The sequence below is a fragment of the Phyllobates terribilis genome, unplaced genomic scaffold, assembly GCF_046119375.1.
Source record: "Phyllobates terribilis strain yellow unplaced genomic scaffold, ASM4611937v1 Scaffold_3__8_contigs__length_932513732, whole genome shotgun sequence".
NCBI classification, from domain to species: domain Eukaryota; kingdom Metazoa; phylum Chordata; class Amphibia; order Anura; family Dendrobatidae; genus Phyllobates; species Phyllobates terribilis.
In genome coordinates this window covers 165,205,469-165,349,647 of record NW_027362763.1, presented here as the reverse complement: position 1 = coordinate 165,349,647, position 144,179 = coordinate 165,205,469, and the positions used below count along the sequence as shown (strand labels likewise).

Genomic DNA, 144,179 nt, shown 5'->3' with positions numbered 1-144,179 from the left:
TATGGCTCGGCACAAATTTATGCTGCGCTCTACGCTGAGTGGTTACGCTTGGTGTAAATCTCTGAAATACGTGATTGGGACGGAAGATGATTCCCTATAATGAGGCAGATGGAGAGACTGGACGCTGTCTGGCCTATGATCCGACGATGTCTGTCTCTTTAGGTGTGCATAAAAGCGCGGTCGACCACAATTTTGTGCACCTCTAAAAAGAAGAACAACGCTGAACAGAGTGAGTCCAGAGTAACTCTGCTGCCTCATTATAGTGAATGGATCCCCTGGGGGGTGTCACCTAAATTACGTCATTCAGAGATTTAGATGGAAACCCCAAAGTAAGTGCTCAGCGTAGAGCGCAGGATAAACGTGATCCCAAACGTTATGTAAAATGTTCCCAATAAAAGCTTCAACTCAATCCACAAAAAAGCAAGTCCCCACTCAGGTCCATCATCTGTCAAAGGAAATATAGGGGGCTTCCACGTTACTAGTAGCACAAAGGCTCTTAAAAAGCAAAATGGCTCATTCCCACCCAAAATAAATTCAGCGAATTCTCCACTCCCAAATTCAAATGCCACCCTCCCTTCTGAGCCCCAGTGTGCCTAAACCACATTTAGCGTCCACGTTTGTCAGTACTATTGCGATGAGAGCTTGTCTAATTTATGGGGTATGTGTCTCCAGAAGGATGAGCTGGGCACTACAATGCAGTAAATGAGATGCATAAAATTCTGTGACACACCTGTTGTGTCAATATGATCACTGCACCCCTAGATGAATTCATTGAGGGGTTTAGTTTGCAAAATAGGGTCACTTTTGGGAGATTCTGCTGTTTTGGCACCTCAGGGGCTCTGTAAATGTGACATGGCACCTGCAAACCATAACAACAAAATTTGTGCTATAATATGGCACTCCTTCCCTTCTGAGCTTTGTACTGTGCCTCCAAAAGTAGTTTTTGAACACATATGTGGTATTGGTGTACACCGAAGAAATGGCATAACAAATTGTACGATTTGTTTTCTCCTGCTATCCTTGTGAAAATTAAAAATTTGGGACTAAAGCAACATTTTTGTGGGAAAAATGTAATTTTTTTTTATTTTCCCGCCTCAACGTTATAAAATTCCATGAAGCACTTTCGGGTCCCGATTCTCACCACACATCTAGATAAATTCTTTGAGGGGTGTAGTTTCACTTTTGGGGGATTACCACTGTTTAGGCACATCGGGGGCTTTCCAAATTCAACATGGCGCGTACAGACCATTCCATCAAAGTCTACACTCCAAAACGTCACTCCTTCCTTTCAGTGCCTTACCATGAGCCCAAACAGTAGTTTTCCCCCACATATCGGGTATCAGCGTACTCAGAAGATATTGCACAACAAATGTTGGGGTCCATTTTCACCTGCTTTCCTTGTGAAATTGAAAAATTTGGGGCTATCACAGTTTAGTGCTATCCAATTCTGTGAAGCACCTGTGGGTTCAAGGTGCTTACCACACCATCACTAGATACGTTCCTTGAGGGATGCAGTTTCCAAAATGCGGTCACTTGTGGAGGGTTTCCACTGTTTAGGCACATCAGGGGTTCTCTAAACATGACATGGCACCCTCTATCTATTCCAGACAATTTTGCGTTCCTAAAGTCAAGGGGTTAATGTTACTCTGGTCTGTGCTACACTTGGAGGTGCTATATAGCCGGATAAATGGTGTGTGTAAAGGTTGAGGGTCTGCTCATCCCACTTTCCGGCTCAGAAGCTAATGGATAAAAGAACAATGTTTTTATCATTAAAAGAATATTATTTTTAAAGTCGGGCATGATGACAGCAGTCCCTCTTCAGCTTTAGTGCGACCCCCTCCACCTGTAGACCCCACACTACAATCACTGGTGAGGAGATGGTGATGGAAGGCGTGGAGGGTAGCGTGATTCCCTTGGCTCCACATCCAGTGCTCGGAGCGCATTCAGCTGGAACAGAGGAAAGAAGCAGAAAAACAGGGTCAGGCGGAGGCATCCTTGAATTATCTGACTCTGTGCACACATCATTTCTTCAGGGAGGTAGCGGAGGACTTGGCCGCAGCTCATGTCTTTATTAGGAACTAAAAAAAATGTCTTCTGTCTGTAGATATATAGGAATATAAATATATCAGGCCAAAGGTATCTGTGTCTTCATATGGACAGCATGGGGGAGGCCGGCAGCTGCTCGATATCAAGCTCCTATAATGCTTCTCCTTCTACTATGGGAATAAAATCTGTCACTAAAATTTACCACTCTTATGTAGATCACTACCTTGTTCTTAAGAATATTGTCCTATAAACAACCCGCTGGTGATAAATGTATGATCACTGAAGGTCCGACAGCAGAGACCACACCAATCACGAGTGCAGGGGTCCCAAAGTCCCCTGTGTGAATAGAGCGGTAACGTGCATCACTGCTCAATGCACTGCGGCGGTCACGGACACTCCCATAGAAGTGGTCAACACCCAGTTGTCAATGTGTTTGTAAATGTTCAGAAGGAATAACGGAGGAACGGCACAATGCAGAATTCTAAGAACAGAAAGTGGCAGCAAGACAGGTCCACTCTAAGCCACCCCAAAAATGCACATTGAGGGACACCCACTGCTTCTGCCACCACAAATATTGTCTGCAAAGCTATTTTTACACAAAAAAAACATTAATTTTGATTAATCAGCCAGCAATCAATTTCTGATATGAACCATTGTTTGTGACGTCAAGACATGGTATATCTCCTGGACTGTTCCTTTAAAACCATATCAAATATATTACTGTACCATTATTTAAGATGTGTATTTTAGGACTATATATATTATATATATTTCTCCTTTTAAACATCCAATATCAAAGAATCAAGGACATTTGTATTACTGAGACTGGCAGATTTGCTTTTTTTTACTTGTACATTAACATAATTTCCATCATGACCCATTTTACCCAATAGATAAACCTGCTCCTATATTCAAGGCCGACTTCGCTTAGTAATGTTAATATATGTATGCAGTCTAGCTCAGGCAACATACAGAAGCCATTCAGACATTTTATTAGGAGATTTTGATGGATGAGCCATAAAACGCGCAGTGAAGGTCTCTATTGTGGCTGCTTTTGAGATGTTTTTCTCATTCATGAGCATTAATACTTTCACATATCCTCGGTTACAGACCTTGCTCGGAATTTGTGTACCTCATATTTTTAGGTTTATTGTTCCATAATAAGCAGGCTTTCTTCCAGACGGACGAAAACTGCAGCATTCATCAGAGAAGAACCAGAAAATCCAAGAGAATAATGTCTACAGTACACATACATAAACTAACAAATATAAAAATAAACATCAGATACAATGAAGCAGTATGTATGCATAGAATATGGTGCAATGAATAAAGTGTTAGGCATTAGATGTTCCCCAACTTGCCACTTTCCAAATGTTGCAAAAGTACAACTCCGAGCATACCCCGGCATTAGAGGGCAGGGCCTGACAGATTTAAAGAACAGCAAAAGTCATAAATGGGCCCGTCGTGAACTGCACTTACCTTTTAAAAAATATTTATTAGGAATAAAACTTTTTTCTTTTTTATTTTGCCTCTCGATTGTGGAGATATTAGGAATCAATTTATTTGGAACTTAACAAGTTAACTTCTGTTAAGTCCAAGTGGGGGTTATCAAATATTTTTCACTAGAAGCGTGTACTTCTCCTGGTATAAGATGTCCTGCCCAGTGATAAGTAGGCATCATCACAGCAGAAGAAGGAAACGCCTCCACCATACCTTAGATTTCTCAGTGTGCGAGCTGTAAGGACACAGCTACGATCTCCTGATCTAACCTCCTGCGTGATTAGAAAGTACTGGGAGATTAGAACACTGATCACTAACACCTTTCAGGTAAGGTCCCTGTGGAAGAAGGGGCACCACAGCTGAGTTTAACGGTGTCACATTACAAACCCTTCTATGAGCTCCCTTCTCATAGCACTGTCAGGTCTGCTGCAGTGTCCCTTCCCCCACACTGCCTGTCCCTAGATGAGTCACACTTATGTCTGTTGTGACAGAGAAGCAAAGCTGATAAAAGTGTTTAGAATCATAGAATCATAGAATGGTAGAGTTGGAAGGGACCTCCTGGGTCATCTGGTCCAACCCCCTGCTCAAAGCAGGATTCACTAAATCATCTCAGACAGATGTCTGTCCAGCCTCTGTTTGAAGACGTCCATTGAAGGGGAACTCACCACCTCTCGTGGCAGCCTGTTCCACTCATTAATCACCCTAACTGTCAAAAAGTTTTTTCTAATATCTAATCTGTGTCTCCTCCCATTTAGTTTCATCCCATTGCTTCTAGTCTTTCCTTGTGCAAATGAGAATAAAGATGATCCTTCTACAATGTGACAGCCCTTGACATATTTGTAGACAGCTATTAAGTCTCCTCTCAGTCTTCTTTTTTGCAAGCTAAACATTCCCAAATCCTGCAACCGTTCCTCATAGGACATGGTTTGCAGACCAGTCACCATTCTGGTCGCTCTTCTCTGAACTTGCTCCAGTTTGTCTATGTCTTTTTTAAAATGTGGTGCCCAAAACTGTACACAGTATTCCAGATGAGGTCTGACCAAAGAGGAGTAAAGACCGATAATGACTTCACGTGATCTAGACTGTATGCTTCTGTTAATACATCCCAGAATTGTATTTGCCTTTTTTGCTGCTGCATCACACTGTTGACTCATGTTCAGTCTATGATCTATTAGTATACCTAAGTCTTTTTCACATGTACTGTTGCTTAGCTCTATTCCTCCCATTCTGTATATGCTTTTTTCATTTTTATTGCCCAGATGTAGTACTTTGCATTTTTCCCTGTTAAAAACCATTCTGTTAGTTGCTGCCCACTGCTCCAGTTTATTTAGGTCTTTTTGAATCCTCTCTCTCTCTTCTCTAGTATTAGCTATCCCTCCTAGCTTTGTGTCATCAGCAAATTTAATCAGTTTACCCTCAATTCCTTCATCTAAATCATTGATAAAGATGTTGAACAATACAGGTCCCAGGACGGAGCCCTGTGGTACCCCACTTGAGACATTCATCCAGCTGGATGTGAAGCCATTTACAACCACCCTTTGAGTCCGATCACTAAGCCAGTTATGAATCCACCTAACAGTTGCCTGGTCCATTGCATACTTGGTCATTTTTTCATTAAGGATGGTGTGAGATACTTTGTCAAATGCTTTGCTGAAGTCAAGATATACTATATCTACAGCATTTCCCTGATCCACCCAGTCAGTGATTCTGTCATAGAAGGAAATTAAGTTAGTCTGACATGACTTGTTAGTTACAAACCCATGCTGACTCTGGTTAATCACTTCATTCTTATCCATGTACTTACATACATGTTGTTTAATAATTTGTTCAAAGATCTTTCCTGGTATAGAAGTCAGACTCACCGGCCTATAGTTCCCTGGGTCCACCTTCTTCCCCTTTTTGAAGATAGGAACAACATTTGCTCTTCTCCAGTCTTCTGGGACTTCTCCTGTTCTCCAAGAATTTTCAAAGATTATGGAGAGTGGTTCTAAAATTTCTTCTATGATCTCCTTCAGTACTCTGGGGTGTAATTCATCTGGACCTGGAGACTTGAACTCATTTATGTTAGCTAAATATTCCCTCACAATCTTTCTGTTTACAGATAACTTGGATTCCTCTATTCCTTTAAAAGGACAGTGAAGATCAGTTGATGTTACATTTTCTTTCTGAGAGAAAACAGATGCAAAATAGGAATTAAAAAGTTCGGCCTTCTCAACATCCTCTCTTACCATTTCTCCATTTTCATCCTGTAAAAATCCTATAGCATCTTTGACTTTTCTTTTACTTTTGACATACCCCCAAAATCCTTTTTTATTGCTTTTGACATCTCTTGCAAGCCTTAATTCATTGTCAGCTTTAGCTAACCTGATACGTGCCCTGCAGGATCTGCAGACTGCATTATAATCTTCTTTAGATATGCCTCCCTCTTTCCATTTAATAAACATTTCTTTCTTTCTTTTTAGCATGTGTTTAAGTTCTGTGTTCATCCATCCTGGTTTCCTTAAATGCTTCCCATTCTTCCTACTTTTCGGGATTGTTAACGATTGTGCTTTGAGAATCTCATTTTTAAAAATTTCCCATCCTTCCTGGACATTTTTATCCTTAAGGACATCCAGCCATTGGATCCCTCCTATTCTCTTTCTGAGTCTCTTAAAATCTGCCTTTCTAAAATCTAACCTTGAAGTTTGAGTCTTCGCATGTCTTCCTCCTCTAGTTATCCAAAATTCTATAATAGCATGATCGCTGCCTCCTAGTGTCCCAGCCACCTTTACCTCCTCAACCATTTCCTCCCTGTTTATAAGGATTAGATCCAAAGTAGAAGATCCCCTTGTTTTCTCCCCTACCTTTTGGAAGATAAAGTTGTCAGCAAGAGAGGATAAGAATTTGCTTGACCCGTTAGTTTTACTTGAGAGAGATTCCCAACAAATGTCTGGATAGTTGAAATCTCCCATGACCACTACGTCATATTTTTTGGAGAACTTGGTCATTTGATACATAAAGAGTTCATCCATATCTTCAGCTTGCCCAGGTGGCCTGTAGTAAATGCCTACAATGGTGTCCTTTCAGTTGTTCTCTCCTTGTATTCTTACCCAAACAGTTTCCACAGAACTCCCAGTCTCTGAAGCTTCAATCTCTGTGCAGATATACGCTTTTCTAACATACAATGCGACACCTCCTCCTCGTTTATCAAGTCTGTTTCTTGCAAATAAGTTGTATCCTTTTAGCCTTTTATTCCAATCATGTGTATCGTCCCACCAAGTTTCAGTGATTCCAATGACATCATATTCCTTTTCCTGCGTTAGTAGTTCCAATTCTCCTTGTTTGTTGCCCATGCTTTGTGCATTTGTATAAAAACATTTTAGTTTGTGATTGGTTTCTCTTCCTCCCATATTTTTATTATTTAAATTGTTTTGTCTTTGTTCTTCCTTTCCACTTCCAGTAGCAGAGATCTCAATAGTATTTGTCAGCTGTATGGCTTTTTCTGGCCTTTTGCTTCCCTTCCCACATTGTTCTAGTTTAAAGCTCTCCTGATGAGTGTAGCAAGGCGACTTCCAAATACATGTTTTCCAGTCTTCGTAAGGTGCACCCCATCTCTAGCAAGTAGTCCATCGTATAGGTAATTCATTCCGTGATCCAGAAATCCAAATCCTTGTTGACGGCACCATCGACGTAGCCAGTTGTTCACCTGTAGAATCTTATTCCACCTCATTGTTCCATGGCCATCCACTGGGAGGATGGATGAGAAGACCACCTGCGCTCCCAATTCTTTCACTTTCTTGCCTAAGTCTTCAAAGTCACTGCAGATGGTTTCCAGGTCCTTTCTTGCGGTGTCATTTGTCCCCACATGTATTAGCAGGAATGGGTAGTGATCTGTAGGTCTGAAGAGTCTTGATATCCTGTCAGACACATCTTTAATTTTTGCTCCTGGAAGACAGCACATTTCTCTTGAGGTTATGTCTGGTCTGCAGATAGCGGCCTCTGTTCCTCTTAACAGGGAATCCCCCATGACCACCACTCTCCGTTTTTTCTTCACAACATTCTTCTTTCTCCATCCAGGAGGATTCTGAGGGCTTACAAGGTTATTCATTGCTGGCAAAGTCTTATTTTGCTGTATTTCTTCATGGTTCTCCTGAGTGAGAGCCTGGTACTGGTTCCTGAGCAGTATAGGTGCTGACTGCCTCTCGATCCTCCTGCTTCTCTGGGTCACATGCTTCCATTCCTCTGTTTTGTCAGGTGCAGTTCGAATTTCTTCTCTTTCTGAATCATGAAGAGATAATTCTGCTCTGTCTAAGAACTCTTCACCTTCCTTAATGATTTTCAAGGTAGTTAACCTCTCTTCTAGATTTCGCAACTTTTCCTCCAACAGGGACACAAGCTTGCATTTCTGGCATGTGAAGTTTGGCTTTTCCACTGGCAAGTCTGTTTGTAATGTGACACAGCTAAATTCAGCTGTACTGCCCCTTCCCCCACCGGGACTTTATATAAAAAGGTGTTAATTGTGTTCTCAATCTCTCACCACTTCCTAATCATGCAGGAGGTTAGACCAGGAGATCAGAGCTGTACCATTACATCTCACACATTGAGAAACCTAAGCTATGGTGGTGGGGTGTTCTTTTTCTGCTGTGTTGCTGCCTGTTTATGATTGGGCAACTCATACAGGGAGAAGTGCACACCTCTAGTGAATACTAAATAATAACACACACTTGGAGTTAGCAACGTTTTTTTTTCTTCTAATAGGATAACTTTTGTTAATATCTCAAAAATGGAGAGGCAAAATTAAGAAAATAAAAATAAATATTCCGTTCTTCAGTCACTGTTTGAACTGGACACCAGATCTAATTTAGTGAAAGGTCCCAAAGGTGGACAACTCCTTAAATGCTGTTCTGGCTCCAAATACTCGTTGCGGGAACTGCCAAGCTGTTTGACTCTGTGTAATGGTCAAGCTTAAAAACTGTTCCTGTTATTGTCCAACCACCAAGCCCAGTGTGTCAAAATGTAATGCACATTTGATTGTCTTCTGATCTGATAAAGGGTGTGAACTAGTGTTGAGCATTCCGATACTGAAATATCGGGTATCGGCCGATATTCGCGGTATCGGAATTCCGATACTTAATTCCGATACTTTTACAATATCGAATACCGGAATCGGAAGTTCCCATAATGCCTGCACTCTGCAGTGTCTCTGAAGGATGACAAGCTGGATGGCAGCGCTCAGCTGCGATCCAGCCTGTCATCAGAACGCCATCCCAGCTTGAAAGAATTCTCCTGATTGTTTAAAAGCCGGCGGGCGGTAAAAAGCCACCGGCTTTTAAACAATCACACAGCCCCATACTGCTTCCCCGCAGCCTCCCACCCCGATCCTCCGCTCCCCCCATCCTGATCGTAAGTTAGGACCGGGCGGGGAGCACAGCACCAAGGAGCGGGGAGCACAGCACCAAGGAGCGGGGAGCGAAGGACCCGGGCGGGGAAGCCGGCAGTGAAAAGACTTCACCGCCGGCTTTCCCGTTCTGTGCTGCGCTTTCCCGCCGGTTATTTCAAATGAACAGCTGAGGTATCAGGTGATGCCGATCAGCTGTTCATTTGAAGTAGCCGAGGTGCCCTCAGAGGGTTCATGTGAGTTCATGCTTGACTGCATTGCATGAACTCACATGAACTTTCTCACGGCCGCACAGGTCAGCCTCACCTCCCAGACCATCAGCCCGTCATGATTAGTGTGTGCGCGGTGTCTGTGCGATGTCTGTGGGTGTGTGTGCGGTGTCTGTGCGATGTCTGTGGGTGTGCGATGTCTGCGGGTGTGTGCGTGCAGGCAGACATAGGCCGATGTGACACTACTACTCCCATCGGCCTATGTCTGTCCCCCGTCCACTCGTGCCAGCAGGATCAGCTCGATGGGAGCAGTAGTTCCCATCAGCCTGATCCTGCTATTTAAACTGCCCCATGTGCTATTTTTGCCCCTATACATGTTTTTTTTGGTCCCCAATAAATTTTAAATACATGTCATTGGTGGCAAGTGGTTACCTACAATAAATTAGTTTATACATTACCTGTCCCCGCCGATCGCCACCTAAAATAAAGTAAAAAATAAAAAACTACACCTATACTCACCTAGACACCTAATTCCCCGAAGCCATCGATCTCCTGTAATAAAATGTAAAATAATAAACCACAACCTTATCCTTACCCCTCCGTAGTAGTCCACGAGTGTCCCACGAAGATCTCCAGTTTAGAGCAGCCACATAGAATGCGACCGCTCTGAACCGCTGCCGCCACTAGAATAATGGGGCTGTAAAGCAGCCCCGTCATTGCATGAGCGGGTTCGCCGGAGTTCAGGCAGCGCTGCTCCGGTTAGCTCCTTTACGGCCCTGCTGTACCGTGAGAAATTCCCACGGTACAGCAGTGCCGTAAAGGAGGTCTCCGGAGCTGCGCTGCCTGAATGCACTCCGGTGACCTCAGTCAGTGGCTCCCGCTGCCGGGAGCGGACGTGTTCCCGGCAGCGTGAGGTTATAGCTGCCATGCACAGCTGTCACCATCTCCAGATGTGACAGCTGTGCATGGGAGATCAGCGCAGGAACGTGGACAGGTAACTATTTTTTTTTAGTAAACTAAGAATTAAATAAAATGGTGTGTTTTATTTCAAATAAATTATTTTTTTCTGGGTGTAGTGTGTGTTTTCTTTTTAACACTTTGTAGGTTAGTAATGGGGGTGTCTTATAGATGCCCATCATTACTAACCTGGGCTTCATGGCAGCTGGCGCTGACATGAACCCCACCACTATTACCCCCGGCCACCGCACCAGGGCAGCGTGGAAGAGCGAGGCTAAGCGACAGAATTGGCTGGATGCGCCATTTCTGGGGCGGCTGACGGCTGGTGTTTCTAGCCTGGGAGGGGACCAATATTCATGGCACCCTTCCTGAGCTATTAATATCAGCCCCCAGCTGTCTGCCTAGCCTTTGCTAGCTATTAAAATAGGGGGGACCCCACGTCATTTCTTTGGGGGGGGGGGGGTCCCCCATTTTAATAGCTGGTAAAGGCTAGGTATTCTGCTGGGGGCTGATATTAGTAGCCTGGGAAGCTCCGTGGGTATTACCCCCTTCCCACGCTTCAAACATCTGCCCCAGCCGTCTGCTTAATCTCCGCTAGAGACTAAAATTACGGGGAACCCCACGCCAATTTTTTTTTTAATAAATCCTTTATTTTAACACTAAATGACATTTGAGGAGTTAATAAAGATGCAGTCCCTAAATTATTATTTATTTTTTAATTAATTTTTCCCAAAAATTTTGACGTGGGCTTTGCCATATTTTTGTATGCCAGTCAGGTGCAGCAGGCAGGAACGGGCTGCCCCCAACTCCCAGCTGCCTAATTGTACCTGGCCGGACACAACAATATAGGGAAGCCCTTTTTTTATTATTATTTCATGAATTTCATGAAATAAGTAAAAAAAAAAAAAAAAATACGTGGGGCTTCGCCCTATTTTTGTGTCCAGCCAGGTACAACTAAGCAGCTGGGGACTGGAATCCACAGCGCAGGGAGGCCCAAGCTTTGTGGGCCCCCCCTGCTGTGAACTGCAGTCCGTAGCCACCCCAGAAAATGGCGCGTTCATAGAAGCGCCATCTTCTGGCGCGGTACCCAACTCATCCAGGGCCCTGGTGCGGTGGCTCACTGGGTAATAAAGGGGTTAGGGCCAGCTTTGTATTATCCGCTGGCCCTAAGCCCGAAATTCATGGGGTCACGCCAATATTAGACATGACCGCCATGAATTTCTAGTAAAGTATTTAAAAAAACCACAACACTCAGAATAAAGTCCTTTCATTGAAATAAAGACACAATTCTTTAATGTTCTAAATTAAACCATACTTACCATCACGCCCATTCCAGCTGAAGCCAACGATCTCCTGCAGTAAAAGTAAAATAATAAAGCAACCTCATCCTTACCGTCACAGCCAGACACTGAGGAGCGCAAGCATGCCTGCGCTTCTCAGTGTCCGCGGGATGAGAGGCTGGATGGCAGCGTTCTGCTGCGGTCCAGCCTGTCATGTGAATGTAGCAGAGCTGAATCTGTCCTGGGAACCATGGGAAGGTAAGGATGATGTTGCTTTATTATTTTTCTTTTATTGCAGGAGATCGTTGGCTTCAGCTGGAATGGGCGTGATGGTAAGTATGGTTTAATTTAGAACAATAAAGAATTGTGTGTTTATTTCAATTAAAGGATTTTATTCTGGGTGTTTGTGGGGTTTTTTTTACTTTGACTATGGGGTTAGTAATGGGGGTGTCTTATAGACGCCTCTCCATTACTAACCTGGGCTTGATGTCAGCTGGCATTATAAGCTGACATCAACCCCAACCCTATTACCCCACTGCCACCGCTACAGGGCAGTGGGAAGAGCGAGGCTAAGTGCCAGAATTGGCGCATCCTATGGATGCGCCATTTCTGGGGCGGCTGACGGCTGGTGTTTCTAGCCTGGGAGGGGGCCAATATTCATGGCACCCTTCCTGGGCTATTAATATCAGCCCCCAGCTGTCTGCCTAGCCTTTGCTAGCTATTAAAGTAGGGGGGACCCCACGTCATTTTATTTTTGGGGGGGGTCCCCCATTTTAATAGACAGTAAAGGCTAGGTATTCCGCTGGGGGCTGATATTAATAGCCTGGGAAACTCCGTGGGTATTACCCCCTTCCCAGGCTTCAAACATCTGCCCCAGCCGTCTGCTTAACCTCCGCTAGAGACTAAAATTACGGGGAACCCCACGCCAATTTTTTTTTTTAATAAATCCTTTATTTTAACACTAAATGACAAGTACAGTATTCAACACTGTCACAGTACTTCATATATATGTGACTGACATGTTTCTATCTATCTAATCTATGTGTGATGCTCTATTCCTTCTAAATTGTCGGGTACCGCTGCTGAATTGCCGGCCGGCTTTTTTAAAGAGACGGTGCATGAAAACACTAATGTTTTTTTTAATAAATCCTTTACACTAAATGACAAGTACAGTAAGCAACACTGTCACTGTACTTCTTATATATGTGACTGACATGTTTCTATCTATCTAATCTATGTGTGAAGCTCTATTCTTTCTGTTATAAATTGTCGGGTACCGGTGTATGCCGCTGCTGAATTGCCGGCTTTTCATGTTTCACTGTGAGCACTGTTCCCATCGATTTGGGCAACCACCTCCCCCAATACATTCTACATTATTGTTAGTTGTTTTCCTTCATGTAGAATTAACCTACAAGGAAAGAAAGGGTTTATTTTCATTCCGATATTTGTGTCCCATTGACTTGCATTGGTTTCCGGTATCGGAATCGGTGATATCCGATACTTTTTGGGTATCGGCCCGATCCAATCCGATCCGATATTTCCGGATATCGGAAGGTATCGCTCAACACTAGTGTGAACCCCAAAATGAAACAACTGGAGACAAGTCATTTTGAATATAATTTGTGTGTGTATATATATATATATATATCTTATATTTTCCTTCAACCTGTAAAAGTTGATGTGCAAGTAAGATTTGCTGTGTAACTATTAACAAAGAAAACCCCTTCCCTTTTCATGATGTGAGCAATGGCACCACATGAAAAGAGAAATGTTCACAAGACCTGAAAAGGAAAACTAAAAGATCAGCAAACCTTTACTTATCAGTCAGAATAATGTAGCAAAAGTGATACAAAAATTTAACAAAGATGGAACTGCAATCATCTCATATTCGTCCGGCCGACCACTGAAGTTACCAACTAAACAGAAGTGTCTTCTGATGAGAAGGGTTGAAGAAAATGGACCTGCAAGTTCACTACAGTTAGCTAAAGAAGTAGAAAAACAATTGGGATGAGTGTCACAAAACGGCATACACTTCTGAGGAATCGCATACATGAGTGTCGTCCACAAAGGAAGCCTCTCCTAAAGCCCATCTACAATTTCCCAGGGCCTGTACTGAAAAACATGAAGGCTACTGGGACTTTATACTCTGGAGTGATGAGACCATCTTAAAGGTTTTTTTGGAACTGGTGGCTTCAAAACTCTATGGTGTAGCAAAGGTGAAGAGTACATGGAATAATGCATGGTGCCTACAATGAAACATGGTTGTGGCAGTGTCCATATGTCGGGAAGCTACATTTCATTTATGGTATAATGAATTCACAGATGTACTGCTCTATGTTGAAAGAGAAGATGCTCCCATCACTCTGTGCCTTTGGTAGACGTGCACATTTCCATCATAACAATGATCCAAACACACAATTGTTGCATTTCTGAAGAACTGAGTGAAAGTGATTCAGTGGCCAAGTTTCTCCTGATCTGAACCCAACCAAACTCCTATATGAAATTCTGTGGAGACAAGCTGAGCATCACTCTCCATCCAGCATCTACGCCCGAAAAGTGGTCGTTCTTGAAGAATGGAAAAAGATGCTGAAATATGTCACTAACTTGTCCTTTCCATGCCTAGAAGACTTGCTACTGTCCTTAACCCCTTTAAAGCCCATGACGTACTAATACGCGTCTGTGCCCTGGGACTTAAGAGCCTGACCCGTATTAGTAAGTCATCGCGATCGCGCGTGCACACAGGCTGTGCGGGCGCGATCGCCGCCGGGTGTCAGCTGATTGTCACAGCTGACACCCGGTACTATGTGCAGGGAGCGGTCCCGCACCGCTCCCGGCACATTAACCCCCGCAATGCGTCGATCGCAGGATTGCGGTGGCTAAGGGGAGGTGATCGCGATACTCACCTCCTCTTCCGGCCTCCAGCGCTGTCTGCCGCGGCTTCCCGGGTGTTGCCATGACGACCCGATGTCGTCATGACAACATCCGGGTCACCAGACAGCAGGAAGATTGTTTGGTCATGCACAGTGCATGACCAAACAATCTTCTCACTGTGCAGCGCTGACTGCCTGCATGGCACAGGGATGGTGCTCCATCCCTATGCTATGCAGGCGATCAGAATAAAAAAAGTGAAAGTCCCACAGTGGGACAAAGTAAAAAAGTTAAAAAAACTCTCAGAAAGTGAAAAAAAAATTGTAAAAATATATAAAAAAAAAAATAATAATAATAATCCACCAAAAATAATATAATGTACCCATCAATAAATATTATGAACAAAAAAACACCAAAAACAATAAAAGTACACATATTTGGTATCGCCGCGTCCGTAACGACCTGACCTATAAAACTGTCCTACTAGTTAACCCCTTCAGTGAACACGGTAAAAAAAACGAAGCAAAAAACAATGCTTTATCATCATACCGCCAAACAAAAAATGGAATAACACGCGATCAAAAAGACGAATATAAATAAAAATGGTACCGCTGAAAACGTCTTGTCCCGCAAAAAACAAGCCGCCATACAGCTCCATCATCCGAAAAATCAAAAAGTTATAGCTCTCAGAATAAAGCGATGCAAAAAAATAATTTTCTCTATAAAATAGCTTTTATTGTGTAAAAGCGCCAAAACATAGAAAAACAATATAAATGTGGTACCGCTGTAAACGTACTGACTCGAAGAATAAAGCTACCTTATCAATTTTACCACACGTGGAGTAGAATAAAAATATTAAAAAAAAATCAATTAATGAATTGTTGGTTTTTGTTTATTCTGCCACCCAAAAGCTGGAATAGAAAGCGATCAAAAAATGTCACGTGCCTGAAAATAGCGTCAATAACAACGTCAACTCATCCCGCAAAAAACAAGCCGTCACATGACTCAGTCGGCCAAAATCTGGAAAAATTATTGCTCAAAATATGGCGATGCAAAAACTAGATTTTACAAAATATGTGTCTTTTAGTGTGTGACAGCTGTCAATCATAAAAACCTGATATGAATCTGGTATCTCTGTAGTCGCACCGACCTGAAGAATAAAGTAGTCTAATCACTTATACCGCACTAGGAACGGCGTAAAAAATAAACGCTGGGGTTGGGGTTAGGGTTGTGCTAATGTTAGGGTTGGGGTCAGGGTTGGGCTAGGGTTGTTTTTTTTTTTTCAAAAGTAAAAAAAAAAAAAAAAAAAGACGATATGGCAACTAGTGTTGAACGCAAGTGCTCGCTACTTGAGTTTGCATCGGGTGCTCGGGTATGCATTGAGTATCGCGGGTGCTCGAATCTCTGCCCCATATGCTTCGTGGCCAAAAAAACCTCGCGGGGATTGCCTGCCATGCACGAGCGATCCCCGCATGGTTTTTTTAGGGGTGTCTAATAACCGTGAAACATGCGGGCGGGGACTCGAGCATTTCTCTTGAGCACCCGTGATACATGGTTCATACCTGAGTACCCGATGCAAACTCAAGTAGCGAGCACTTGCGCTCAAGACTAATGACAACTTATTCAATATGATGACCTAATGTCATCAAATTCTGTGTCATACCTCTGGGTTCAAAATGTTCACTATACCCCTTGATAAAATCCTTGAGGGGTGTAGTTTCCAAAATGGGGTCACTTGTGGGGGGTTTCAACTATTTAGGCACATCAGGGGCTCTCCAAACGCGACATGGCGTCCGCTCTCGATTCCAGACGATTTTGCGTTCAAAAAGTCACACAGTGCTCCTTCCCTTCTGAACTCTGCCGTGCGCCCAAACACTGTATTTTCGCCACATATGCGGTATTGGCGTACTCAGGAGAAATTGCACAAAAGTTTTTGGGGTCCATTTTCTCCTCTTACCCTTGTGAAAATAAAAAAATTGGGGCTAAAACATCATTTTTGTGGAAAAAGTTTGATTTTTTTTATTTTCACGGCTCCATGTTATAAACTTCTGTAAAGGACTTGGGGGTTCAAGGTGCTCACCACACATCTAGGTAAGTTCCCTGAGGGGTCTAGTTTCCAAAATGGTGTCACTTGTGCGGGGTTTCCACTGTTTAGGCACATCAGGGACACATCCGCTAATTATTCAAGCAAATTTTACAATCAAAAAGTCAAAGGGCACTCCTTCCCTTCCGGACCCTGCCGCGCGCCCAAACAGTGGTTTTCCCCCACATATGGGGTATCTGCTAACTCAGGAGAAATTGCCCAACAAACTGCATAGTGCAATTTCTCCTGTTATCCTTATGAAAATGCAAAAGTGGGGGCTGAAAAACATTTTTTGTGGGAAAAATGTGAAAATTTTATTTTTACGGCTCAATGTTATAAACTTCTGTGAAGCACCTGGGGGTTCAAGTTGCTCACCACACATCTAGATAAGTTCTCTAAGGGGTCTAGTTTCCAAAATGGTGTCACTTGTGGGGGGTTTCCACTGTTTAGGCACATCAGGGGCTCCCCAAATGCAACATGGCGTCCGCTAATTATTCAAGCAAATTTTACATTCAAAAAGTCAAATGGCGCTCCTTCCCTTCCGAACCCTGCCGTGCGCCCAAACAGTGGTTTTCCCCCACATATGGGGTATCCGCTTACTCAGGAGAAATTGCACAACCAATTTTGGGGTCCATTTTTTCCTGTTACCCCTGCGAAAATAAAAAAAATTGGGTCTAAAGTAACATTTTTGTGAAAAAAGTTAAATGTTAATTTTTTTCTTCCACATTCCAAAAATTTCTGTGAAGCACCTGAAGGGTTAATAAACTTCTTGAAAGTGGTTTTGAGCACCTTGAGGGGTGCAGTTTTTAGAATGGTGTCACTTTTGGGTATTTTCTGTCATAAAGACCCCTCAAAGTGACTTTAAATATGATGTGGTCCCTAAAAAAATGGTTTTGTAAATTTCGTTGGAAAAATGAGAAATCGCTGGTCAACTTTTAACCCTTATAGCTCCCCAATAAAAAAAAAAAATTTGGTTCCAAAATTGTGCTGATGTAAAGTAGACATGTGGGAAATGTTATTTATTAACTATTTTGTGTGACATATCTCTCTGATTTAAGGGCATAAAAATTCAAATTTTGAAAATTGAAAAATTTTCGCCAAATTTCCGTTTTTTTCACAAATAAACGCAAGTGATATCGAAGAAATTTTACCACCATCATGAAGTACAATATGTCACGAAAAAACAGTCTCAGAATCAGGGGGATCCGTTGAAGCGTTCCAGAGTAATTACCTCATAAAGTGACAGTGGTCAGAATTGTGAAAATTGGCCTGGTCATTAACGTGCAAACCACCTTGGGTTGTAAAAGGGTTAAAAATCATGGCGGTCATATAAGATACTAGATGTAGTAGTATTTGATGTGGGATATATTCCATTTTTGCATAAACTAATTTGAGTAAAACAAAATTTTGTAATGAAACTTATATTAACCTTACTTATATGTTAAACAAATGTTCCATGAAACTCAGTCTTGTAACAATGTTAGAAATTGTCCTGGTTTTCAGTGAGATATTGATTAAAATCTTACATTTCAAAGAGTGTGTACTCATTTAAGCTGAACACAGTATATAGTACATGCAATCAGTCAGAATGCTGGGTGAATGTTCTTTTGGGCTTCCTGTGAATGGACCAGTGTTAAATGCAATTCTATTTTGTCTTTTGCCTTTCTCCTGCTTGGACTTGTTAGATGTAGATGGACATCTTCAAACTGGGATTAAAACTGTGTGTGATTATGTATCATCTATTGAGGCAATTGTTGATTCAGGAACTAGATGTGATATTGTGAAGGGATAAGAATGTGCCGATCCCATTCTGAACACATTGTAAAATGAGGAGCGGCTTCTTCTTTTAATAGACCCCATCCACTCTTCTTGCATCAGGTGTCAAAACTATAAATTGTGTGAACAGTGAGGGCGATGAAAGGGATCTGCACGCAAGAGCAAAGTCTAATTCACGCACCCGTGACAAGGCCAAGTAAGGTAACCGTCCTGTGTGAGGGCTCCTGCGGGGTCATGTACAGTACAGACCAAAAGTTTGGACACACCTCATTTAAAGATTTTTCTGTATTTTCATGACTATGAAAATTGTACATTCACACTGAAGGCATCAAAACTATGAATTAACACATGTGGAATTATATACTTAACAAAAAAGTGTGAAACAACTGGAAATATGTCTTATATTCTAGGTTCTTCAAAGTAGCCACCTTTTGCTTTGATGACTGCTTTGCACACTCTTGGCATTCTCTTGATGAGCTTCAAGAGGTAGTCACCGGAAATGGTCTTCCAACAATCTTGAAGGAGTTCCCAGAGATGCTTAGCACTTGTTGGCCCTTTTGCCTTCACTCTGCGGTCCAGCTCACCCCAAACCATCTCAATTGGGTTCAGGTCTGGTGACTGTGGAGGCCAGGTCATCTGGCGTAGCACCCCATCACTTTCCTTCTTGGTCAAATAGCCCTTACACAGCATGGAGGTGTGTTTGGGGTCATTGTCCTGTTGAAAAATAAATGATGGTCCAACTAAACGCAAACTGGATGGAACAGCATGCCGCTGAAAGATGCTGTGGTAGCCATGCTGGTTCAGTATGCCTTCAATTTTGAATAAATCCCCAACAGTGTCACCAGCAAAGCACCATCACACCTCCTCCTCCATGCTTCACGGTGGGAACCAGGCATGTAGAGTCCATCCGTTCACCTTTTCTGTGTCGCACAAAGACATGGTGGTTGTAACCAAAGATCTCAAATTTGGACTCATCAGACCAAAGCACAGATTTCCACTGGTCTAATGCCCATTCCTTGTGTCCTTTAGCCCAAACAAGTCTCTTCTGCTTGTTGCCTGTCCTTAGCAGTGGTTTCCTAGCAGCTATTTTACGATGAAGGCCTGCTGCACAAAGTCTCCTCTTAACAGTGGTTGAAGAGATGTGTCTGCTGCTAGAACTCTGTGTGGCATTGACCTGGTCTCTAATCTGAGCTGCTGTTAACCTGCGATTTCTGAGGCTGGTGACTCGGATAAACTTAACCTCCGAAGCAAAGGTGACTCTTGGTCTTCCTTTCCTGGGGAGGTCCTCATGTGAGACAGTTTCTTTGTAGCGCTTGATGGTTTTTGCAACTGCACTTGGAGACACTTTCAAAGTTTTCCCAATTTTTCGCACTGACTGACCTTCATTTCTTAAAGTAATGATGGCCACTCGTTTTTCTTTACTTAGAATTTGTATTATGGCAAGAAAAAAGCAGCTAACAGTCTATTGAGTAGGACTATCAGCTGTGTATCCACCTGACTTCTGCACAACACAACTGATGGTCCCAACCCCATTTATAAGGCAAGAAATCCCACTTATTAAACCTGACAGGGCACACCTGTGAAGTGAAAACCATTTCCGGTGACTACCTCTTGAAGCTCATCAAGAGAATGCCAAGAGTGTGCAAAGCAGTCATCAAAGCAAAAGGTGGCTACTTTGAAGAACCTAGAATATAAGACATATTTTCAGTTGTTTCACACTTTTTTGTTAAGTATATAATTTCACATGTGTTAATTCATAGTTTTGATGCCTTCAGTGTGAATGTACAATTTTCATAGTCATGAAAATACAGAAAAATCTATAAATGAGGTGTGTCCAAACTTTTGGTCTGTACTGTACGGGTTGGACAATAATATGGGGTAGGGCAGTAGATGTCCGCGTTGCCAGGTCAACTGTAACACATGAGAAATACATGTTTACCGAGAAACTTAAAAGGAAATTCCACCATTTTTCTTTAAGAAAATGTACATTAGTGACAGGTAAGTTAATAGTTACCAACACGAGTCTAAGCAATTTATGGACACTTTACCCCTACCCCTATCCCACCAGGACACGCACATTTTTTGACTTGGGACACCACAAGTTTTCCAGGACTGTTTCTGAAAAGGTTAATTTGGGACAGCGGTCATGTAGGTTAGTTATCTATTATAGTGGGTATGGTATGGAGGATCTAAGAGTTTATTCAGACATGTGGTTTTGGTTCAGAACTTTCCACGATTCAACAGAGTAACTTAAAAAATAAAGATAATAAATCAATAGTACACATGAAAATAAATAACGGTGTGATCGATCTTACCAGAGAGATCTGCTTTCTCCTCCAGGACGGATCGGTCAGTTGTGGCTCCTAACATTCTATGGAGAGGGGAGGGGGAGCTAAAAGCAGAGACAGACATTCTGCTGCAAGTTGCATAGAACTTTATGAGCACTAACTGCCATCTGTCAGTAATTGGAAAGTTTGTATTCACTGAAGACGCATTTTACCCATGAATATAAGCTGTAAAAGTTATTTCTTTTTACGGCAGCCATTGTGCAGTTTTGGGTATTGCCCCTATTTGATCAGCATATAGTAAAAGCTGGTGAGAGAGAACACTGGATTATCTATATGTACGTATGCAATGAACATTAGGTCCTTTATTAATCTATACATATTACTACTAGGGATGCATTATTGCGAGTACGAAATCAGGGTTGCCAACTTGACTTTTTATTTTTTGTGGACGGCTTATCAAAAAATCACGGACAGACACTTTTTACAAACATGATTTATTATAGTTTTAAAATGTAAGTGTCTACAGCCCAGAATTCTGGTATGAAGGCAAAATGATTAGTCAAAATCTATAGAAATTTCTGCGTATTTTTATGGTGTTCTGGTATTTCTAGACGGTTGGCAACCCAGGTACTAATCGCCATCCTTTACATAAGTGTGACAAAATCTAATAAACAGGTACTATGTGCTTTCGACACCCAGAAGGGCAGGTCAGACATGGTCTCTACATCACATAGCCGCCAAGCTGGGGTTCTTCAGGAGACGGGTTCAGAGGCTGGCCAAATCACTTCTGTCCCTCTGAGGACCCCTGAAGTGGAGATGCACGTGTTGTACAGCGCATGTCCCACAAGGAGCACAAGTAAAGACTCGCCTGCAGGAATGACGTCGCTTCCAGCTCTGCCCACGTCTAGATGAAGGCGGCAAATGGACTCGGGTACAAAATTATAGCGTGGAAGTGACGTCGCCCATGATGAACGTGCTCCAACACCAACAGTTGTCACTTCTGTGCAGTCTCTGCTGCCATCACTCGGTGACCACAGTAGAAACTATGGCTATGTTCACACAGTTGTGTTTTGCAGCAGAAAAAATCTGGAGTGATAGCAGGAAAACGCTGCGTAAAACACACGCTTTTGTACTAGTTTTTCCCCCATTCATTTGAATGAGTAAAAAAATACAAAAACCACTGAAATAATTGACTTGCTGTAGATTTGAAAGGCGGTGGCCCTGAATGTGCCTATATCTGGGGTCATGCGGAGAGATAAGTCTGACCTGCCCTTCAGGAAACTGAAAGCGTACTGTATCTGTTTATTAGACTTTGTCCAATTTATGCAATATTGGAAATAGGCGATTAGTAATGGTGATACTGGATCTCTAGTAACCTGTACACAATACAATAGGGGGCCCAATGTCTATTCCGTCTGTAGCACAGGGTTCTCTTTCGACATCTTACTATATTCTGATCAAATATGTGCCAACAGCGTTCTCTGTCGTCTTAATAGGGAGCAAACCTCTGTGGCCAGGCAGGACATATGTATGGGGTTAATCAAGGTTCATTAGGATTGTCACTGGCACATAACCATTTTCCATTGCATTTTATATATCTCCATGTCCAGCAGATGAGCGCCCGTATTGGTAGACGACATATCTAATTATGGTGGCTCCTTTCTGCTAGATTTGCTGTTTTGAATATACTTGGGTTTATTTTTTCTTTTCTCTAATGTTGGAGGTGGTTGTTTAGTTTTGCAATATTAGTCGACATGTGACAGCAAGCATGCAAATCGTTTACTTACAGTCACGCACATTGCACACTGTCAGGATTCGGCAATTCTAAAATGTATGGTGAACCCACCCAGAAAACCCCTTTAAAGGAAATCGGTCAGTAAGTTTTTGATATGTAATCTGAGAGCAGGATGATGTAGAGGCAGATAACCTGATTACAGCCATATGTTACTATGTCTGGCCATTAGACTGTTGGCAGAACGATGCTGACAGTCATCTCAGCCGACTCTTCAGCCGAGCGCTCCTCTGTGTTCTCTATGAGAAAGCTGATGACTGTCATTTCGGCTGGCGGCTTATCTCAGGGAGAACAATACGATCGCCAGTCTAAAATCCGACAGCCCCATATGTATTAGACTGTCAACCAAATCCATGGATATCGGCGGGTAATGTGTATGGGAGCCTTTACTGGGTTGTGTGTTGATGTTTCAATACAATCAGTGTTTTATCAGCAGGAGATTATCACGACAGGACAACTGGCTTCGTGCCTCCTAGTCCAACCACACCCCCAGCACTGATTGGCGGCTTACTGTGTACAATGTATAGTGGCAGAAAGCGGCTAATCAGAGGGATTATACTTGGCTCAACAACAGAGCTCTGCTAGATCTACAGCAGAGAAATCTGTGATTCTAGAATACCTGCTGCACACAGTATACTAAGTGACACATCGCTGGAATCAGGGTCTCTGCCCCTACATCATGCTGCTGTCAGCTTACATAGCAAACACCTGCTGACAGATTCCTTTAAGGTAAAATCTTTCCAAATAAACAAGCAGCCATAATCTGAATTCCAGTATTTAAACATACAAGACAACTGTGACCTCTTTGTACATAGACAGAATTATGCATAAAACTTTATTAAAAGAACATGACAAGTGTGATTCACAGTGATATAAATGGCTTTAGAATGTGGGGTATGCAACATTAGAAACAGTGGGGGGGGGAGCGATGCAGCAGAAGTGGACGGTTCAGAGTATATTCACACCTGGTGGATTTGTTGCATAAATCTGCATCTTTGCAGCCAAATCAATTTGCAAATTCTGAAAGTTCTATGAAAGGGAAATTTTTGCAACAAATCTGCCAAGTGAATTAATTCTACATAGAACCTTCTGGAAAAAGACATTGAAAGGCATTTTGGGTATGGTATGTGGTGTTGTGGGAAATGAAACAGACTACCAAATTCAGACATGCTCATCAATAGAAATTATAATTTATTACAATGAGCGACCCCCTCACATTGCTTAGGAGGAGAACAGAAATAAACAAATGCTGCTGTTCTCATTACAAAGAAAAAAAAAACCTGCTACGTTAGCACAAGTTCATCTTAAATTTTGTGATTCTAGACGCTCACGGCTGAAATATGCTATAAACACAATTACAATTCTCATGAACGTTAAGTGCTTTACTTGCAGTTCCAACTTCCGCCACTAGGTGGGGCTGTGTCCTTCACCAGGACTAGTCTTCAGCTTATTGAGTCTTCACACACTAAAAACAGTGATATGTTTAATTAGGGGCTTGAGTGTGGTCTGTGCAACAAAGCATTAAATGCAAAAAAAAAAAAGAATTTTACATATACAGCATCAATAATTTTTTTTTTATTATATTAGTTGGATAAGTAAACAAGGCCACAATGGGCATTAGACCTAAAGCCCCCGTCTCACATAGCGAGATCGCTGCCGAGTCAAGGTTTTGGTGACGCAACAGCGACCTCACCAGCGATGTCGCTATGTGTGACACTTTGCAGCGATCAGGCCCCTGCTGTGAGGTTGCTGATCGCTGCAAAGTGTCCTGGACCATTTTTTGGTCGGTGCCCTCCCCCTGGTCAGCACACATCGCTGTGTGTGACCAGCGGGAGCAGCGATCAGGCTGGTAACCATGATAAACATCGGGTTACTAGGGGCACACGCGCACTTAGTAACTCACTGTTTATCATGGTTACGAGCCTGCTAAAGTGAGCGGTAACCTCCCGCTCACTGTAGCAGAGTGGTAACCATGATAAACAACGGGTTACTAGGAGCGCGTTTGCCCCTTGTAACCCGATGTTTACCATGGTTACCAGCCTGCTCCTGCTTCAGCAGGCTGGTAACCAGGAGCAGGACATCGTGGAAAGATTCTTTCCACGATGTCGCTGCTCCCCTGATCGTTGGTGAGCCCGCCTGTTTGACAGCTCACCAGCGACCACATAGCGATGCAGCAATGATCCCTGACAGGTCGTATCGTTGTCGGGATCGTTGCAGCGTCGCTAAGTGTGACGGGGCCTTTACCCAGATGGAATTTCTTTGGGGCGATGACATAGATAAGGTGTATTCAAGGAAACCGTGCAGAAGATACCATGATTATAATTCAGCTATTATGTAAACTGTATCCCTACTTCTGCACATATCAGTGCTTCCAACTTTGGTCACATTTCTACAACTTTTTTTTTTTTTTAAATGTTATACTGTAGCATATGACACATGACAGTCAGTGGAAGTAAATATTGTAGAATCCCCTACACATTTTATTGAGAAAGTTTTTTGGCATAACACCACACTGGGAGCCTAGCCCAGGCCAATGGTCTTCTCGGATAATCCATCAGAATTAATGTCTCAGACTGACCGGAGTCGATACCATGAAGATTTTATCTGCTATGGGAAATGTTAGGTTTAGACCTTAATACCCCCCCCCCCCACCCTACCCTTCCTACACACATTAGAAGATAGCTGTCAACCACACGATCCCCCGACTCCTCCATACACTCGGACAGTGGCACGCTCGTAGAGAACGCAGGAACACTTGGCCGACTCCTCTCCCAGAGAACAACAGGACCGGTCGTCAGGGAAGAGTCAGACGGGCCCCTCATACACACTAGACCGCCAGCCGATCCTGCAGGTATCATCGGGTTTGGCCGATTTTAGTCTAATGTGTAATGAGGTCTTAAGTGATCTCCATTCATGCACAGGTGAAGAATCTCACTATATCTGTTCATATAGTCCCTTTACAAAAAAAAATATCCTGAATCATTCTATATATTCTAGCGGAAACTCTTACGACAAAAGACTGCAATCAAACTATAAAAAAAACATTTGCACTACCCTGGTCCGGCATCCTGGGTGCTTTTTCTGCTTACTAAGCCCTCGTGATGTATTAACATGGCAGGGGCCTAAAGAGCGGCAGAGGAGCCCGGGATGACGGGGGGCAGAGGAGCCCAGGATGCCAGGGGGGGGGGGTGGGGGGCAGAGGAGCCCAGGATGCCAGGGGGGGGGGGTGGGGGGCAGAGGAGCCCAGGATGCCAGGGGGGGGGGGGTGGGGGGCAGAGGAGCCCGGGATGACGGGGGGCAGAGGAGCCCAGGATGCCGGGGGGGGGGGCAGAGGAGCCCGGGATGACGGGGGGCAGAGGAGCCCAGGATGCCAGGGGGGGGGGCAGAGGAGCCCGGGATGCCAGGGCACATGATTGCTGACACAAGAGTGAACACTGCCCTTGGACAAAGTGCCAAGCTAGACACCAGACCAGTGTAGTGCGAACCTTTCTTTTGTCTGCTGAAAAAAAAAATTTTTGGACTCATTTTTGTTTCCAGATCAGGTTTCTCTTGTCCTAAAGAATTTAATATTATGAGATCTCCCCGTGTTGATTTTTTACGTGTTTGCATATGAACAATTTAGGCTTCTCATTGGAGGTCCTAACTCTTCCCTCTTGTATACAAAAATGGAACATTTTGATAATTTTGGGATTTTCAAAACATCTGGAAATTCCATGTGGATTATTTAGTTCTTCCTACCAACAAGAGTGGCCTTTACATCTTGGAAACCATCAAGGCAAAGTGTCCGCACTGGATATGATTAGTTCAAAATTTGGCTCATAAAAATACAACTAAATACTATAAAATAATGCAATTTTACTAGTAATTTAATAATTTCAACCACTCCTCATTCAGGGCTTGGGAGTCCAGTGGGTGGAACGATACAAGGCTGTCACTGAGAAAGTATAAAGACAGCTGTCAATCATTGGATAGAACCACCCACTGGACTCCTAAACCCAGAAAAAGCAAAAATTATAATGAAAGGGGCTGTCCAGTTTTGGGATTAAAATCAGCAGTCACTATGTGACTGGAAACTTGAATCGTTAGAGCTTGCATCGCACACGGTCAGGATTATCCGATGCCTGCAAGGAGAGCAGGTCATGTGACCACATGTATGACTTGCACATTCTGACTAGACGTGCATGGTCACGCTCAGTCCATGTCTAGTCGACACATGACCGTACGTATGTAAATTGCATACATGTGAGTGTCTGCTCTCCCTGCCGGCACCAGAGAATCCTGACAGCATGCAATGTGCGTACTATGAAGATTCAAGTCTGCAGTCACAGAGTGACTGACTGCAGACTTTGATCCCAAACCCGTACAATCCCTTTAATAAAAGGTATACTGAACACTTTCCCACAAACCTGTATGTAAATTAATTCAGGACCTCATGCTGTCGCAGATAGGACTGAATTCAACCTGGAAGGTACACGTTAAAAAATACTATTGACTTAAGGAGCTTGTTCACATGCTGCGTTTTTGCTGCGCATTTATGCTACGGGAACAAAGCCACATTTTACAGAACCAGCAAAGTGAATGAGATTTCGGTTATTTTTCACTTACAAAGCATTTTTTCAAATCTGCACCGTGTCAATTCTTTTAGCGCATCATAAACATGGCGATTTAAACAGCGTTTTTCCTGCAGAAAAATCAGCTGCAAATACGCAACATGTGCACATGGCTTAGCAGAGTGGGGTTGGCGTATAGGGGACATTGGGGAGACTTCCATCAAACTATTTTGCATAGATACAATCTGGGATGTGAAGGAACAGATAATCGAAAACCTCTTTTCGTGGCGGTTTTAAAGGAACGATAATGCGATCGATAAATTGAATTCATTTTCTAGAATCCAGTCACCCGTGTTGTACAATTGTACATGTGTCTTCGGAAACTTTCTGAACGGAAAGTCACATACAATGAAATTTCCTCGCTGCTAATTGCTGTCTTTGGCCAACATGTGGGTTTCTTTAAGGGTTATAAAAGCAAGAATGTGTTTTAGGCTATTAAACATACCACTGTTATTAGTTCATTAGTTGTCCTTGAGAATTTGAGAAGAAGGAAAAAAAAGAAAAAAACAGTTAATGCAGTAATGACTCCCTAGTGTGAATAAAACATATAGCATTGTTGACATTGTGCGGTCACATTCTCACTACATTAAGAGACGCGCTCCTACATACGGATGAACAGTTACTGAAGCTTTCAGCTGTGTGCTACAAACATTAAATAAAAAGTGTTTTCATTTATAATGTTCGGTATTTTATACAATACAGAATAACAAATGTGAAACCAGTTTCTCCAGTAGTATAAAAATCCATGCCCAGCTACCATTTCTCAATTATATGGCTCATGTAGTCTTCTGTAGGCCAGCGTACTTGGTCCTCTGCCTCATCCTTGGCAAAGGCCTCGTTGGACCGCTGGAGAAGTCTTTCTTCCCGATTTTTCTTTCGTTGCTCCATTCGCTCTACCTGCCTCTTAAATTGATATCGCTGTTGGAAGAGGTCCTTTGCATAGTCGTACAGTTGCATGTCAAGATCGTTAAGCTCTTCGATCCTTTGGATAGTGCCATTGTCCAAGTCAACCCCACCAGCTCGAGTGTTGTTGTATTGCATGAAAGGCCTGATAAACTTCAAATTAAAAGTCCTCTCAAAGAGATATTGAGTTTTTCTCTGGAACTCCGTAAGACCAAAAAAGGACATATCCTTCAAGTTCTTTTTGGCGCTTTCCAGAAGAAGCTGAGCTCGCTTCTTTTCAGGAGTAAAGGACATATTATAGCAGCCTACAAGACTGAGGTCCGCCAACATTCTCACCTGCCGATTGTTGGCCAAATTGTAAGGACATTCCATAAACTCCTGCAAAGTGCATCCTGACCAGTCTGTCCCTTCATAGCAGGATGGCAGCTCCTCTGGTGTTGGTGTCCTTCCATCACACATGTGAAGTGAGGTCTTCCAGGTGGCTCCTCGTTGGACATGTCTCCATTCACTAAGGTACCTTGAGACGGGATCTCTCAACAAGGTTATATAGTAGAATTTCCTGAAGATAAAAAAAAAAAAAGGAAACATTCAGAATATATCAGTCTACAGTACATGAACAGTCAAAAAATCTTAAATATAGGTCGTTCCTAGATATCAATCTTGCAAAGTCAGTTTCACATAGTCCGTGTTCACGGTCAGTGCTCGGGTCACAATACCCTGTTCATGTACCAGGTCTCCTGACCTGAGCAAACTACTTCATTAACGCATGTGAGATAACCAACTTAAGTCAGAAGATCCAGTTGTTGGGCCGGACATTTTAATCAGAGCAACGACTGAACATGGACCGTGTGAAACCATCCTAAAGTGATGCTTCTTTTCCATACAAATTAGCTCTCCTTCAGAAGAAAGACTTTTTTTCTCTAGTGATACTTATTGAAGTGTAGGTACCCTATAAATTGATTTCCAACTCTTTAAATGGGTCCTTCAACAGGACTTCAGAAGTTAGACAAACCAGAAACCCATCTCTAGACCAAGTACTTGCTTCCATCAACAAAGTGAAAAAAAAGTGCAATATGCCAAACACAAAGATGCAGTCTCCAAAGAAATAAGCCCTCAAATCTACCCCAAACTTCTGAGCCAGAAGCCCAAAGTAAGGGTCTAAGGTAGGTGTCCATCCTTCACTCAAACTTGCCCCTCATCAGTACTAAGCAGTGCATGTGTAGACTTCATGATATGCCTTTAATACAGCTGAGGGGGTGCACCGATCCTAGTTTAGGAGATCCTCGTAAAAATTATGGAGTCTTTTAGGTAATATTTAATGAGAAAAAAGGTACATAAATGAGCTCTCCTCTATAAGGAAGAGAAGCATCTCACTAGTGCTGCCAGCTATTGGAGATAAAGGCTTGTTAAGGGGTCTGACATTAACTTAAAGTTACCACTACATTCAATTTTCTTCCTTTCATGGGATGGTTCATTTGCATACTTTTTTCCCATGGAGCTGTGTCTTGTAATATGTATTTTTAGATGGATCTGCTAAATAGAGCGAGTACCCCCTAGATATCTATATTCCTACAAATGTAAAGTAAACACGACAAACGCAGACTGCTTCTTGCTAATGCCCAAATTCATTTCTGTGCTGCTTATAAAATGGGGACGTTGTGTGCTCCCCTATGCAGTATTCTCGCTATAAGAGGTGACGTTGTGTGCTCCCCTATGCAGTATGCTCGCTATAAGAGGCGACGTTGTGTGCTCCCCTATGCAGTATGCTCGCTATAAGAGGCGACGTTGTGTGCTCCCTTATGCAGTATGCTCGCTATAAGAGGCGACGTTGTGTGCTCCCCTATGCAGTGTGTTCCCCTATGCAGTATGCTCGCTATAAGAGGTGACGTTGTGTGCTCCCCTATGCAGTATGCTCGCTATAAGAGGTGACGTTGTGTGCTACCCTATGCAGTATGCTCGCTATAAGAGGTGATGTTGTGTGCTCCCCTATGCAGTATTCTCGCTATAAGAGGTGACGTTGTGTGCTCCCCTATGCAGTATGCTCGCTATAAGAGGTGACGTTGTGTGCTCCCCTATGCAGTATTCTCGCTATAAGAGGTGACGTTGTGTGCTCCCCTATACAGTATGCTCACTATAAGAGGTGACGTTGTGTGCTCCCCTATGCAGTATGCTCGCTATAAGAGGTGACGTTGTGTGCTCCGCTATGTAGTATGCTCGCTATAAGAGGTAACGTTGTGTGCTCCCCTATGCAGTATGCTCGCTATAAGAAGTGACGTTGTGTGCTCCCCTATGCAGTATGCTCGCTATAAGAGGTGACGTTGTGTGCTCCCCTATATAGTATGCTCGCTATAAGAGGTGACGTTGTGTGCTCCCCTATATAGTATGCTCGCTATAAGAGGTGACGTTGTGTGCTCCCCTATGCAGTATTCTCGCTATAAGAGGTGACGTTGTGTGCTACTGTGGCACCCCAGGGGTCTGGTTTCCACAGTAACAGCAATGTTATGTCTGAGAGCAGGTGGGAGGTCTCTTGGTCAGGAATCCTGTGCATGCCACACCTCCTGCCCAGTCCTGGGAGGGGAAGAACTTCCCCTATATAAACCTAGGGCTGAGGCAGGGTTAGTGAGTAGAGAAGAAGTAGAGACAGAGAAGAGAAGCAGATCTAGGAAAAGAACATCAGGAGCTCTGTGGGAGCAGTGCTATAAGGACTCAGGGGCTGGCAGCTGCAGAGCTCGCCCTGACTGAGAAGCTATCACCGGACCCGGAGTCCGAGGCTGTGGGGACTAATCTTTACCCAGCAGCAGAAACCGCCCGGCAGGGGATTTCAGGTCCTCTGGCCAAGAAACCCGAAGGCACGGTCACACGCGTGGGACCAGCACCGCCGTCGTGGAGCGGACGCCACTAGAAGGCCCCGAGTCACCGGCCATACGGGTGAGCACCACACGGTACACTCAGGGACGTGGGCTACTTATACCCGCCTCTAGCAAGGTAGCCAGAAGAGTACAGTCAGTTTGGGAGGCCTACAACTCCGCCTGGCCAGGGGAGATCCCATCTGCTCAAGGACTGACCAGGCCCCGATCGCTAGCCAGTACTCCGGGAGGGTCTATCTTTATCACCAGTAAAGACCCTGAATTACACCGCATCGTCTCTGAGTGATTCCTGCTACCCCCATCATCCACGTCGGCTGCCCTGAGGCCATACCCCTCCCGTTGGGGGTGATACCATCACGCTGCACAATCCTACCACCGGCCTCAGCGGTCTGCCCTGCAGCGGCAGCTCCTTCGCTGCATTCAACGGGTGGCGTAGTCGTCCAACATCTACCGCTAATACAGCGCCACTTAGTCTGACTCCCTGGGCACGGACCGGGTCACCGCCACGAGACTACAACCCTCAACAGATCCGGCTCCGGGTAAGCTCCCGCGTGCGCAACGCTGCGCGACACAGGCCCAGGGGTGCGTCAACTTTTGGCGTAGTCGGCAGGATCTCGTGCCCGCAACCACCGGGTACTGCGTGCCCGAAAAAGACTGTTCAAACTTACCTGTGGTGAAGATTCCCGCCATCCGGCGCCATCTTCCGCTTCCTTCCCGCCATCCGCGAAGTTTTCCCGCCATCCGGCGCCATCTTCTGCCTTCTTCCCGCCATCCGTGGAGTTTTCCCGCCGTTGGACGCCATCTTGAAGACGCCGCGCGGGAAGAAGAGGGGCGTGGACTCCGAAAGCGCGCGAGAACTGAAGCCCCGCCTCACGTCCGGACGTTGCGTAAGGTCCTGGAAGGAGCCCAGCAGACGCCGACGTCACAGGAGCGCGACGGAAGGTCCTCAACCCTGACGATCCACTGCGGAGCCGCGGCCTACGGAAGAGGATCATCGCAAGGTAGGCCACGGTCCACTAGGGGGGAGAAGGATGTCGGATACGGAGGAGAGCTTCACCGCTTCAACCCCCGCCAGCGCCACCGCTGTTGCGGTCATGCCTTTCACCATGCCCTATATCCCGGGGGCAGCCTGGCTACCCCAGTACTCAGGGGAGTCACATACCCTGCATGACTTTAGAGAAAAGCTGGATAGCCTCTTCCAGGTGTATCCCCTCACAGAGGAGCAAAAAGTGAGCATCCTGGTGGCCCAATTAACCGGGGCAGCCCAAAGGGAGGTAAAGTCCTGGCCACCTGGGAGGAGGACTGTCGCAGAGATACTAACCCGGCTGAGGGACACCTTTGATACCCGCACCTCAGCCGAGATCAAGCTTAGATTCTACGGGTGCAAACAGCGGGCACATGAGAGTATAAGGGACTATGCCCTGAACCTACAAGAGGCCCTGAGAGCCATTAAGCAGACCGACCCTGACGGAGGGGAGACCATAGCCATTGTATCCCGGGATCACCTGAAGAAGTGTCCTGAACAGCTACGGAACCCTGAAGAGGAACAAGAAGACCATCGACCCGTAGAGGAAAGGGAAGATATGGTTAGTACTGTGCTCGGAGACTTCCCTCGGTCCTGGACTCAAGTCAATGGTGCAGTTGTGGTACCCGTCCTCACGTTCCTCCAACCAGCATCCCAAGTGCCTACGGAGCAACAGGTAGAGCTGGAAGAGCAGCCGGTCCAGGAGGCAGAAGACTCCACACAAGCAGAACAGGAGGATCAACCCTCTGCTTATAGTGAGCCTGCCGTACCCCTAGTGAGCCAAAGAGCCGGTAGACAGCTGCCCAGTTTACCCTTGACAGCTCCTACACCCTGTAGTTCAGGGCTAGACAGTCAGCTCCGTAGGTCCACTAGGGCCACTAGAGGCCAGTTACCCGCACGTTGGAGGATCTAAGTGTTTAAGTTATTTTATTAATGTTTATCTGTTATTGTTGCTTGTGTATAATTTTGTGTTTCTAGTTATTAACAGGAGTCTTTGGTGGATTTACCGGGAATCCTTTGTGTATAGTTGGAGCGTAACCCAGGACGGACTAAAGACTGTTAAGGACTCGGGGCAGGACAGACCCCTACCTGGTTACGTCTCCCTGTTTTGGTGAAATGGACACCTTGCTTTGCTTCAAAAACTGCACCCGGTTGCGGACACGCCGTGACCATCTTTATATGTTTTTCTTATTGTACTATTATTGTTTATACCTTGTTATGTTTAAAAATATGTTTAGTCCCGGAGTACTAAATTTCACTAGGGGGGAATGTGGCACCCCAGGGGTCTGGTTTCCACAGTAACAGCAATGTTATGTCTGAGAGCAGGTGGGAGGTCTCTTAGTCAGGAATCCTGTGCATGCCACACCTCCTGCCCAGTCCTGGGAGGGGAAGAACTTCCCCTATATAAACCTAGGGCTGAGGCAGGGTTAGTGAGTAGAGAAGAAGTAGAGACAGAGAAGAGAAGCAGATCTAGGAAAAGAACATCAGGAGCTCTGTGGGAGCAGTGCTATAAGGACTCAGGGGCTGGCAGCTGCAGAGCTCGCCCTGACTGAGAAGCTATCACCGGACCCGGAGTCCGAGGCTGTGGGGACTAATCTTTACCCAGCAGCAGAAACCGCCCGGCAGGGGATTTCAGGTCCTCTGGCCAAGAAACCCGAAGGCACGGTCACACGCGTGGGACCAGCACCGCCGTCGTGGAGCGGACGCCACTAGAAGGCCCCGAGTCACCGGCCATACGGGTGAGCACCACAAGGTACACTCAGGGACGTGGGCTACTTATACCCGCCTCTAGCAAGGTAGCCAGAAGAGTACAGTCAGTTTGGGAGGCCTACAACTCCGCCTGGCCAGGGGAGATCCCATCTGCTCAAGGACTGACCAGGCCCCGATCGCTAGCCAGTACTCCGGGAGGGTCTATCTTTATCACCAGTAAAGACCCTGAATTACACCGCATCGTCTCTGAGTGATTCCTGCTACCCCCATCATCCACGTCGGCTGCCCTGAGGCCATACCCCTCCCGTTGGGGGTGGTACTATCACGCTGCACAATCCTACCACCGGCCTCAGCGGTCTGCCCTGCAGCGGCAGCTCCTTCGCTGCATTCAACGGGTGGCGTAGTCGTCCAACATCTACCGCTAATACAGCGCCACTTAGTCTGACTCCCTGGGCACGGACCGGGTCACCGCCACGAGACTACAACCCTCAACAGATCCGGCTCCGGGTAAGCTCCCGCGTGCGCAACGCTGCGCGACACAGGCCCAGGGGTGCGTCACTACCCTATGCAGTATGCTCGCTGTAAGAGGCGACATTATGTGCTCCCTTATACAGTATGCTCGCTATAAGAGGTGACGTTGTGTGCTACCCTATGCAGTTTTCTCGCTATAAGAGGTGACGCTGTGTGCTCCCCTATGCAGTATTCTCGCCATAAGAGGTGACGTTGTGTGCTCCCCTATGCAGTATGCTCGCTATAAGAGGTGACGTTGTGTGCTCCCCTATGCAGTATGCTCGCTATAAGAGGTGACGTTGTGTGCTACCCTATGCAGTATTCTCGCTATAAGAGGTGACGTTGTGTGCTCCTCTATGCAGTATGCTCGCTATAAGAGGTGACGTTGTGTGCTCCTCTATGCAGTATGCTCGCTATAAGAGGTGACGTTGTGTGCTCCCCTATGCAGTATGCTCGCTATAAGAGGTGACGTTGTGTGCTCCCCTATGCAGTATGCTCGCTATAAGAGGTGACGTTGTGTGCTCCCCTATGCAGTATTCTCGCTATAAGAGCGGGTGTTGTGCACACTCCTGGGACACAGTCTGTGTACATACGACACCCCCCATATGCTGCTCTGAGCCAATGTCTCTTCGGCTGGCACCATTCTTTTCCAACCTACAATTAAATCTTGGTTCGTCTCCCAGTTTCTAAGGCTGGTGTGTAGCTGGGATTAAATGAGCCATGATACTCTTCTTCTGCCTTTGAAGTGAAAAGGTGAGGAGCTGCTTTTTACACTGGATTTTGCAGAACTAACACAGTTATACAACAGTTTAAGTAGTGGAGTGTGGCTTATTGTGCAGCCACTCAGCCTGATGAATGCATGAAGGTGTGCAGAGCCCAGGCGGCTGAAACAGCTCATTTATCAGCATGAAGCAGAGGAAGTTTAAGAGGAGGGGGGTTTACAGAGGAGACAGAGGAAATTAACAGGCGCATTCAACATTATCCATTCTGGCTGCTGCATACAGAGCACGTATACAGACTTGTCCCTTGCTATATGGTTCTCTGAAGGACTTGTTCTAGAGGGAAAAAAAAAAAAAAATGTTTTATACTGTAGATTCTCAGCCCAAAAGATCTCCAAAAGGAATACCAGATACGGCCAACGCAGTGGGATTTGTAATAAGTTTGTTTTTTTTGGTGGAAAACTAGCAAATCTACAATAATTCTGACCCCAAAGGACTATTCACGTTTTGTGATTGCAAAAATGCATCAAATAAAAAAATGTAAAAAAAAAAAAAAAAATACTCAAGCAATACATGAATAAGGCCTAACAGTATCATATAAGGTATCACAATGGCGGCAGCACTTAATTTCTCTTGTTTGATGCCAGTGGGCACAAACCCCAACTGTGGCTCCACAATATACATTCCAAAAACGTGCGCCATTCCCCAGTATGATCAAAGAAAGTGTTTATTCTCCCTTGGGACACATGAGATAGCCGTAGTGTCCTCATTGTAATTAAAGGGATTGTCCAGTATTTATTTTCTGAGGTCTGGAGCTTTAAAAAAAAAAAAAAAGGTACATATTTACCTTCTGGCCTGGTGACAAACACTAGCAATCTCAAAGATGTCTCTCTGGGCAGTCATGTGACATTATGTCAGATGACCACTGCAATCAATCAGTGGCCTCTGATCGGCTGCAGCCTTCTCTATTCTTTCACCCCCTTTAAGTTGGCAGGAGCACGGCCCGTTCAGAAGATACATACCCTTCTTATATTTTCTTCTATAGTAGCGTGTATTTAAAGTATACCGAAAGAAGGGACCATTCATGGGAAAAATACATAGTCCTAAGAAGGCCATGGATGATATAGGGATTCTCTTGTGTGTCACTCTCTGCCCCCCTCAGATGCTCCACTGGGCCAAATGTATACATTTTTATTGGGAGTGCTCTTTTATGCTGTCAAAGCATAAAAAGATATCCCACCACTTCTTTCTCTTAATTGCTTCCATTGCTTTGATCCAATTTTTACTCCTATTATGAGAAAAATATGAAGACCCCTTCTCTGCATCTCAGGAGCACAGTCATGTCCTCCCTCCTCACTGTCTTGTGTGTGGCTATAAGACAACTCACTGCAGCAGAAGCCTCCCCTACTGCCTTGTCTAAAATACGACCAAATATTACTAAGCCTCATCCCCCCTTGACTCTTGGGACGCGTCTTCATCAGGGTACTAGCCGAAAATGGAACTGATCAGCAAGATCATTAAATTAGTCGTCATTTCTAGGTACACAGTTTCTTGCATTGCACTTTCAATAAACTTTTCAGAACAAGCTATCCTATATGTATATAAGAGAAATAACACTTTCTTGCCATTATAGTGACAAACCAGGATACATCTCTTAATTTACAATTGACTCTGAGCTGGTGGGTGGAGACTAGAGGCTATGTCTACCATACACAGTATAACACACAAAGAGGGATTCCTGCTCATCATTCCTTTAGTTAGCACTCATCAGCATGAAGGATATTAAAATAGCAGTACTGAGTAGTGTAGATGTGAATCCAGTTTTCAGGACTTGTTAGAAAGCTCAGCACGATCTTTAAATCTCCCTCTGCTCGTCATACCCCCACTCTAGAATACAATAAAAGGTGTAACCTGTCTCCTCACTGTCCTACAGTCCATCCTGTCTTGAGCAAGAAGGATTTGAGCTACCCCCTCCCCACTCCCACACCAGAATTGATACCTGTCTCCGGAACTTGAGTAGAGAAAGAAGCAGAATTCTCGGAAAAGATCTTATATTCGCCTACACTATCGATTTATGTAAAGTTTGTTGGAAGCACTGTTCTCTTCTGGTTAGACGATACGTTACTATTCAGTCTTTCCACAATGCCTCATGCCTGAAAATTCTCTGGAGCCGTGGAAATTAGATTTACTGAAAAAGGTTATAAGTTAACCTTTTTCATCATTCTGTTTCCAGGTAAACCCCCCCAGTGAGCTAATGCATTTAGTTCCACCTATGGCATTAGGAGGGATTGTCCACCACATAGCGATCTGTATAACTGGTCAGGTTCAGAGTTTCTGAGCTGCTCAACAGCAGAGTGGTTTCTACACATCAATTACGGCGTAGGCTAACCGCAAAGTCAGCAGTCAAAGGCAAGGACTTCATGACAAAAATGTCACTTCTCTTGGGGTCCCATCAACTCCATTTGTCAATCAAGTCGCTTTTCTCTGCTCAACCATAGCAACCTGGAATTAGTGCACTGACATATTTAACAGGTTCTGGGACCTCCTGACCTCATAAAATATACAATACCGAGAGCGAGAGGAGAATAGTTAATGGTGGGAATATTCTCACAAAAGCGTAGCGTCCCTTTTTTTCCGAAAATATTCCAACGCTAAATAATGTTTCCAGTATTTTTTGAGCGTTGCAATACAGTAGTGAATGCTATAAAATAAAGAAATAGACGTTACTTACCCTGCAAACAATTCCCTGTTCTGGTGGTCCTCATGGGCCTGCCGTGGTGATGGCACAACCATCTATTAGCAGGGTTGTCTCGTCTTATTAAAAATGAGTACATTTGCAAGTGTGCATGAAAGGAAAAAGCGGAAAGGCAAACTTTGCAATGTGCTCATTAAAAATCCACTCCGTTCTCAAAGACAGATCCTTTGGTTTACAGTTTGTTGCTTAGAGCACCAGCCACCTCTGCAGTCTAATCAGTGGTGGCAAGTTTCCTAGGCAAGGATCACATACTTGCAAGCAGTTTGCTTTAAAGCTTGTAAGTGCGGCCTTGAAGCTGGCCATATAGCTGGGTCCGGCCAGCTTTAGTGTCTCTGCACTCTCCCAATGCTGCAGAGGCTAAGTTGCCTTTGCTAGCAGCGTCAAAAAGCACAGAGTTCAGGTCAGCGTTACAAACATGAAGCCAGCCCGAACGGTCTACCATCAGAAGTCCACCGCTCCCCAGCAAGCAGGATGCCATTGAGACTGCGGAGAGGTGCACTTCTGAAGGTAGCATCCGGAGACAACCCCTTTAAGTGGCCTCGGCACCCAATTATATTTAAATGTACGGTATATGACTGGCAGTCATCAGCTGCAGCAGTCCTGTGGATGATGGATGGGATCAGCAGGGACCCCTGGATTGGAGGGTTTTCAAGGGTTACCCTACCTACTCTTACAATTCCAGTTCTTAGAAACCAGCAGAATATACTATTTAGAGAATAGCTGATATAAGGATATAATTCCCTTATTAGTAACAGATCTTCTACCAACCACACAACACAGTGGTGGAATATATACCAACATATCCACAAGGACAGTCCTAAGGAATGAGAAAGTAATCCAATAGGCAGACATTAAACCAGTACCACAATGAGGTCACGTCACTCATCGGGGGTTTGTACGTTTTAGCTCAGATCACTTGTTCCAGGCTTCAGTCTCCTCGTTATCCGCCTCCGTCCTCCAACCACAAGTATGTGCTTGGTCTGTGATCACTTTCCTCCATCTACCACTCATCGCCTCCTGGAGACCAGCTTAGTGGCCATTTATTATTGATGCCAGTGGCTTTGGTTGAGGTTTAGGAGGCCGATAGAACTGAATGTCATCTGCTGTGGTTGACCATGATCTTGATTCTTATTGCACCAGCAGAAGCCTGCACTGCCCGCAGCCTATGTGTTTAAACACTACCTGTACAACTCTCTTATGTCAAACTAGTTCCAATTCAGATTTTCTGGACACAGCTGTGGCCACCGTCGTTATACAGTGCTGGCCCCGATCATTCAGTGCCATAGACATTGCATGAAACAGCAGAGCGCATGCAGGACCACCGCTCTAGTAAAGCCCCTGTACAATGGAGAAATTAGGGCCCCACTCTAGTGATGGGCCCCAACCAAACGATCAGACATTCATCAGCTACTCTGTACAACCTTCTTTAATGTCATGCAGTTATCACTTTGCATAGAGTTGGGGGATGCAAGTCACGTCACTCAGCTCAAGTCCCCCATACACACTGGACTAATGTCGGCCAAACTCGCCAATAACAAAGGGTTTGGAAGACAGTCTATTGTGTATGGGCAATTGGTTGTCAGGGGAGTCAAAAACAAGACATGTCTGATTTTGGAATGACAAGCCTCTTGGTCTTCCTGACATAAGCCCTCATGAAAGCTTATTGTGGAGGCCACTACAAACTGTGGGTTACAGGACAATCATTAATATGATCAGAAACTAACATTCTATGAACGCTTATGCGGAAGATCATCCTCCCATGTGGAAAGGGCCTATAGGAATGGCTAAAAAAATCCTTTAAATGGAACAAAAAAATAAAACAACAACTTGCATTTAAGAATTTAGGACCTTATGGCTACTTAAAGAATAGATCTATAAATCTGGGCTTGTTCAGATGCCCATACTAGTTTCCTAAGCATTGTGAAGTATGCCACCGAAACAACCAATTAAGTAGTGCCTACATTTTCCCAGGATTTCATTGCCAGTTGGAACAACTCCTAGTGAGCACCTGTCCACATCGCCTGATAAAGAAAAACCACAAACTGTTCCGCACATGCCAGACAACAGCTGCAAGGTGACCCGGGACTGATTCAAGGTCACAGTAATGACAGGGACTCCTGAACTTGGCAGACACATTTCTATTTGAAACCAAACTAATCAAGTTCCTCAGCTGGAAATGAAGTAGACACAACTTCCCAAACTTCCTTTGCTTGTGCAGCCTTCAAAAATTGCAACCAATTGCGATCACTAACTAGATTTGCATTACAAATCGGGGGACGAGGCCGAGACAAGGCAGAGGGGGCGAGGGCGAGGCCGAGAGAGGGCAGAGGGGGCGAGGGCGAGGCCGAGAGAAGGCGCAAGGGGGCGAGGGGAGGCGCAGGGGGCGAGGGAGGGGGCGAGGGCGCAAGGGGGCGAGGGCGAGAGGCGGCGCAGGGGGCGAGGCCAAGAGAGGGCGCAGGGGGCGAGGCCGAGAGAGGGCGCAGGGGGCGAGGCCGAGAGAGGGCGCAGGGGGCGAGGCCGAGAGAGGGCGCAGGGGGCGAGGCCGAGAGAGGGCGCAGGGGGCGAGGCCGAGAGAGGGCGCAGGGGGCGAGGCCGAGAGAGGGCGCAGGGGGCGAGGCCGAGAGAGGGCGCAGGGGGCGAGGCCGAGAGAAGGCGCAGGGGGCGAGGCCGAGAGAAGGCGCAGGGGGCGAGGGCAAGTGATAGATAGAACAAAGACAGCATGATACAACTCTGTGTGGCAGACAGAGGCGGTCTTGCACATCATTTACAGGCAAAAGGAGCTCTATTCTAGGGCAGATAAGGATGTGGTACAGACACAGCCATAAGACTATGTTCACACACGTTGGGCTTTGCAGCGTATTTTGCTGCAGGTTTTTATGCAAATTTTCAGCTGTATTTTGCTGTACCAGCAAAGTGTCACGCTGTCTCTGTATACTGGAGGTAGGGGGCCTAAGCTGACCCTAAGCTGGGGCCCTGACTAATCCCTCAACCTGGAGGTACTGTTAAAGGTACAGAGGTCCAGGCCGCCAGCGTAACCCCTACCTCCTGAGGATCCCTGCACCTAAGTAATCTAGTCCTGAGAAGGACCCCGATCACAACAAAAGGGGACAAGTAATAATATGCCCACACACAGTACTTAGACGAACGAGACAGTACAAGGGAAAAACCAAAACCACCTTGCATACAAAAACTACACAACTACAACAGAGGGAACACCAACGGGAAAGGAGATAAATGATAAAGCGAGGAAGGGAAAAAACGCTCCAAATACACTTATCTCTGAAACTCCAAATACCACGATCCGCTCTGTTAGACCGCATGAAATGCTTTCACCGACACTTCCCTAACAGACCAGCAGGCATTTGAAGGAGTCTCACTACAGCAGCATTGATTGCAGCTGGGCGAGGCTGGACCTCGTCTAGCACAGAGAGAGAGAATTAACTCCCTCACTGCCGAAAAACACAAAGCACCAAAAAGTCAGCTGCGAGAAGTCAGGCTGTGTAATCGTGACGATCTTCGTGGCGACACACCCGTGACACAAAGTCTATGAGAAACCAAAATTCTCTATTCACACGTTGTCGTTTTTTTGCTGCATATTTTGTAACTTTGCTGTGTTTTTGGAAAATAGAGCATGTCACTTCTTCAGCGTTTTTGCAGCAGAAAATGCACCTGCGTTTTTGCAGCGTTTTTTCACCCATAGGAAGTAATGGGCGGTCAAAAAAACCAGGGCTGTGGAGTCGGAGTCCATTTTGGTGGAGTCGGTATAAAATAGATCGACTCCAACTCCTAAAATATATAATAAATTGGGTACAGAAATTCAATGCAGTTTGTGGGGAATATTTTTTTCAGAAGAATTTGGGAAAGTTATGAAATGTCCTAGAAATGTCTGTCCTATTCCTGATCTAAAGGTCTAGACTTTTAGCGGAGATGAATCTGTGCTACAGTATTTATCACTTAAACATCAGCCATGTATGAGGGAGTCGGAGTTGGAGTTGGTGTCATGGAAATTGAGGAGTCAGAGTTGGAGTCGGAGGTTTGGCTTACCAACTCCACAGCCCTGAAAAAAATGCAGCAAAAAAAGCACCAAAACCTCTGTTTTTAACGCAGCTGTTTTCCTGACAGAGAAAAGTTAGCAGATTTGCAGGAGAAAAAAAAACACAACGTGTGTGAACATAGCCTTAGACCGCTCAGCACTTATTTGCCTAGTGTGGGAGAAGAGTGGATTTCATTAGGTATGCCGAGGTTGAATCACTCTTAGATAATGTCTTTTTTAGGGAGAATAACATAGGGCAGGTGAAAAGCAAGGGGATATCTTATGACCAGTTACCTTAAGAGTACCTGAGACTATAAATATACTCTTAAAAATAGAGACTCCCCCATAAATCTACACTAATGGGTAAGTAATTGGCTCCGCAAAGTGCCGAAGGGGTTAAAAGACTGAAGTGAAAATCCTAGAGAAAATAAGCAGCGACTTTAAAGAAACTTCTTCCATCTTTTGATTCTCAAAGTGTCTGCGCTGATTGCTCATAGCTCTGCTGACGGATGAAGAACATTGCAAAACCAAATATCATACATTTTAATTATGGTGCAATTTAAAGTATTTACTGGGTGTAATGGCAAACATTTGTAGACATGTATGGGGTCATCACATAAATATTCCAATTAAAAGTCTGCAGAGATTATTTAAGGACTGATAGTAATCATTTAGACTGGAAAGTCTACGGTAATTGAAAGATTTCAGTGAATCATAATTAGAAGCAAACTTTTTTTTTTTAATTCACAGTCGAGTTGCAGCCGCATTGTGTCTCCTGTTTCCAGCAATGTAACATCCCATAAGTGAATAGTTCAGAAGTTGCAATCACAGTAGGTGCTAATTATCTCATTTGACTCCGCAGACCTCATGACATCCAACAGTAAGTAAGAACAGATGGAGGAGGAAAAAGGCTCAGACTTGCGATGTGTGTAGCCATCTTTAGAAATAAACAAATGGAGGGGTAGAGGTCAGTCCTCTAAAGTTAATTACCCCTCAAGTGTGTGAATACACAGCCTGAAGATCTCCGAATACCACCAGTTCTTATGAGGTTATTTTTAAAACCCAGCATTCTTGTAAAGTGGAGAACATGAGCACGACCCCGAATGCACCTGGCACCCACAACCCACAGAAGGACTCCCGTACCACCCAGGAACATAATGACCACCAGGATCTCAAGTTCTATCACCTCACAAAACGATATCGAAGATTGTTAGCAGTCACCCATTATCCCCTCAAAAAAGGTAAAGAGAAAAATGCCCTATGCGTACACAAGATCTCTGTGATACAAGGTTCTTGACCAGGTCTACTAACATGTTAGAGGGTAATTTGCGTAATATGTATTACTTTAGGGCTTGTTCACATGTTGCCTTTTTAGCTGCATATTTTACAGTACCAGCAAAACCAATGAGATTTCTAAAATCTCAGACACCCGATACGATTTTTTTCCTTTGCACATTTTCAGCTGCAGTGCGTTTTTTCAATCTGCAGTATGTCAATTCTTTCAGTCATTCAAAATAAATGGGGGGAAAAAAAAACGCAAGTGAAAATGAGTAAAAAATGAAAAAAGTAAGGCAGCGTTTTTCCTACAAAGACACGAATATTTGCAGCAGGTTTTGAGACACCAAAAACCAAACGTGTGCATATAGGCTTACTTCTTCAGGAAAAATTGGCAGAACCTGCTAATATCTATAGGATCGGCCAACAGTTTAAATATAATAGGAAGATGAGCTGCTGCCGGAAGAGTCTTTGCGGAAGTCAGAGATTGTTATCAGCCAGATGATCGTTCAGCAGACAACCATCTAATGTGTGTGGGGCCGACAAATCTGGTCATACACATTAGATTAATGTTGGCCAATCACCATATGTGTATGGAGGTAACTCGGCTTTTCCAGGATGACAAATGTTGGAGGATGGAAGGATCAAGCATGATGGATTTCAACCTGCTCGATCCTTGTGTGCTCAGTTGAAATACCACCACCACCACCACCAGACATCACAAGTCTTTTACGGCCATTAAATTAAAAATAATTTTCCGCCATTTTATTTCCAGTTGAGTTGTGTTAATTTTGGGTAATATACTGGAGCAGTTGCATTGTATGACCTATTGGGGCATATGGCCACCAAAGACGAACAATCTACTCACGACATCTTTGAGAGCCGCTTTGTAACCTGGCTGGTAGAGTGTCCTGCTCCAGATATGTCCAGCAAGAGCAGATTTTGACGAGGGTGCCGCAAGCCAGACTTGCAGAAATCAGCAGGTCCAATATGAGTCTTTGGCGAGAAACCCATTCTCTAGTCCATCTATGGATGGTGTTTAGGTTCTACGAAAGGGCTACCATCAGAAGTCTGAGACACACGCCGCCTGTGTACCCTACATACATATATAGCAGTAGTAGTTAGTTCAAGTTTCCCCTTTCGAATCCACAAATGGATATCACCCTCTACCCATAACGTCACAAACATTACAAGATGCGGCTGAACATCTCAGTGCACACTTGATGGACTAGAACAGTGTTTCCCAAACTCCAGTCCTCAGGACCCCCCCACAGATCATGTTTTCAGGATTTCCTTAGTATTGCACAGGTGATGGAATAATTATCAAGGCATCAGAAAGGGCCATAGGTTTTCTCACCAGTGAAATACTAAGGAAATCCTTAAAGTGGGATTTGTTGGGGGCCGTGAGGACTGGAGTTTGGGAAACACTGGACTAGATGGTGTTTTTGCACAGTCAACCTCTCTATTATAACATCCATCACGCTACCGTGGCTCCTTAAAAACTAAAAGTGAAAAAAAAAAAATCACCTCCTATGCAGTAAAACATCAAGTAGAACTCCAATTCATACAGGTCAATCAGCAAGTGAAGTGTTTTCAGAGATGTAGAAAGAAAATCCCATGGAGACGTTCACACCCGTACTCCTAATTATGGATTTAGCGAAAGCCAGATGTCAAACATAGTTGTGAGATTAGATTATTTTCTGGGAAGAAAGTGTGTCCAAAAAACAAGGGAATGCAGCGCCAGTTGGCTGGAAAGCCTGGGATGAGACGAGCCGGGTGTGGAACATGACAATACGCAACGCTGGCCAAGTGCTCTGTGCAGATCTGCATGAGACAAAAGCACCGAGAAGATCCTCCATGAAACATAACGAGCAGCGATAATACAAATGAGAGTGAAGTGGTTCAGGACACTGGAAATTGGCGAGGTCTAGAGGCTGAACGTGGAGAGAGCAGAACCCAACCGCAGACCTCTCGCTCCAAGTGACTGCATAGCATGGAAGCTACAAGCAGAGAGAGCTTGCAGACGGGAATCTCCGCCAGCTGCTAATAAACATGTTAAGCACTCGTGTCTAATCTGTATACCGCTATTTACAGGAAGAGACCGGAAAATTATCTGCGCAAAGAGATAAACAAGTCACATCTTTACACAGAATAGTATACACATATGTAATGGTGCGAGAGGTTAGCGGAACGAACTCTGACATTTATCACCTTGCCAGTCATCAATCTGGATGAACGGTTTCAATACAACAGGGGAATAGGGGCGATTAACCCTCAGTCAAAAAAACAAAACACAACCTCCTCTTTCAGGCTTTAAACTATTGATTTCTCTAGACCTTATAAGAGAAATCGTGGTACTATCCTGCCAGGACCTTCCTCCTCAATCTCACCACGGCACTACTTGGCTCTGTACACACAACTAAGCAAAAGAGACAGCATAACGATGACCAGCTCTTCACACTGGATGGCAAGAGAATGGCGGGAGGAGGCCAAAAATAGCCGAGTCCTGTGTTCATCTTTATCCGGAAATCTGATTAACAATGAATGGAGTGGAAGTCGAACATGCGCACTCTTCTGCATTCAAGACAGGACTCTGCAGAGCCAAGTCCTTGGTATCGCTGGGAGAATTCTCAACAGTGAGAAATCATTGAAGGGATATTTCCATCTCCAACATTCTATCCCAATATGCAGTAGGTGTAATAATAATAATATTGGCAAATACCTTCAATTAGAAATGCAGTATAAATTTTCTGATTCACTATGTCTGTTTCCTCATGTGCAGACATTTCAGGACCTTAGGTATCCATGGTTACGACCACTGATCTAGTGACAGTTAGCTAGTTACTAGTGGTCGTAACCGTGGATACCTAAGGTCCTGTATTGCCTGCACATGAGGAAAAAGACATAGCGAATCAGAAAAACTATACTACATTTCTAATTGGAGGCATTTGCTGATATTATTATACCTACTACATGATGGGATAGGATCTTGGAGATGGGAATACCCCTTTAAGTTATTCCCTATCATATACGCTAAAGGGTTATTCTCTTTTGAATACATTAGGCCTCATTCAGACATCAGTGTTTTTTTCAAGATAGTAAAAAGAAATGGTACGTGTGTAGTCGGCCGGCTGGTGCAGCGCGCCAGTGTTTTTTTCACACATGGATAAATAAACTACAAAGCGTCTGGTATTATTATTATTATTATTATTTATTATTATAGCGCCATTTATTCCATGGCGCTTTACATGTGATAGGGATATACATAACAAGTATCCTTTTCAATGTTAATCATGGACAGCACATGTATTGTACACGGATGCCATCCGTGTGCTGTATGCATTTGTAAAGAACCCAGAGACTTGTATTGCCATTTTTCATCCATGCTTCTAGAAAAAAAAAAAACCTGGCGTCTGAAAAGCCCCATAGATAATAATGTTCTATCCATTAGAAAAAACTGAATGAGGCCTTATGCTGTATATCTCCGCACAGGAAGCAGGCTAATCCTCCCAAAATGTGCCAAGGCTGTATACACAAGACGGGAGGACAAAGAATTGATCTAGAGATAGAGGGAAGCCGACTAGACAGGTGAATAGACGCAGATATATAATATTAATATAGTAACTATGTGTCTACGACGAGACGAGACGCTTATGGTATAGAGTGCGCTGTGCCAAACTTGTATTTATATCATAGACACCCAAGTAAGACGACGAGTCTCCGCTAATGCGCACAGTGTGGTCCCAACCTTAAATATTTAAAGCAGTCTCCGGACAAATGGGCATCTTAAGACTAAACAAACATATCATGACATCTACTCACAAAAAACAGACAAAAGGGAAAGCACTCTGCCATAATTCCTGGCACGGCCAAGAGCGGAGGTAGCTGTCTAAATTTGTCCCAGCATGCAGACCATCAATTAGCAGTCTCAGGAATTCCAAGTATGAGTAAGTCATCCATCATAGAGTCTCCGGCACTGTAATCAGATTATATGGAGGCACCTTCCCCACGTGACCCGCATACATGGGCTGTGCCCCCATCCATAATAACCGAAAGAGACTGATCTATAATAGTCCTCCATTTGTATAATGAAATCCAGTAAATGTGATCTGTGATAAATTCGGTATTAACTGTATTCATTATCCAGACGTAAAAAGGCCCATCCTCCACCTTGGCCGACGGCACCAGCCGTTTTATCTACAGAGTGTTAATTATATTCTATCAGCAGCGATCCTTATTAAACAGCACTCAGGATTCATCACACACATTGTATTCTCATAAATTTACATGTCGCCTTCAAGAAAGGAGAATGTCACTAGGAGGTTATGAAGTACAGCTGCGTGTTTGCCCAAAACTGGATTATGTTGTCTTAAATCGGATTTTCTGGGCTCGCAAACAACCTTAAAGTGAACCGGTCACTGGATTTCTTAAATTTAATCCAGGTACCTCCACCACTTGCTGCTGCTCCATTGATTCTGGTACCGATTTTCTTTTTCTTCTGTGCCCCTCTGTTCCAAAGTTATGCCCCCCAAAAATAAAGATGCAAATTTTCCCTTCAACCAACAGGATGTTCTACAGAAGCTCTCTGTGGGCGTATGCTTTTTCTCCTCTGATGCCGGCCAATCAAAAGGAGGCCTCGCCCACTGCAAATCTTTAGTGTACACCCACTTAGTGGAAGGGAAATTTTTATTTTCAGGGGGCATAACTTTGGAACGAAAGGACAGAAAAGAAAAATAATAACTGATCCAGAATCCGTAGAACAGCCCCGATTTGAGGAGCTACTCGGTTTAAATATAACACGCAAAATGTATACAAAAAAAATTAAAATCCCAGCACTTCCTCCATCAATTGCCTCCTTTTCTTTGATTATATGGTGTCTCAGGTTTAAATAAAATGGAGACCTAGAGAAGATTTCTTTATTTCTCCAGAGATCAGCCATGGCCCCTCTCCTCCATTGTCCTGTGTGAGACTATAAGTCAACTGACTGCAGCAGAAACCCCACCTACATCGGCCTTTGCAGCGGTAGGAAAATCACCAAGCTCCTCCCCTTTATAAAGGGGGTGTGATTTCAATCTGCCTCCAGCCAAAAGTTGGAGCTGATCAGTGGGCTCGTAACCTCTGTTCATCTGGAGGATTTCTACAAATCTTATTGTTTTGGGATCATGCAGAAAATGCTGCAGACTAACAGGGAGAAAAACATATATTTCTTCTTTAATTTTTCATTTCGGTTTTAATATTTCTTTAAAGATTATATAAGGAACAACGACACTAACGTAGTAACTAGCAGCACGGGGGGGCGCACGCCCCTCGACTGATTCATTAATGGGGTTCTCCGGCCTTAATGTACAAGTCTGCAGACACTGAGTGCAGACTTGTGAATCCTCAAGGATTCTCCAGTGACAGCGCCGGGAGTGGGCAGTCATATCATGGCAAGTATGTGATTTGCATACTTCCGGCAACATTCCGACTAGACTTATTTGGCCTTGCTCAATACACTTGTATTGAGAGAGGCCGCGCACATCTAGTTGGCATGTGACTGCATGTGTATCACATAATTGTGATATGGGGATTTACAAGTCTGCAATCACTGTAGGGCCAAACAAACCCTTTAAGGGGTGATTGCCTCTTAATAATTCATGCACCTCGCACTCCACCCCCACGCCCGCTAATGAAGACTGGTCTTTATGAATCGGGGCCATTGACTCAATTTACAGAGCACCTAAAAAAGCATGCATATGAACGAGGAAAGGAGTGCTGGGTGTAGTGGGTAGGTCAACCTCCAATGCTTAGGTTTTTGGGAGTTATTTAGTGGATATAATTTTAATAGACCCATTGGTGACAACTATAATAAATGGAGAATATTTGCTTCTCAAACTACTTAGAAATAAAAGGGGAATAGCAGGCGATTTCCATATACCTTAAGATCCTAATTCGTACTTATTTTATGTAAGCAAAAGTAAAAAAAATTGTTTCCATTCACCAACCGCAAACTGATATCTTGTGAACAGTGAGAAGTTACATTACAGAGCTGTATATAAGCATTCTGCACGTCAGGACAAACAGGTCAACAACTGAGCTGTGACCGCGGCGTGATCTGGTAATATCATTATCTAGCAATGCAATATTCCACTGAGGGCTAAATCATAAGACGATTGATAAAGTGTTGATGGGTTGGAAGTCAAGGCCAAATATCTCAGCAGATGGAAAATTATAGATCAGACCCCTTCCACGAAGGTCATTACCTACATAACGTCCAATAATAAAGCAGCTGATCATGAATTTAATACTTGAGCTTGCCCTCGTCCATTATTGTCCCACCATGCCGGGCAAAGTAAAAATCATTTATAAAATAATTAGTATTAATGTAGCGCCGGCGTCCCTGCCCTCTGCTAGGCAGGGACGCTGTTCCCCTCACCCTTCTGCTCCGAGCCCGGCGTCCTCCTCCCGCTCTGCTGGCAGCGCGCACTCCTTCCCGGCCACTGTGCTTAGGGCGCGCCCTCCCTCCCTCTTAAAGGGGCCGCGCGCGCCGTCCTAAGGAGTCCCCGGCCAATGACCGGAGGACTTCACCATATATAAGGCACCTCCTCCAAAATGGAGGTGCCCGAGCAATGTTGTTGCACTGTTCACTACTCTGCTTCAGCCCTCAGGTCCCGTTGCCAGTTACCTGCCAGAAACCTGCCAGTTTGCTGTCTGTTTCCTGCCTGACATTCCTCCTACCTGCTTGCTAGCCTGAGGTCCGACGGTCTGCCTTCCTACTCCTGTCAGTCTGTCTATGGACCAGCTTGCCCGCTCACCTGGGAGCGCACATCTGCTACCTGCCTGCTAGCCTACCTGGAGGCTCCGCCGTCACGTGCTGTGACCACCTGCCATTCCAGAGACTCCTGCCCGCTCACCTGGGAGCGCTCATCTGCTGCCTGTCTGTTGGCCTACCTGGAGGCTCCGCCGTCACATGCTGTGACCACCCGTTTATCCAGAGACTCTCGCTTGCTCACCTGGGAGCACACATCTACCATCTGCCTGCTAGCCTACCTGGAGGCTCAGCCATCACAGGTCGTACCTACCCTTTACCCAGAGACTGCCCCGGTCACTTGCCGTGACCCCCTGCCCGTTCATCCAGAGACTGCCCCGGTCACTTGCCGTGACCCCCTGCCCGTTCATCCAGAGACTACCCCGGTCACTTGCCGTGACCTCCAGCCCGTTCACCCAGAGACTGTCCCGGTCACCTGCTGTGACTGCCTGCCCGTCTTCCCTGGTCGCCACCCGCTCCCTTACAAGGACCGCCCCCTTGTATAGTAGCTCAGAGGTTCCGCCTCCCAGACCCGTTACAGTTTGCTCGGGCCATGGAACCCGGTGGCACCCAAGCTCCCTCACTCTCGGACCTGTGTCATGAACTGTCCCGTCAGAGGTCCCAACAGGAGTCCATCCTGGGTCACCTGCGGAATGTCAATTCTCGCCTGGACACTCTGACTGCTCCGCCAGCAACCTCCGCCAGTGCCATGACTCGCAATCCGGCAGCTCCGCTGCCCACCAATACTATGGTATCCTACCCCGGACCCCGGCTTTCTGCACCTCCTCGCTTCGGAGGCGACTCCGCTCAGGCTCGGGGCTTTTTAAATCAGTGCACCCTGCACTTTGAACTCCTGTCCCACCAGTTTAACTCCGACCGGGACAAAATTGCCTTCATCATGTCCCATCTCACCGGGGAGGCCCTGGCCTGGCTAAATCCTCTATGGGAGAGAGGAGACCCCCTGGTGTCCGACTTGCCTGCCTTTCTCACGGCTTTCCGGAAAGTCTTCGACGAACCTGGACGGAAGACCTCATCCGCATCATCTCTGCTACGCCTCCGTCAGGGAAGTCTCACCGTGGGCCAATATGCCATACGGTTCCGTACCCTTGCCTCGGAGCTGGCCTGGGATAACGGCGCTCTGGTATCTGTCTTCTGGGAGGGTCTGTCCGGCCGTATTAAAGATTAACTTGCCGGTCGAGACATTCCTACCACTCTCGATGACCTAATAACTCTTGCCACCCGGATTGACCTACGGTTCCAGGAGCGTGCCAAAGAAGTCACCCGTGAGAGGAGGTTTCCACGTCTAGCTCCTACTTTTCAGAAATCCGTCACTCCCTCCGTTTCTCCCCAGGTACACTCTCCTGAGCCTATGCAGGTCGACCAGACCAAGATGGTCAAAACCCGTCAGGACTTACGCCGTGCCGAGGGGAGCTGCTTCTACTGTGGCAGTAAGGAGCACCGGATCCGTACCTGCCCGGAGAGGTCGGGAAACGCCTGTGTCTAGGTTCGCTCAGAGAGGTCGACCTAGACAAGAATAAATCCTCTCCATCTCTGCTGCTGTCAGTCTCAATTATCTGCGGGGAGAATCGTTATTTCGAACTAGCCCAACTTGACTCTGGAGCGGCCGGGAATCTTATTTCACAGGCCCTGGTAGAAAAATACCGCATTCCCACCAAACCTCTGGCTATACCATTATCTGTCGCTGCTGTGGATGGGGGCCTCTTACCACGTCCCATCCAACTCATCACCGAATCCGTAACTTTGCAGGTGGGAAATGCTGCATTCTGAGAGCATCTCTTTTCATGTTCTGCCTGGACTCTCTCACGCCCTCTTACTAGGTCTACCTTGGCTCCAGAGACATGCACCCGTGCTTGACTGGCAGACCGGAGAAGTCCTTCGCTGGGGACAGGACTGTCATAAGACTTGTTTGGTTCCTGTTCATCCCGCCCGTCCTTCTCCTACCCCAACTAATCTACCTGGACTTCCGATTCCCTATTGGTCATTTGCTGATGTCTTTAATAAAAAGGAGGCAGAGACATTACCCCCTCATAGACCATACGACTGTCCTATCGACCTGTTACCCGGTACTACGCCTCCCCGTGGGCGTATTTACCCATTGTCCGCTGCTGAGACCCGGTCGATGTCCGAATATATTGAGGAGAATTTGGCCAGGGGATTCATCCGGAAATCTACCTCCCCGGCGGGAGCAGGCTTCTTTTTCGTAAAAAAGAAGGACGGCTCTCTCCGTCCCTGTATAGACTATAGAGGCCTTAACCAGATCACGGTGAAGAATAAGTACCCCCTTCCGCTCATTCCAGAATTATTTGATCGTCTGAGGGGGGCTAGAATCTTCACCAAACTGGACCTCCGTGGGGCGTACAACCTGGTCCATATCCGTCAAGGGGATGAATGGAAGACTGCATTCAACACCCGGGACGGCCACTATGAATATCTGGTAATGCCCTTTGGTCTCTGTAACGCTCCTGCCGTCTTTCAAGAGTTGGTCAATGACATCTTCCGGGACCTTCTCTACTCCTGCGTAGTGGTGTACCTGGACGACATCTTGGTCTTCTCTCCGGATCTCCAGACTCACCGGAGAGACGTTCGTCAGGTCCTGCTCAGGCTCAGGCAGAATCACCTCTTCGCTAAATATGAGAAGTGCCTCTTTGAGCAGACCTCGCTTCCGTTTTTGGGCTACATTATTTCTCAGACCGGCCTACGAATGGATCCAGAGAAACTGTCTGCCATCGAGAAATGGCTCCGACCGGAGGGGTTGAAGGCCATTCAGCGGTTCCTGGGCTTCGCCAACTACTACCGCCTCTTCATACCGCACTTCTCTTCCCGGACTGCCGCAATTTCCGCGCTCACCCGTAAGGGCACTAATCCCAGAGAGTGGCCGCCCGAAGCAGAGGAGGCCTTTCTTTCCTTAAAACAGGCCTTCTCTTCCGCCCCGGTGCTGCATCGCCCAGATGGCAACAAGCAGTTCTTCCTGGAGGTTGACGCCTCCTCCTCTGGAGCCGGAGCGGTACTTACCCAAAAATCTTCTTCCGGGAGAATGGTAACTTGTGGCTTCTTCTCCAAACTCTTCTCCTCTTCTGAGCACAACTATTCCATAGGAGATAGAGAGTTATTGGCCATCAAGCTGGCATTGGAGGAGTGGCGTTACCTGCTCGAAGGGGCTCTTCACCCGGTAATAATTTACACTGACCACAAGAACTTGGCTTACCTCCAGCATGCCCAGAGACTTAACCCGCGCCAAGCTCGGTGGTCCTTGTTTTTTGCTCGCTTTGATTTTATTCTTCATTTTCGCCCGGCTGACAAAAACATCAAGGCGGACGCCTTGTCCCGATCCTTTCTGGTGTCTGATCTCGAGTAAGAACCGAAACACATCATCGATCCCGCCAGAGTAATGCAGGTGGCTCCCGTGAGTCTAAATAGTCTCCCTCCCGGTAAGACGTTCGTATCAGTACCTGATCGGGAGAAGATCCTACACTGGGGTCACTCGTCTAAACTAGCTGGCCACGCCGGTCAGAAAAAGACCCTCCAGCTTATTACCCGGCACTACTGGTGGCCTACCCTGCACAAGGACGTAATAGACTTTGTTTCTGCCTGTGTGTCCTGCGCCCGCAACAAGGTTCCGAGACATCTGCCAGCCGGTCGCCTCCTTCCGCTCCCAGTACCTGCTGCCCCCTGGCAGCATATAGCAATGGACTTTATAACTGATCTCCCCGTCTCTGCCGGTTGTACGGTCATTTGGGTGGTCGCTGACCGCTTTTCCAAGATGGCTCATTTCGTTCCCCTGCCAGGCCTCCCGTCTGCACCCGAGCTGGCTAAAGACTTTATCCGCCACATCTTCCGTCTTCATGGCCTGCCCCTCCACATCGTGTCGGATCGTGGGGTACAGTTCACCTCACGCTTCTGGAGAGCCACTTGTAAACTGCTAGACGTCACCCTGGACTTCTCCTCCGCTTACCACCCACAGTCTAATGGTCAAGTGGAGCGGATCAATCAGAACCTGACCAGTTACCTCCGGCACTTCGTTAATGCCCACCATTCAGACTGGGTGGATCTCCTGCCATGGGCCGAATTTTCTTACAACAATCACGAGAGCGAATCTTCCTCCAAATCCCCGTTTTTTGTTGTCTTCGGTCAGCATCCTCGGATCCCATTTCCCGTCTCCACCTCGGTGGACAATCCGGCTGCGGAATCTCTTGTTAACAAATTTTCCTCCATATGGGAGAGTACCCAATCCGCACTCCTTCTGTCATCCGAGCGTATGAAAAGACATGCTGACAAAAAACGTCTGGATCCTCCTCAATTCCGTCCAGGGGATAAGGTCTGGCTCTCGTCCAAGTATGTCCGGCTCAAGATTCCTTCCTATAAGTTAGGGCCTCGGTTCATCGGTCCTCTGGAGGTCATCAGTCAGATCAACCCGGTGGCCTATAAATTGAAACTCCCGGCCAACTTGCGGATCCCTAACTCCTTCCATGTATCTCTCCTCAAACCTGTGGTACTTAACTCTTTTTCCAAGTCTACAGGTACGCCTCCTGCTCCGGTTTCCGCTGAAAACGAATTTGAGGTAGAGAACATTCTGGCCACCAAAAGGTTAAGAGGGAAGACCTTTTTTCTAGTAGATTGGAAGGGGTTTGGTCCTGAAGAGAGAACGTGGGAGCCCCGGGAGAACATCCATGCCCCTCTCATCCTAGCTAAATTTCTCTCTGGCCTAAAAAAGGGGGGGCCTAAAGGGGGGGTACTGTAGCGCCGGCGTCCCTGCCCTTTGCTAGGCAGGGACGCTGTTCCCCTCACCCCTCTGCTCCGAGCCCAGCGTCCTCCTCCCGCTCTGCTGGCAGCGTGCGCTCCTTCCCGGCCACTGTGCTTAGGGCGCGCGCGCTCCCTCCCTCTTAAAGGGGCCGCGCGCGCCGTCCTAAGGAGTCCCCAGCCAATGGCCGGAGGACTTCACCATATATAAGGCACCTCCTCCAAAATGGAGGTGCCCGAGCAATGTTGTTGCACTGTTCACTACTCTGCTTCAGCCCTCAGGTCCCGTTGCCAGTTACCTGCCAGTTACCTGCCAGAAACCTGCCAGTTTGCTGTCTGTTTCCTGCCTGACATTCCTCCTACCTGCTTGCTAGCCTGAGGTCCGACGGTCTGCCTTCCTACTCCTGTCAGTCTGTCTATGGACCAGCTTGCCCGCTCACCTGGGAGCGCACATCTGCTACCTGCCAGCTAGCCTACCTGGAGGCTCCGCTGTCACGTGCTGTGACCACCTGCCATTCCAGAGACTCCTGCCCGCTCACCTGGGAGCGCTCATCTGCTGCCTGTCTGTTGGCCTACCTGGAGGCTCCGCCGTCACGTGCTGTGACCACCTGCCATTCCAGAGACTCCTGCCCGCTCACCTGGGAGCGCTCATCTGCTGCTTGTCTGTTGGCCTACCTGGAGGCTCCGCCGTCACATGCTGTGACCACCCGTTTATCCAGAGACTCTCGCTTGCTCACCTGGGAGCACACATCTACCATCTGCCTGCTAGCCTACCTGGAGGCTCAGCCATCACAGGTCGTACCTACCCTTTACCCAGAGACTGCCCCGGTCACTTGCCGTGACCCCCTGCCCGTTCATCCAGAGACTGCCCCGGTCACTTGCCATGACCCCCTGCCCGTTCATCCAGAGACTGCCCCGGTCACTTGCCGTGACCCCCTGCCCGTTCATCCAGAGACTGCCCCGGTCACTTGCCGTGACCCCCTGCCCGTTCATCCAGAGACTGCCCCGGTCACTTGCCGTGACCCCCTGCCCGTTCATCCAGAGACTACCCCGGTCACCTGCTGTGACTGCCTGCCCGTCTTCCCTGGTCGCCACCCGCTCCCTTACAAGGACCGCCCCCTTGTATAGTAGCTCAGAGGTTCCACCTCCCAGACCAGTTACAATTAATAACTTACATACAGAGTAACCTTCAAAAGTTGTGGTTTCTTTTCTTGGAAAAATAAATAAAAATCTATTGAAAATAAAAAAAAAAGTTGTGGTTATGGCAGTAGTTATTGAGTCGGAAGGAAAACCCAACTAAAAAATGAGCCTTTGTTAAAAATAGTAATTTTGTTACTGCAATAGGTTGTTTCCAACCAATGAAAAAAATAAAATATATTAAATATCTATGTATCTATATGTATCTATATATATCTATATATATCTATATATATATATATATATATATATATATATATATATATATATATATATATATATTTTTATTCGTATTTTATTATGAATTATATTATCTTTAATCTCAGGCATAGGGAGAAGTTAGTTTGTGGCATGCTGTCAAGGGACGTTTCTGCAGCGAAATCCAATGTCATTGCCCAAAATGCTGTGGATTTCTCACATGAAATAAGTGGCGTAAGTGGACATGATGCATATTTTAATTCTGCAGCTCAGGTCAATGTGTGATGAGGATTTTCTCTGCAGAACATGGATGTGATTTCTGATAATATCATCCATTGTGCCGTCAGTGTAACATGCAGCGGATAGAGACGTAACCACACTCCACACTTTGTACAGAGATCGCAGCCTCTTCCGAGCCGTAGAGCTTCAAAATGTCCCTTGTGCTCATCCCCTGAAACCGCTATCCCCAACGTCATGTGTCGGAATGGTCATCCATGTAATACAAACGTAGGCAGATCCATACATGGAGAGAAGTAATGATTAGTGCGCCCCCCCTATAATAGAATTATTTTTTTTATGAAACCCCCCCCCTAAAGGGCTTTTACACACAGTAAAAATACAGACACAACAAAGTGAATTTTCTGCCTTCTATTGGAGTTCCGTCTGCCCCTCGGATATTTTGTTCCCCTTTTGCTGCCCATGGCTCCGGCTCTCCGCGCCGCCCTGCTGGACATGGAGGGGTTACTGAGCACCAGAGATAAAATTGGCATATGTAATTAGCATCCTCACATCCCCTGCAGCCACCTTCTACCCAGCACAGCTGTGTTTACAGGAATATCCAGACTAGCCCAGCCCCGGCTCCAAAAAGATTAAAGTCGTTACTACATGATTTGATGCTAATTAAAATAAAATATTGTCTAATTACCAACACTCCCACAGTAAGAAAATGCAGAAACTAAATATAGGAGTTGTGTATACACTTATGCCCAATAAACGAGAGAGGAATGTGAGGACGATGTCAACGCTTCATTACTGCAATTCCACCTCCGTGTACCGGAGGGAAGGTATAAAGTGCACTGGGATAATGGGATTAATTACACCTCCTACAATCCTACTACTAAGAATAATCCTGGAGCGTCAGATCACAGGAGACAGGTGACCAAGGCACAAATCAGCTCAAGACATAATAGAAAAGGAAATCTGTTACCAGCATAATGTTGAGACAGAGACCCCGATACCAGTGATGTGTCACTTACTGGGCTGCTTAGAGTAGTTTTTATGAAATCACTTTAATCAGCAGGAGATTATCACTAGAGGACTAGTAACCCTGCTGCCAGGTATTCCTCCATATTCATCAGCTTTGTATAACCCCACCCCCAACACGGATTGGCAGCTTTCTGTGTACACTGTGCATAGGCAGAAAGCTGCAATCAGTATTATGGGCGTGGTTATACAGAGCTCAGCATTCAGAGAACTGGCAGATCTGCAGCAGCTAAACCATATTTAATCAAAACCGCAGCACCCAATAAAGTGACATCACTGGAATCAGAATCCTAGCCCCTACATCATGCTGCAAAAACCAGGTGACCGATTCCCTTTACGTTGGTTTAGTCCGGCTATAGCTTCACTGGGCTGAGGTTTTACACATGGCTTGTGACATGCAGGCTGCTGCACAGGATACAGCATGCGGCCTCTCCTGTGCCTTTCAAAATAATTCATCTCTATAAAAGGAAATAGGAAATGGCAAGGATGGTTTTTAAAACAATATAACGACCTCTGCACCATGATGGAGAAGGAAGCGATGATGTCCCATTCTCCCATTGAGGTATGCGACTGACTGCAGAATTAAGGTGACTGAACCAAGAGATCATAGGATGTTCCTCTGACTGCTGAAGGGAATTAGATGGGGTGAATATGTCTCAATTTAGTACTAAATTATTATTATTTGAAACACAAGATGTTGAACAAACCCTGTAAAGCTATAGCCGACCAATCCCCTCTACTTCACTAGGCTGGAGCTTGCACACGGCTTGTGACATGAATGCTGCAGCACGCTGCACAGCCTGCGGCCTTTCCTGTGCATTAGCCCTTTATGCTTTGCTCTTCAGTAACTTGCCATTTGTAATGATCTGTATAACTATAGCTGGGCACATCTCACTGTGGAAAGCTGTCACTCCGTTCTAAGCCTGTGGGAGCGAGGAAGCAGAGTACAGTGCTCCGCTATATACCATCCGGACTGACAGAGCAGCACTCTGCATGGACGACCACTGCTGTGTTTCATCAGAGGTCAAAACATCAACAATTTAGTTTTAAGCTGGTGGATACACAATGCAATATTACAGGAATACATTTCTTTAAAGGAGCACATACATACACAATAGGATATAAGGGGGTGGTGGGGAGAGAAGTCTGGGCTCCATCATGTGATTTGAACATCTTATAAGGTTTAATAAGGAAAATTGCAATCACTGTACACCATGTGGAATCCTAAAGTTTGCACAAAAGAAATTTTAGGTTTTAAAGAAAGAAAACAAGCAGAGATGCCAGATTGTTCCCATTTATATATAACACTATTGTACTATGGCACTAAATCTGAATGCCAACTTTGCCCCTTCCGTGACTGGTATTAAATTAGAGAAGCTTTAGCATTACAAAGATCAAAAGACCAAATTACAGTGATTTTAATATAAGTGCTTGTGCACACTGCAAGAATAATGTGTTTTCTTTTCAGTAAGATGCCACATGCCCGGCTCTTACATTATTTACATATAAAAGCCAAAAGACTTCTTGACTCTTGTAATAAAAGGTTCTATCGTGTGCATGTAATTTTTTTTTCCCTTTAAAGATCACTAACAGAATGGAAATAACTGAAAAGAAAATGTAATTTCAAAAGTATAAAAACACAAAGGTTCCTCTGTTGTGGAATGTAAAAGAAATGACCGCATGTATTATTGTTACACCGCGCCATATAGTGAACCCTCTGAAAGGCTATTTATTGGTCGTTATGTGTCCACATGCCACAGATTGGCTTTCTAAATAACTTCCAAAAAAACATACCTGTGCCTATTATTGTGGAAGAATGATGAAAGGTGTCACTAATTCCAAGCTCCTCTGTTAAATTAGATTATACAGGATCCAGTCCTTTTGTGATCGATTTATTCCTTTGACAAGCTAAAAACAGACGCGTTTCGTGGATGTCCCTTCCACTTCTTCAAGTGTATACTCTTTATTGTGTTTATGCATTGTGAGAAGGTCACTGGTAAAATCCTGGAGGGGAGATATGGAGATATGTATCACTCAGGATGTTAGCCTCAGTGATCTGAACCTGGAAAAATGTTCCAGCATACTAAGTGCTGAGAGGGGTTAATCAGCCATGATAAGAGCTGGGTTTTTGTGAACAGCTAAAGAGTGAGTGGGAGGCTGTTCATTATATCTCCCCCGAGGGTGTGGTCCAGAAGGTAAATATGGAGCCTTTGAACCCATTCAGTGTTTGGTGTCTTTGGAGAGGAGATCTCCAGAGCTGTGCTCATGTAAAAGACAGTTGAACCTTGTGTTTTTTTCCCTGAACGACAAACCCCGCAGACACACTGACTGTATGCCATTTTGTTTTTCCCATTATGCCAGAAGGGCCGTGCATGTTTATTTAATTGTGATCGGGTTTATGCAGCATGTTTAATAAACCAGCAGAAGACTTAAACGGAAAGCGCTCCTGTGACTACCTCTGAGCAACCGAGTGAGCCGATCTAACATAGCATGCATAAATAACCTATGAAAAATGCTCAACAGGCTGGACGCATTTTACAGCTGTCGATGTTACTCTTGAATTAGTCACAGTATTATCACGTTTAAAAACACCATGTAATATTACACAAAAATGAAGGTGAAGCAGTGAGCATCTCAGCAACCTCACTATTTGCCACAGCTTCTACAAAGACTGGGCGCAGCTCTGGAAGACATCACAACTGTACAATATGTTTTAGGTTTAAGAGGGTTGTCTGGGACTTTCATATTAGTGGCTTATCCTCGGCATAGGTCATCAACATCTGATCAGTGAAGTTGCGACATCCGGCAACCCCACAGATCAACTATTCCTGGTGCCGTTCAGATGTGCTCAGTCGTGGAGCTTTACAGCACAGCTCAGTCAACTGTATAGTGGCCGGAGTCCGGTACTGCACATCAGTGTACACTATGCAGTGGACGGAGCTGCGTAGGTACACTGTACTACTGAGCACGGCCAGCAGTTGTTGGCACCAGGAAAGGCTTATCAGCATGGCTGCTGGATGTAGCACGCCTCACCAATAGGATACTGATGACATATCAAAGATAAGCCATCAATATAAACGTCTTGGACAATCCCTTCAACCATAGTTGAGCAAAGAGATTAGCAAGACCCTGACTAAGATCGCAACACAAAGCTCTGGTTTCAATAGTCTCTCCCGACCCAAACGTGACAACTGCATAGAAATACAGGCTGTCATGCTTGGGTCGGAAGAGCAGTCGGCCAGTCTGAGCATTGCGTTGCGATCCTCGTCAGAGTTATACGGCCATCTGAGATGTCGAGTTGATCCCGACAAAAATTGACAGATTTAGTCAACTTTATTCTATTAGGCATGCAAGTCTTCTACCTTCTAGTCCATTTTGGATTATTGTTAACGACTGGTATTGTATGTGCTAAAAGGAAATTGTTACATGATAACTCAGGTTCTTTTTGATACAGAACAAACCTGAAATAATGATTTTTATTTTTTTTTGCGTTGCACAACAAACTTTATGTGAACAAAGAGGTTTTATCGAAGTTCTGTTCCAGTTATGGAGACTCTCCCCTGTGTGTATAATAAGTTCCTATAATTATGTTGTATGGAAAGTTTTGTGTTATTTGACTTTTTATTATGTATTGTTTTATAACTTCTCCTTTTTATGAATCTGCAGTATTATGTACATTTTTTTTTTTTTTGCTGTTCCTTCTGGTAAATAATCACAAAAATCCAGAACATTATCCCCATCTGAACTTGCTTAAAATAGAAACCATTACAAGAAATGCAGAAACCAGTATAACCACCATTACTTGTACATTTTGCTTTTGTTTATTGGCAGACAGCCATATTACCTGTCAATGAACGTGGGGTTTTCTGCTTCACATCATTGTAAATTAGAAGTATTTTATTTCCTGTGCCTCGATTCAATACCACAGTTTTCCATTTCCCCAAATTATTATTTATTTATTTTTAATGATCAGTTAGGCAAAGAACAATTAGGGCCTGTTCACACGCCGTGTTTTCAAGGGTAAAAAACGTTGAACTTTACTGTACCAGCAAAGTGCATGAGACTTCTGAAATCTCATGCACACGCAGTTTAGGTTTTCCTTGCGGGCTTGAACCATGAAAGTGTTTTTTTTTTTGTTTTTTTTTAACACATAACCACATAAAAACAAATAGCAAACATAAGCAGATCTAGCCAGCTTCATAGCAGCACTTACAAGCTCAACTGGAAAGAGCTTGTAAGCGCTGTGCTAACTTGAAAAAGGAAGCCAGCCACCACAAACTTCAGCAGTGGCCAGTAACCTAGGCAACGGACAGTAAACCGAATTAAAAATCCCTCTATCCTTGTGAACAGAGATTTTTTATAGAAGAAGTAAATTGCAAAATCGATTGTTTCTGCAAGCTTACCCATTTAAGAAGAGGACACAAACCCCCATAAGTAATCTGAAGAAGTTCTCAGCAAATGCAGGTAGCTTTCCAAAGCTTCCTAAAGATGTTCACCTCCCAAAACATGGTTTATGGGCTATGACTACCACTTATCCCGTCTTGACTAGTCATCCTCCCATATTCTCATATCACAAGTGTAATGCACAAATACACATGAGAATTACCTAAAGAGCTCAGCTGCTTCGTAGCACAAGGGACATGTCTGGCACTTTCATTTAGGTCAACCGGTCCTGTGGCAAGGACACTATGTCCATCATTCACGTGACCACGGATCACCGGCCTCAGTAGTCATATGCTGTACAGGAGTCAGGAACGAGGTAAGAGATTGGCTTCAACCAAGATTGACAAGACGTCATTGATGCAAAGATCTGCAGCGACCACCTCCAAACACGTGAAAGAAGCTGGCTGAACCAGTCAAATTTGGCAGGCCAAGCCGATCATCTGATGTCTATGGGGTCTCCTGACTCTACCCGAGTAATGGTGTTGGGGAGAGCAGGATCGAGCAGTTGGCATCCCAAGCCCTGATCCTTAGGTTTTCAGGAGATGTAGGTTGCTGGCAGGAACATGGCAGCAGCTTTCTCCTCTCTCTAACATAAAACACTCTTGCTCCACCAAGATAAGTGCACGTGTACGGGGGAGTTGGGGGACAGCGGTCGGAGGAACGACCCTCTTTAGTTTGTAAATTGTTTGCTTCAGAATGGCCATAAAAAAGATGCAATTCCAAAAAATGAACTTTCCGGCGTATAAATAATTAGAAACGCCCCCTCTATGGTTGCTTCCACACCAGTCTCTTGTATTCTGTTTCTTTACCCTGGTGAGGGACAGGCTATGTATTTTTTTTGTAAGTGGCCGCCCTCGGTCACTTTACTTGCCCATAAAAATGAATTATGGCTGTATTTTCAATAGAGAATTCTGCGGGACAAAGAAAAACAACAAGCCGAGCGGTTCAGAAATCCACGGGGTATGCAAGGAGTTTGTTCAGACATTTCGTTTTATAGCCTACATAACTTTTCTGTAAATAACCTGCAGCTTCTATGTAACAGCATTCCTGCAGCCCCCTCACCACGGACCCCACTATGTGAGAGACCCAGAGCGATGGTGGCCTGAGTCATACACACGAGCCTCTGGATCACGGCTTCAGAAGGGATCAGGCATTGTTACACGCCGATGTGAGATATTCTCCTGGTGGCGGATAACCTTTTAATGCAATTAATATGTGGGACATTTGTCCATTGTTGCTCAGATCATCAATATTGTGCTCCACAGGACAGATCGGGCTCAGAACATTATAGGAGCGCACTTATCGCTGGTCAATAAAAGGAGGCATTTATTAATAATCCATATAAAAGCCCCCCCAGAAGCCGCGCAGAACAAGCGATTCTCAATCAGTGACTAATTAGTTAGATGCGTTCCTGCAGCTTTTGTATGGTACCGTTACTCACGTTTCAATAGTCGTCTGCACCTCGTCCCATTTTGCTCTGAAGGCTCAGTTTCGGCAAGTGTGTACGAGTTCTGCATTGCTAAGGGGGTGCAAAGGCTCCCATACACACTCGAGAAAAGAAATCTGAACCTGACAATTTTGAAAAGACTGAACAGGCCATTTATTGTCGAAGACTTATTATTACATATACAGGAGCTGTGGAGCAGAAAAGTGCAATAGGGTCTTTCCCGGAAAAAAAAATAAATTATAAAAAATATTAGGTGGTACTAACCTGGTAACAAGATGTGGTTGCATCTGAGGAAGAACTGTGTACTTCGAAACGCGTCGATTAAAAACCACAATACAGATCTTGGCTTTGGATCTTCATTTCTACTTAGCAGCAGCATGGAAAAATCCACGATTTCCCCTGCCCCTATTGAAACATTGGGTGATGGTGCATGAGTATTGAAGGGGCGCAAATGAGAATCCAGCTACCCGTTATTGAATGTGTATGGCCATCTCAAGTTTCCCCCTACAACTTAGACTAACACCAGAAGAACCCGCTGATACTGACAGGCCTGGCCGACAATCTAATATGTATGGAGGCTCCAGACAATTGATTGTTGGGGAAATTAAGGACCCAGCATGGCCAAATTTGGACTGCCGTCCGTTTCTCCCGTAGATACGAATCACCAAAACATGTCTGGTGGAAGCTTTCTGATCAAGAACACAGGAGCAATTGGCAAAGCAAGCCCTCCAGTGTATGGCAGAACGATTGTTTGGCAGACAACCATCTAATGTGTATGGTGCGCTCATCTGGCAGTGGCTTATTCCTTGGGACATTGTTCCCCCAACTCCAGTCCTCAAAAGCCACCAACAGGTCATGTTTTCAGGATTTCCTTAGTATGTTCTGTGAAGGTGATGCAATTATCACCTGGGACATAATAAAGAAATTCTGAAAAAATGACCTATTGGTCATGCTTGACAACCGGAGTTGGGGAACTTTGCCTTAAGAGAACAAAAGGATCAAGAGTTGAAATTCAACATATCCAATCCTCCCTTCCTTCCTCCAGCATCAACTGTTGGGGACAGTCTGACTCGTCCCCATACGCATGCGACAAATGTCAAAATCCTCCAAAATCAGCGGCTTCAGCTGACTTTTCCCAGTGTGTGAGTCTATTGAGTGGCTTAACACATTGCCACCACGGTGCGTTTTTCATGTAGTGTTCTAAAATTGTGGCAAAACTAGAGAGTTCCTAAATACATATTGGAGCCGCTATGTGTGAACCCACCCTAAGAGGGGAGAATGGTCTTAGCATTTCACGAGAAAAAGGTCCCAATACATGTATGAATACGCAGCCGATTTCAGGGCTTCTCCATACTCCGGCCAGACGGAGCCATGAGCACCAGGGCGTTAATGGCTATTGGAGCGTGTCTGAGGTCTCCATCCATGGGGTTCATGCACCCAGTTGAGATTCATGGCCACAAAAGACGGCTTTACACGTACAGTACAAGTCATTCACGAGCACTTGCTTCAATAAACAATCAATTATTCCGCAGTAGACAATAGGGCGGTCATAAAAGGACTTCCTGAGAGGTTTTATGGCTTGTGTTGGAGCCATTATGCTGCAATATTCCATTAAGTACACAAATTGTTTTACGAGAACACAGCCCCCTTTAGGACCAGCCTGTACTAACGACACGGGCCTGCTTATCAACATGCTTGCTCCGCAAGACGGACAGTGGCGTCTGAGACAATCCAAACAGCCTTATTCCCAATCTCTTTTCTTAAAGCCTAAATAAACAATTTTTCTTTATTTCATTATCTCTGATGTCTCTCTTCCCCTGCTCTCCTGGGAGACTGCATACAGGCATAAGAGGTGGGATTTCAGTTTAATGCTGAATGGCGGGAGCAATGCATGCTGGGAAGTGAGGAAAAGGGACGTTACTGCACCTATAGTGCTGGCAGAATATTGATGAAGAGGAACCACCTACATAAAAAAAAAAAGTGGGGGGGGTGGGGAGAAGGAGTTAAGGAGTTACAGAGTACCTAATCAAGACAGCTCCAGGACATCTTAAACTGGCACCAATAGCAATTCTATGTAGTTTTGGGAGAGCAATACCATGATGTTCTACAGGTTTGGTCTGAAATGACAGATGTGTTAAATCAGATTCTGTTTTATAAGCACCTATAGCCGTATATTGACTTGCATACATATACAATGTGCGTGACTTGTCCAAAAATTACAATCCTGGTAAAATGAGGCACATGGCAAAACAGTCAGTCGAATTTGAGAATATGCAAACTCCATGGAAATATTACACAGGTCAGACTCCAAGTGATAACCCTGCAGCTGGGAGTAACGTTTACAGCCAAAGACACCTATAGGGGACCTTTCACATAGTGTTTAGTGGCTACATTCAGTGGCTCCGTCGGGGCTTAAATCCCAACTCTCTGCCAAAGGGGATGCGTGGAAGGGGTCATAATGGTGCACACGGGGTAATCATATTCTCTATCGTGCATCATTTTTGGTCGTATACGCCTATTAAAAGATAGACTGTATCTTGGTGCCTGCCACCAATGGGCGTATACGGCCACTGAACATAGAAAAAAAAAAAACTATGTGAAAGGCAGGGTTGTAGAGTCAGTAAGCCAAACCTCTGACTCCTCAATTTCCCTGACACCGACTTCACAGCACGGCCTCACTACTGAGCGTGTACATAAAGTGCTGCACAGATTCATCTCAGCTAAAATCCGAGATCCTTAGATCAGGAACAGAACATACATTTATAGGAGATTTCATAACTTTCCCAAATTCTTCTGAAAACATTTACAGCACATTCTGCATTGTACTACTGCATACATTTGTGAAACATGGAACGGAGTTCCTGGCCCAATTGGATCTTCTGCCCCGAGTTAATGGCCTCATATCCGTATATATGCACACACTATATGTTATGATATACTATATTTAAGTGTGTGCGTGCGCACACAATATTATAATTATAATATTGCAAAGCAGTCATCAAAGCAAAAGGTGGCTACTTTGAAGAACCTAGAATATAAGACATATTTTCAGTTGTTTCACACTTTTTTGTTAAGTATATAATTCCACATGTGTTATTTCATAGTTTTGATGCCTTCAGTGTGAATGGACAATTTTCAAAGTCATGAAAGTACAGAAAAATCTTTAAATGAGAAGGTGTGTCCAAACTTTTGGTCTGTACTGATATGTGTGTGTGTGTGATAGATATATATATATCACACACAAATAAGTATAGATATTAAAAAATAAGAAAAAAAAAAATAGATGCATGCCTCCAATGTTGAGATGGCTACACCTCAGGCCATATACAATGACTTCCATGCACTAATACATTAATTTTTCAGACTGCCCCGCTAGAAACCATTCCCATTTTCCAATGTTGGAAGGTTAGCCAGCGCTGGACCCTGGCTGTCAGTCACTATTCTCAGCATCTATGAGTGACATGACTAGGAACTGGTGGGAGAGAAAGTAACAAGTAATTTATGTACAATGTATGTGTTATGGGGAATCTTTATCTGTCACTACGGTCTCCTAAAACAAATCTGGCACTTTTGGTTCCCCATTACACAGTGGGGATGCGTTCCTCTAAGACGTGCATTGTGTCACTGAGCAGAGATGCCGTCCTGACATCTCAGCTCAAATAGCGAAATATTCTCATTCCAAAACCCTGAATATTTTAGAAATCCCAGCTAAGCTTCTAGCAAAAGCCTCGCTGAATATAATGAGGCCTAATCACTACTTAATAGGTCTCTGCCCATTTATTCAAATGTATGGCATTTTAATATGAGACTTCGTGTTCCAGGACTATTCAATCTGTACGTTGCGGCAGATAATGGCAAAGGCTGGTGAATGCAGAACACTCCATTGTGTATTCGTGCCGGGTCTGAGGTGTGACAGGCTCGTCTAATGGTTAATGGACTGTAGTCCTTTCAGAACAACTCCATGCATTAGGCAAGGAACAAAGCAATAAGATGATCAGAGCAAAGAGCGTGACGGGGAAGAGGGCTGGTCCGGGGGTCAAACTACCAACCCTCATTATTGTGTAACTCAACTTTCTCCTCATTCACGAGATAGAGAACTTGGAATGTGCACAACACAGCACATTTTTAGGATTATTACTCATCCAGTAAATGTCCACTTTAGCTCGACAGTCATCACGAGGAAATAAAACAAGCAAATTTTCCCATAAAATATAGGAAACCATGTATTAGTCCTCTTAGGCGAAGGGGGGGAAAAAAAAAAAAAAAGTACAAGAGTGGCCACCATGCTTTTCTGGAGTCCTGAGCAGCAAATCTATTCCAATACATAGCAATAAGGAGCAAGTGCACACGTAACCAGTTGGTCTTTAAAGGGGTATTGCCATCTCCAAGATCCTATCCTAATATGTAATAGGTGTAGTAATAATATTATTAGCAAATACCTCCAATTAGAATCAAGAAAACTATACTACATTTCTGTCTTTCCTCATGTGCAGGGCATTGTAGGACCTTAGGTATCCATGGTTACGACCACTAGCAACTAGCTAACTGTCACTTTATCAGTGGACGGAACCATGGATTCCTAAGGTCCTGCAATGCCCTGCACATGAGGAAAGAGACATAGCGAATCAGAAAGAAATATACTACATTTCTAATTGGAGGTATTTGCTATTATTATTACACCTACTACATATTGGGATACGATCTTGGAGATGGGAATACCCCTTTAAGAAGGCTAGGAACAACAGGTGACAACTCCTGTGGAGGCCTTAATAGCAGCATATACCGTAAGTTGTCATTCCACTTTTGCAGAAATTGATATAATAAAAACAAACATACACAATCTTTTAGGCTAGAACCTGACAATAATTGTTACCCAACACTGATATGTTGTGTCGCATTGCTGCATCGCATCCAATAATCTCCTATGGTGTCATATTGCAAACTACCTCGACTGATACATGGACTATGGTCACTAAGGTTTCCAAATCTGTTCGCTTTTCTGTCACTGGTGAATGCAACTCACTTTTAATAAACTTCAATGAGAGGCCCATGTGACTACGGGTTGCATGAAACTTGTCTCGAATTGGCTTTTTTTTAACAGCAAAATTACAGTTCCAAACTAGTCACTGACAACAAGTTCCAGAAATGGCTTTGCTCACGTGACTTGTCCAAGATCTGCTGCTGATCAAGTCATAGTCTAGCCTTAGCCTAAGGGTCCATTTACATGGACCAGCCGACGGCACAATACAATCACTGCAACAGACCGCTCTGAGCGCTCTGCAACAGACCGCTCTGAGCGCTCTGCAACAGACCGCTCTGAGCGCTCTGCAACAGACCGCTCTGAGCGCTCTGCAACAGACCGCTCTGAGCGCTCTGCAACAGACCGCTCTGAGCGCTCTGCAACAGACCGCTCTGAGCGCTCTGCAACAGACCGCTCTGAGCGCTCTGCAACAGACCGCTCTGAGCGCTCTGCAACAGACCGCTCTGAGCGCTCTGCAACAGACCGCTCTGAGCGCTCTGCAACAGACCGCTCTGAGCGCTCTGCAACAGACCGCTCTGAGCGCTCTGCAACAGACCGCTCTGAGCGCTCTGCAACAGACCGCTCTGAGCGCTCTGCAACAGACCGCTCTGAGCGCTCTGCAACAGACCGCTCTGAGCGCTCTGCAACAGACCGCTCTGAGCGCTCTGCAACAGACCGCTCTGAGCGCTCTGCAACAGACCGCTCTGAGCGCTCTGCAACAGACCGCTCTGAGCGCTCTGCAACAGACCGCTCTGAGCGCTCTGCAACAGACCGCTCTGAGCGCTCTGCAACAGACCGCTCTGAGCGCTCTGCAACAGACCGCTCTGAGCGCTCTGCAACAGACCGCTCTGAGCACACAGGCTGCCATTATTCTCATTAGTGCAGGTCCCGTGTACAAGGGATGAAGTGCAGCTGAGAACGATGATAGTTTGTGCTCCACAAGAGATCATTTCACCCAATAAACAAGCGTTTTGCCCGTTCATGTGATCGGCAGCCTGTACAGATGGCAGAATAGTCATAAAAAGAGTGTTTTTAATACTCTCACTCATAATGATCTTGAAGTGTAAATGACACTTAAGACCCCCAAGAAAGAAGGGCTCCTAGAATGCGGCTTGTGTGTGACGCTTTGCCATCAGCAATCACCAGTATTGTAATTCCCATTTATTTGGAGGAAATGTGGAGCGGAATAGCTATGGAGTAAACATTTATGTTGCACTTTGATCTCCATGATCGCATCCATTGAAGATAGCAGGTTTGGGGTAAGTAAATGTACTTTTATGAATGGTGCCAGTCCATGTCTATTACGGACACTGAGTAGACTTGTGTGATCCTGGAAAATAATAGTGCGAGAGTCTCAGTCCTCAGAAATTACACAGAAAAATTAATTTGAGAACATGCAAATAACACCCAGTTCAATGCCAAAGCCGCCTGCGTATTCTGTACTGGGTACCTGGTGCCATGTTTCAGTTGGACATTATATGTACAATGCACCATGAGAAAATGCAAAATTACATCCCAATACTATGTAAATGACCAACGGCAGATTATGGAGACATCCAGTGATCGTACAATGATGATCAGCACATAAACCATCAGTGACAGCACCCGGACCTGTATATTCACGCTCCGGAGGGAACTGACAAAATAAGTGTGGTCTCAGAATAGCGGGCCGCCAGGACATGCAGGGGCGATGCTAATGGGAGGAGGCTGGTATATAGAATACACTCCGTACAATTTCTGCCCAGCCGCCTCTCTGGCAGATCACGATTCACAGGACTTCTGCTTTATGTTCTCTTACTTCCTCTGCAATAACCCGGGGGGGGGGGGGGGGGGGGGGGTAAATAATTGCAGATCATAGGCTACATTTCCAGGCAGTACCATGGATGAACTTGGTGACCTTCACAGGTGACCCTGGAAAGAAGTAATCCATTCAATGCCTTAATAAGGTTAGTGCATAGGTCAGATACATTCCTGCATTCTCATCACGTACTGCACGGCCAGCCCATGTTACCCACATACCAGCAATGGAGGACAGGGTAAAGAAGAGAATTATTTAAAGCTTAAAACATTAACTTGACTTTTTTTTTTTTTTTTTTTTTAAATTGCAAATAAGCCAATGAAACACACACAGTTTTGCATTATATCTTTGGCCGGGTTAGAACACTTTCTAATTTTATATGTTAGGACTTTTCCACTGTGCTTTTTGGAACAGTTTCTGTATGTTTTTATACTATTTGGGATGCAGTCCTATGTAAAGGTCAAGCCCAACAGAGCCGTTATTGATGTGTAATTATTAGGCAAAACATGGAGAACTTGCTGATCAGTGGGTGTCCCAACAATGAGAGATCGAGGGCCTTTTAGCCCAAACGGCGCTCAATTCATTCTCCATGGGGCTGCAGGAAAAAAAAAACAGAAACAGCCCTCTGCAGCTCCATAGGAAATGAATGGAGCGGGGAGGTCGAGCATGAGCACTGCCACTCCATTCTAACTAGGATACATAAGTGCCCCCTTCTGCCGATCGGTGCAGGTCCCCACGGTGGGCTCTCCACCAATCAATAAGTTATCAACTATCCTGCAAATGGGTGATAAAGGGGTTATCCAGTGAAGACACGTTAAGGCACCCACACACATTAAAGTCAACAGCACCCACAAATTTGCTCTGAAATGGTAGACCACATGGTGTGGCATAATTATCAGACTAAATGCTCCAGAATTCTAGTAGAATTTGCACAGAACATTTGACTCTTGACTTGCACCATATTTATAAAGTGTTTTAGACTCTGTATGGGGGGCAGTGACCTAGCTGAAAAGTGATTATGGCATGACTTTACTTGCGACACAAAGCGCCAAAAAGGGTGACCAAAGTAAGCCAACCAGTAGGTGGTGTAGTAAACTTAAACTTGACATCTTTGCAGCAGCATGAACCACTTCTATACATGTGGCATATTTTCAGAAGAATGGGCTCATACAGATGTCCGTGCAATATCGGTCCAAGATCAGACCACAATGCACAGATGTGACTCTCCCAACCAGAGCATGACAGCTTCATATATTTCTATGAGGCTGCCATGCTCCAGTCAGGAGACCTGCAGACAGTCCGTGCATTAGCTGTCCGTGATCAGACCAAGATCGATGAACGTCTGCAGGAGCTCTTAGTTTCAATAAATCTGCCCCTTTATCTATTGTTACTTCATGAGATGTCATATGATGGGAAAGAAGGATCAGCAAGTTTATTTTTAAATGCATGTCTACCAATGGCTTTCTATCCTCTCGCCTTTGAAAACCCTTTGTGAATGAGGGAAAGAACAGTTGTTGGACAGACGGCTAAGGTACAAAATATACCTCAAGTTTCTTCTTTTAGACTTATGCACAAGGCTCCATTATAAATGAATGTTGTATGGAACATGGCACCGCTATGGGTTCATATTCTACCCCTGCGTGCTTTTGTTTTGATCCCAAGACACAGGGGGATTTGTCTCATCAGGATACTGTGAGAAGATGTGTTTGGTATTAATTTACAGAGATATTACCACGTTCCATGCTGCTAGGAGAGAATATCATATAGCAGCATGCAGGGTGCCTATGGCCTGGGAACGCCATGTATGTTCATACGTCATTCATGCACAGGATCTGTTTGAAATCCACTCTTAATATAGCAAGGAATAAAAAAAAAAAATAAAACGAGCACAAGGCAAAACCTACTCTATGTGAATAAGGCCTTTTAAGAAATACAGATGGACAGAACACTGAGAACAGTTTCTGCATACACATCATGAGCATTTTTTTGGGTTGGGCTCATGTACACAGTTGTACATACAAATACAATGATGTGATATGTGACCAGGCTTTTCCCAAAAAACCCACAGTCAACAGTTTGGAAGAGATTAAGCCATTATGAGTCCTTATTTATAGTCTGTTCTATATTCTATATATCTTAATGTGTACAGGACTATTGGTATTGAAGGCTTCACTTGCAGACTCTTATGCATCTGGAGGTCGGGGGATCAGGTATGAGCGGTGGTGGAAATATTTCAGAATTGATGGTCCATTAATTTCTGCCGTATATCCTTCCCTGCAGCACACAGCAGGATATACTGAAACTATTTGGACGGCAGCATGTTTACTAAACATCTGCAGATCAAGCGGAAATAAGAAAACTGTGGTAGCGAAATAATCTTCCATCAAGGCCTCCGACGAGATAATACAGGATCCTTAATGAGACATGACTCAATTAATGACTGCTGATCGGGACTAATGACCAAGCAGATGGTTTCCTCCAAACACAGCCATGGTAATTAACCTGCTGCTAATTTTCTTGCTCTACTTCTTCTCCATGATAAAAACCATCACAAAAGAGGCAAAAAAACACAACCAACTAAAGAAAAGTCAAGGCCGAGAGAAGACAATGGCGCGCATCTATTAAAGAGAATGGCGCAATTCCTTGCAGAAAATTACACTTAATTGCGTAATTTACGAATAGAATATTTTTAGCACATGACCCCCTTTTATTCCAGATACATCAACCATGTAATAACTAAACACAGAAGGGAGAGAATGTGAATACCATTATTTCTCCTCTATCCTCAAATATATCCCTTGAACCTTTTATCAGCTGGAGCCTGACGGCACCTGTCCTAAAAGGCCCACGCGCCCCAGCTAAAGCCGGGGATTCTGGGAAATGTCACAGACATGCACACGGAGCGTGTCACTTTTCATTAGCCAAGAATTCCGGGACACACCCTCCTAAAAATAAGAGCGGCTTAATCTGCGGCGGGAACACAGTGCAGACGGTCCAATAAAAGGCTCAGCCTCCCGGGGGTCCTGGCTTTATGTGACAGCTGTATACAGGGACTGGAATCTAGGCTTAACGTTCAGAGACCCAGACCGACATATATAGGTGCAGCCTCCACTTGTGTAGCCGACCGATAATGCGACATCAGAGTCATAAATACCCAAATTCTTTCTCCATTTCTCCTTGCAGAATAGATCTACCTCTGACCTAAAATTTAAGGTCACCCACCTTATTGATCTTCACATTGGTTGTCGCACATTTATGGTCCCCGTTCCACTGAAATTAATATTACGTCAACCTTCCCAGAGTGGGTTTTCCCCAACAATATATGAATGTGTTTTTCCCAATACAATAATATTATTACGTCAACCTTCCCAGAGTGTGCGTTTCCCAACAATATAAACATAAGGAACAGAATGCCAAAAAGATGTAGATGCATTTTGCACTTGCAATTTTTGGGGGTAACTATTATAGCCATTAAAAAAAAAAAATCACTGAAATAGGAGCTCAAATATTCCAGTTCGATGCCATCTTCACTGTCTTCCCAAAGAACATGGATGTTCAACTCATACTTGTTATTTCTGTACCAAACGGTGTTTGCAGCGACATAAATGCAATCACAAAAGGAGCTACCGCGAGCTGGCCCTGATAGATGGAAGGTGTTTTACAGCCGCACACCCACCTGCAGCCGCTGTAGCACACTCTAATCTTACCTAGTGGACGTACAATCAGGCACAGATTAGTAGTAAAGCAGCTCTCCATAGGGTAGAGACTGCACGCCCATCTCGGCAGAAACAGTGCTGCCTTTGGACCTTTCTCACTCCATGCATGATGTTGAGATCTGGACTTTCCTGCATTAAACTAAAGACCTCCATACATTAGACTAACTTCAGCAAAACCCGCAGACATCGTCAGGTTCGGTAGACAGTCTAATGTGCATGGGAGCTGTCTGATTGTCAGGGGAGTCGTCGATTGGGCATGTATACTGGTAGCTTTTTTCTAGAGAACTCAAGAGCGCTCATCCGATCAAGCACTTGTGTATGGGATAGTTCTCCTTGATGACGGCAAAAGCATTGTTTTGCCCACAGCCATCCAATGTGTATAGGGGCCTTAAGTGAGGCAACATTTCCTGGTGAGATATGATTGCTGTGGCTTTGCAGCCTTGGGTTGAAATCCCACCAAGGATAACATCTACAAAGTCTGTATGTTCTTCCCGTGTTTTCGTGGGTTTCCTCCGGGTTCTCCGGTTTCCTCCCACACTCTAAAGACATACTGATAGGGAATTTAGATTGTGAGTCTCAATGGGCAATTAATGGCACTATATACAATAAATGAGTAAAATAAAAAAAAAATGAATGCATTGGGGCTGGGAGTGTTGACTGCGGCTGACTATGCTTTTGGTTGGGAGGCCCCAATCCAAAGTCTGCTGCAGAGTTTATAGGATTCTACTTATGCCATTGAGTGTCTGACAATGTGTAATTTGTACACCTGACCCACTCATGTGAATAGAACGTACAGAAATCCATGTGATTGCAGTAAAAATTTTCAGCAAAAAAAAAAAAAAAATCCACTGCAAAAGAATCCACTATTGAAGCAGAAATTTCTGCAGGTGAAAAGCCTTTCCATGGTGTTTAGAGAGGGGATTTCTGCAAACCCAGTTCAGATGAATGGGACGGTGGCAGGAAACAAGTGCCACAAATCTGCCGTGTGACAGGCCAACTGATAGAAGATCCAACATACACTAATTGTTATACATTTCCAACCTTTAAAAACTTGATAAATTATGAGGGTCGTTCTCAGAGTTGCTCGTGAAATTTAGGATCTCTCGACTAGAGAGAAGTTTTTGTGCATATATCACCTGAATAGGACACTTTGTACAAGTCACACCATTGTGTTCTCACATACATCACCATCGGTTGTGGATTACATAACATCCCTGTAGCAGACTTAGCAATATGCTCACGCAACAGAGATTTTTTTTTTCCCGGGAACAGAGCACCATCTTTTCAGCTCCCGCATCAAACTATACAGGAGGGAAGAGAGCAAACAATATGTCAGGAGAAAGCACTAAGCTATGGAAAAGAATGCAAGAGAAACTTACTCACGGCTGCTCCTTTCATAGCTCGGCCTCAAGCTGTGAAGGGCAAACTGAGGGTCGTGTGCTATCGGTGACAAACTCTCTTTAATTCATTCCAAAGCAGCGCTAGGCCATGCACAGAGCCGCCAGTGATCTCCATTCTTAGAGCCGTACCAATTTAGTGCCGCAGCCCCAGCAGGGTATAGCGAAACGGCAACTTGGAGACGGATTCGTGACAACAGATGAGCGGATGGTAAACTGGTAACGTACGATACACATCCTACAAATCCCAGAGCCGCAAGTCCTGAGGTTCTACGGGAAGAGATGAATTCTCCTCATCTGTATGGAACGGGTCTTTTCCTGCGGTTCTTTACACCGTCAGGCTACCATTGATGTTTTTAAGGTACTGAAGCCGGGTTTGTGTCTCTTTACGACTGCCAGAAAATCCGACAGAGGCTCACAGTGCAAAAACTTTTTGTTAGAGAATGGAAACTAACAAAATGAGGAAAAGTTTTGATAATGAAATGTCTACACAGAAATAAAAGTAAAAAAAAAAAAAAAAGGCACGGCATCAAGACTTTTCTGCCCTAAATAAAACCGATAGAAGCTCAACTCTGCCCTATAAAAATGGCATCATCTATTATTTAGTGCCAGCAGAAAATAAAGTGTATACCATGGCAGTATAGGTTTAAATATTAAAACCCATTTTCTTTCCATCCTATATGACGTTGGCAGTCGCCTGTGAAGTACAAACATTTAGGATAGCTGGATCAAGTAAAATTCCTTTACAGAAGCGCGATCCTGCGCAGCTCTCTTCCGCATCGGAGGCAAGCGGTGCCAATGACTTTATGACCCCACAAACCTGCGGAGTTAAGGGGTGCGCTTAGAATGAATGATGTGTGAGCCCTAATCTAACGAACACGACTCATGGGGAATATACCTGCTGATTGTGCATGTGTCTCAGCAAGTAAGTGGGGTCACAGTCATAACGTCATTGGCGCCACTCACCTTCAATGAGCAAGTGACCGATGCAAGACAATCCCTTTACCTCACACCTACTAATCCAACAATAATGATGATGATATTTTAAATAAATAGATTTGGAATCCTAATGGAACCGAAAATTGTAGACATATTTAGATGCCCATAAAACTACCGGGATTGCGGCTTTATGCACAGATGCATTACGGGGTGTCATACAGAGGCACATATTGTGCACCGTATGGCCCCAATTTCATACAAAGACAAAAAAAAGGTGTGCTTTTTTTGTTTTTTACAAAAAACAACTTTACAATTGGTGAAAACCTTCTGATGAAAGGTTCATGATGCATTGTACGCCGTGTAAGGGCTCGTTCAGACGTCCATGCAAATCAGGTCTGAGCACAGAACGCAAAAGCACAGAACGGCTGCCGCCATCCAGTCCGGAGCTTGACAACTTCATATATTTCTATGAGGCTATCATGCTCTGGCCGTGATCTGTGCATTGCCAAATCCATGCATTGCGATTCATGCTCGAACCAATTTGCACGAGTGTCTGAATGAGCCCTTAGGGTATGTTCAAACGGTGTAAAAGCATCCCGAAAAAATGTAAAAAGGTATTCCAGAATCTGTGGCAAAGCCATGGGCTTATGCGTTTATCCTCAGCCAACGGAGCCACTCCATGTGCTGCTACACACTGCAATATGCAGACGGTGACGGAAATGGGAAAAAAGTCCAAATGAATGGCAACACAATTTTCCAATTCATTCGTTTTATAGGTGTTTTTTATGCAGATTCTGCAGCGATCAGAGTTGGGATAGCAGACACGTGACCAGCACGGGTGACTATGCTGCAGCGGCATGCTCCTAATACAGCGGTGAGCGTGCTGAGCGTAAGCGACAGCACTTCTGCACTCTCCCCGGCTCCAGCACCACCACTCCACTTCCATCCCATTAAGGGACAATACTTCATTAAAAACTTGCAGGTTTCCTCTTCCAATTACACTTTCCACAGAGTCACGGTTCGGCGATAAAACGCTGTTATAATTTTGTGGAGTCAGGAGACAAATTCCAGGCAGCCGGTGTTGTCCTGTGATCATCCCACATAAAAGCTTTTCTAGTTCTAAAAAAAATATTTGTGTTATCTCTACAAATATTCACAAAACATCCAACGAGACAAAACAGGACATGAAAAATCTTCTTAAAAATATCTATGCTTGTTATTATTTTGCTCTTTTTTTTAATGAAAGCCCCTGTAAGAGTTTCTTTTTTTTTCCTGCAATCTGACAGAACGCGGCTTGTCTCAATGCTGGAGCCAGGAGCATTTTATACCTGTCTGGCTCCAAGCCGTTCACATTTGCAGTCAGTCCAACTATAAACAAATACAACTGCAAGGATCCCCCGAGGGAGCACGTGCCGAGGAACAGAGCCGTGGTTCCTTCTGAAAGCTCTCCTTGAGATGTTGGTACAAGTCAATATAATCTCCCGGTGGTACCTTCCAAACGACAAACAAGCAAGGAAAGTCAGCATTTACAACCCACCGACACAGCTACCGGGTCTAGTTTGTGGCGTGCTAGTAACCACGACTATTAAAAGCGGAGGTGTCACCTACACACAATGCAAACCATTGTGCAGACCTGTGCCCGTCACTGGACTGTTTGCCCATCCACATTCTGCACGGTGCGGCACCACCAGTCATCACCTTCCTTTTCCTTATTTACCACCCTACCTGTACTCTCCGGTCTGCCAACGATAAAGGACCCTCCACCTCCGACTCCGAATGTGACTGTATATTCCCCTTGTACATTTAGCAGTGAAAACAGAATCCCTCTAAATGGTCAGAACATTCAATTTGTATAAAATTTGGTCCGAATCTTAAGTGCCCCAAAAAGACACTTACTTTGCTCAGTTTTCTCCAGATTCCAAAACATGAGAAATGGAGAAGACAAAAGGGGTCAAAAAGTAATAAAATCTGTATCCACATAGCGGTTCGGCTGCCCACCATTTTTTGGGATTCTTGAAAATTTTTGAATCACAACTCTGAAATTCTCAGGAAATTTGCAACTCATTTGACTGTTACAAAATCGATTCACTCCATTAGTCACCAAACCTGGTACCCTCTGTTCTACAGCCGCAGCCTCGGTATCACGTTAGCCAATTTTTTTCTTCAAAATAACTACTGCAGGGGGTGAGGTCCTCCGTGGAAAGTCAAAACCACTTCTCCCAAACCTTTTCTCTACTAAGGGAAGGACACCGCATCATCATCGTCGTCATTGGTCCATCCCACACCAGTGGGGGAGAGGAGGAGGTGTGAAACAGACTTTCCAGGGTGCTCCTCATGCCTCTAAGGTGGCCATTTCTGGAGCACAGAACTATCAAAGAGGCTGCAAAGGCAGAAACAACTAGGAATTGTGAATATCTTGTGAAAATGAATAATCACATTTAGATTCGAAGTGAACTAACAACATCCTCACTAATCAGAAGCTCCAGCTCCCATCTCCAGGACTCTTCTCGTGCTGCACCAGTCCTCTGGAATGCATTACTTAAAGGGGATGCCCCCTTTCAAAAAAATCTTAGCCCCCATCGGTAGCTTGTTATGAAAACAGCAAACCATGCTTTACTCACAGTCCCTGGGTCCAGCACGGAGTTTATGTCGCCGCTCCCGATGTCCGGTAATGGCAGCGGCGCCAACGTCACATCAACAGAATGGTAGCAAACCAGTGATTGACTGCAGAACTGTCGACGTGAAGTCTGCACCACAGCCAATAATGGACTACAGGAGTAGCGGCAGAGACTCAGCGCTGCTGGATCTGGGGATGATTAACAAAGAGGGATTTTCTTTCTTTAATAAACTGCGTCCAGGAACTAAGATTTGTTGGCCCTTTTTATAGAAGATTAACAGAATTACTGCACAAAAATGAAAACTTTTTCCCGAATTGTTGGCACATGCGTTCCTCTTTAATGGCTCATTGAATAAGTGCCCTCTGAATTGTACAGTGCTGCGGAATATGTTGACGCTATATAACGATTATTATTACCGTTCTGTCCCTAGTTAGCTCAACACACAAAAATATAAAAACCCAATGGGACATCTGGGCCACCCATCAGACCATGCACGGTGGACGAGTGATCGCTTCTGATGACCAGCAGTGGCCTTTCCTGTCAGAGGAAGAACAATGCTTTCTCAACCAGAGATGAATTAACGTGACGTTTCCCAGCAAATGGCAGCTACAATTTAGTATTCACCTGTTGGCGGCCTGTAGATTGGCTAGTGATGACAGATGACATACAACCACTACATGACCATTGCTCAAGGGGTCAAAGCAATAATTATAAGCTGATGACGGTTCGTGAACCTATAGAAATGGACGCAAGCTTCTTGAAGCCATACATAGCTTGCACAATTGCTAAATCGACCCTGATTTTTAGACATGTTCCTCGTGCTTTGTTAAAATCCATGCTTTATAATGAACCAATCAACTGATCAATACTTGGATTCAGCTGCCATGTGCAGGAGACGGATATATTTTATGAGGTTTTTTTTTTTCTATCGATCTTTAGAGTTCCAAGAGGTCTCTCCAAACTCTTAACTCCTTAAGTCCTCAAAAAATGAAAATTATCTCTCCCAGAGAAAAAAATGAAACCACCTCCCTAGTGCCCCCGTAAAGGAGAGCATGACCGGTACCCTCCAAACTGGGAGTCATGTAACAAAGGTGTGTTCTTCACCAAGAACTGATGGAAGCTCCTGCAAACCCTCATTTCAGTACCACATGCATTTCTTAGAAGACCTCCTTTACTTTGGATCTGGTCCTTCATCCGTTCAACTTGTCAAGAGATGGATGGGGATGCCTGCTGTGCATTGTGGGTTAATTCTACGCTCTATTATATTGTTACTCTTAGCATTCTCTGCTTAGTTCACGTTCGAGCCATGGGAAAGCGACCAAGACGCTTTATCTCCCCCCCACCCCCCCAAAAAAAAAAGACCACCCGTGCGTAAAGGAATAAGAAAATGAATAGTCTTCAAATCGGAAGATCCATGCTTTTCGAGTTGTGTGAATCGTTGCAACATTCGGGAAGGGTTTAATGTCCTCTGGATGCACCCTGTCACCCGATACCGGTGTGTGTTACACAAGAATGCCGTCTGATTAACGTTACCGCTGTCAGATGCGTTCCTTGTTTTGGAAATGTGATTTCCTGACATCTAAGGAGTAAAGAGATGGTTCTGGCATTAGGCGGCTTCTTTCAGAGATATATATAGAAGGTTCATTTAGCAGCCGCTATTAATGCACCTGTCCCCAACAAGTTCAACGTCCACAGATAGACTAGAAGTTTAGACTGAAAAATACAAAATCCCTGGATAAAGAGGCTTGAATTCCTAAAATATTTTCCACATGTGCAGAAGAAATGCAAGGATTTCCCAGAAATACTCTAGGAAATCCCTGGGCACAAATACCATATCTGTGTATTATCAGCTTTGTGGTACCAAAATATCATGGGGCTTCCCATAGAGAACCATTAATCCCACCATAGATGTCAGTACATGGAATTACAGAACAGGTAGGCCAGACAAATCCAGAGAGGCAACGTATCTATGTGTGATGCTGGTGCTTGACTTTTAAGGATCACGCAAATACAGTTAAAAATCTAATAGTCCACTGCTTCTAGATCCTCAAAACGTTCCCGTTGTAATAATCCAAACTTCAACCATTAATGACCCACCCACAGTGAAAGATCAACCTTGCCATCATGACCACAGAAGATCTATAAACTGTGTGAGCCAGAAGGAAGCGACGCTCCATTCTTCGAATTGAGATGGTCACCAGGGTCATTGGTTCAACTATTATTTCACAAACCACAAATTAGAATAATTTAATCAGTTCAGTCATTCAAAAATTCACAGAAAACCACTTGTCCTGTACGTGATTATTCCTTTTATATTTTGCAAATGGTTCGAAAGTAATGGGTTTAGCTTTAAAGAACACGTCACTTGTTCAAAAATACCCGAAGGGAAACACCTTGTAAAAATCCCTTTACGCCCCCGATTCTGCTGCTGTTTTCAGTTTTTTGCTGCGTCGCTCCATTGTAGAGATATTCACGTTTGTTGCTTTTGGAGAGCAGTATGTGAAATCTCTGCTTGTAGTCAAACTGGGTGTTTCTTCACAATCTTTTATGGGACATTGTCAGTTTCTGGAAGGGACAGAAGAAAGCAAATCACAGCTCGGCAATATCCAAGACTGCTAGACCCGATACCGAGCTCTGATATTGGCAGCATCTGTGAGGGGTGAAAGCGCACGCCCCTAGAGAAACGCTCAGATTATCAGCAGAGATTTCACATATCGCTCCAAGAGTAACAAATGTGAATATCTGTGCAACGGAGCAACACAGCACAAAACGGAAAAGAGCTGAAGAATCAGGAGAGCTCAGGGATTTTTTTTCAAGACATTTAAAAAAAAAAATAAAATTGACGTGCAGGGGCTAGCCATGATAAAAACAAAAGGGAGCAAAAACTAAGTAAGAAAACAAGAAAAGAATCGTTATTTACAAGCTTAAACCACCGCCACTGTTCCAGGGCTGCCACTTCAGTCATCCCTGAGGTTTTTGTTCACTTGTTTGCAGCAATGACAGATTGTCGACACAAGGGACAGCTGAAGCAACTGATTGGCTGCAACGGTCGTGTTGACGGGACATCACTGTAGTCAGGTTTATTTATATATATTAAAAAAAAAAAAAAAAAAAAAACAATGGATGGCAGTTCTGGACCAGACATAATTTAACAGGTTGATTTAGCCAGTTTTATATAAAAATCCTCAACAGCTTTTTTAAAGAGCAGGTCATGAATATCAGATCGGTGGGGGTCTGACTTCTAGAACCCCCACCAATCAATCAGCTGTTACTAGTGGTGGGATTGTGACAAGCGGGACACTATCTTGGTGGCTACACCCGGTTATTTGCTTCTAGTCAAGTGAAATGGGGCTGATCTGCACTACCCAGGAGCTGCCAACGAAAAGAGTGACAGCTACGTACACTGTGAGAGTTTTGTCAGATCCAATCCAATATTGAGTGATGGTCATTAATATTAAGTAAAAATTTCAGTCATTTCTTAGCTATGAATTTTCCAAAAAAGCTAGGGGAAAACCAACAGAGCCACCATAAACAGCTCCTCTAGGGATGGACATTCAGTCTTGAGCAGAACATCAGGCTGGTTGTACAGCGACGTAAGCAGGAGATCCATCCCTGCACATACAGCCACCCCTGCTGGAGCGGCATCAGGGGATCTCCGCAAAGGTGCAATGTATGAATACAGCCCAACTGTGCCAGGGGTTTCAACCCTTTAATTTGAGGGTACATGCCCTCTAAGTCATGGAAGGATCCGTTCTACACTATGGATTTTCTTTCTGGATTAATAGAATGAACTCTACTCAAGTTTGACAAGATATAGATTTTTGGAAAAAAAAAAAAGTATCCATGGCTTACTTACCTACTGGTGTAGAAATTCATCAGAACAACAGAAAACCAACCCACGGGCAGAAAAACCATGAAGAAAAAACGAAAAAAAGAGAGCAAGAAAAAGAAAAACCAATTAGAGATTTGTTGTAAATCATTCATACAGTAATGAAGTCATTAAAAAAATCAATATACTAATTGAATAGATAGATTGCACAGTTATGGGCAATGAAATGGAGATCATGTAAAGTGGAGCCGTGTCCACAATGCAGGAGGGGGCAAAATACATTCCCCGCTCTTATTATAGGAGAAGAAAGCCTTATCACGGTCTCCAGCTTTCCTGTCTGAAGACATGGATCAATGGCTTCTATCAATAAACATGAGATGAAGATCTGAAACACAAGAAAAGCAGCACATAGGGTTAAAAAAAAAAAAAAAAAGAGACTTGTTGTCTGCAGGATGTTGTAATTAAAATAATTATTTGACCTGGAACAAGGACCCCCAAGGTCAATGTCTCACAGGGAGTTACAAAAATTCCCGAAAATATGTCTTCTTAATAGAGGCATTGACCAAAAAGTTATAAGGTTGGAAATGTATTAACAGGAATTTGTGATTATTAAAGTCCGGGAACATTGTTGACCGAGAAGTAGCTCAATTTTGCATGATGTGACAATAATCATGTATCAGTCCTGTAAATCAGGGCTGTGAAGTCTGTAAGCCAAACCTTCGACTCCTCAATTTCCATGACACCGACTCCGACTGCAACTCCACGACTCCCTCATACATGGCTCATGTTTAAGTGATAAAATAATAAATCACAAACTGCATTGAACTACTGTACCTAATTTATTATATATTTTAGGAGTAGGTCCATTTTATACCAACTCAAGACTCCACAGCCCTGCCTGTAATTGTGCGCACAAAGCCTGTGGTGACAACATGTGTAACACGGCAGGGAAAGGAACAGGAGGCATTCTTTCCTTGTAGATTCCATATGAATCCAGGAGAAACAGGAAAAAAATCACTGTATGTCTCAGTCAGCTCTGAGGAGTGGAGACTTACAATGCATGAGCCCAAAGGTTCGTGCAGGTACAAATGGCGTCATGTGGATGTGTATTAGTGTACCTCAATATGACCAGGTCTAGGAAAAAAAAAAATTATTTTATTATTTATTTATAAAATTATATATATATATATATATATATATATATATATATATATATATATATATATATATATATATATATATATATATATATATATTTTACACACACACACACATACATACATATATATGTGTGTGTATGTAATATATATATATAAAATATAATTTTAAAAATATAAATAAATAATAAAATATATAATTATTATTATTTTTTTTTTTTTCTAGACCTGGTCATATTGAGATACATTAATTGACCGCCAGGGTTACAGAAACGGGAAAGTTAAGTTTGGAATCTAGTGTATCACAATAAATAAATTGTTAGCATGCACTGTATTGTGATACACTGGACTCCAAATTTAAAAGGGATCATATTGGAGGTTACCGATGTTTGGTTAAGTCACCTAAAAAAAAAAAAAAAAAAAAAAAAGAAACATTGCTGTGCCAGGAAGAACACAACCATCTGTGAGGACAATAACATGCTTTTCCAGATATAGTCCCTTGTTCTTTGCATTTAACTCAGCCTGGCACCACAGTCGCACTAGAAACCCGAATTTATATCAGTGTTTCCCAAACTCCATCCTCACAGCCCCCCACAGGTCATGTTTTCAGGATCTCCTTAGTATTGCACAGGTGGGAGAATTCCTGATGCCTTGATGATAGTATTACACAGGTGATTGAAGTAGGGAGATCCTGAAAACATGACCTGTGGGGGGCCGTGAGGATGGGGTTTGGGAAACACTGATTTATATGAACACTCAATCACATTTCTGGATGCATGACCAGATTTATTGTTTTACATTTTATTTTGATGCCTCAATTGTAACTACGGGAATCTTAGAAATACTTTCATTTGTCATTTTAAAAATTTGCCCCAAAAAGATTTCCACCTTCTCCGAGTGGTGCAAGAAACTCGGACTGGATTTTATTCCCATTCCTTTCATACCTGAGACTACAGCTAGATTTTGAGGATACGTACTATGTTTTAAAGCAAGGAATGCAAGGACATAAAAACAGGGCCAAGTACAAACTGTTCCACAGTCTGAAAATTACTTTCAAGCGGGGACTACACGGCCCAATTGGTTCAACCTTTCTGCGACTTGCTTATCATGGTCTCAGTACCTTGCCGGTCACAATATGACCTCCCCAATTACCAGCAGTGTGCTGTGAGATACCAGTGGAATAGAGCGAAAGTTGCTATGTAGCCCAGGCCTTCATGTCTCCTCATGTATCTGGAGACGCTGGCTCAATTGTATGTGTCTTATAGTAATGATTGAAGTCACAAGAAACGATAGACAATCTAATGTGTATGACGGAAGTTCAAGAGTATGAAGAAGTTAGGAAGGAGAGCCATCTGATGATTAAACTCATCTTAATGTGCCATAAACCCTGGATAGCAATCAGGAGATTAGCCAGAGAAGAAGAAGTTTTCTACTCTAATGAGAGTCAATAAGGTAAGCCCTCGAATTGATGGTCAGGTGAGTTAAGGATCCAGCAGGTCTGATTTTGGACTGCTGATCCTTTTGTTTTGTTCTCCATGAGATAAGCCATCAGGAGACAAGTCTGGCAGCAGCTCTCTCTCCGAGAACACAGAAGCACTAGGCCAAACAAGTGCTCCTTCATATAGGAGAACCGGCTGAGATGGCCACATATCTCATATGTAACGTTCAGGAAAATAACACAAAAGTCCCACATTCCCTAGAAGTCTCATGAAACAGTCTTGAGATATCTGCGAATGTCCCACCACTGCCACCAAGCTACTTATATCGCAGCAGTGTCATTACACTACAAAGACTTTACAACTGTGCTTTTGCCAAAGCATAGAAGATGACAGGAGAGATTCATCTGCGGTGTAATACAGAGTGCTGCTTCAACACATCTTGACGCTGGCCTGCGGTTCACTCCACTAATTGCTCCCAGGACACTATCACGCCTCCTAGCTAAGTGGGTCATGACCAAGATATGAACCCATCTTGCTTTAAATTCTGACCACTTTCCGGGATAAGACCCTGACTTGTATAAGCAGAGATGTATCACAGCAAACTCATCACTACTAAATCCATTTACATTTTAGCTCAGAGTCTCTTTCCTTTACATAATTGATGCGCTACCAATGTTCTTCCACCTCCATTCCCTACACATACATTTGTTACATACATCAACGAGAGGAAGAACGAGTAGTATAGACGAAGGAAGGGGGATATGACTCCACAATGCAATGTTTGACCTTTCAGCCAACAAAACTCCAAGTATATATTTTGGTCTTTAAAAGTAATAAACGGGTCACATGTATCCACCGCTTGATGCCACAAATGGGTAAGGAACACATTTTGTAAAAAGTCGAGAATAATATCAGTCGTAGTCATGAAATTTCGAAGACTGCTAATAACCTTATGTATAAAAACTCCAAACTGTGCGTTTCCAACTTGGTAAAGCTGGTTGGATTTTATTCTCTGTCTTTATAGATAAGTGGTCCCAAGGATGTGATAGCCACTTATCACCTTAACTGTAGAGAACTTTAGTACAACTAGAAAAGCAAGTTCCGAGTAAAGAATTGGGGAAGAGGATGGTCAAAGGAATGACCATTTAGATAGCCACCCTCTGTCGCTAGCCTGGGTAAAGTCCATATGCCCCATTACGAGATTCCTCTCACTTCCATGAGACAATTGTAAAAAGCCGGTAGGTTAGAGTAATCCATAATCCAGTCTGATCTGTGCATGGTCAGACATGAATCTTCATACCCTCCAGGAGATAACAGCTGAATGTCGGACATTTAAGAACCACACCAAAAACTGGAGTTTAGGAAAGGGATTGACTTTATTTAGCAAAAGTTACTACGGCCCCCCATACACATTTGATGGACATCAGCAGAACAAAGTTTGGACCGAACGATGCACTGACAGCCATTTCGGCCGGCTCATCCATAAACAGGAGCGCTCATTTGGACGAGCGCTCCTGTGTTCTCTATGAGAAAGCTGCAGACAGAAATCTCTGCTGGCAGCCTATCTTCAGGAGAACAAAGCGATTGGCAGTCAGAAGTCAGACATGTATGATCGACGTCTCCCCCCAACAATCAGATGGCCGACATCTCCATACACAGAGTGTCTTCCGAACCAGCGGATATCGGCGGGTGCGGCCGACATCTAACGTGTATGGAGGCTTAAGATGCAAACAGCCCAATAGTAGCTACAAATAATAGGTAAAGGGAGTAAAATATAAATGCCGCTTTAGAACAGGTTTAAAATATTAATGTAGAAGTGGCATCAAGAACAGCAACAAATTGCTTCCTTTATATTTTATTAATGCATTACTGGACAATGCCCCTGAGCGAGGCACTAAAAACAATTAAGAAAAAAAGACCTAATCATTTCTGGAAATTAAACATGAATGGATGTCTTTTTTTCCTGTACTAAAACTCCCCACTGCCTAGATGATGAGCTGATATCTGCAATAATTCTGATAATTGGTGCATAAACCATTTATTTTATGAGAATCCTGTATTCAAAGGATACTTCTGTCTTACTAATCATCTGTCTATTTGCATACTGCTTCTGCATACATTTTTCAAGGGGCTTCAACAGGTTTTAAAAAGGTAGTAATATTCCCTAATGGTCACAGCTCATGTAAAGGCTCCGATACACATTAGATTCAAGAATGCCAAACTCAGATTTCAGGGGGGGCCGACCATCTGATATGTACGAGGACCTCCATACTCTTCCCCGGCAGCTGATGCCAGGGTAGAGAAGAATCGCAAAGTTAGAATTACAAGGCCCCATTTTGTTAAGCTTAGGGGAGATAGCTGCAGACGAGCGCTTGTGCGTAAGGAAGATGGGAGATATGGCTGTTCGGTAAACCGCTATCCCATGTGTATCGCCAGCTTTATGCCTTTTATTTTGTCCCGACTAGTCTTGGTTTCCTGGTCCCATGTGGACACACAGGAAATGCCCACTCAGCCAATTACTAGCTGGGGTGGTTTAACGCCGCAGCAAGCAATTGCCTAAGTGGGCATCTCCAGGAACTGGAGAGGAGTGGGGACTGGGAAAAGTATTGCAGCAGCTTCACTGTGCTGAATGGTGGGATCGTGTAGGCCACTTTTATCCTTTTTCAAAAAAGCTTTTCTTTTTTTTTTTTTTTTTATAAACATTTTTCCCCACATTGGACTTGAAAGACAGCAGATTAAACTGCATGTACAAAATATGGAAATAAAAATCTAATACAATATAATATATATCCATGAAACCTGATCGCTACATATCAAAAAGTTTTCAAGAAATGGTTCATACACTTGTCTTGCTAGATATCTAGCTGCAGAATCCCAGCTATAGCAGGAGCACAAATTGAATTAAAGGGCTCTCAGGGGTACATGGAAATGATGTCCTGTGGGTCCTAACCTTACTAGCTGTTACGTTCTACCCATTCAAGTGATTCGATTTAGTGCTATTGTTCATCATATGCAATCTACATTAATAAACTGCATGTGCTGACTGTGCTGAAAAGCGCCAGATGGTCCTGCTGAATTAATAATCCCGTATCACACAAGCCACAAACTGAAAAGCCCCAGTAATGCAACACCTTCCCCAGCTCAGGTAACTCGCTGTGTATGGCACCGCTCTGGATGACAAATTAGGTTAAATTACCAGGCTAATGGGCAAGAATCAGATCAAAATATGGCATTTCCACCGCATAGATTGGTTTTGTGTATTAGGAGCCGTATGGATTATAGCACGGACGTGGCCATGCAGTTGTGTGGCTCTCAAAAGAATTGTATAACAATTATAAAAAGGCGCCAGAGAAAACACTGCGAGCTTATTCTTTTATTAGGTTGTAAAGACAAAGCTGTCAGTCAAAGAGGAAATAGATGCAAAACAAGTAGGCGGAAAGGTGCACCAAACTGTTTGGCCACACCAAGGGTGCACTGAGCGCCTGGGATTGGTTTGATCAGTTATTTTGTACTAACCCACAAAATGTGCAGCACGGTGGCTCAGTGACATCCATTGTGCATTACCGCCAACGATGCATCTCAATTATGCCCTATAATTAAGCCATAGTGTACTAAGTGACCAGGACGCACGGATGTGTTGTGATATTTCTCTGATTAATATTTAGTCTGAAACTGGAACCAAACCACAATCACAAGTGATTACACCTATACGTTGAAATATTTTTTGATTTTATTTTAAAATTACTAATTCCCTGGGTTTTTTTTCCCCTCACAATTGGTTCAACACTTACCTTGTGCCACAGCAGTTCCTGGGATAACAATCGTAAGGGTTGTCTCGCCCCATACTGTAAAGTGTTAAAAAAGCAAAAAAATATATATTTATATATTAATATATACATGCAGCGGTCACGTCTCAGTTCATGTCACAAGACCAGCGGAGGACACAAAGCCAAGAGCCGAGAAGTGTCCCCAGTCCAGAGGCTTTTTACACTTTAAGGCCAAGTTCACACCTTCAGTATTTGTAAGCCAAAAACCAGGTGAGAAACAATCAAAGGAAAAGTATAATAGAAACAGGTCACCATTTCTGTATTTATCACCCACTCCTGGTTTTGGCTTACAAATACTGAGGTAAAATACTGAACATGTGAATGTGGCCTTAGGGGTGTGTCCGGGCCATTTCTAAAGTGATTTCCAATAGTGGACAACCCCATTAATTAGTTACAGATTGGAGATATATAGATAGAGAGATAGATATATATAATATGTGTGATATATATGATTTGTGTAAATCTATATATAGAGATATCTTTATCTAGATATAGAGTATGAGATATCTCTCTATCTCTATCCCTATATATATCTGTATATATTATATATCTATATTTAAACCAGTGAAAAGAATGATGAACAGTGACAATGAAATTGCGCAAGAAATTGAAAATAAATTTGAGGACATTTGGCTACTGCATGAAAATCCCATCCATTAATAGGATCAATATGGTGTAAAGATATGTTTTTCAGATACAGAAATTAAAACTACAAATGGTAATGCGGAATCTGTCGATTTTATGCAGCATCGTTAGTAGACAGGAGAGAAAAAAGGAAAAAAAAAAAGCCCCTCTTTCAGAGCGGTGTGTAATGAGGTATCTGGAAAGAGGCCATCAGGAGGACTGACATCTGTAGCACGCTGCATTATTCAGAGCGGACTCATCTGCATTCTAAAGAACTGTAGCCGGTCTGCTGGTGAATGGCGAGGCCAGGCCTATTCTGTTCCCACTGTCTTGCTTCTTCATAGCGGCGATTCCCCTACAGAGGTTCCTAATCTGCATTTACAAGCCCTGGAGGCTGAGAGCTGAGACGGGTGATTCATTATATCACTTAACCCGCTGGCTGTGAATTTTGGAGGGAGAAAGGAATATATTTATGGTTCACCAAACATCAAGCCAAGAGGAATAATCCTGAAATTTAGGACAGGATTCTACCCCTCCAAAAGAGCCCCAGGTTTTATTTTGAGAGATTCTGGGAAAGGCCTTTGAAGTCTACGAATATCAGCAAGTGAGACACTTGGCAGTCACAATACTGTAAGAGTCATTATCCAAAAATAAAACATGACAAATGGTAGTAGTGGACGGGAGGTTTAACTACACAGAAGATCAATGAAACACAACCCCAAGAAGGCGATGGAGAATGAACCTTTACCGAACCAGCACAGACAACCTTCCTAACCCAACCAAGAACGATATAAAATGGCAAAAAGGTCTAATACAGTTACTAACCACAAGCAAGGTGATGATGATGTTGAGGAAGAAGGGCATTAGCCAACAATGCCTCATCTTAAGGCTCCCATCTCATTAGAAAGTCACTCAAACACACAGATTTTGGAGAGCCTTGGTGTATCGGTTCCTTCTTGTTTTCCACCAATAGATAACGTTCGGGGTAGCGTGGGTGAAATGGAATTATATTCTTATATATTAAAATCAGATTATTTTCTTCTCTTAGGAAATAAATCTGTCAGCAACTCACTCCACTTTCCCCATTACAAATACATTCCTATTTGGCTAAACCAAGAGTTTGTGTGTGGGAGTTGAGAGAGATATAGATCCTCAGTAAAACCATTTGAACAGACTCTTGATCTGGATTCATCTACAAAAAAACTCCTCTAAATAATCACCAAAAATGGGGAATACTATGCCATGGTTCCCTCAATGAGGTAATAATCTGACAGCCACTGCCTCTTCAACCATCAGCCCAGGAAGCGAAGCTGACGGCACGCACTGATGCATTCAAGCTCGTTGAAGGCAAGAATGCTGAAGTGTAAATGGAATTGAAGTATGCTTTTGGGATTGCCCAGAATTATGGGCACGAGTAGCACAACATAGACCATAATTCTGTGTTCTTAATGAATTTGCCCAAGGATCCCAAATAGTCTAAAGTTGTTTGATGCTCTAAAACGGCCAGAACAGCTTGCCCACATCAAGTAAACCACTCCTGAACCTGAAGGTAGCTGAAAGGCAGATGGTGGTCAAGGCTGCTGCCTTCTTCTGCTCCTCCAGGCTATGACTGTACGAACTGTGCAGATACAGAAGAAAGGGGAGCACTACTCAATATTGTACATTTAACAAGAACAAGCACCTAGACTATAAAAGTCAAAATAAGGTGATGGTGGCATATGGAGGAATGGTAAGAGAACCTGTTTGCCAAGTGGTGATGAATTTAATGCATGGACCTATCCACCAGTCAAGGAAGCAATATCTAGTTTAGTGACTTCTAGTTTGGTTGCCCTTGGATTCAAGAATGCAGCAACAAGGTTTGCACAAGGTTGCATGCTATATATATGCTTGCCATAAAATTAAAAATGTAAAAGGTACCACGACTACAACCAAAAGGCTGTTGAACCAAGTTGTCTGTAGTCCCAAATCCAGACTCAGCTGAGGAAATCCATTCTTATAGACCAGGAGATTGGGTTGACATTCTTCTGTAACCAATGCCATCAGTATGTTTTGCAACAATAAGGTTGCAAAGTTCTTGAGACAACTCACTGGTTTGACCCATTATGAGATGTTTCTTGTGTGGCACCTTGATAATGAGACACCTTTTTACAGGCCATCAGTTGAACCAGCTTATATGATTACTTTTTTCCTATGTCATTTCTCATTATTACACACAACTTAATTTATGGACATCTATGGTTTGATTTCTTTGCCTGTTTGGATTGGATGGATTGTTACAGAGACCGGGAGAGAATATCATGTCAATAGCACCTTTAGAAATTCATTTACTTAGAAAAATGAGGAGGTGTTCAATACTTAATTCAGCTGCTGTAGTTTGAAAAATTCCTGCCACAAAAAGCATTGGCTGTGGAAAAAAAAATAACAGTCTATGGAAGGCCATATGTCGATCTGACATATCTGGCCTATAAAGCTTTCACATAGTCTCATTCAGGGAATGTATAGGAGCGGGGTGTGACGCTTCCCTTTTCCACAAGATAACAGATAAATCACTTGCTCAGTAAATCTTTGGATTTTACACCTTGTGTGATCAATATGCAATAGTGTTTGATTACCGGTCATCAAATTGGCCAGAAAACGCAGACCACCAACAGTCAAATAAGCCTTAGGCAGCTGCAGATGGGCGTATGAAAAATCATTTGCGTTTCATCCAGAAAACTCGGACAATTTTCATCCATGTGCCACCCGTGTATACAATTTTTACGTCTGTATGACGTCCATGTGACATGAATTTTCATACCTATACATTAAAAACTGTACATGTCCAACTATAGTTTCATAGACTAAGGCTATGTTCACACACGTTGTGGGTTTTTTTTCAGTCAGAAATCTGCAGCAGGTTTTGCTGCGTTTTTTGATGCTTTCTCACCACCCATTACTTCCTATGGGTGAAAAAACGCTGAAAGACCCAAAAACCCAACCAAGGCACAAAATATGCAGCAAAAAAAAAAAAACACAAGATGTGTGAACAGAGAATTCTGGTTTCTCAGACTTTGTTGGTACTGCAAAACGCAGCTGAAAATTTGCATAAAAATCTGCAGCAAAATATGCTGAAAAACTAAACATGTGTAAACATAGCCTAATAATATCATTTGTAAGATTAAGATGCCACATGGAAGTTGTGTGAGATCAGATTTATTTTTTTTACGCACCCATAGACTTGAGTGGGTGAGTCTCATCCAAGACTTGTAAAGAGATTTTTTCCTCACGGACAGTCAGACAGACAAAAACTGTTCATCTGAACAGCCCCTATTGAATAACGCGCGTCGGTGTGCTATGCGATCACAAATCAGACAGCGCACATCTAATTTATGCCCTCATCTGAATGAGCGCTTAAGCTGACTATAGCCATGAAAAAAAGATTTTTTTCAAGTCTCATGGATCAAACACAGATACATTTTTTTTTTTTTTAAAAAAAGGACGAATGTATGGATCATTGAAATTATTTCTAAGAAAGAAAAAAAAAAAGTAGGCGTCACACGGACGTGCGAATGTCGCCTCACTATAATTGCCTTTCAAGACCATATAAGACACTTTCAAGAAAAGGAAACAATGACATCAAAACCATATTTGCTGTCAGTAAAGTAAAACCCCAAATGTGACTTCAATGGATTCTTTTACACACCCGGAGGGGTAATATCACATGCAGCAAATGAAAGGACTGTAGAAAGAGGTGTTTTTATAGCTCATAAGGAAGAACAGAAAAAAAAAAGAATTATGAGGGTAAAAAGTTCAGCAGCGCTCAACAGTGTGAAAACAACAAACATCTCAATTGTCTGTCACATATGAGAAGAAAAATCGGTATGTACATGTTCCACAGTGTAAATCACGGCGTTCCAAACTGTATGTACATGTTCCACAGTGTAAATCATGGCGTCCCCGGCACACGCCGTCTACGAGTCTGCTGGGCAAACACATCTAAAAGGACATAATGCAGCACCTAGTCAGAAGAAGGCCTCCTGGACAACTAAAGCAGACGTGGGACACATGGCCAGTCGCCAAGCAATAGGTATGAAAAAGGTGCAGACACTCCAGAGGACCTAGTACTAGAGCAACAAAATGGTGAGGAGCATTTAGACATGCCAATTTTAGCTGGTCAATGCACCGTACCAAGTCCTGGTCGACTATATACAAATCAAATCGGCATGTCTAACAATGCCAAAGCGAATGTGATCGGTTTGTCCTCATACAATATCAGGATATTGGCAGCAACTCAACTATTTGTATAATCGATGTGCTGCTGAGAAAAATTATAGTTTTACCAGCATAAAGTATCTGGTCACCCAACGAACAGGCTGATAACACAGGTCTACTGAAAAAAAAATTCAGATACCAAAAAGTTTTTTGGGATAGATTTAGGGTATTTTGCTGAATTAAAAAATCCCATTACTTTTGCTAAATTCATTTTAGTTTTTGAGATAATTCATCCATGCATTCCCCCAATGCGACTTGTGTGCGATAACAAATGCAATAGCTTTTGGTCTTTTGACTCTATAAGGCTATGTGCCCACAATGCAGAAATGCTCTGGATTTTACATGCGTTTTTTCAGCCAGGGACAAGCGGTTGTCACGCGTTTTGCACATGCGATTTCGCATGCTGGGTGTCAAGCGCTTTCCAAGCGATTTTAGCATCACTTGGAAAAGTGCTTCACAACTTGGTCACACTATACAAATCCATGCAACCGGCATGGATTTTATATAGTGTAACCAAGTTAGTTAAAAAAAAAAAAAAAACATTATATTCACCTTCCGATGGCCCCCGGTCTCCTTCTCCGGTCTCCCCGGTAGCTCGCGATGGTCTAAAAGGACCTTCCATGATGTCATGTAGTCATGTCATGTGACAGTTCACGCGACCGCCGACGTCAGCGGTCGCGTGACCCGTCACATGACTAAATTATATTTTAGACCATCGCGACCCACTGGGGAGCCAGGATACATCACTAAGGAGACCGGAGGCCATCAGAAGGCGAGTATGTTTTTTTTATTATTTTAAATTCTATATTTTACAGGTTCTATGGTACACGGGTCTGGATGAGAGTCTCCTCTTCTCCAGACCCGGGTACCATACGCACATTGAATCGCTTAATATCCGCATGTGCACATGTAGTCATATGGATATTAAGCAATTTAATGCAAGTCAATGGTGGCAAAAACGCCGCGATTACGCTAAATAATTGGTAGTGCTGCAGATTTTCTGCGGCGGAATTGCAGCTGCGTAAACGCTTAAAAAAATACTGATAGTGGGGCCGTAGCCCAAGGCCACAGCCCCACTATCAGTATTTGGTCAGTATTTTTTCTCAGGAGTGGGAGCCAAAACCAGGAGTGGGTGATAGAAACAAGTCACTAATTCCGCATTTATTAAAAATACTGACCGAATACTGATATTATAAATCGATATAAGGCCACCAATCCACTATGAATACAGGACATGTCATTCATAGGAGCATCAAAGCATACTGGAAATGGCCCTCTGTACTCACCGAGAAATAGCATAGAGTTCATTGATAAGTCAGTGATTTAAAAAAATAAAAATAAAAAAAATAGACCAATATTCACCAGTGTTTGGTCAGGGTATCAGTTTTCACATCAGTTTTTATTTTTGCATAAGAAACCCTCAAGTTTCTCCTAACAAATATGAAAATTGGATGGCACCTGGATGGCATGAGTGTCTTTTTTTCCCCACAAACCAATAGACTTGTATTGGTGAGCTTGAGTGAAAATTGGACGTCTCTGTGTTTTAGTGCGGACAACTCAATCTGCAAAAATACACAGACATGCGAACAGCACAATGGACTATTAAAGGGTGCAAAGTACTATCTGTGAAAAACACGGATGGAACTCAAATAAGAAAAACTGACGTCTGAATGAGGCCTTAGGGTATGTGCACACGACATGTGGGTCCCATTATTGTGTAGGGAGGACTAGGTGGGTCCCATTATTGTGTAGGGAGGACTAGGTGGGTCCCATTATTGTGTAGTGAGGACTAAGTGAGTCCCATTATTGTGCAGGGAGGACTAGGTAGGTGGGTCTCATTATTGTGTAGGGAGGACTAGGTAGGTGGGTCTCATTATTGTGTAGGGAGGACTAGGTAGGTGGGTCTCATTATTGTGTAGGGAGGACTAGGTAGGTGGGTCCCATTATTGTGTAGGGAGGACTAGGTGGGGCCCATTATTCTGTAGGGAGGACTAGGTGGGGCCCATTATTCTGTAGGGAGGACTAGGTGGGGCCCATTATTCTGTAGGGAGGACTAGGTGGGGCCCATTATTCTGTAGGGAGGACTAGGTGGGGCCCATTATTCTGTATACTGTTTGGCCCACGACTCTGTCCAAGTTTTTCATTTTGGCCCTCTGTGTGTTTGAGTTTGACATCCCTGCAGCAGTTCTTAATATTCAATGTTCTTCCTTGGTAAAGGGCAGATTCTGCAGATATCCGTAAACCAATGAAGTTGAAAAGTACAGAAAATACTTGCTTGACAAGACTGCCCAAATTATCCAAACTATGCAATATGAGATGTCACAAGAAGCTGAAATCTTAGTCCCCAAACTTATCAAAGGATCGTCACCAGAATTCCGGCATAAATTGCTTTGAAAAGTAGCAAAATTTTTGCACAACTCCTAGTTGCACCAAAAATTTGCAACTTAGCGTTTTGACGCCTGTTTCTTCCAGCTCCATCACAATAGGTGGAGCTGTGACAGGACAGGAGTACGACTGGGACGTGACAAGCTGTGACGTTCCTTATGCCAGAAATCTTACTCCAATCATGCACTGGAGTAACATTTCTGGCATGGAGCTTAGGAGGCGCACGCCACTTGTCAGATGCTCCCAATTTTAAAAAAAAGTGTCACCTCTCAATGAATCGAGTGTTTGACACTTACACGCCCCTTAATCGCAACGAGCGGAAAAAAATTAAATATTGCCGGTTTTAAGTAATAGGGGCCTTTATGTTTATCATCAGCAGAAAGTACTGCCTAGTGGATGTATAGGTGTTTTAACCAATAATTTTCTTAGAATTCGCCCTCTCATCCCATAACACCAAACCTTAAAAGGAAAGCTGCACCTTAAACACTGTGCGCCCTTCTTGCTAGATCCTTCCTTTTAATTTGGAGTGCATTTTTATGCCAAGTGACTACTCATCCCAGCCTCAGCTCATCCTCTTATCGGTGTGAGAGTACTTCACAGATTACTTTGTGAGGAGTGTTCTGCACTCAGCCCCGACCCATACGCTTAAGTGGAAACTCATTTCTGGAGATAAGAGCCGGGTACTTATCCCACAGCCTGCCTATCTAACAATCACATGGGAAAGAATAATGGAAGAATATATTTATTTGGTGCACAGCGGAGGCAGTGTACACAGCACCTTAATAAAGGCAAATCATTTTAGAATAAGAAGGATGGAGACTTAAGGCACTGGACAATTAAAAACTGGCTTAAACGTTTCCTTGTTAGAAGCAAGTGGCAGCAACAATTTCAGACAGCTAGTGTACTTTTAAGACTCAACAAGGTAGACTTATGCAGGCCGCCAGAATGAAAAGCAATGGCTTGTTCGCAATTTTAAAGGGACTCTGAACAGTCTAGATAAAAAATACAAAAGTGCAAGTAATAAGTCCAAGTAATAAAAAGAAAACAAATGGTAGGCGTGCTCACCTTATGGGGTTGTGCGAGAGACAACCCCTAGAATTGCATAAATTACAGCCCCTGCAGCTTCCAAAGGAAATGTTCACAAATGTGCCAAAGGAGCTGGAAGTACCCTCCACTGCTGAGTAGATGACAAGTCATGATGAGATGAAGAAACATTGGTTTAATGTCAACGCGTTTCTGAGTCCTTCACTCCTTGATATTCTGTGATTGTCCTGAAGGAGTCGAAGTGACTGCGAAACGCGCTGATATTAGACCAGCTTTTCTTCCACTCGTTGTGGCTTGTCATTTAATCACCAGTGCAGGGCACTTCCATCGCACTTGGCACATTTGTGAACAATCATGCTGTGCTGACAAACTACAGGCGCTCAGCGCACCACGATGTGGGCAAAAATTTAAGCTCACCATCCCACCTGCTTGTTTCCCCTCCACTCCCGGTTTTGGCTTACAAGTACTGATGTAAAATACTGAACGTGTGAACGTAGCCTTAGGATAAGTGATTGATGCGTGGGAGCTTGTGGGTTTTTAGCAACTGAAAGGTCTAGAGCTTGGGCCAACAGGTATTACTCCAATTAAATATATTTTTAGTAGCATAGATTATTTTTAAACAAAATAACACCAATCATGGAAAAGTTAGTAAAAAAAAAATTTGCCGATCCAAGTGTTCTTCAGTGGGAGTCTCCTACAGTCAAGATTAAAATGTTGTGTGCCCCCGGAGGAATCACTTTATTGCTCCTTCTGATTGGATTTTTTTAATCAGTGATGCAATTAGCAGTCACACTCAAGGTAGAGTTGGCCCAAAAGGAACCTTTGCCAAATATGAAAACAGAATTTAGATGGCTCATGATAGGTGGAGGTTTTAAGCACATATTTTATATTGCTCCATGCCCGTTAAAAAAAAAAATATTGTCCTAAAACATCCAGGAAACTCCTGAAGGAGGAAAAGGAGGCGGGGAGGGAAGACCTCCCAAACTCCCATAAAGTTAGATCAACCAAAACTTCCTCAAAACCAATTCCAGAAGGTTTCTTTGCACCCTAGTTTCTCGGGAAGGCAGGGAGATGCAAGTTGAACATGATAGCAGACTAGCAGATTTGGGTGCACAAAAACTATCCAGCTTCCTGATGCCAATGTGGCAAGAATGTCTCATAATGGTAAGGGACGGCTATCTGTCAATCCACAAGAATGAGCCCATCAAACCTGTAGCTAGATGGATGCATACCTACACATTTCAGCCACGTCAGAAGTCTATGAGGTGGCATGTTCCCAAGACTTGCGGGCTCTGGAGCTTGATTTTGTATAAGAAAACAATGGATGCCCCCAGCTCCCTGTGGAGACTTCACGGCATAAAAACCCCAGGTTATAAATAATATGTGACAATGCCCTTTGTCCGCCACTAAGGAACAATGCTCTCCCAGGTCTCCATGCTGAATCTTGTTATAATACTGGAAGAATGAAGGGCCAGTGCATTTCAATGATTCTCAAAAGCATTCCTGATTTTATCCACATGAAATGCAAGCTGATTTTACAGGAACTGACAGCCAAGGACAAAGCGATCGCCATAAAGCTTAAATTAAACGTAAAAGGCTTAAAGAAAAAAAAAATTAAACTTGTATAAATGGTAACAAAATAAGACAAAATGAAAGACACGTTACAAACAGCAAGAAAAAGGTGACTGAAAACAGAAAAATCTTAAAGAAAAAAGTAGAGCCAAAGTCATCGTTAAATAGGAACCCCCTTTCCCATCCTCGCCTTCCTCAGATAATAGGATGGATAATTTACAGCACGGTGACTTATGGCATCTAATAAAGAGCTGTTGTGAAAAGTCATAATTTAAAAGGACACAAACTGACCACCAACATAGCACAAAATGGTTAAATACTCCGTAGGATTTAGAAAAACCTAACCAAGAACCCACACAAGGTGGCCTGTCGAATGTATGCAAAAGATTTGGTTGTACTGATCATGCCACTTCTATTTTGATCACTTTTCAATAACTTAAAGGGGTTGTCCATAAGTTTAAAAAGAGCCTCAAAACAGGCATAAAATATTAAGGCCGCAGTACACAGTAGACTAAAGTTGGCTGAAAACACAGATATCGGGCATTAGGACACCTCACACATCCTCCCTGATAGGTGGAATTTTAATGCCCAAACCTTTTGTTTTTAGGGGAGATGGCAGCATTTTCTCTGCTCCCCCTTCAGAAAACACACGAATGCTTGACACAGATAACATCCATGTGTGTGGGGAAGTCTGGAAAGATTTGAGGTCTGGACAAGCATTCAGCCACCAGCTATCGTATGTGAAAGGCCAGCTTTGCTCGCCAATCACATACCTGGTTGACCCACTGATCTTTGTTGACTTGGACTTCCCTGTCTACCCCAACCTAAAAAAAACACTCCCAGGAGAAGTTGACTGGAGTGGTCACGTACCCTGCCCTCCGTTTTAGGTCTACAGCACTGAAGATAAGCTAGCCGAGCACTGCTCTGAACTTGGCCATCTTCTTCATTGCCACAATGGTTCACAAAGGCGCGTGGCGAGACCGGCTGCTCAATCCCGCTCCTCGCGGACGTAATTTTTCATCCCAGCTTCTGACAATGGGTAAGACCCTCACTAATCTAACAGTAATCTAGATAGATTTAATTGATTGAATACCCAATAATGGTGATGTTATGGTACGTGGATTTACCCCGCCCATTTCCCAAAAAATTTTGCATGCTGTGTAAAATGTAAAAACAAGAACACAATGATTTGGAAATGTTATTGATTTTAGTCAGTACAGAACATGGGAAAAATGTCACCTTCTGACATGGGCCATGTTCGGTTGTAAATAAGATAAGTGATTTCAAAAATCAACGAGTTCTTGTTTTCTTTACTTTTTACACAACGCCCCAACTGTTTCGAAATAGGGGTTGTAATAGTAAAGGAATTTTTATAACATCCTCCGCACATGTTAGGGGAGAAATGGCTGCAAAAATTGGAAAACTGCTAGTTATGGAATTATAAAACTATTAACATGTCTGCAAACCAGAGGTTCACTGTAAAGGAGCGGGGTTGGCATGATGCAGTGGGCAACAATACTTATCACTGATGCATTAATTATATCAGATCGTTCCTGCAACACATCAGCCTATATTTAGCACCGCACCTGACGGGGGATTAGGCACACACCACTAGTTTGTGATGAGACCCTCCTGTCTGTAACTCATTCACTACCATGGATGCCGCTGTTAAATAAGCTGGAGAACTGTCAGACTATAGGCGCCATTACTGTAGTAACAGCTAAATGTTGGGGTATATTACACCTTAACGTGCACAGCTGGAGAACACGAGCCACGCGGACCCCATATGTGAGAGTATGGTGCACAGGGCATCAAGCTTATGGATTCTATAAAAAACAATAGTAACCCAAGCATGTAGAATAATAATGGGCACATTTGTAAGATAGAAGAAAGGGATATTTCAGCTTCTGGTAATCAATGCATTGAAGCCTTGAGGAAGAACATTGTGTTGCGAAACGCGTCGCCATGTTGTTTCCTTCTCCCCACTTTACTGTCATGGATTTTTAAATGCCTGATTAAACTTTCAATGTTTTTTAACATTTACCACCAGAAGCTGGAGTATCCCTTTCTTCTATAGCCTTACATCTTGTCAGAACGTTATTCTGTGCATGCTGGACTACAGGATATGGAGAGCTGGCAACTTTTCCTATTTCCACATTTGTAGGACACAGGTGTGCTTACTAAGGGTCCATGGCCCATAAATTAGGGGGAATAAGACGAATACTTAGCCTACGCGTTTCGAACACTAAGCCGTAGTGCTCAAAAGGCGTAGGCCAGGTGCTTCTATTTTACTCCCCTATTTTTTTAAAGAGTTAATCAATGTTTTTGTATAATCTCTCTTCAATGTCGTTTCTGGAGCCTCCTGTTCTACGCTTTAGTTTGGCAGAGCCTCACGAGCTTTTCGGGAGCGTTGAGCAAGTCATTGCCAAATCCTACCTTAACAAAAGGATCGGGTGAAAGAGTTAAAAAAAAAATTACCCAAACCTTTTCTCCAATGATATCAACGGTCAGGAGAGTGTCGGACCCTCCTCAAGACCCTCATTACACATACTATCGTGAGGTTGAATGCTCAATCTAGACCTCCTAGGATCTCTATGAGAAAGCTTTTGCCAGAACCCATATGTGGCGCCCCTGAGGGTTCGACCGCCACAGGGATGCTGCACTTCTCTAATGGAGTGTAGTGTTCCTCCTCTGAGGTAAGAACAGTGTGATAGTCGTGACCCAACCTTTGCATCCAACACCACATTTCTCCACCAGAGGGAGCTTGTATGCACTAGGTGCTGCTCCCCTGGTTACAGGGAGACTGGGGAACCAGTTAGTGGGTGAGGGTGGAGGACTTACAAGTTAGTTACACTTTAAATTTCATATTTAATAAAAAGCCATTTTGGGTCTTGGTCTTTTTTCTATCAAGCGGTCTTTGACTGTAGTTAGGTCGTGATCTCCCACCCTGATAGTGGACCCTGTGTGGACCTGCAGAGGTCGGAGACACAGCCCTCGTACCCCGGCCTTGGGACGAGGGGCAGGTTGCAGACCAGGAATGTCTCAACCCGGCCAATGACCAGGACCAAGAAGGCCCGGAGCTCAAGAGTGTGGTTCCACAGCAAATGGATCCCAGGCAGGATGCAGACGGAGCGGTGTACGCCACCTGTCCTCGCCAACCTGATATATTCAGAGGGAATCCGGCTGCAAGAGGGGTACCGGCCCCCGACACCCGACCTTGCTACTCCATGTCCTGGTTGGGAAAGCCCGGTAGGCCCAGAGGATCCCACCGGGTATCGGAAGGAGAGAGTTGCCACCAGTGCCCTTGTTCTGAGAGGAAGTCCCAGCCTATTTGCACACACACGGACAGGAAAGGATTCGGTCTGTAGTTCAGGAACACTCTGGTGTAGGGTCCCGACTGAATGCTGGACTTACTCGGAGGTTGTCGGACCCCCGTCACTGGTGAACGCAGGGCTCCGTGGGGAGCAGGGAGTCGCCTTCCTTCTGCCAACTCTAAAGTGAGTAAAGCCTTGGAAGTTCACCCCTATGGCCTCCGGACTGTTTATTCTGCGCCACACCGTGCGACGCGGCATCCGTTCCCCTCTACTACTACCCCCTCCATCCTGTCCCTCTGCCCTGAGGCCTTGCTCTGCCTGTGGGGAGTAGTAATAACTTTGGTCACCATAACACCATGCCTCAGCGGACTGCAGCGGCGCTGGTGGCCTTCACCAGGCGCCACAGGTGGCGTAATCGTAAATCAGCCACTCAACCCGGATAAGCCCACACCATCCTTTTTAATGTGACGGCCCTGAGCACGGGTCGGGTCCGGGCCACGGCTGCACCCCATCTCTCCATCAAAGGACCTGACTCCGAGTCCCCCATTACCCAGGGTAAAATAAAGGGCTTTTTCGAGCATGAGGCGTCACAGATACATAGACAGCTAATCATCCATCCAAACAAAAGGATCGTGTGAATTCCTACTGCTCGATCCTCAAGTGATACTTACTGTTGGGAGACAGTCATGAGGCTTCCTAATATAGATGGTGGGCTGATCACGACGAAATTGGCGGACTCGCTTCTCTAAATGTGTGTGTGGGGGCCTTTAAAAAGTAATGCATTCTCAAAAAAAAAAAAAAACACAAAAAAAGAAAAATTGCATTTCAAAACGTTCATAATTTACAAAAGTGGATGAATAAAAAGAAATAACAGCTAGAACTATATTCCCCTGCTCCTTATAGCCAACAGCTCATAATCACTATAGAACAGTTTGGATGATGGATGGATGGTGGGCATAAATGGTGGCATCATTTTAGTTAGGGTACGTAATTAGTTTTTCTTTATGCTGTACAGAAGCCGTTGAAGCTTCAATATATTTTCTTATAAAAGGAAAAGAATCAAAGAAAAGGTTCCTCCAATCGCTGGTCCTCGCAGATTTACTTAAAACAATCAGTAACATTTCGGTAATGAGGGAACTGGCTAGAGACCGCCGCCCAGGAGGCATCTTAAGGGCATACAGGTGTCAACACGTCTTAGATGTTCCCCAGACAGTCGCTGCCACCTCGGGGGTCTTATTAATGCAGAAGAAACTGGAAAAAAAAATATCTGATGCACGGATCACTGAGCAAGGACTACGGGGACCTCATCTCCAGGATATGTACCGGAGAAAACGATTTTGACAACAGATAAAAAGCATTTGATCCTGTGAATGTGCCGTCTGCTACCTGCAAAAAACATCAAACTTGCTTTGATATTTTGCTTCCTTTAAAACGGATGCAACCCCCCCCCGTCGTATCCAGGGTCATATACATGTAATAGTCGGCTAATGCAATTCACAAACGGATAAAGGTTTGTTCTTAATTGTTCCAGGAAACCAAAATGTCTCCACTGTGTGAAATGTGTAAGCCACAGTCGCTCCATCCAGACGTGCTCACCTATACGAGCTGGTTATAAAAGTGATTAGATCCAAAGCGCTAATCACATGGGCGACATAGCCAAAAAAGTGACAGATGTGGAAATCTAATTGTCTCTGAAAAGATGGGGGGAAAAAAGTGCCTTAGATCAGCCAGAACCGTAAACAAAGCATCACTCAGTCCCCGATCCATTATTGCATTTGCGCCTGTTTGTGGTCTACTTTTGTCTTTTATTTTGCACCCAATCATTCTATTTGCGCCTTTTTACGTGTTTTTTATACGTGCTCGCCTGTTTGTTTTTCTGTTTTCATGATTTTAAGAAATCTCCTGCCCACTGTGGGCATTAAAACACTGCTTCAAATCTGTACTGAAAATGCATCAAATGAGGAGGATAACCCTTATAAAAATAAAAAAAAATAAAAAAAGGGGAGGGAGTTTGCTCCAAAAAAAGTGGGAAAAAAATCATTTGAGTTTTTGAGATGGATTTGGGGAGTTTCTGCTCCAAACACCACTTACATGCCCTTATTCATTATTTATTTTGCTCTTGCAACTTATTTTATTTTTATTTTTTGGGGCTTTATGGCCATGGTATTGGTTATCCAGTGGTGGTAGAACAATTCATCATTTGGAAAAAAGAAAGCACATTGGGGAAAACCATTAAAAAACGTGAAATGCCATTTTGATTAATCTGGTGAAAAATACCTTAAAAACTTTACAGTTCTGGATTCACCATTTTTTATATGCCTGCTCCCAAACTACTGTGGCTAGGAATAATATGTCCATAGTAGATGGTGAAACAGGGGCACATTATACCCATAAATTTACAATGTAAAGGAAATGGTGGCAGAATAGTTTTCTTATTATTGGAAAAGAGAAAAAAAAATTATTAATAAAACTGGGGAGGAAAAAAAAAAAAAATGACAAAATCAATTACTAAAGGGGATCAGGAGCGCTCAGCCTATTAGCGATTGACAGATTAGGAAGTCAGTCTAAATTCCCTTTCCAATAAACTGTAAAGTCAGAATTATACAGAGCGAAAATTCAATTCAGGACAACAAGGGATGGGGGAAAAAAAAGAAATGTAAATGACTAATTAATTCTCTGCCTTAACAGCTCCATTGATCTTCCTGCCATTCAGTGAAGAGAGAGGTTTGGTCATTTGTAGAATTACACTGGGTAAACAAGATTTATACCCGGGCTTTAAATTAATCAGTGAACATGTTATGCCTCCTTACTAATGTAACGAGGCACTAACATCTATCAAAATAATCAGAGGCATAAACATTTATGGTTGGATTTAGCGGAAGCCTTATTCACGGACTAAACTCAACGCAGGACACTTAAGTGCATGGCTATTTATATGTACAAAAAATAATGATAATAAAAAAAATTATATTTATATATATTAAACACACAAAATAATTAAAATTTCTCTCTGACCACAGGTTGTGCCTGGTATTGCCGCTTGTCCTATTGAGGTGAATGGAGCCAAGATTTAAAACCACACACCGGCAAATACGCCAATTTTGTAAATTAAAACCTTTTTTGCCAATTTTCTTTCTGGTAGTTTCCATACACCATAACGTGACCCATCCACACCTTCCATACTGTTGCAATAACCAAGCAAATGTACTGCTCAGTACTTGAAGGCAGTTGGGGAGGGAGCTGACTGATGTGGAAGGAGTTAAGCTAATTTTGGGGGGACCAGCAGACCATTTGATGTGTATGGGGGGGCCTCTTGACTCTTCCCGACAGATGAGGTCGGGGGGAAAGGGAATCGGACAGTTTTCATGGTAGATGAGCTGCTGCCAGGTGTCTGGTGGCGGCTTTTTCTGCGCACCCCTTTAAAAACACATGGGCGCTTGGCCAAACCGAAAAACCGAATGCTCATATGTATGGGGGAGGGAATAGAGAAGGCCATCTCATGTGTATGACCAGCTTTAAGGTAGGAGAACAGGTTGTCACCCAGCGGCCAACACCTTTACAGAAGGGGACGACGATTCAAGGAAATATTACGAGACATTGAAGTTCATAAAGAAAGGCTCAATTCTGACATTCACATGTTTTTGCACAGGAAACAATCTAGTTATCTATCATATAACAAAAAAAAAAAAAAAACATTAGAACATTTACACACACATGCCACATGCCCCCGTGTTCATATTACTGACCTTCAGTAGGCAACATGTGCCACTGTATTAGTAGCTCCATAAGATGTGACATTCCCTCCTGGAGCAGCCCTGATGAAAGGCAATACTACAGTAATAAAGCCTGTGATGGGACATGCCACAATCTCACATGGAGTCAGAGACAATCAAGCCTTTTTCCATATACATCGGATGCACTAGGAGGTGCCAAGTCCATAGCAGGCTATGGGTACCATTAAGACAAGATGGAGAGGGGTCAGGACCTCTTACTATGAAGCAATGAGGAACGCCACGCTGAAGGAGCAGCTCCATATCGGGCAGGCTGGAGCCATCCCATGTACTACATTTTATTGGAACCTTCTGGATCCACACTAGGCCAAAAAATATTGTGAAATTACTGGAAATATTGAACGCTGCTAGATCAAGATTCAATGTAAATAAAGTAAAGCAAATACCAGCAATCTCTGAAGTCTAAAGGAAGTGCTCCCAAAAGGGCCATTAGTTTAGGGAATTACTACTCTAAAGGCCCTTCTAAAGTCGTCCAACAGTCTAATTTGTATGGGGACCTCCTGACCGATTAGGTCGAGGGAAGAGAAGGCACCGGCCAGTTGGATTTCCAATGGCTCGCCCTTTTGTTCTCCATGACATATGGCGCTACAAGAGGTTCTCTCATAAAGAACATAGAAGCGCTCAGCTGATTACTCCCGTGTACATTAGAGTTGGGAGAGATCGGCAGTCAGCTGTCCAACTTAGGTGAAAAACTTATTTCACGTAAAATATAGTTATCCAGCTCACATACCTACAATTATGCGACACTTCAGGTCAGATCACTCCATCACCAGAGGAGTGCCACTAAAATGCCTGACATATTACAGATTAGTGAGCCTCAGTACAAAGTGGCTGACACACCCGAAACGCAATGTGCACCATTTCAGATGTGCCGTGCCTTTCTGGAATTTAATTATACATTTTAGTGTTCAGCACTGGAATGGAAAGGCCCCTATACACATTATACAGCTGCTGAGCGAACGATCGATGCACTGACCGCTCTCTCCTGACTCCTCAGAGTTCCCATGGACCCTTATGCCCATTAGATGGCCGTCTCTCCTATAGACAGGAGTGCTTGCTCGTCTGAGTGCTCCTGTGTTCTCTATAAGAGCCACAGCCAGAAATTCGGCTCATCTCCAGGAAAACAAAAGGATCGGCAGTCAGAAATCGGACATGCCAGATCCTTAACTCCGCCAACAATGAATAGTCCGGAACTCCCATACACAGACTTTTGGCTGAACCAGTCGTTATCGGTTGACATTAGCCTAATATATAGGGGCTTCATCGTCAGACTCCCATGGCAGTAGCTTTTCTCCAGAAAGAACAGAAGGATTATCAGTTAAAATTCCAATTACCAGATCCTTCTTCAACATCATCTGTCAGGGCAGAGTCAGGAGGACCCAATACACATTAGGTGGTTAGTAGATTCAGCTGGTTAAGCTTACTTCAGTCAAATATGTATTGGGAGCCTTAAGACCTCCAAATGGTTACCACCCAAGTAAAATTTCTGAAAATGTGAAGAACAACATGGGCTGAGCCAGGAGCGGCCATGGCTTGACTAGTGTAAAATGTCTCTACTCCACTCTGATGCACAGTGCCAATCCAGAGGTCATCTAAGACAGAGTGGTTGCTACGGAGGTCTTAAGTGCGGCCTATTCATAGTGATCAGTCTGTCTCAAGTTATTTAGGTTTTTATTCAGCCCAAGCCTGAACTAAAAGAAGCAAAAAGGGCAGAGAAGGTGCAAGGAGTCTGTCAAACTCAATGGATGGGGAGAGGGGAGTGGACCGCTGCCAGACAGAACCTTATTGTCTGGAAGAACACAAGATGGTCAACAGGTCGTGATGAATATGACAGATATGGCCGATTTCTAATGTACACGAGGGATTTACGGTAAATAGCACGTGGTGACATCATAATTCAAAATGACATCTTGTTGGTCCTCACAAGCAAACAGCAACAGCCACAGGAGGCACATAACCCATCAGTAATGGTCCATAATATGAAAGAAAGATACCATGAAGTTACTGCCGCTTGTCCTGAAAGTATCCGTAAGAAACTCGCCACATCATCTAAGTGCTTGATGAAATGAAATCTAGCTATGCAATTATCAAAGCCAATTCACGGGAGGGTTGATGGGGGAGCTATTGGTCAATGCATTAAGATGATCTTTCCTACCTCTGTCCTAATGCTTCACAGCCACATATCCATCAATGCGGTCAGATGATTTACAGATTCGAAAAAAAAAACTAAAAAAGATTTAACATTTTTTCTCTCAATCGACATGAAAACATTCAGCAATGCTAAAAAATTACACTTACAATTTTTTTTGACTAAGGAGTCTTTAATTTTGTTTCTTAGCTTTCACTCAACAGTGTGCAACACCCAAGAAAAATGAGGGTGTCCATTCAAAAACAGTGTTCATGGGTGGTAGGTAAATATTAGCAAGTCTGCCTAAACTTCAATTTGATCAAAATCGGATGGTCAAGTTATCAAAGTAATTTGATGCAAATTGAAATGCAGGTAAAATATAGTCTTAGTGCTCTGAAGTCTCTCCAAACACCAGAAACTAATAAATGGAGGGTGTGATGAAATGGCATCAGGGAGACCCCGCAGAATCTAGCTGTTGCCACCAGTTGTGATGGATCCACACCCCGTCACCCACCTGACGTCACAATTAAGTCAGACAAAGCACGTGATATAGATCTGCCCTTTGCACCAATGTGACATTCTAAACACCCCCCCTGAGGGACGCGTAAGGTCAGATTGGTACGTCATGCACAGACGCCCCCTGTCCACAAGGGTACAGGAAGGCATCGGAGTGAGAAGAGGTGGCCCACTCAGTCACTGAGGTGGCACCACACTCGCCCACAACCCTGACAGGCTGAGAGGCTCCGAAGCAGAGCCTGGTCGGCCTGGGAGAGCTGCCACCAGTTTCTATTTGATATAATGGACTTCTAATCGGGCCAAAAAACCAGCCCGGTAGCGTGTTCGTTGGACCGAACAATGGACGTGAGGTTCGTAGATCGAGATAAAAGAACAGCCCAAGGTTAAATTATATATTTAATCGCCGTAAGGGCACACTAGACAAACACTATATACATAAGGGTTATACATACACAATGGTCAGAGTTGCAAGCACAATAGCATAGGTACAAAAGATATAAAGCAGTCATTACGAGTCAACTACCAGGTAGATGAAAAGGCCTGTCTTGTGAGGGTACGCTGCCACGTGGGAGGCTTGTGGGCCCTCTCTTGTTGAACGGACTCCTTCCACACGACGTAACATCACGGCCCCCCCAGGCAAAAAAAAAAAAAAAGACACTGGGCTCGGCCAGCAGGGAACTGATAAACTCTCTGGGTCACTCCCACTACCGCCCCCAGTTTGAGTCCAAGTCTCCACCCCTATTCTCTCCCAGCTATAAATTCCCAAAAACTAGGATGGGCTATACCTCCTTACTGGACGATCCTAGGGAGCTGGTTCTGGTGTCATCAGATCCAGCCGGGCCCCTACTACGTGTGGATACCAAACAGTGGCCCTAGGGGCTTCCGAAAGGCTGTGCCGCATATCTCCCTATCCTTGCTTGCTGGGCGGTGAAGAAAGGAATGGTGAGATTCTCTATTCTATTCTGTTAGGTTTCCAAAAATCTGGTTGGTTTATCACATGTATCGTTTTCCCATAACTCGACATTAAAATTATAGTATCTTACACAAAGCTTGCCTCGTGGCTTGGAAGCCACAGGGGGTCTCAGTAGCTCCACGGCTGCGGCCAGGTATTTGTCACTCACAGCCTGTCGGCCCTCTCCTTTGCGAGCTGCAGGGTTGAATTACACTGTGCATGGAGATCTCTCTAAAACCTGCCAAACGGGGCACAGTGATTGACATGGGTTTGTCTTGAATATTCTTCACAGAGGGGTTACAAAAAAAAAAATAAATAAAAATTAATTGACATTATACTTACCTTGCGCAGCACCTGTCGTGGTCCACCAGGTCCTCTACTGGCTCACTCCAGCACTTTGACTCCGGTCTTCTCTTCACTCTTCGAAAACAAACTAGGCATCAAGTAAGGGCATTGGGTCACAGACATGATCATGGTGCTTTAGGCTTAGACGGCACTGGAGTCACTAAAGAGTGAAGATGGAGCCGGAAGGAAGGAGAAAGAAATGAACCGGGCAGAGAGCAGCAGTGCCAGGACAGGCGAGGTAAGTAGAACTTTTTTTTTTTTAACCTTTTTTTTGCCCTTAAACTGTGGCCGGACACAATTTTGCTTTGTGTACATTGCAAAAAAAAAAATTTGAGTTACTGGCGATTCCAAGAAATTCGAACGGAAATTTGATTTGATCCACCGTAATTGTGACTACCACAGCTCGGACCAGGGACTTCAAAAGAGATGTGCTGCAATACCGGACAACTCATGGACAACTGGGACAAATGCACTGCTGATATTTCTGGTGAAACGCTCCGAGAACAAATAAGGCATCCAAAAAGGGTAAGTCCAGACTCCGGCAAATTTGCAAGAAATTCTGCATAAAATTATTTGCACTGATTCTAGCCTATACACTGAGTTATTGGTGCAATGTGTGGAAGAAAAATGTATGTCATGTTTCAGAAATAAAATAAAATAATAATAGAGGAAAATAAAAAATAAACTTCCCAATAAAATTAAACAACGACTTCTCCTAAAGGCCCCGTCACACATAACGAGATCGCTAGCGAGATTGTTATTACATCACGGTTTTGGGATCGCTGGAGAGTTGTTTCGTGATCGCTGGGGAGCTGTCAAACATGCAGAACTTCCCAACGATTTCGGCCGCCCCAGCGATCTAACTAACGATCTCGGCGGTCGTTGGGACGCTTTCACACAGCAGCTATTTCAACGATCCACACCTTGATAGGGACTGTACTGTGTCACAAAGGCGTGCATAAAATTACGCAAAATCAGGACTCAGTCGAATGAACGGATATCAACAGCCCTGAGAATTCTGCTAGGATCTGCAATCCAGCATGAGGTCAGAAACAAAGGATGGAATCGCTATTCTGTTGCCTTCTTTATGCACAGCGGAAAATGAGAACGCTGTAGAGACCACCAATCGGGGACGAGGGGTGCGGAAAAGTCCAATTTATGCACACCTACGTGTCTCAGTTTTGAATCGCTAACGAGGTCGTTGGTTAGGTGTCAAATAGAGCGATGCACACTGCCCAGCGGTAGCGCAACGACCCAGGAATGGTCCAGGAAGCTTTGTAACGATCAGCGATCTCACAGCAGGGGCCTGATCGTTGCTACCTGTCAGACATAACGAGATCGCTAGCAAGATCGCTATTGCGTCACAAAAACCGTGACGTATCAATGATCTCGCTAGCGATCTCGTTATGTGTGACGGGGCCTTAAGAGTCAGGATGCTGCCTCTGCGCCCTAGCTGTCGAGAAGACATTGTTCCCTCATCCTCCTTTCCTGACCTATAGCAAGAACACAATAGAAGATTATCTGGAAAGGGAAAGTAACAGTCTCAAGGATTCACAAGTGGTGACAATGAGACAATGGGGAGATTGACAAGTGTACGCAGCACATTACTGCCACTTAAGGAGTCGGCTCAATGAGCAATTAAGCAGTAATTTATGACTGTTTTCCTGTGTCATACCCGCCACCAATTTTCTAAGTACGGTGAGCTGGAAATTACGTTATATATCTGGAAAGCTTCAAGCACAGCCAACGGAGGGGCTAGGAGGGGGAGAAATTCAGAAACGGCCAAGGAATGTGGGATTCGTAAATGTCTGGTCTCTAGCTGATGTTACATACTAAAAGGCACCTTGGGAATGTTTCAGGAGAACGGTGATCAGATAAACTCATCTCCAAAGGGGGTGAAAGTGCAGAGCACAAAATCTAGCTCTATTCCTAGGAGAAAATAGGAAGTAAAAGACATGTTCTGCAATGGTTTAAAAAGGTACAAGCGCAAGTCAATAGATCACAGATCGATGGTTCAATATGAAATGTGCGACAAAATGCATTCATTTGGCCGTCCGCCACCTCATCTCCAGAATTACAAACTGTCAAGCTTGAAAGGCAATCCATCAACAGTCACCTAATGTAAGAGCAGCAGAATGTAGAGACAGAAACCCCGATTCCAGTGATACATCACTTACTGGGCTGCTTGCTGTCATTTTGATAAAATCCCTGTTTTCTCTACTGTGGATCGACCAGTTCTCTGACTACTGAGCTCTGTAGAACCCCGCCCACACCACTGATTGGCAGCTTTCTGTCCATGTAGAGAATACACAGAAAGCTGCCAATCAGTGGTGTGGGCGGGGCTCTACAGAGCTCAGTAGTCAGAGAACTGCTAGATCCACAGTAGAGAAAACAGGGATTTTATCAAAATGACAGCAAGCAGCCCAGTAAGTAATACATTGTTGAAATCAGGGTCTCTGCCCGTACAACATGCTGCTCTCAGATAGGAGTAGCAAAAAAAAAAAAAAACTGGTGATATAGATTCTCTTTAAATATGGTAGGGACCCATTATCTCCCCAAAGAAATCTCTTGGGAGCATTGAGTGGCCCCCAAACAAGTTGTTGGCTGTCATCTCATGAGTATGGTGGTCCAGACCTAAAGAGTGAGATTTAGCAACCATCCATGCTTTCAGGTAACCCACATTAAGGTCAGAGTTTTACTATGGATTTTTGATCCACATGTAAGCCCCAAACCCCTTCCTTCGGAAGGTCCAACTAAACGCTCCAAGGGCGATAAGCATTTGCACATCTATTTAAAATGGACTCATTTTGTAAGTGTAAAATCTGTGCCAGCTCCACTGGTAAGTATTAGCTGCTATGCAGTAGGAATACACATTTCTTCATTTTTGGCAAGATTCAATGTTGTTTTGCAAATTCATGAAACACACAAAACGGGAAGGAATGCATATTTTGTCTCTTGGTTATATTTTGATAGCCGCAGAAACAGCAGTGAAGCCTCCCACGTAGTCAGGCTGGAGTCTCGCAGACTATTGTCTCACACCTTGTACAATGCAGAACATTTAGAAGCTGGAATGGCCTTGAGACAAAGTAGGGCACGAGCGAGCGAACAAGTTCTGTGCGCGGCAGCTCATTTCCCGCTGCAGCACATTTATTCTGCGGCACTACGCTCCACAGTCTAAACTCCTGATGAACCCAAATTATCAGGACCTTGCAGAAAATGCCAGCGCTATGGACTTATTTTATAAGGAACCAGAAAATTGAGATATCCATCCCATCAAACAAGATCAATACTATTTTTTTATTCTACGTATAGACTCCAAAAATAAAAAAATTAAAAAAAAACAATGGGACTGATAAATAGAGCAACGACTAAGAGGGCCAGTGGATACAGCTAGTGTAGACTTGGGAAAACCAGATGACATGGGGGGGGGGGGGGGGGGGGCTGAAGGTCTTAAAGGCAAATCAAGACTAGAGAAAATGTACATTGAGAAGTACAAAAAATATTATACCAACTACAGCCTTGTAGGAAGCAGATAATATTTGGGTCCACAGAAATGGTTCATGAGAATATTGTTCATGACCAAAAGGGACGAGTCAGAGGTTCTTCTCAAGGACACCAAACCTGGAAATAATTGACAGATGTGGAAAGGACATAAACCGTTCCCACCATTTGTTTCCCAGTCTCCAGGATTGTCTGTACGTTCCCGAAATAGTCATTGAAACCCCCAACACACATTAGATGGCTGTCGGCCAAACTATGGATCAGTTGAAAGCCATCTCGGCTGTGTCCCACACAGATCTCTCCTGTGTTCTCTAAGAGAACCGCTGCTAGACATGTCCGGTGGCGGCTTATCTTAGGAGAACAAAAAGAACTCGCAATCTGAAATCGGACATGCCGGATCATTACCTCCCCCTTCCCCAACAATCAGTTGTCCCAGGCACCCATCCGTATTAGACTAATGGTCGACATCAAAACATAGAGGTTAGTCTGCTTATCTGTTACATTTTTGGGGGGCTGGAGAACAACCTAGGGGGCTTCATCTTTCTGTCCCACCGCGGACAGTGCAGAGGGGAGAGGCTTCTGCTGCAGCCAGTTGTTTTGGACTGACACACTTAACAGTAAGACAGCAGTCAGATGAGACAACAGCCAACTTCTCCCGACTACCTCAACCACAAGAATGCACGACCAAGAGCTTCCGTATTCTCTATGAAAGAGCGGCTGACAAGCTCCTCCATTTATATTTGCACAAAACAAGAGGATTGGCCATTGTAATCCCAACAGCTGGATCCTTCTGTCCCTTAGAAATCATCTGCCCAGGAAGAGTTAGGAAGCCCCCCATGTATACATTAGACTGTCAGCTAATCCTGCCATTATAAGTAGGTTCACTCAACTTTAGCCTAATGCATGTATTAAGGGATAAAGTGCTGGGATAATTTTTTGGGGAGGATAATTTTTTATTTTGAGTGTTCACCAGGGCTGTGGAGTCGTGATTGGTGTCCATTTTGGTGGAGTCTGAGTCGGTATAAAATGGACAGACTCCAACTCCTAAAATATATAATAAATTGGGTACAGTAGTTCAATGCAGGATATGCTGGAAATGTTTCCATACAAATTTGGGAAAGTTATGAAATGTCCCATAAATGTCTGTCCTATTCCTGATCTAAGGGTCTAGACTTTTAGCTGAGATTAATCTGTGCTACAGTAAATTTATTACTTAAACATGAACTATGTATGAGGGAGTCGGAGGCGTGGAGTCGGAGGCGTGGCTTACCGATTCCACAGCCCTGGTGTTCACAAAATTTGAAGTGAAATTAGCAGAGAGATATTAAAGTGACTATCCAACCATTTATAAATTAATTGCATATCCTTTTGGATGAGCCATCAATATCAGATTGGTAGGGGTCCGACTATCAGAGCGCCTTTCCTGCGAGTAGATGTGGCAGCATTTTTCCATTAGCATCAATGGCACAATGCAGCAATGCATTGGTCACTAAAGAAAAAAAAGTCTCTTCAACCACATGATCAGAGCGGGCGCCAATAGTTAGATCCATAGTTAGATGTAATACTGAAGCCTCGGTAACAACTTTAAAAACATTTAAATTTTTTTTTTGTTCATATTTTCGTCCGATTATTCTCCTTTAAAGGAGGCCTAAGTTTATCTCCATTACTTCCCAAGACCCCAGGATGCGAGCCATTTCGTCATGTCTTTTCTAGGACATTTAGAAGTACTGTTTAGAAATCCATGACAAATAGTTAAAACAAGTTTCTCTTGTTCGACACTCAAGTATCTGGGGGAAGAAAAAAAAATGTTGGCAAAACCCGAGTTTTTATATTCGCTCACAGCAGCTGATTTATACCACCGTGCATCATCATCATCATCATCATCATCCCGCCACTGACAGCTGCATCAATTTGTTATCAAGGTGTCAGACGGAGAACACTTTCCATACTTCTGCAGCAGTAACAGCTGGGTCAGTAGTACAGGCATCTGTTCACAACCAGTACGGATGACTCTCTATGTGAGTGCCAATGCAGGTCTTCTACCAACGACCTTCCCCCCCCCAGCAGCTTCTCATCTAAAACCATAGATCTCGACAACCTAACACCAGCTGGTGAATGTCCGCTTTGATTTCTTACTATCAAAAGTTTATTCACCCAAAAGGAACTTAAAATATGATAAAGTTGAAGACGTTGTCTGCTTGAATTTTCAATAAAAGGACTAAGGACGTAATGATGTAACTATATGAGACTCCGCAGAGAGATTTACCAAACTATCAATATACAATAGATCAAAGACCAAAGACCAGACTAGCTGTGAAATAATCACTTAGCCAGCCCCCTCCACACACAGCACTGACCCACGTCAGACACAAACTGAAAAGAGACCTGCCAGTAGACCGGAGCAGATCAATGAGAAGGCATCCAGGCCAGTGGTACCCGAGCGCTAGACGAGAGCCCGTGAATCTCTTATTTTCAGGCGTCTCTAGAGCGGCATGAGTTTACGGTGCTATCTGTGAGATATGACGCATAGATGATGTTGCTAATCAAAAGCCACGCCAGGGACACTGGAAGGCCATTTGCAGGCCTCTTGTCTACCTACCACGGACCTAGACTGGTGTTTCACGAATCAATCCGCTCATTCCTACCTGCCAGGACCAAAGATTGAACTGAAAAGTGAAAAGGGCACACCCCCCCCCTCCTCCCAATAAACAACCCTTTAAAAAAGTAGTCTGTCAACATGCATTCAGACAGCAACTAGTTAGGGAGGCTGGAATGAAAATCTCCACTAACAAGTAACCTGTCCCAGCACCTAGTAGCCGAGTAAGTTTAGTTGGCCACTTAAGTACAGGCACCACCAAGAGAGGTGACCAGACTGGATCTCACACTCCTGTGATCTAGATAAGTCCTAGTAGTTAAAAGGGAGTTCTACTTTCAGGAAAATGCCTGAAGCATCAAAACATGAGCAAGTATTAACCCTCCCCTGGTCCAGTGATGGCTTCCCGTGAATGCTCAAGCCTTGCTATCTTTGCTGCAGTGGTGACATCATCACCACTTAAGCCAATCACTGAGCTCAGATGATGTGCCAGTGTAGACGGCATAAGCTGCCGAGCTCTGTGATTGGCTGCAGAGGTGATGTGAGCAGCCAAAACACAGACCTGAGCAGTGGCGGGGAGAGGCACTGACGCCGGGGAGGGACCAGCACCTCTTCTGTGATTTCCCAGTGTTTAGGGTCCATTTCTCTGAAAGTGGAAAACCCCCTTAAGCACCAATTCCCAGCACTCGGCATGAAATTCATGCCACCGGCCTCAAGGCAATTTCATTTTTCTTTTTGTTCTGACTGCAACGTAGGAGAAGGTGGAGGTCGGATAGGCAGGGCAGACAATGTCCCGCTGCCTTTCTTTAAAAGTTACAAAACATTAGTCAAGTTACAATTCTCCTTTAATATATCTGAAAGGATTTTTGGCAGGTCAATGGCTCCTAGGCAGACATACTTGTTTGTGTAACCTATCATTACAGGCAGCTTATCTAAAAACATTAGGGTCATAGTTTTAAAATGCTCCAGGCTCTACAGAAATACAACATTTCAAAGCCTGCTATATCAAGCTCCTAGATAATATTATCTAAAAATGAGAAAATGGAGAACAATGGTGGAGGAACAAAGTTCATAAGACTTCCATGAACATTTCATGTACCACATTTTCAAATTTCCTCCATTTGATCATTTGTCTTTATTTACCAGTACTTCCATCGAGCACTATGGTGAGAAGATAAGAAGCAAAATGTACAATAAGGTGGGCCATACACTTAAGTTGTCTTTTAGCTGGACAATGCTTTGGCAGATCGTTCAGCAGACAGCCATCTTGGCTGGCTCTCCCATACACCGGAGGCCTCCTTCCTGCGTTGTGTATGGAAAAGCCACCAGACAAATCGACTGGCAGCTTCTCTTGGCGCGAAAGTGATTGGCAGTCCGAAATAGGAAATGTTTGATCAATCAGTTGGCCGGCGCCCCATAAACATTACATTGTCGGCGAAATTCCTTGATATCGGTGGGTGCAACCAACATTACTTTAATGCGTATGGAAGACATTAAGCCCCCATACACATCAGATGGTTGAACAATGCTTCGGAAGACGATGGTTCAGCTGGCAGCCAACTTGGCCGATTATCCCATACTCAGGGAAAGCTTGTGTACTTTCAGAGAGCCGCTGCCGAACGTGTCTGGCGGCTTTCTTCCAGGAGAACAAGTGAATTGACGGTTTGCCTGGGGCTCCCATACACACAGTATCGACCAAACCTGTGAACATCGGTGGGTTTGGACAACAATCTGATGGGTGTGGGGGCCTTAAGAGTAGCCCAATAAAACTTGGAGGCACCCCAAATACATTAAAATAACCTGGTAACTACAACAGGCAGCTACAACCACAAAAGCAAGCATTTCCTGAATTTTTGAGAGAAGCACAAAACTTGTCTACAGCCCCTGTAGGACTAGAAAGGGTTAGAAAAAAGGAGTAGCAGAAGAGTTCAGATGTTCAGCTTTCTAGGTCAGGTCAGTGAGTGTTTGCATGTCAGGGGGAGTACCAATAAATACTACAGAAATGAGCATGGCTTATCACAAACGTAAAACACAAAGATCGCCACTAACACAAACAAACAATGACCTGCCAAAACACACAAAAATCACCCATTGTATCTGATAACAAGCTAACGAGTGTAGGTGGGGGGCACTTACCAATAACTTGTGAATACTGAAGAGCCATTGTCACTAATCAACTTCACATCCAGTGTAGGGGAGTCATAAACATAGATACCTCATGGTGTAGGTTTTGCACTTTCACATCTTATTGCTAAGAAACCCTCTGTGTACGCGGGTACATAAATCATGGAGCAATGTAACCTAGAAGGACTAGCCACTAGGTGGTCAGCCGTGTTACAAATGAAAGGATCAACTGGCCCATTTTATATAAGATACAGCAATCACTTCGCAACGAAAAATACTACTACAAGTACAACAACCTAAATCAAGAGAAATTCTTAAGTAAAACTCCCTCTTCATCAGTATGGTCAGACGAGTAAAGGGAAGCCATCAGCAGAATGTGACCTATGGTTTAAATCAGTTTTTCTGTTACATTTTTTTTGGTTCTCAAAAATAAATGGGCTTAAAACGCAAGATCTAGAACAGTCTGGGTGCCAGGATACAATGCTAGAACTTAAGTCCTCAACCCATAAGAGGCGTACACTTACTAGGAGTTATTGTGAGAAGCTCTGGCACTGATGAAAGATCGGTGGATTAAACACCTAGAAAGATGCAAAGTAAGCCAAGTGCTACATTATATAATGCTCCTCCACATCCTGCTACAGAGGACACCAGTGACATAGAAGTATCCAGACATACAGGGGACACAGCTGTTCCATTACTGTATACGAGACCCAGAGTTCCTATTGTTGAAGCCAGAACTAATATTTAATATCTGGAACCTGAGCAGCGCACAGAACAATAAACCGTGCAGGCTGGCTCCCGCACCCCAGTGGATGAAATCTGAACAGGTTCCTTTGTTGTGACTACATCTCTTTCTTTCCTGGAAAGCTATCATACATGAGCTCAGAGCTCAATGAGAAATAAGTAAGACGGCATTGTCTCCGGACATGTTAGGTCCTGTGCATTAAATTCCCCTTAAGGATGGCGAAATGTAATGCTAAGGGAGTTGAAATCTTAGCAGCTCTTCCTGCGCCATCCCTGCAGACCGGGAGCCATCTGGTAAGCACTGTGATAAACCAGTTTCCATGGCATAGGGATCCAGAAACACCCGGTAACAAGATGATACTAATTGACGTTTTCTTGCACAGCTGGTAACGCTGCATCTGTCCAACCTCAGGAGCCTTGACTGAGCGAAGGAAATTGTATTGCAAAAATGGAATTAACCATGCTGCTGGTTACATGCTGCAAATTATTAAATCAAAACAATGGGATGTTAAAGGAACCCCCTGAACTCCGAAACAAAAGACAAGAACTGCTGCGCGGAGATAGCAGTATGGGCCCAACTGCTTCATCTCTAGATAAAAGACAGAGCCAATTAACAGAAAAGTCAATCAGGATAATTATCGTAAAAGAGCGGTGATCTGACGTGAATGAAAACTTACTCCATTATATACGGGGAACAACCAGTAATAGTAGAAAATAACAAAAAAATATAGACAAAGAGGCCAAAGAAAGTTTCCACCAATATTTTTGACTTGAGCTCGAAACATAAGATACCAACAGATCAAGAGTCAGAAGGTTGGGTCTTAGACCTTCTCATGACTATTCGAGAAGCTCCAGATGACAAGATGACAATCTCCTGCAACGAACATTGACAGGAACACTGTGAATAATTCATAGGCAATTATATGAAGATACGACAATAAACCATATGTCTTCTACAAAGGGATCATAGACCAGGACGGTAGAGGATGAATTATTTAAAGACCTATATGTACACAATTGGCCTCACATCTTAGACAAGGTTAATTTTCTAAAACAGGGAAAAAAATGCTACCTGTTATGAGAGACCTGATGGATGGACAGCGCTGCAGACCAAATACAGCCTTCAAGATATTACTCTAAGGCTCTGTGCACATGTTGCAATTTTGTCACAAAACATGAAGGATTTCCTAGTACTAGCAAAGTGAGTGAGAAACCTGAAGTCTCATGCTCACGGCGCTTATTTTTTCCTTTCAGATTTGCAGCAGATTTTTCTGCTGCAAATACTCCAATCTCTTACAGCGACAAAAATATATACAGTGTAATACAGAACTAGCAGATGAGGCTTTAAAAAATTCTCTGGTGCAATTGTTTTGTATTGACCGGCTGTGATTTAGAAATCTGTGGCCTACGAATTATTTCGGCGGATTTTTATTACAGGCCCATCCTTTGCAAAGCATAAGGCGAAATGAGCTGGAGAAATTTAAAAAAAAATCCACTAGTGTGCATTTACTGGTTCTCATGGGATTCCACAGCTGAAAACCCACAGTGAAAGGTTTGGTTGCGGAAGGGTGCAGCGAAATCTGCAGTATAAATCAACTTGCCACCGATTTCAAATGCAGAGCGACCTCCGGTTTAAGGCAAAGGATTTTCATTTCACAGCTTTTGTTAATTCGATTTCACAAAATTTCCTTCAATACGGCTACTGTAACACAAAGTGGATTTTCCCTCTAGCAACATACCCTAAAGCCACCTGCAGAAAAACACAAGAAGTTATGTCAAATGAACAAAAAAAAAAAAAGTCTAAATACTCAAGATCTATCTGCACAAGATATTGCGTCATCACTTCTTTATATGGATAAAAAAAAATATATGGCAACAGATACATAGGGAGGAAGGACCATATCCATGAAGTCAGCACCAATTCACAGCCTGGAGGAGAGCGGGATTCTCTGGAAAGGAGAGGACCCCAAGTCCCCCGTACCTAACCATACAAGAAAGGTTTGGCCACCTTTCATCTGATGTGTCTAGGGGTCTCTTTACTCTCTCCTAGCATATTATTTTGCTAGAGAGAAGGAACAGGTAGTTGGATTTGCACAGTCCGATCCATGTTTTCAGGGGAGATGGCCACTGCCGGACAGTCCTGGCGGCGGCTTTTCTTCTCACTCGCCATTAAAACCACATATAGGGTATGCACACTTGACATTTTTTAGACACCGGCGTACCTGCCTTGATTCTGACACAGAAGACGCTTCATGTAGACACTGGCAGTGTTTTCCTTGAAGAGTCTTTTCTGAAGTTTGTTTGTACTCATTTCTGTTGGCCGCTTCGAAGCCTGAAACAATTAAAAGAGGTGACTGAACATGAGCGCGGCAAGTCATTTTGACAGTGCTGTGCACATGTTCATTTTCCTTTTTTTGGAGTTTTAGCGCTTAGACTTAGAGCTTTCTCAAGCGAGTCCCATGCGGAATCCTCCTGACCAAGACATTGCGTGCACATTCCCTAACCCTCGGCCACGGCTCTCATGTGTACGGCAAGCTTAAGAGTCGTGAAGGAAGGTATGAATGTCTGATAATAAATCCCTCTACCAGATTGTTAGATCACTAATTTGCCACATGCCTGCTGTGTGCCACAATTTGCAAAGCTTTATTGATTTTATCAAGCTGCCGCCTTTGAGAGAGTGCCGCCTTAGGGACGGGGGAAGACCCAAAAGGCAGCACTTCGCTTCCCTGAGGATTTGCTATAAATTTAAATCAGTAATTGGAGTAGATTATAGTGGAAATTAGTCCATGGACAGTCTAGTTAAAGATCGTCCTAGCTCTCACTTAAACCTACTATATAAACATGAAATTAAGCAATCAAGGGGCCATAAATTCCCATACGTTGTAAGTGACAGCAATATGTTACTGCAGAGTAATCTTATCCAGCAAATTCCACATCGGCTTCATATTAACTAATCTGATGTCCTTGATGGCATTAACAAGGACAAGTTACTGTTTAGGAAGTACACACACCATCGAGGAGCTAAAATACGCCAAGGAAAGACGCCATTCCCAAATAGGATAATCCAGCCCGGCTCATACAAGATTAATAGAGCCACTAATAATCTTTCCCATGTCAAACAATACATGGTAATAGCCAGGCATGAAATTACATCAGATATCCTTGACAAATGGCGTGACGGAGCTGATGTGAGCTGGGGTTAAATAAATCGGTATAATACTACAGATCGGAGTCCTGATCACGGAAATGATTAATAGAAACATCAGTAATGATATAAAAAGAATTTTTGGTCACCAAATCCTCATAAAATTATTTTCTTTTTTGTGGAGAAAGCTATAGTTTTTTTTTAGGTCAATGTGACAATAAAAATAATTTTGATTTTTTTCAGTTCTGTTTTCTTCATATGGGATGAAATATTCTAGTTTACTAGATCGAACAATTACAACAATGGATATACCAAATATGTTTTTTATTTTATTCACATTCCAGTAAAATGTGCTGATATGAACCTTTATATATTTTTCTTTTTAAAAAAAATGTCTATATTTTTTTTATTGATCCTCAAATGGGAACTTGAACCTGCGCTAACCGGGTAGTTAATTTTGAAATACACTGCAATAATACAGTATTGCAGTGTATTGTACCAGCAATCGCCTATAAAGCCCACCCAGAGGTTGTGCTTCATAGATGTACCAAGAAGTAGAAATGAAGATGATGGCACTCACTACATCATGGGAAAATCTTCTTTATAATCTCATAGCAAGCAATAAAAAAGAAAAAATGGGGAGAGTGCGGGCTAACAACAGCAGGCTACTACCGTTTCATGTCTCTTGACACTTCTACAGGTCTGAAGAAGTGCCAGGAGACACGAACGGCCGTAGGCTGCAGAAGCGCCAGGAGACACGAACGGCCGTAGGCTGCAGAAGCGCCAGGAGACACGAACGGCCGTAGGCTGCAGAAGCGCCAGGAGACACGAACGGCCGTAGCCAACTGTTTGCTTGTACTCTTCCCATCTGATTTTTATTGCTTGCTATGAGATAATAGAGCTTTTTCCATAATGTAGTAAGTGCATCATCTTCACTGCTACTACTTGGGACTTTGTGATTTTTTGTATAATGACTGAGCACCACTGATTATTACGGCAGCTAGCTACGTCCATCTATGGGAGAACGACTGTATAGCTAAACAGTTTTCTTTTAACCTGTTCATAGATGTATTAACATGGCAGACAGGGGCCTCCAGAAGAACCCGGCTGTCATGATAAATGCCATTGACATAGATAGGCGTTGGAAGGAACAAGTTCCCCCATTTCCAAGCTCTTAAATGCCACAGTCCATGACAGAGGTATCTTAAGTGATAAACTGCTTGGAGCTACTCCGATCACATCAGTTACTCTCAGGTTCCTGCTGTATCACACAGCCTGCACCTGCTCTGTATGGAGCAGGCTCAGCTCCTGAGCCTGCTCCATACATGCATTGTGCACATCCACCCATTTATGTACGACAGATGTCACCAACTGAAACCTGGCAGAGTACGCCTCCAGGTGCCATGTGCCCTGGCACCAGAGCAGATGGCTGATGAATTCTTTGAAGGGAGCAATGAAGAACTGATCCTGAGAACAGGGCTCTGTTACCCAGCTTGAATAAAGAAGCAATGGCTGTGCATGCACACCGCCTGCCGCTCCACTCATTGTCTATGGGTGCTGGACATGGCCAAGTGCCTGTTGGCCTGCGATATGCCGCACAGACATCATTCGGTTTCCTAGCAATTAAAAATAGAAAGTCAAACACGGACAAAGGTTTCTATAAAAGTTATAGAGATAATAGTGGGGCATACAAGCTAAGCCCCCATAATCGGAGCCGAGGCCATAATAACTGTACATAACCTGCACTACAGGTTACGTGCCGAGCAGACACTCCACCTGATCACGTGTGATATGACGGGCCTTCACGTCATGCTGATATTTATATGAGCAAGGATCACGGTCAAGACCAGCAATAAACATCCCACAATGCACCTGGGAATCCACAGTTCTGCCGCAGATTACTCATTGACATGCACACCGGAGCCTTCATACAGGCTACAATACGCAGCTCCATTGTGGTGGGTGTGAGTGGGTGACATTCACAAAAGGTATCGGAAGGTTAAGTGTAGAAACAAGGAAAATCCTTCCACAGCAAAAAGTTACCGTACTTGGAGACATATAGCACTGAGCAGGGAACATCGAGTGAGGCTGCTGAAATGTAGAAATGCTGTATGACCACCCCAAGGTGACCGGAAGACATATAGCACTGAGCAGGGAACATCGAGTGAGGCTGCTGAAATGTAGAAATGCTGTATGACCACCCCAAGGTGACCAAGATTCCGCCTGAAAACCCCTAAAAAAGGGCTTCACACTAAAAATAATGAACACGTGCACTGCAATATCAAAACCACTTTCTTTAGATATATTCAGTCTTTTTGTGCAACTTTTAACTGTAAAGCTTCAAAAGCCGTAAAGTGGCTAAAGGAAGTGACCTAATCGTTCACTAGTGGAAGTCACTTTATATATCACTAGGTAAATCAGTGCTGTGTTCTGCGCGGATGAATCATCCAATATAAAATCTCATTGTGGTCCCATAATCCCATGAACAGACAAGGCCCGGACTCCGCGCCCAAATTTCATCAGTAAAGCCACAGACTATTGCCAGCAATTCATATGTTAACAGAGCATTTTCTAGGCATTTTACAATACAAAAAAAAAAAATGGTGGAAACAAAGCAGTAACAACGCTGCAAGAATCAACATATGACAATTTTGAAACTAATGCAAAAATGTTGTATTTCTTGTTAACAAGAATGCCAAAAACATTAGTGTTAAATTTGTTTTTACAGATATAAAAAAAAAACAAAAAAAAAAAACACGTGACTATACTGAACACGTTGTTGAAAAGCAACAGCTGAAAGCCAAATTGGCCACAAATTGAGGCCACGGGTCGTTCTGTTCACATTGTGCTCCCCACGTGGCACATTATGTCATTACGTGATTAGGCATCCTCAGGTGGAGATAGTCACTATGAAGCGAAATCAACTCAATGCCTATAATTTGCGGAACTCAGATGTTCCCTTCGGAGGAAAGAGACATTTGTTTTTGGAGCTTTTCACATGCAAAAGGGATCCCCTGAGAAGCCCCTGCAGCCCCCCAGAGAAGCCCCGCTGCTGTAGGCAGCAATCATAGACCGCAACTTGTGTCTCGTAGAAGCAGGAGCACACACGCGCGCGCGCGCAAGACCCGGCCAAGGGGGGCGCGACGTTGCAAAACCAAATCATAATATGGATGTTTCATGGAAATGGGAACAATTTTGTGGTCAAAGCAGAAGGCCTGGGCTCCTGACATAAATGGTACAATTTACCCCAGGAAAAGACCAGCGTTCCTCTAGAGACAGATCCTGACTAAGATTTAAGTCAAAATACAAACAAAAATAGGATTAGCAGCTTCTACTCTGCAGTTTCACTTCAAAAATTTTTTTTTTTTTTTTGTATAGAAGAAGAAAAATTGTTTATTTTTTGTTATCAGTTTGCTAGTCCCGATTCTCATCCATTTTAGATTATATACATTTTCTGTTGTACACACTTTTTTTCTTGCAAAAACAAAAACACAATGTGGACCTTTATCCGTTTTTGCAAAAAATTAAAGGCAAGAAAGAAAAAACACAAGGCCTTTATTTTTTGCAAAAATGGATGGTGGTACACTTTGTTTTGTTTGTACAACTAAAAATGGACATAATCCAAAATGGCTGAGAATTGGGATTAGCAAACAAACTATTTTTTTTCTTGTATGAAAAAAAAAAAACCTGCTGTTGCCAAATGTTGGCTGAGAGTCGATAAGGAATTTTTTTGCATTGTTTTTTTTTTTTGCAATAATTTTGCCTTTTAAGGTTCTTAGTGTTGTTCCAACAGCAGCATACTCTGGGTTGTGCTTTTCTTCCTTTTCCTTCTCCCCCACCACTCAACACTAAGCTCCAATGGGTTCCCAATGCAAGAAGAAAAAATTGCTGAAATACATGAATATGAAAATGTGAGGGTTTTTTTATCTTTTTAAAAAAAGCTTGAAAACGCTCTATGCCAAGAAAGCTTAAATGGGTTGTCTGGCTTACAAAATGCATTTTCAACTAACTTGGGAAGTGTGGAGCCACTTCTTCGGGACCTCCATCGTGGAGGAGAGAATGTGGTGTGGAACGATCTATAAACAAAGTTTTGATAGACCATTCTAAAAATATATAATAAATATGCAGAACCCCTTTAAATGTACGGTAAATCCTTTTAGAATTTATTATTTATTTATTTATTTTTATCTTAAAACAGGTTAAATATTATACAAAGTATAATACAGTCAGGTGAAAAAAAGAGAAGAAAAAAAAAGATAATAAAAAGTATTATACAGTTAGGTGAAAAGAAAAAAAAAACATACGATAGGCGTATCCTGACATTGACGTGTCAAATACTAAACACAGATTAAACAATTCTTAGGAGCCTTGACATTTACATGACGTACATGTGCCGGCGAGACGACAAGCAGAATAAAGGGCATGGTACTGTAGAGGAGCAGAAGGAGCGGGCCATCTCACAGAATCACACGGAGCAGGCTCCTGTATGTAAATGCACACAAACCATTAGGAAGGTACAATAGATGAGCTGTGAGCGGCTGGCAAGCTGTGAGGTAGTATTACAGTAATCACAGACAAAGAACGGCTCTCCACATAATGAAGGCGGCACTATAGGGAAGCCAAATCAACAGACCAATGATAACGCGTAAAATCCCAAAACACGACTGTAAATTACTACATCTCGCTAATGGGACGTAATACACAGAGTAACGTAAATCAATGGTAATATCTAGTCATAAACCTTCCAGTGTACTGTCAGCCGACTTCACCGGACCTGAATAAATCAGCAGACTTTCCCTTGAAAGTTTTGCAATTTGGGATTTTCTCTTTGAAATGCTAATTATGTAGACAGTGCACAATGTCGCTTTATTAACAGGATTGTAACGCGTGTGCTGCAGCTGTCAACGGGCGTCGTTACACATGGAGATAGGAGTTTCATCTGAAATGTGCATTTTATGTTATAAGGATGGTGGGGGGGATTTATTATTAACAGGCTGGACTCTAGAGAGGAGAAAACTAGGCCAGGCAGGCAAAAGATGCACCAAACGTATCAGAATGGCGCATGCCGTAATATGGATTTGGTGCATCTAGCTAGACAGGTTTCACACTTCTCTACGCGGTAAAGTCTCTCCTTGTGGAGAGTGCCGTGCCAGTATGAGAAGATTTACCTCTTCCACCCCACTCAGAAGCCACTCATTCAGCTAAATCAGTCCGCTTGCTTTGTACCGAAGAGGGGCAAACACCCCGAAACATGTGTTATATGGAAATAGAGATTCTGCTTTGGCTTATTATCCCAAGTCATGTTGCAAGACTAGTTAGAGGATCGATAAAAACTTATAGGCTACATTCCCAAAATGAGCTTTTGGTCAGTTTTTGACGTTGCAGATTTTCTGCACCCATTAACTAAAATAAGTTACTTGCATTTTTTAAAAAAAAAAAAAACTCACCAAAAACTCATCATGGGAACGTAGCCTTAGAATTGCTACTTCTAGTAGGTGACACTAGAGTTGAAGTCCTCTTCCTCTATGAAGAGGATATCTGCACGTACTTCCCCACCTCTTGGTTGGCTTACTTTGTTACTGTGGCGAGGAGCAGGGTGGGGAAAAGCCCCGGGGACCTGCCTTGGACTAATAATAAAAAACTGATCCATTTTATGATTCCCAGATAGAGGTCCCAGATACATATTTCTGAAAGTTGGCCAAACCTGACCACCATCTAATGTGTATTGAGGTCCCCTGACCCAACAGCGGAGATCAAGATCAAGCCATTGAAATTTACAACAGGTCATCTTGTCTTCAAAAGTGATCAACTAATGGCAGGTGTCTGGAAGGGGCTTTCTCCCCTCTGCTCATTGAAACCACATCAACGCTTGTACAAATTGAGCGTTCATGTGTATGGGGCAGGGGGGGGGGGGGTGCGAAGTGAAAACTTACATTGAAGAGCTCTCGCACGTGTATGGCCAATTTTAGTGTTATCTGGAATATAGGATTGGTGGCAACAGTCCATTAGAGAATGCAAATGGGCCAAGGTCATAGTTATAGTGGGTGCAAGAGTTACAGTCACACCCAAGACCTGGAGCCGAAGGAGGCCAAAAAGTCCCTCAGCCCACGTGAGAATACCACTGATAGTTGGGGCTGTTTTGGATAGTTTGCATTGGTCCCCATAGGTTTCCACTTAAGCCACAGCAGTATGCTCAATGCCAGTGAAAGCCAAGACTATGTATAGATTGTTAGAGGGACAGAAATGACGAAATAAGTCAAACTCATCCTGACCAAAAAAAAAAAAAAGTATGGATAATATATCCTCAAGCTCCAACTTCTGGTGGGACATTTTTTAAGAACAAAAACAGTCCCTTTCTTACTGAAACTGTGTCGTCAGAAAGTGACCTATTGTTTAAACTAAAGTTTCTGCTGCAGCTCCTGACTCCCCTATAAACGAGGACTCGGTGAGTGCTCATGCGTTATAAATGGAGAGAGAGGGGAGAAAGCCGCTACACCATACCAACTGCAAAGGGTCTCATAAGCATTTTGGTGGGAGTGCTTCTTTAACATGATCACTCATCTTGACTCGACATCTCAAGCTCTGATCATAATAGGATTGGATGTGTAAAAAAAAAAAAAAAAAAAAAAAAAGTTTTTTTTTTTTTTTATCTATTTGGGTGGTGGTTGTTCGAGGTCATATCTACAGTACAACTCTACATCAATTGGTGGGAGAATAGCCATTGGCAGGATCCATCAAATAAAATCTAATTCCTATAGGACGTCCAACGGTGGTCAACCATTCGTCGAAGTGATGATTGTTATCCCAATCAGGTTCTGAAGGGAAAAATCGGAAAGGATTCCAGACATGATGGGTGCACCGTATGAAGAATTGGCTCTTTTTCCCTAGGTGAATAATAAAAGGACGGGCGGCATGGATGGGCAGACGTGATTGTCTATGGTCACATCAAACAATATTTCTCACTTCGGCTCAGGAAAGCCACACAATAACATTTCTACGGTGACTTTCTTTGGGAACCTTTCGCTTTTATTGCGCCGTTAAACTGGAAAAGTTATGTCTCTCATGTCTTTATTCCTGTCAGAGCTAGCGCCGGTATATATTGCTCAATGATGTTGGAAAGTCATGGACGTCTGTACAGAGCTGCCAGTTTATGGAATCTGTATTAGGAATTTACGTGGTACTCACATAGTAGCCGACTGGGACCGCTGCCAACAATCTACAGAAGATGAATGGGCTGAAAACAATACTGCAACCCCCTCGCTGCACACATCTAAGTGTACTGTCCTGTGGATACATCCAGAGCCGCACTGAAGACTGAAGAACAAGGGAAAACACGGGAAGTTGCTAGCCCATTTGTGGAGGTTCTCACGGAAATGTTTAAAGGGGTTTTCCACCCTTCTATTTTAGTCTGCTCATCTTCCGCTGCCCCTGTCCTGCTGCCTACATCCCCCCCCAGTCATCATGTGACTGCTACAACCAAGCAGGGTCTTAGGAGTGAACCAATGCAGACTCCGATTTCCTGTAGCAGTCACAAGAGATGGAGAAGAGACCGGTGGGTGACAGAGGAGCATCTGCTGTTAGATTTTATTACTACTGACCACACTAGTCAGGTCAGGCTCAGGTATTCCTTACAATTTAAGCTATACTAGTAATTTATTGTTTCATATAACGTCTGTACCCGGACATTTTCATGCAATCTGTAAAAGGAGCAGTTACAAGACGTGACTGTGGAATATGGAGCTACATGGTAATTGTTCCGGCGATGTACGTTTTACCAGACGTGTTTCCAGAATACAAACTACATCCTTATCTCATTTACATGGGCCGATTACCATAACCAATGCTCGTTATCGTTTGCACTGCTCCAATAATCACTGGGGATAAATGGGCCTTTTGTCAGTAATATTAGCGGAAGGCAGTAACTTATCTGCCGCTCACAGATACCTCGCTGATCTCGGAGTAATATATTTAGCCTTCCCCGCTCTGGAGAAAGCGGCTATTTCATGCTTGCAGTTTTGTGCTGTATCCTCCTGGGAGAGACGCTTATTCTGTTATTACAGCCCCACTAATGAATCAGCACTGGGGACGTCTCTCCTGCTAGAAGGCTCAGCCTGACCAACGGCAAAAAGCACATTTCCTCCACTCCAGGGCTGGAGACCTGCTGTGCAAAGTGCAGCGCGGACCCACTGTCTGCGGATCCATCACAATAATAATAATAAAAGGTACTGAAAAAATATATATATATTTCTAAGGCCTCATTCAGACGTCAGCGATTGTTCTGGAACACAAAAAAACAGTCCGAGTTTCAGCAGTGTTTGGTCCGTGTGTCAGTGTTCCAGCAGAGATTTTCACGAATGAAGAAAAAAAATTAAACTGCTTCTCCTAAACAGAAGTTAATCACAAACAAAGTGTGTGGTCAGAGATTTCCTTTTTTTATTTTTACAGAACCCCTAGACAGGTATAGATAATTTTGATCAGTGACAAACTAAAAACGGACGCCTGATTATCCGGTTTTCTATATAAACACATTTTACTTTATGCACGATGCCAACGTTAGCGAGGACGATTCAATTTCTTGTGCTTCATACAAGCATGCAAATTTCAGAGAGCCACAATACAGACCTATAGTTAAAATCCGAGTCATATGAAAGGTGTGGAAGTAATACATGTTATCCAATAGGCCAATTCACATGTGTAAGTTTCTACACCGATTGTCGGTCTGAGAAGAGAAAATCAGATTGTACTGTTAAAAAGGGTATTCCCATATCCAGGATGCTATCCCAATATGTATTAGGTATAATAATAAAAATATTAGAATATCCCTCCAATTAGAAACGTAGTATAGTTCTTGATTCACTATGTCTTTCCTCATGTGCAGGACCTTAGGTATCCATTGTTACGACCACTAGCAACTAGTGTCACTATATTAGTGGTCGTAACCATGGATACCTAAGGTCCTGCAATGCCTGCAAATGAGGAAAGAGATATAGCGAATCAGAAGAACTGTACTACATTTTTAAGTGGAAGTATTTGCTAATATTATTATTAATACACCTACTACATATTGGGATAAGATCACTAGTGGCTTCTTTATTGTTGCAGAAAGCTAAAAACGTACGGCAAACACCCGGTGGCAAAAAAAAACCGAAACTACACAAACACTGACCTATCGGATTTTATTCACCTTGCCCAATTTTTACATAAGGCTGCAATAGTGGTCCATATGTGGCCAACCAAACATCTTGCGTAAAGTGACCATATCCTGGATTTCTTTGGCGACTGGGATGAGAATCAGACCACGTAGCGGGACATACACATGAAGTATCCAATGTAATAGGAAGATGGCCAACCACTGGCCATTTCTGGTTGCCCAGTGCATCATATATAAAACATGTAAACCTTTACTTCCCTTTTGAGATGTTCGGGGGTGAAGTGGGCCGTAGATTTTGCATCCAGTTCCCTGGAATATAACCACAGGGCCCTTACATGTGATGCTTTTACCTTCAGCATTTGTTTATTTTAATTAGGCAAAGTTCACATATAAATTAATTATAATTTACAAGTGAATCAGGGTCAGCCAATACCTAAACCACAAAGCTGAAGGGCGAAGTGTTACAATGGGAGCAGGACAAAAGCTGGAAAACAATCTATAGATAAGTGTCCCTTATATGCAGTGCCATCTCATCAGCTGTGTGCTGCACTTATTCTGGGGTTATGGCCACATTCTGGCTAGAGTGTTGTTCAGACATTAGTTATTAGTCCCAATTACCCCATTACCTTGGCTGGATTTGTAATGGGCCCGCGGGGGGAGAGAAGGCCCCGCACATCCCCGGTTGCTTTTCTTTAAGAAATACAATAATTAAATATTAGAAAGAGAAAAAGAAAAATAAACACAAGAAATCATGAACCATAACCCTATCCTCGAAGCTGATATGGCAGCACCTCCACCACAGACACAAGACATGCAGATCTCGGACTGGCCATATAGTAAAAGGCGAGTCCTAGTATCTTGCCAGAGTTTCCAATAAAATCAGCAGCGGGAGCCGCTCATTACAGAAATCGATGGTGATGGCAGCTCCTGCGGCCTGTTACACAGACTCTCCGAGGTCAGGCTGACAGAGGAGTAATCAGGATCTACCTTTCTGGCAGAACTATGAAGTCCGTTTGTGACACTAAATCCTCCCACCCATCCATAATTAGAGGTTAGGAAATGCAGCACATTGGGTTTTCACCTGATGATACAGGTAAGGTTGTGTTCACACCACACCTTCCCCTCCCATATGGAAAATGGATCATTAAAAAAAAAAAGTATACAATGTTATCCAGCAATATATCCATAGCCTATTATAAGAAAACTGTAATAACATGATCATGTGTGTACATTGGCCTATGATCGTCTAACCTTTTCATGGTGTGAAGAATAGCATAGCCTTCAGCCGGCTATCCTGGTCAAACTGAAGGTTTCTTCTCTCCTGCATTGAAATGCATGAAAAATAGCCTTAAAATGGATCTAAAAAGTGATCAGGTGTCATAGGGCGTACTCTCACTATATGATTGGTGGGGGTACAGACCCTGCGCCCCAACCGACCCTGATGAGAACGAAGAATGCGCAGAGCTGCTATAGCGAGCTATCCTATTAGGGGTAGGTTCACACATTGCTTGTTTAATTGGGGATATTTCCACAGCGGATCTGCAGATATAGGCTTATTCTGATGGGCGTAACCTGTCTGTGTTATTCACTGACTGGACACAATAAAAAGGACCTCTTACCAGCTCAAAAGTGGACAACTTTTGCCCACTATTCTCGTGTCCACCAATTGTTTCCCCCCTTTTTAAATCCTCCAAACAGTTCCTGAGTTACGGGCCTATTTAATGCTAATTTTTATGGTCTTTACCAAGAAGGTGTGGCTGACAGGATCCTCGGGGCGTGTCTTTAGACTGCTCTGCACAATTACCTCTATGGGTACTGTCCCCCTGGTAATGACCCTAAAAATTAGAACTGACTAAAAAGTGGAACCGTGCGGCGGAAATTAAACAATAAATAAATAAAAAAAATTAAAAAAAATTGTCACTTGTCATCCAGTGACAGGTTCTCTTTAATTTCAATGGGTCTATTTACATTTGAGTTTAGTTTTTTAGACTTTTATTCTGAAAGGACAACAACATGTCCTTGTTCTATTCTGATTAAAGTGAACCTGCCAGCTGATCCATGCTTCCCAGACCACAGGCAGCATGCATCAGGCGCTGGCTGTATGAACACAGACAGGTATTGTAGAAAAAGCATACTTTAAACACCGCCTCCCCATATAGGCAGAGACCTGTCTCTCCAAGGCAGGAGAAGCTGCCGGGGACCCGCTTGTCTGACTAGTCCACAACGCGGCTCATTCCCCTGTGGCTGTAAACTTTTTTTTTTTTTTATTGAAACTGACCAATTGTTTATACACTCGTGTGATCCTACCGTGTAGATGATTTATAAAAAAAAACACATACAAGTAAAACAAATACTTGTGAAACTGACCTTCTCTTCCGCAGAACTTTGTTAAGGGTTTCACCATTTCAATAGTTATCATCTGGGCCAATTCTGTACAAAGGGTTTATATCTGCAAAATCTAAAATCTGCACTCAAGGTCAATTTCACAGCAGAAATTTTCAGCAATGTGTAGATGAGATTTGTTGTGGTGTCATCCACTCGCCTGGTACTGGATTATGCTGGGGATTCTCTGCATACATATCAGTCCTAAATTCACAACATGTGAATGTACCATTGCCTTTTCTCTCTGCAACAGTTTCGTCCCCCTGTCACATGGCCATATTCAAGATCTTATTATTCAAGGTTTTATTCATTTTTTATTTTTGGGGTGGTGATCATGGAGAAAGGACTCGCACTCATCATTAGATCATAATGTCCTAGCGATATCCAAGACAGAGCGGCAATCCTATACACCTGCAGTACAGTACACTACGCAGTGCAAGTCCGTTTAGCACACAGTTGTGTTGAAAAAGTCTTGTCAACTACAATAAGCGATAGTTAAAGGGAATCTGTCAGTAGGATTAACCCTGGGCATGTAGGTCAAGGAAAGCTGAATAATATTACACCTTTAGATCTACTATCTGATATTTTATTGCAGAGAAATTCATGTTTTTTCTTAATATGTAAATGAGCTGTTAGGGAGATCTATGTCTGGCCCATAGATCTTAACAGCTCATTTACATATTAAGAAAAAACATGGATTTCTCTGCAATAAAATATCAGATAGTAGATCTAAAGGTGTCATTTTATTCAGCTTCCTATGACCTACATATAGAGAGACAGTTTAGGCCACATCCTACTGACAGATTCCCTTGAGAACAGATTATACCATCATATTCCAGACAAACATGCCGAAATTATGTCCGAATACTACAAGTAAACAGATTTATCAATTTTGGGCATTTCTAAGCACTTAATGCAGTGTAATTTAAGCCTAAATCTGCCTTGAATTTTACCAGTCTTGCACAACATTTTAAAAACTTTGCCAAATTTCTCTCCAAGCGCCATAGAGACAAGACCACCCCTCCCCCACCCATTCTGTCCAGCTCTCATTAGAACACCACAATCATTATTTATGAGCTCTTGATTTAAAAGCTTTTGCTTTAATAAGTTTTTTTACCTTTCATCAGCAAAGAACATTCTATGGAAATCAATGAAGGTTCCGTATCTGGAAGCCACTTTGTCCTAGACACTATGCCTGAATAACCTCTGTTAGCTACACTTATCCAATTATCTATCGCTGCATTAAGACCGTGCTGGGTAGCTGGACCCTATAAAGAAGCAGGAGGTACCTAGCCATCAGCTGCGGTAATTTAGGGTTCACCATAGTGGAGGAGAAAAAGGGGTTTTCATCGCTTCTATAGATCACAGCACATCGGGTCGGGTCGGTCCAGCAGATTGTCTGAGCAAATTCAAAGCCAGAAGCAGGCAAGATAGGAAGGGGTCGTATTCTTGTGACCTCCAAGGGGCCGGGGAATACCTCAGCCCAGGAACAGAGCTGAAGCCTGGAGTTGTTCTGATGCACATAACAGAAATATTTCACAAAGGTAAAGAATGTGGAAAACATCAACCCAGAGCCGGGGTCAGGAGCAGAGCCGTACCGCCAAAACCATGGTCAGGAGTCTGATCAGTCATTATAAAGTGACATCAATCAATGCACGAGCTCATAGGAAGAAAGTCAGGCCTGCAGCCCTCCATAACTGGAGCTGATGTTTATCGTATGGATCTAAACTAATATACGGTGTGTATGTGTAGAGAAGGAAGAGCAGAAGAAGAGAAGAGGAGAGGAGAAAGAAGGCAAGAGGAGAGGAGAAAGAAGGCAGAGCAGAAGAAGAGAAGAAGAGAGGAGAAAGAAGGCAGAGCAGAAGAAGAGAAGAAGAGAGGAGAAAGAAGGCAGAGCAGAAGAAGAGAAGAAGAGAGGAGAAAGAAGGCAGAGCAGAAGAAGAGAAGAAGAGAGGAGAAAGAAGGCAGAGCAGAAGAAGAGAAGAAGAGAGGAGAAAGAAGGCAGAGCAGAAGAAGAGAAGAAGAGAGGAGAAAGAAGGCAGAGCAGAAGAAGAGAAGAAGAGAGGAGAAAGAAGGCAGAGCAGAAGAAGAGAAGAAGAGAGGAGAAAGAAGGCAGAGCAGAAGAAGAGAAGAAGAGAGGAGAAAGAAGGCAGAGCAGAAGAAGAGAAGAAGAGAGGAGAAAGAAGGCAGAGCAGAAGAAGAGAAGAAGAGAGGAGAAAGAAGGCAGAGCAGAAGAAGAGAAGAAGAGAGGAGAAAGAAGGCAGAGCAGAAGAAGAGAAGAAGAGAGGAGAAAGAAGGCAGAGCAGAAGAAGAGAAGAAGAGAGGAGAAAGAAGGCAGAGCAGAAGAAGAGAAGAAGAGAGGAGAAAGAAGGCAGAGCAGAAGAAGAGGAGAAGAGAGGAGAAAGAAGGCAGAGCAGAAGAAGAGGAGAGGAGAAAGAAGGCAGAGCAGAAGAAGAGGAGAGGAGAAAGAAGGCAGAGCAGAAGAAGAGGAGAGGAGAAAGAAGGCAGAGCAGAAGAAGAGGAGAGGAGAAAGAAGGCAGAGCAGAAGAAGAGGAGAGGAGAAAGAAGGCAGAGCAGAAGAAGAGGAGAGGAGAAAGAAGGCAGAGCAGAAGAAGAGGAGAGGAGAAAGAAGGCAGAGCAGAAGAGGAGAGGAGAAAGAAGGCAGAGCAGAAGAAGAGGAGAGGAGAAAGAAGGCAGAGCAGAAGAAGAGGAGAGGAGAAAGAAGGCAGAGCAGAAGAAGAGGAGAGGAGAAAGAAGGCAGAGCAGAAGAAGAGGAGAGGAGAAAGAAGGCAGAGCAGAAGAAGAGGAGAGGAGAAAGAAGGCAGAGCAGAAGAAGAGGAGAGGAGAAAGAAGGCAGAGCAGAAGAAGAGGAGAGGAGAAAGAAGGCAGAGCAGAAGAAGAGGAGAGGAGAAAGAAGGCAGAGCAGAAGAAGAGGAGAGGAGAAAGAAGGCAGAGCAGAAGAAGAGGAGAGGAGAAAGAAGGCAGAGCAGAAGAAGAGGAGAGGAGAAAGAAGGCAGAGCAGAAGAAGAGGAGAGGAGAAAGAAGGCAGAGCAGAAGAAGAGGAGAGGAGAAAGAAGGCAGAGCAGAAGAAGAGGAGAGGAGAAAGAAGGCAGAGCAGAAGAAGAGAAGAGGAGAAAAGAAGGCAGAGCAGAAGAAGAGAAGAGGAGAAAAGAAGGCAGAGCAGAAGAAGAGAAGAGGAGAAAAGAAGGCAGAGCAGAAGAAGAGAAGAGGAGAAAAGAAGGCAGAGCAGAAGAAGAGTAGAGGAGAAAAGAAGAGACGAGAAAGAAGAGAGGTTTGGGAAATGGAGATTTAAAAGCAATATTATGACTATATATGTAAATAATAAGCAATCTCATTATTATTCTCAGTATCATCAATAATAGATGAGGCCTAGACCAGGGCTCGTGTTGTAACCGTCCCACATTGTCAGTGACGTGCAGAATTGGGTGAAGAATGGATGATGTCCGATGGTGTGTGTCATTACGGGGAGACAATGTAGTGCGACTCTCTGGAGCAGCCTGAAGCCTCTGTACAATACTATGTGTATATAGCTCTATACAGATGTAGAATATTCTGTAGCAGAGGCTTCAGGAGCGGCCTCAGTGTCACACTAGATCTACTCTCTAATATATATGTATATGACTAATGGGCCGTGTCAGAATTTTGCAGTTGTGTCCAGGAGCGTCCTGTTACCCCACAGTATATACATATATATAATTCTATAGACTCCGGTCATCACATGACGTGCTGTCAGTGAAGCCTCCGTGCCTCCTGTAGCCGCTGTACAGTGTCTGCCATCACCACCTCTAGTCACTGCTCTAACTGCAAAGAACCCTTTCCTAGTTACCTGAGGACCTCCTTTCCTCCACAGGTAATGAGTGCTCCCTGGAGATAGGAAAGGAGTAAACCATGTCACTTGTAGAACTACAAATCTAAGCGTGTCCTATAATCATCATGACAGGCATCACTGAGAACACAAGGTGAGGTATCCCGGACCCCGTGCAACAACTGGCTCTGACTGCAACCCCTCTAAGGGGGTCAGTTTAGAATCAGCTGAAGCTGACAGGGGCACCACAAGTCCCAGCACGCAGGGGGGGGGGGGGGGCACCACAAGTCCCAGCACGCAGGGGGGGGGCACCACAAGTCCCAGCACGCAGGGGGGGGCACCACAAGTCCCAGCACGCAGGGGGGGGCACCACAAGTCCCAGCACTCACCTCCTGTTCTTCATGGCCGTCTCCTTCTTGTCCAGCACCCCGGGCACACAGCTGGTGAGCTCCGTCCAGTCGGCGTGCAGCCCGCAGCTCCAGCCCGTGGAGAAGCGGGAGAAGAGCCAGGTGTCGCGGCGGTTCGGCCGGTAGCAGGTACACTTCTTCTGGCCGGGTCTGCAGTCACACGGCACCTCCAGCCGCACGTTCTGCACCAGGTGCCGCCCGAACGTGGTGCCCCCGGTCTTCTGGATGTGCAGGAACACGATCACATCGTTCCCTTTCATGTCGAAGGTCAGAGAGCGGTCCAGGTCCCGCACCGGGAAGAAGAACTTCTTGACGTAGTGCGGGTCCGGGGTGGGGAACAGGTCCGGGTCCTGCTCGGGGTAGTATCTGCTCGGGGGTCCCAGGCTGATCCCCGGCCCCACGTACTGGTACAGGATCAGCATGAAGAACACGGAGCCGGCCACGATCAGCAGGAACTTGCTGCTCCGCTCAACCATGGTCCTGCCAGCGCGGCTCACAGGTCACCATCTCCCGGGACGTGCGGGCGGCAGTGCGGTGCCCTCCTGGTGGCCGCGGAGCCCGGGACGGAGGCGAACCACAGCCGGCTCCCGGGTACGGACTGCTGCTCCTCACCGCCGCCGAGCAGCCATCCCCGGTGCTGTCCTCCAGCGCAGCTACGGAGATCTGAGGCTCCCGGCTGCTCCCCAGCCTCCTTCCTGTCCGTGCGCCACCATGATCCCAGCCCAGCATGCACCGCGCCTGCTCCTACTACTGCCTCATTTGCATACACTCTCGGCACTCGCTCACTCCTGTGGTTGTCGTCAGCCGCCCGCGCAGTTTCTGTCTGCTGATTCATATTAACCCCAGAGAGTGGCCCTGCTCTGCCCGACAGCAGCGGAGGAAAAGGGCTTATTCCCCCTACTGCTGGGTGTCAGGGATAGGAAACAGCACTATTTAATTCATTTTGTACACTGCTTTATTGTATTCATAGATTAACCTATTTATTTACGTAGTTATTTCACTTATTTATTGTATATACTTATTTACCTATTTACTTTTTATTATTATTTTTTTCAATTTATTTACTTATTTTACTTATTTAATTATTTATTTACTTTTCTATTTACCTACAGTATTTATTTTATTTAATTACTTATTTATTTGTTTGTTATTTACCTATTTATTTACTTATTGGTTTTTATACACTTATTTATTTACCTACCATATTTACTTTTTATGTCTTTTATTTTTCAATTTGTTTACTTATTTAATTGTTTACTTATTTATTTAACTATTTGTTTACCTTTTATTTACCTATTATTTCACCTAGTTATTTTATTTAATTTATTTACTTATTTACTTTTTATTTACTTATTTTATTTCTTAATTCCTTATTTACTTATTTTTTGTTATTATTGTATTTTATTAATGTAGTTACATTGCTCCATATTGTATTGGTGCCAGTTATTGTTGTGATGCCCCCTCTCACCCCTACTCCCCCACAAGGCCGTGTTCACACATGCATTTGTAGTGCATCTTCTTTTTTACCAAGATTTTCTGAAAATGCGGTTGTTTTTACTGTGTTTTTGGAAAATTGTGGCAAAAAAAACCACAGCTTCGAAGATTTAAAAAAAAAAAAAAGGTTTTTTTTTTTTATTCTATCACTGTTTTTCTTACAAATCTGGGAAAATGGATGGGATATATATATTTTTTTTTGCGCAGTGTAGATTGACCTGCGGTGCTTTTTTGAAATCTGCAACATTTCAATTTCTCTTGTGCGTACGGTGAGTTTTATGTGAAGATTTTCACCATAGACTTGCATAAGATGCTGAAAATCCTCAGATAAAAAACGCACATAGTCCGCCGCACATGACTGTATCAATAAAGTGTTGCCAAAGCCAAATACCAGGAAGTATCAAAAACATATCAACAAGATACAAAAAAATACAATAAAAACACAAGTACCCTAATTTACATAATGGTGCAGAAAATCTGCAACATCAAAAACTCACCAAAATCTCATGGTGTGAATGTAGCCTAAATGTGTGACAATGTATGCGTATACAACTAAAGAATACTTTAATGGACTGCGATGGTAGAATATATCTGTCTGGCAGTACACAGACTTTTTTTTCCCCGTTTGCCGCGGCGGTGGCGGTAGGGTGTGTGCTCATCTGTCCAGAGTCAGTGCCGTACACTCCGAACTGTGATTCTGGTAGGAGAATAAAATTTAGCATTTTTATTTAAATGTCACTGTGATTGCTGATAGGAAACAGGATAAGTGCCAGCTCTGTGTGATGTGTGGAGATTGTGATTACTCAGACATTACACAATCACAATACAAAACACTTCATCAATCTCTGCGGCCGCTGCGCTGTGAGCTCTCCTGTGTGATAGTTCCGGCTTACAGCAGATCCTCCCAAGCTCCCCATTGTGGGTGTCACCCACTTTTCCTTTTATAAATAACCGGATGCTTTTTCTCCCAAAGTTATAGTCACAATGAGTTTTTTGATGAGTTTTTGGGAGCAGAAACTGAGCGGAAATTCTACAAATCCTCCTTAAGAACTTGGAGTTTTCACTCAGTTCCTGCTCCGAAAACTCAGCAAAGTACTCAGCGAACACATACCACAAGTAGTGTTGAGCGAGTATGTTCTGTTAACCCTTTCGCCGAGTATGCTCGGGCCGAGCTCCGAGTATTTACAGCTGCTCGGTGCTTATTTCTTACACATTCCTCACATGTAATAAATCTGTCAAACAGTTGCAAATCATGCACACGTGAGCGATTCAACCATAACACCGAGCAGCTGTAAATACTCGGAGCTCGGCCGAGCATACTCGGACAGAACATACTCACTCAACACTAACCACAAGGCTTCCTTGGCTAAGAAAACACCCTATTTAAATGGGAAACTTTTTATCTATTTGTGATTTCAATTATGTTAACACTAAGAACTTTAGTATGCATTTTGGAGCTCATTCTAAGGCCATGTTCACACGTTCAGTATCTGGTCAGTATTTTACATCAGTATTTGTAAGCCAAAACCAGGAGTGGGTGATAAATACAGAAGTGGTGATTTGTTTCTATTATACTTTTCCTCTGATTGTTCCTCTCCTGGTTTTGCCTTACAAATACTGATGTAAAATACTGACCAAATACTGAACGTGGCTTAATTCCAACATCAAATACAGCTTCAAATACTCTTTAGCTATAGTTTTCCTATTGATTTCATCGGAGGAAAACGCGTCTGCAGCACACGTTGATTCTTAACATAGTAACATAGTTTGTAAAGCCGAATAAAGACTTGCGTCCATCAAGTTCGACCTGTTAGTTCTGTAATTGCTAAAGTTGATCCAGAGGAGGGCAAAAACCCCAAATGATTTGGCCAATCTTCACCTGAGGAAAAATTCCCTCCCGACTCTGAAACCAGCAGTCAGAATAAATCCCTGTATCAACCTACTATTTTATTTTATTTTTAAGTATATGCTGAAATCTGCCTGGTATCTAGAAATGCATCCAGTCCCCGCTTGAACTGGTGTAGTGAATCCGACATTACCGTCTCCTCACTCAGTGAATTCCATATTCTCACTGCTCTTACCGTAAAGAACCCCTTCCTATGCTGGTGCTGAAACCTTTTCTCTTCCAGTCTTAGTGAATGCCCTCTTGTTACCGTAATATCCCTCCTTTTGAACAAATCCCGGGCAAGGTCTCTATACTGTCCCCTAACATATTTGTACACATTTATTATGTCCCCCCTCAACCTTCTCTTTTCCAGGCTGAATAGTTCTAGTTTTGCCAACCTCTCTGGGTATTGCAGTCCCTCCATTCCCCTTATTAATTTTGTTGCCCTCCTTTGTACCTTTTCAAGCTCATTTATATCCTTTCTATATATTGGGGCCCATAACTGAGCACAGTATTCCAAGTGTGGTCTGACCAGTGCTTTGTACAGTGGAAGAACAATGTTCTCATCCTTTGCAGCTATACCTCTTCTGATACATCCCATTACCCTGTTTGCCCTTACAGCAGCGGCCTGACTTTGGGCTCTCCAATTTAGTTTGCTATCAATCAAGATGCCCAAGTCCTTCTCCATCTCTGAATTCCCCAATGATTTCCCATTCAGTGAGTACTGGTGACTTCCATTTTTCCTTCCCATATGTATGACCTTACATTTCTCCTCGTTAAACCTCATTTGCCATTTAATGCTCCACCTACCCAGCTTATCCAAATCCCTCTGTAGGTCTGCACTGTCCTCTTTTGTATTAATTGTTTTACATAACTTTGTGTCATCTGCAAATATTGATATTTTACTATTTATCCCGTTGACTATGTCGTTAATAAAGATATTAAATAACATTGGGCCTAGTACAGACCCCTGTGGTACCCCACTAGTGACGCTTACCCAATCTGAGTATATTCCATTTATAACCACCCTCTGCCTTCTATCCTTTAGCCAGTTAGCTACCCACTTGCAGACATTTTCCCCCAGCCCCATCATTCTCATTTTGTATACCAACCTATTATGTGGCACGCTATCGAACGCTTTTGAGAAGTCGAGATACACGACATCCACTGGTTCCCCCTGATCTACTCGAGAGCTAACCTCCTCGTAGAAGTCAATCAGGTTTGTTTGGCAGGAGCGATTCCTCATGAATCCATGTTGGTTCGGGATTAAAAGATTATTAGCATCAAGATGCTCCGTAATTGCCTCTTTAATGAAGCTTTCAAAAATTTTGCCCACAACGGACGTCAGACTCACCGGCCGATAGTTTCCGGCGTCACTTTTCGCTCCCTTTTTGAATATTGGCACTACATTCGCCTGTCGCCAATCAAGTGGTACAGACCCAGTCTCAACAGAGTCCTTAAATATAAGATATAACGGTCTGTCTATCACATTACTTAGTTCCCTTAATACCTGTGGGTGTCTTTTTCCACATTTTTTTTTATCATGGAGAAGGTAAACCAAGATGTTAATTCTTCGTTCTTCAGTAGATGCAGAAAAAGCACCTCACGTACACAAAATTGATTAAAAACGCCCAAAAAAATGTTTGGTGCATGGTAATTGCTATTTTGCAGCTTCTGTACCTGATCTGTCTTGTTTCCTGACTCTTCTCCTGCCTTTACTCCTGGATTATAGGCCTGGTACTAGTAGTTATACTCCTGCTCCTGCTTTTACTACTGGATTATAGGCCTGGTACTTGTAGTGATACTCCTGCTCCTGCTTTTACTACTGAATTATAGGCCTGGTACTAGTAATGATACTCCTGCTCCTGCCTTTACTACTGGATTATAGGCCTGGTACTAGTAGTGATACTCCTGCTCCTGCTTTTACTACTCGATTATAGGCCTGGTACTAGTAGTGATACTCCTGCTCCTGCTTTTACTACTAGATTATACGCCTGGTACTAGTAGTGATACTCCTGCTCCTGCTTTTACTACTGGATTATAGGCCTAGTACTAGTAGTGATACTCCTGCTTTTACTACTGGATTATAGGCCTGGTACTAGTAGTGATACTCCTGCTCCTGCCTTTACTACTGGATTATACGCCTGGTATTAGTAGTGATACTCCTGCTCCTGCTTTTACTACTGGATTATAGGCCTAGTACTAGTAGTGATACTCCTGCTTTTACTACTGGATCATAGGCCTGGTACTAGTAGTGATACTCCTGCTCCTGCTTTTACAACTGGATTATAAGACTGGTACTAGTAGTGATACTCCTGCTCCTGCCTTTACTACTGGATTATAGGCCTGGTACTAGTAGTGATACTCCTGCTCCTGCCTTTAGTACTGGATTATACGCCTGGTACTAGTAGTGGTACTCCTGCTCCTGCCTTTACTACTGGATTATATGCCTGGTACTAGTAGTGATACTCCTGCTCCTGCTTTTACTACTGGATTATAGGCCTGGACCTAGTAGTGATACTCCTGCTCCTGCTTTTACTACTGGATTATAGGTCTGGTACTAGTAGTGATACTCCTGCTCCTGCTTTTACTACTGGATTATAAAACTGGTACTAGTAGTGATACTCCTGCTCCTGCCTTTACTACTGGATTATAGGCCTGGTACTAGTAGTGATACTCCTGCTCCTGCCTTTAGTACTGGATTATACGCCAGGTACTAGTAGTGGTACTCCTGCTCCTGCCTTTACTGCTGGATTATATGCCTGGTACTAGTAGTGATACTCCTGCTCCTGCTTTTACTACTGGATTATACGCCTGGTACTAGTAGTGATACTCCTGCTCCTGCTTTTACTACTGGATTATAAGACTGGTACTAGTAGTGGTACTCCTGCTCCTGCCTTTACTACTGGATTGTATAATGGACAAAGAACCGCCTGGTACTAGTAGTGGTTCTATTAGTCTCTAAAAGAGGCATGTAAGGTGCACAATCGCAATGGTGCTCTGTTTCGGTCTCACCTCTTTCCACCCCACAATCAGCTGGTTTTTGCTTCTTCAACACCATCATCGATCAGGTTTTTTTGCTTCGGTTGCAGCCAGATGTAATCAGTTGGAACGAGTGGAACAGAGATGCTGAGCGCAGACATCGCCGGCTTCTGCAGCACAGATTTTATCCAAGCGTTTTATCGGTACCTTCCAAGCCCTATTGACAACATCAACGTCAGTCAAATTGGAGAAAGTGACGTCGTCCCTCACGACTCTTGACGATCCAGAATAAATGATAATCACATTGTCTCTGTTCATTTCTTTCATTTACATAACGGCTTAGAAAGATGTGATGAAAGAGCAGTGCAGCAACAAGTTCCTAAAATACTAAAATACCATTACGAAGATGACCGTCTTGTCTGATTGTTGATTGTGCACGACGCCCGATTCAGGGGAACTGACCAGAATGTAGGTGACTGGTAGATAATCCTTTACAAAATGAAAATTATGTTCAAATTTCTTGCATTATTTGACTTTTTTGCACACATATATCTCAACTTTGACTGTTAATATGATTTATTTGTCTCTGTTCTTACTTCTGCTATTCA

General features: G+C 43.7%; 1 protein-coding gene across 2 annotated transcripts; it reads right to left on the bottom strand.

Moving 5' to 3' along the window:
* Positions 1-27,056: 27,056 nt before the first annotated feature.
* HS6ST1 (heparan sulfate 6-O-sulfotransferase 1) lies at positions 27,057-137,975 on the bottom strand. 2 transcript variants are annotated; one of them, XM_073674247.1, is made up of 3 exons: positions 137,193-137,975; positions 88,380-88,433; positions 27,057-28,248 (listed from the first exon to the last, which is right to left on the bottom strand). In XM_073674247.1, the coding sequence occupies exons 1-3, from the start codon at positions 137,684-137,686 to the stop codon at positions 27,540-27,542; spliced, it is 1,257 nt and encodes a 418-aa protein (XP_073530348.1). In that variant the 5' UTR covers positions 137,687-137,975; the 3' UTR covers positions 27,057-27,539. The 2 variants fall into 2 exon arrangements, with proteins under 2 accessions (XP_073530348.1, XP_073530349.1); XM_073674248.1 differs by lacking the exon at positions 88,380-88,433 and having other exon boundaries at positions 137,193-137,972.
* Positions 137,976-144,179: the final 6,204 nt, after the last annotated feature.

What these genes read in the sequence shown, in the direction of transcription:
- HS6ST1 (XM_073674247.1), bottom strand. Translation starts at nt 137,686, where the DNA reads ATGGTTGAGCGGAGCAGCAAGTTCCTGCTGATCGTGGCCGGCTCCGTG. An exon ending in ACGGCCATGAAGAACAGGAG is followed by an intron (nt 88,434 to 137,192) that starts GTGAGTGCTGGG and finishes AACACTTTACAG; the next exon opens with TATGGGGCGAGACAACCCTT. An exon ending in AGGAACTGCTGTGGCACAAG is followed by an intron (nt 28,249 to 88,379) that starts GTAAGTGTTGAA and finishes TTTTATCTTCAG; the next exon opens with GAAATTCTACTATATAACCT.